We start from the raw sequence: 128,911 nt of genomic DNA, 5'->3' as shown, positions 1-128,911 counted from the left end.
TGGAAAAAGAGGAAGCCATCATTAACCACAACTCACTCAGACAGGCTATCCCAGCTTACTCCAGTGATGGAAATAATGCTTCCAATGCACAGCAAGCAGGTTTTACTTTGAGTTCAATTACACACACCAAGCTTGTTACCTATACTGTGGCTAATCAAGCACATACCAAAACCTGGAATGGGTGGAACTGCTATGCAATAGAAGTCTTATTTCCATCCCTGTTGCTCTGCTAGCTGAGGCAAAAGACTTTATGGACAAAGCAGCTTATGGAATCCAGTGGGGACGGAGTCTAGGGTGACGGCATTAACGTCATCCCGTCTCATTTGTGGTGTTTAAAAGTGATTAGGCACAAATAAGACTGCCTAATGGATAGCTGTCCATCCTTCTGGTCCAAACAAGCCATGCTTAGAGTGAAATTCTTTTACAGTACTGTGTTCAGCAGTGCCTTTCAGCATTATAGACCTATAATATTTTGAACCTCACGTAAACGACAGCGTTTGCTGGTCTGCCCTCAGTTCTGACAGCAAAAACCCTGCTCTGCTAGTAAACTACACGGGACCTCGGCAGATATTTTTAGGATGCAGGAAGAAGTGGAACCATTTTTACACGTTGCCTGGCATAAAACTACTTTGTAATATAAACAATATTTTAAGATAGGGATGAAAAAGGGAATTGTTGTCTTTCACATCTGCGTTTCAGAGACGCACTGCTGTTCCTGTTTTGCCTTTTATCAAACTAGTCCTAGGTAGTTTTTCTCTTGATTGGTTGTTACTCTGACTGGTTATGGATTTAAACAACTTTTTATTTTTACTGTGCTTTGAACCCCAATTGGTACAAATCAACAGGAATAAGATAAAAAACAACAATTTAACCTATTTAATTACGAAACTGATGTAATCAATTTAATATGCATAACAGTTCTTAACCCATTACTTGCAATGTTACAAAGTAATCCACAGCTGTAAATGTATTACTGTGGTTTTCTTTTACCTTTTCATAACGTCGAGGAATTGATGCATCGGCTTTTTTGGAGAACGGGATATCGATAGTGAAAAATTAGGCATCGCCCCAGACTTACTGTTATCAAGTGATACCATCACTGCACTCAGAACAGCCTTGCACTCCCAATCAATGAGAATGGTTTCTCTCAGAGAAGTGATACATACCTCACTGAACTGTGTGTCTGAGTGAGCTATTCAGAGTACAAGAGACTGCATGTGTTAACCCTTTACCTCCCTACCACATTTATAGCACATGCATAAATGCATTCTTGACTCTTTAAATAAAGAGGTAACCCTACCTCTCTATTACTCTGTGAACTAGATGTCATACAACATCACAAAACCAGTGGCAATATTGTATTCAATTTCCAGAATGCAGAAGTCTCAAAGGACTAGACAGAATGCAGCCACAAGATACTCTGTCTTCTTACTCATCACTGACCTCTAGTGTTACAATCTACACACTACATGTGCAGTTTTAAGGACACACTACATTGCCCAATGATTCAGCATCCTGCGAAACCCATATAGGTTCTCTCAGGACAGAAAATGGTGGGGTCCACAGAGGTGTGGAGTACCTGGTGCGTCCTTCAAGCCAGTTATACTGGAAAGAAGCAAAGAGACACACAAAACACAACAAGCCTGCAACAAATCAAGGCCTGCTTGAAAACCCTGTATTATCCCTGCATTATCCCTGTATTATCTCCTGCTATAAAAATATCTTGCAAGTTTTTAGGAGCCAAGCATCATGCCCCGGGTGTTTAACATCACATATCACTCCGATTAGAAGAAGCCAAGTTTTTGCAAACACCAGTCATATTTCCCAAGCTTAGCTAAAAGGATGAAAAAGCACGAGGCAGTGAAGCAGGAACCGAATGGAAAGCAGAAGCTGTTCCCACAGAGTGCGGGCACTGGGCCAGGCAGCATCAAAGCTTAGTTTACAAACTGACCCAGAGACAAACTGTAAATCACTCACCCAATTAGAAGGGTGTGGCTAGTTCAGGTACACCACTACAACCCCTGCACTGATTTAGCGAAATGGCAGCAGACACACACGTCCTGTGGCTGTCTTTTTTGCACTGCGGATCTGAATGGCTCCACAGCAGACCTGCAGGCGCCCTGCTGGCCACAGGAGGCGCTGGTGAGCAGTGAATCCGAGGCAAATGACATAGCCTGGATACAAACCAGCAATCTCCACGCTATTGGGCGCATCCGGCACTCCACACGGAGCGCCTTTACTGGATGCGTCACTCGGGAGCCCCATATTCAGTTTTTAATTAATGAAACTTCACCCCCTCCATCCTCTCCGTGACCATTAGCTACAGTACGTGGGAGTTGGCTCATAGCGTCAAGAATGAGGAAGTGTGGTTCAACATGATGATCAAAGCTGGCCTTGATTATTGGGGGTTGTATTCCTCACGGCACTGGTGCTGTCGAGTTTCCCAAGCCTCATAGCAGTAAAAAAAGGAAAAGACGTGGAAAGACAGGGCAGTATTTTATTCCTGCTGAAGGGAACAGTGCAAAGTGAAGCTTGGGATTCTCTCAGTACACCAGCAGATTGGGCTCCATTTGAGACTTTACATAAACCCAGAAGGATTCACGGTCCCAAGGCTGGCTAATGTTTTCAATATGCTCCAAAGCACATAATTGTCAGATAGTAACTCTTAAGCACAATACCAAGGCAAAGAGAAATGCAAGCACACATCTCTCAATGCTTTCTGCTCCCACAGTTTACTGTAACTATAGTAAGCGCTTAGGCTTTGTGCTTTCACAGTTATTCCTAGAAACAATGTGTTTTTTTAAACTTTCTTTCCAGAGGCGCATAACACTTTTTCATGTTACGCAATTAAACCGCCAAACTAAGGGTAACCAAGGTAACGCAAACTGGGGTCACTGGTTTCAAGACACAGAGTCTATGCCTGAGCTCTCAAGCCATGCCCTGACTGATGAAATGTGATGGTAAATGGTAAATGTGGAATGCATTAGTCCACTTGGAAGACCACTGCCCTGGCTGAGAGAGGGCCTGATTGCACCAACACTGATTACACTGTGCTTCGGAAATGAGCCGTTTAGACAGCAACTCAATGCAGTCCCTGTGCCAGAAACGTCCCAGGCAAAAAGGAGAGAAGAGGCTAACTAGTCCCCTGATGCATGTGAATGCACCCGATTCATACTGACACACAGATGCAATCTGTACTAAAGGCTGTCTTAAAGAAACTGGGAGCTATAGGAAATGCAGAAGCCTTAACGTACCGTGAATAACAAGAATGCTGGCATGCAGGATCCACTACTGTGCAGACTCCTCCGAGGGGTGTAATAAAGGCAATGGGGAAGGGTTTATTGCTGTGTGTGTTCATGAATATAATTCCTGGAGAGCCACCTAGTGGATGCAAACAGTTTCATAAATACAGGGCATTTATTGAAAAATGGGACAGCTGTTTAAAAATGAAAGTGAGGTTATTATTACTGTACATGGAAATTATCTACTATGTTTTAATCTAGTACTAAGAAATATTTATCAATCCGTATTCTGTAACAATGTATAAAGTACAACAGAAGCAGGACCTGCCAATCAGTTTTCTGTAGGATGGTTTCGCGTTTAGTTTTACACTACATTTAAATTATTCATGGGTGCATCTTCACTGCATAGTTCAGCTTTCTGTTTACTCAGACTCGTCACAAGACGGGCACTGTTGGCCTACCTGTTGGTTTACACCATCAAATGTATTTTTTAGCTGCAGGCAGACTTGCTTCCTCCCTGAGTTTTCTGTGAATTTTTACTGACTGACTTCCCAATAGATCTGTATTCCTTCAGCAGCTTCAAATCACAAAACAGCTTGCTTTTGTAGAATCAAAAGGTTTATTTTCTGAAGAGTACAGTGAATAGCAGAATAGTGTGTGAATGCGACCACAGCAAACAACAATTACAAATGAGTTATTGGATGGGTTTTCTCAGTAAAGGTGTGTAAGAATAGAGAATTTACAAGACGATGCGCTGAACTCACAAACCTGCACTTTAGCGCCAAAGAATGTACAGTATTTTTAAGCACCATTCTATTACATGGGAGCTCTCCAGATATTAACCCTACTACACCCTTAGAGCTTGAGAGTTTTGCAAAATTGTATAAAAATAAATACATAACCTTCCATTTTAGTTATTCACAGATTCGGTAGAGGTTTGACAAGCAACACTCTTACCCAGTATCACAGAACAGATCACACACTACAAACACCACACAATTAAAAAAAAAAAAGTTTGCCCCCCCCCCCCCCCAAATTTTTTTTCAAAAAGTAAATATTTTGCAGATTTTTTTTTTTTTGCCTGGGCGTAAACACACAAACAAGCCTCTTAAAAAAAAAAAAAAAAACCGTATAAAATAACCTCAAAAAGACTTCACTCTTCCCCATCCTCCGCGTCCTCAAACTGTCCCGGGACGGTAGGGGTGGCGGTGAGAACCCATCTCACCGGCGGAGCGTGGTGGGAAGCCGGGCTGTACAGCGTCTCCTCCTGCCACGGCAAACCATCCAGGGGACTCCTTTCTAAAATAATGACATCCTGTGCGCCTACAGCAGCGCAAACATCAAGGTTTATATGTGGTATAAAATGAGATGCACCTAAAACAGTCAATCACAACTCAAAAGATTAAAATGTTGTCAAGTAACAAACGTTTTGTCCACAGTTCTCTACTTCGCGTTTTACCTTAAAATTACACGGGTTCAAAAAAAAGGTGTATTTATACACGCTTTCAATGTATATACATAATGGGTACAGCCTTTCAGGAATATAGGTATCGATCCGATCAATCTATTTGCCGCGTTTATGTTTTTAACGGCCTACCCAGATTAACAGTGCTAGCCTCGGTCTACCTAATCTAGAGTAATGGTAGTCCACCACCCGATCAGGGTCTGGGAAACCAGCCATAAATGTAAAAAAAAAAGGTTTCATCACCATAGGGATGCGAGTCGTTGAGCTCTTCCTCCCAGTCTTCTTCCTCCAAAGGAGGGGTCAAATATTGCGTTGCCACCGGCCCGTCCAAATCGAGGTCCTGGTCTTCATCATTCATAGTCGTGGCTCTGGTAGTCTCTCCTGGGATCGACCATCACGGGCTGGAGAAGCAACTGATTATCACGGGCGATGACATCTATCTGCGGCCACATGCTTGCACCCTGCTGACCAGCACTCATTTCTTAAATACAATTTCACCACAGATATATTTACAGAGCTAACACCTAGCAGGCCTGCTCTGGTCTTTTTAAAATTAACTTTAAAAATAAAATTCCGCCTTAACTTTACTTGTAAACAAACGCCTTGGAACCGATAATATATCTTGATATAGTTAAGCAATTTGGCTCAAGTGATGTAAAAATTAAGAATAAATATATAATTTGTGTGGGATAGCTGTTACACGCGTTATTCCTCTCCGACTGAGGCCTTCTGATGACTTCACTGTGCAAAACGGCAGTTTAAGTCTGTACTTCATATTGTATTAATGTGCGGTCTTGAAAGCCCCTGGGCACAATATTACCAGCCTTACTTGAAAGCCCCTGGGCACAATATTACCAGCCTTACTTGAAAGCCCCTGGGCACAATATTACCAGCCTTACTTGAAAGCCCCTGGGCACAATATTACCAGCCTTACTTGAAAGCCCCTGGGCACAATATTACCAGCCTTACTTGAAAGCCCCTGGGCACAATATTACCAGCCTTACTTGAAAGCCCCTGGACATAATATTACCAGCCTTACTTGAAAGCCCCTGGGCACAATATTACCAGCCTTACTTGAAAGCCCCTGGGCACAATATTACCAGCCTTACTTGAGTTCGTCTCCTTCACGCACCTGCTAATCAATTTACAAAGGCGCTTCCGCCCTCACCTTCCGACCTTTTCCAACCAGGCAACATTCAAAGGCAGGTATTAATCCAGTACTAGGTGTGGGTGCACGGTACATCATTTGCAAAACCCAACACAGTACTGGTTAATCTATTATTAATGAAGTAGAACAGCATGCAAATTCAGTAGGTTATTTGTTGACATAGCAGAAGCATTCAAATATCGTTAAGTATAGTTCGTTATTAGTACTGTATAATTGACGCAGTACAACACTGGACAACGCAGGTGTGTTATTGTAGAAAGTACTGTTCTGAAAACCATTTAAAATTTGTATCTATATATATATATATATATGGTGTATGATCCAGCTGTGTTTTTAATGATGTATGTTTCATACAGCAATTGTTCAACTTCTTTTGCAAAACACAGTCGTTGTTCTTTATGAATCCTGCGATTACATGTTTGCACCAGCAGGGGGAGCATTCCTGCTCAGCAATAAATATTTGCACCGTTGCATTTTAGCAATAGAGAATACAGATTTAAGCATCGGCTATTTTTAAGGGTATTCATTTTGATAGGGTAAAAGCTGGATAAAACGAACCGTGCCACTCCCTTTGTAATATTTAGTTTGAGCCAATTTTGCGTGGTACTGTACAAATGTTTTTGCCTTAATTTGTTTTAATATATGTGATTTTTGCCACAGATCACAACACGGGTCTTCCATATCTATTCCTTTAATCATGCGGAAAAGCAATTCATTGTATTTACAGCACATGGTAATACAGCATCACTAGGTGTAGCGTTCAGAGCCCGTGTTCATACAAACCTCACAGAAGTAGAAAGAATACATTAAATGTGACAGGGTGGTTCAGCACAACAGTAAATCAATGCTTCTGCATGGCGCCGGGGATAAGGTTACAAGCAAGCGTGATGGAAACATATATAAAGAGGCAATATTGCTTTTATAGGTGCTCGTCTAGAGTTCAAATCAGATTGCATGAGCTGCACGCTTTTGCTAAAGCTTTGAGTATTCTTCAGCGGGAGAAAAATGAAACAATATAGAAATGCATTCTTTAAATGAGAAATAATAATTCCAAGGCAAAATGATCAAGAACTGGACGTTACCTTCAAACGTTAAATGTGTGTGTGTGAGGTTGTCTGACATAATGTATGCGTTTAATGAGAAAAGTAAAGAGTGGGTATTGTATTTGGATAGGCTAGCCTATGTGTATACCTTTGTAATGTGTGCAGACAGATCCTGTCTTTCATTCATTTGTTGCAAACCATGGTCCGCATTTCCTCAAGGAGCTCCAGAGGACAGTTTAACCCTATCCTTCCTTCCTTCACTTGTGTATTCCACAGCTGTTTTACTATCGACTCAACACAGAGGATGGGGGAGCTGTCTTAGTCTGGAAATGTGAACGCAAGCACATCACGGAGGTGATAAGTGTGGCAAATGAATAGCACTAGAACCAAATTGTTAAGATATGATCGATGTTATCGGTAGGGTGGCACCAGTGGTACTGGCAGCATTTTCATGGTTAAACACACCTTTGATATGAACAGAAAGCTGTAGCAGCACGATCTCACTGGCCTGCCTCTATCAGGACCACTGGGTTTATGTGTTCCAAACCCATTGTGCTGTCATTGGCTGACACTGCTGTGCTGTTTGCTTAGGGTACTGTTACATTTTATTCATAGCAATAAATTGGGATTATATCGTTATCCCACTGGCTTTTACTTTAAGGGTTTACAGCAAGTAGTTGATTAATTTACAGCAGCTGATTACCTGATCTATTTAACAGTGGGTATGACTTCACTGCATTTAAAACAGGTACGATCTAACAAGATTACCAGCCTGATAGATGGAGAGACCTGCCTCTCTGTCGCCTTGGTGTTTCTGGGTTAGTGATTGTGCTTTTCACTGCCTTTGTATGGGATTTGAGAAAAGCAATATTGCCCCATACAAATTAGAATGGGTTGCTAAAAGCAATAGAAACGTCCCTTTATCAGCCCCCAGAACAATTGGAGGTCGGCAGAATCAGTGAACAATGCAAAATAAATATTCTTAAACCACAAAACAGAAAAGGTGCAAAGGTCCCACTCTGTTCCCACAGTAAATGACCCAGCGCATTAGACAAGTTAAATACACTTCTTTTGTCAACCACATAATTCTTTTCTTAGGTTTTTTTTTCTTCTATTTTTTACAAAACTCAATAAGTTGCTTCTTGATCAAAATAAAAATGAGTGCTGGAGATTTTTCCCAGCACACCACCCTCTATGTATGACATCATTCCATTCCCCCCAAAACTGTAAAAAAAGAGTTTTTCACGTTGATATGTGGCACACAGATACAAATAAGAACTTGTTTTATATACATATATATATACAATTTACAATTTCTGAGTAAATGTTCATAGATTAGAACATACAAGTATCAAAGCCTTCTATAGAAGCTCTTCGACCGGTTTATTTGTTTTAAAATAATAATAATAATAATAATAATAATAATAATAATAATAATACAAGGTACAATCATGACACTTCTTGAGTAAAGGCACAAATACCAGAAAATAACAACATGCAAAAACACAATGCTGGATTGTGCAACAAAGCAAAACTAAATTCTGTCACAATATAGTTTACAGCATTTACATTTTCTCTACACACAACTCTTTTAAATAATGCATGTGCAACATTGACTGCTTCTGTAGCATCTCAGTACATTTTTTTTTAAACTTTCTATAAGAAATGAAACAATCACAATTAAGAATGAAATGATACATTTATGGCATTTACATTTAAGTATATGTTTGTTGTGCAAAGTTCACACCAGCTGAGGACCAAAATGTACCTGCTTCTTTATTTTCTCTTTATCGCGATTCCTCGCTCTAGTCCTGTCCTCGAAGGCCTGTGTGCAGTAGCTTGTCCTACAGTGATTGATGAGCATGTCTTTTTGTATTATATGTATTGTTTGCTTACTCGGAGGATAGAGGCAAGGTCTACGTTTTAGCTTTCAGAGCAGAAGACTAAATTCTGGTGACTTACACAATTACTCAAAGTTCCTAAAGTGGAGCGTGCTTCTCCATTGCTGTTCCCTGCTCCCTTGTTAATGTTGTTAACGGACTGTCCAGTGCATCCAGGCAGCACATTGCTGATGTACCATGGAATAGTGCCTGTGCTAGTGATGGATATTACTGGAGGGGGCTCCTGATATGACAGATCACTCTGATAATATGATAATCTGATCATGATAATATCCTGCACCAGCATTTCAGCACACTGTGGCTCACTGCTGCTACTGGCACATTAGTTATAACTAAGTAAACCACAATCATGTTGCATGAAATCTGCTGCAGGTTTCAAATCAGAATGATTTTCCTGATATCTGATCCAGATTGAAACCCAAGGATTCTGAAATTGTAGGACTTAGGACTTGAACCATTAAATAATGAAACCTCCACTCACCAGTATTAGAATAGCTGTCATTCACCACAGCACCACAGGACACTGGTACAACCACACATTGGCTTACTGGCCTGAGTGTACAGGATACAATCCCTTACACAAGTTTTGATCAAGGGAGGAGAGTGAAATCTTTCTTTCTCTCTTTCTTTCTCATTTCATGCCATGCCCACACTTAGAACCCAGCTGTACAATGTGTACCGCTACTTCATTCCCATCTGTCTTTCAAGGGCATAGATGAATAAGATCTGTATGAAAAAATACAGATTTTCTTTTTAATGATTCCTATAGCTTCTCTCTTTCAAAATATCACTATTTTCCTGTAACCATCACTGGGTTCTAGTTTTAACAGAAAGCATACAGTGTGTGTATATAGATATATATTCTTTTAGGTATTTTCATTATTATTACATTCATATTGACTGCTAAATCAATAGAACATTCCTGTGCTTGTAGATATTCCATCTATCCAGCAGCATCTGTAACGCTGTCTATTTTTACACCCCCAGCTGCTTACAGTGCGTCTCCCGGCCGTTCTTTCACAGCTGCTGCTGAAACACACACTGTGACCATAGGGAGCCCTGCAGTAGCCTGAGCTCTGGCCTCCCCCTGTCCTCTCCTAACTCCGGGACCCCCCCCCACCATTGAGTAGCAGCTCACTTCAGTCCAGCCTGTATCAAAGACCCCCTGAACAGCACCAGGTGTTACCAAGAGACTAAACCCTGGTCCAGCCGGGATAGTCTCGCAGAGTGCCTCACCACAAGTGGTCCCTGAAGCAACAGCCTTCTGGTTTTAGACCCCAAAGCCAATGCAGAGCTCTTTGTAGGTCCCATGCCTGCTCAGGCACTCTGCGTGGGATTCAAACCAAGCTACCAAAACCACCTACACTCCATATTACTAAAATCGTCCTGTCATTCTGACAGTGGTCCATTGCTTACGAACCACCCTGCATATAAGACTGTTTAGCTGGACAATTTGACTGCTCAGCAAAATTCAATTCTGGCGTCAGCAGACACGTTTAATTTTTGTATTCCTCATCAATCAGAGATGAGGATAGTTTCTGGTCATGACTACTCAAATGACCCATATTTACTGTAACACAAAACACTAAAAACTCAATGAAGTGCTGGGGGAGCGGAGCTTGATTAGGGCAGGGTTTGTTAGCTGGTGCCAAATTTTCTAAACGATATAGCTAATGTGTGAATGCAGTCTTGAGCGTGTGCAGTGCAGTGCAGTGCAGTGCAGTGCAGTAGTGTGGTTTATCCCTGCCCACTGGATCACAAAGAAGAACCAGCCCGACCTCCCTGAGCGTCTCCGGTCTCCGGTCTCCATCGTGAAGGACGACACCTCGGCACCACTCACTTCACTGCGTCACAAAGCTCCCCAGCCCTCTGATTGCTCACTGCTATCGAGCAAACTCCCTTAACTGTGAGTTCTTGTGAACTGTGAGGCTAGCCAAGCCTGGGAAGGGCCTATTTTACTGTGGAGTTCAACAGTCACACAAGATGCAAAGTGCTGCACGGTATACACTGTAACAGTCGCTAGCTCAGCTCCTGGGGTCCCCAAACCCTTCAAGTAGTCTCTGATGAAGCTGTGTGTCGACTGCACAGCTCTAATAGCAGCCTCCCTTCTGAATGTATCAGCAGCCCCTGCATGACATCCAGAACAAGAGACCTGCTTGTAGCACTCACAGTAAAACAGTTCAAGATCTAGCAGCTACATATAGAACCTGGGTCTATGAGGCACCACAGACTGTTACTGCGGAAGCACTAAAACACTGACACAATGCTGAGTTACTGGCTTAGCGCTGGCTTCATCTAACGCTGTACCTTCATGCCCAGAGGTAGGCTTTTTATCCAGTTATTATAATAGCATTTTCCAGTTATAACGACTACCTCTAAAAGCTTCTTTTAAGACTACAGCAGCCTTGACTCCTCCCCCCCCCAAAAAAAAATAAATAAAAAAATCGGGGAAAACAAAAAAGATTATACACATCTTCGTGATTCACAGATTACTACAGCAGGTATCGAAAACATCCCTGCAAACACAAAATGACTTTCTGAGCAGTAACAGCGGGTGGAGCAGCTGCAGGTGGTGTTGTTTTTTCATTGTTGCTTTGTGTACCTCTCTCTCGCTCTCGCTCTCTCTCTCTCTCTCTCTCTCTCTCTCTCTCTCTCTCTCTCTCTCTCTCTCTCTCTCTCTCTCTCTCTCTCAGTCCCTTACAGACACATTCCTAGTCCTTGATTTCCAGTATGGATGGATTGTGATCCAGGATAGCGAGAATGATCTTGTCCATGTATTGCCTCAGACGGAAGTTTATCTCCTCCTGTTCCTTCAGGGCTTCCATGAGCTGCAGGTGAAACAGAAACAGTGCAGTAAAACCATGAGGAAATTCAGGGGACTGGGGCCCTATTCACAGAACCTGAAGGACTGTTTTTAAGAACTGTTTTAAGAAGTGTTTTGTTTCATGAAGGGCAGTTCTGATTTTGATTAATTAAATCAAGTTTGTTCTTCACAAAACCTATTTATTTTAAAGAACTGTTTTACCTAAAGGAAATAAAAAAAAACATTCCTTAACCAGTCCTCGAAGTTTTGTGTTAATTCACCAAGCCACTCCCCTCCAGTGCAGGACTGACTGGCGGGATGGTCAGGGCAGGCCTGAGGTGCGTTCATTCACACAGAGATTCCTTATCGTTCCCTTGCCAGCTGTAGAGGTTAATCACACACTCACTTTGTAACATGAGCTGAGTGCAGCCCCTGCAATTCACAGGAAGAGACTGTAACACTGTGGGAATAAGTCAAAGCACAAACATCTGCCACAACACAGCACCCCGCTGTGCAAATAACCTCCTGCCACAGTCATGCAGGTATCTATTTTAAACTTGGGTACATACTTTATATAAACAGAAATAAAGCAATCACGCCTGTTAGACCACATGCAGAGTTTCTTTCTTCTGTAAAAGTGCACCGCACCTCTGTCTTAAAAAGGCCAAGGAGTTTCTCCCTCACCCCCTAAGACGAAGGGTGCTCCCTCCAGTGTAAGGCTGGCTTGAGGCATGCTTGCTGGGCAATGGGGGGGGGCACTCATATCGGCTCTACACTGTAGCAGATGTTGTGCCCCTGAATGCCATCGGCTGGCAGTGGATGAGCAGGAGAGCAGCATTCCTCACGCTTGATCACAAGGGCTCTAATTCGTTTACCTCATCTCTCGATGCGTTGTCGATCTCAGCGGCCAGAGACTGGGCTTTTGTGTGCGTTGCAAAGAGGTTCTTGGCTTCATAGAGACTGAGGCTTAGGATCTGTCCATTCAGATCATCGTTCTGCTCTCTGAGTTTCTGGTTCTCCTGCAGGATAGAAAAAAAAGGCAAGTTATGAGCTAATTGTTTCACAGAGCGAAAGGACTGAGGTTCCCAGGAGCTGCAAGGAGCGAAATGTTTCTACAAATGCACTCCTAGAAAGCAAATACAGATTGTTATTTTAAGACGAAAGCTTTCTTCTAAGTCAAAGCTGTAAGCTGATTGTTATTCCTGACACACATGGGCTAGTGACATGAACAGACAGTGACTCTAAACACAGTGGATCCTTGTTAGTTCAATACTGTTATGTTTTTTTTTTTTTTTTTTTTTTTTAAAGTCACACAAAATAAGTTTACCAGGAAACCGGGGAGAAGCAGGACCCCGCTGGAAACAATATGTTGAATTTCAGCTGGGATATCCTGGGAAATTAATTTCTGAATAAATAATAAAAAAAATAAGTTATAAAAGTAGGGGTTAATGATAAAGTAATACATAATAATAATAATAATAATAATAATAATAATAATAATAATAATAATAATAATAATAATACATAAAAATATGAGAATGTCATTAAAAGCAATCTCAACTGGGACTTAATTTGGAGAAGGGGTGGGGGAGAGGTCAGGACGGGACGGGACGGGGGTTGGCTCCTCACAAAACTTTTTTTTCTAATCATACACTTTAGGTGTACTTAGCTTCCTTTCAATAAAACAATGGTAGCTGTGGTTCTCTGAACAGCTCTGATAAGCATGGAGCCATGTGCTGTCACTGTGTTGTTTGCAAAGCGGTCTATCTCTCTCCCGTTTTAAAACTGGCAACAGAAAAGAAAGGAGTCCTCTGTCTTGAAGCTTGGAGCTTTCTCACTGCTGCCTGCTAGGCTAAAATAATTAAGTCAGAAAAAAAAAAAAGTGAACCAAATTGATATTCTTGGCAGCCGGTAGCTGGGTACTGTCCAAACAGTGCTGTGAATGGCTGGAGGCAGCAATCACCCAAACGAACCCCAAGATACTGGAAGGAGGCCAGGCATACACAGGGCTTAGACCCACAAGAGCCAGGAAGGACTCCTGAAGAACTCCTAATTAACACAATGCAACCAGCACTGCTGATCTGAAATGCAATGCTTGCTACAATCCAACCTTATCAAATGAGTTTTTTAGACGTTTCACAGAAAATGCAACAACTTACTGTGCTTGCACATGTAATTCGTGAATTAATCAACTGATCAAATTACCTGCAAAACAACAGCAGTCAGAACACATCACGCACGATTACAGGACAAAGGTTTTTTTTTTTTTATTTCCATGAAAGCTGAGGAGTCAGGCTGGATCACGCTTCAGTCTAAGGTGGTCGTGTGACGCTGGCGCAACCAGCTAGAGCTGAAAAAAAAAAAAAAAACCCACACCTGCTTGAGGCGCTTGATCTCCTTGATCTCGGGCTCCGAGCTCCATCGCGCCCAGAACCGCAACTTAGTCCTGAATTCAGACCTCCTCCTGGAGGACGGAGCTCCTGTCCCCCCCAGCGAGGTCAGAGGTCCGTCGACTCCACGAGGTGAACAGCTGTCCAGGAGTTCTCGACCTCCTCAGCTCTTCCTCGTTTCCCAGCCCCGCAATGAGCTGTCTGTTCCCCGGAGGAGACAAGGGGGGGGACCGAAACGGGGAGACCTCCCTTCCCCCCCTGGAAGGGGGGCCCCTCCTCTTGTCCCCTCTAACGACATTAGGTTCCTGATGGGGTTTGTAAAACAACGGAATACCCCAAATTGTTTGCCTCTGCAGAACCCCTACCTAGAACAAAGTCGGAAGGGGGGGACGAGGGGGGCACGGGGAGGAGAACAGGGACTGAGATTGCTGTAAAACAAGGAATACCCCAAATGTTTGCAAAAATATGTCTTGTTTCACAGACCCCGACTAGCACTAGTCTGGATGCTTTACCTTAAATAACATTAGCTTGTTCAAAATTAGTGATAATTGGGGTCTGTGAAACCAACCGATAAAGAATCATCCCATAACTTTAATAAACTCCGCCACAATTCTGAAGGTAAAATTCTAAGAGCCAGAACTGCTGGTCTACCTCTTATCATTTTACCTTGGTAAAATGATAAAAGTCTCATTTAAAGTCTCGTTTAAAGTCTCATTTAAAGTCTGTGTGGTAATATTGCTAGTTTAGAGGTGTGACCCATAATGCTCTCTCTCTCTCTCTCTCGCTCTCTCTCTCTCTCTCTCTCTCTCTCTCACCTCCTGCGTTGCCTCTCTCTCCTTCTGGAACTCATGCCGGTTCTGTCTCAGCTTGTCCATCATCTTCTTGTACAAATCCATCTCATCCTTCAGCCGCAGGCTGGTGTCCTCCAGCTTGTATGTCATCCGCTGCCTTTCCTGGGAATAAAACGCACAACCGGTTCATGACGTGGAAATACATGAAGAGGCGAGGGGAGCGAAAGGTAACCCCTCAGCTCCCCCTTGTGGCTGCATTGATATAATCTGGAGATTGATAACAGCCGCATAGGGAGGGTTATATAAAGGTTTTTTTTTTAATTTTTATTATTTATTAAAAACTGTTTAATAGTCTAATATGTCATATTCTTGTTTAGAAAACAAGTCCAAAAGACCAAATAATTACCTCATCCAGTTTCTCTGTTTGTGATTTTAATCTGTTTACGCTGCTGCCCATTTCCCCGTTTTCATCTTCCAGTTGCTGTACCCTGTGGAGATGACAGGATTCAGACAATAAGGAGATGGTCCTGTCAAATTCACCAACAACAGCTGAGAAAAATCAAGAACTGCAAACTTGATTTCACTTACAAAAAGTATTAAAAAAAAAAACAACAAAAAAACACATGCTTCTGTGCCCTCTAAGGCACAATAATTTGGTTTAGTAAGATGCATGCTATACTCTTACCTTTTGCAACTGTGCCTCCTTCATACTTTCCTTTATGTTCCTACATGACGTTTAAACTTCCTAATGCTGCATGTCCCTATCTTCAATAGCCCAGTGCCTCTTCTCAGCCCGTACCTGTTGTTGAGCAGCTCTATCTCTGTGCTCTTCTCCCTCTCCATCTTCACGTAGGCCTCTCTGTGCCTCTTGATCTCCTCCTCCAGCACCTGCTCTGCTCGTGCCTCCTGGTCCTTTATCTGCTCCTCCAGCTCATGAACTCTGATCACACAAGCACGACACCCAGTGTCAAAGGACTGCTCACCAAAACCTTTCCATACCCAAATATCCAATTATGTTCCCTCATTGCAGCAACTCCCCACAGCAGCTCAGGAGACCTGATGGTCAGTGGCTGTCCTCCGATCCCATCTCCTCTTCACACCCAGTAGCTTGGCAGCAGTCAGTGAGCTACCAGCCTCTTGAGCTCACTGGCACTGTGCTAGTGGGGGGGGGGGGGGGGGGGGGGGGGGGGGGGGTTGCTGTCTGTTATTAGCTTTAACAGTATTACTGGTCATTCTGCTGATGATCAATTGAAAGACTGGAAGCTGCAAGAGCGAGTAATGCAGGGTTAATGATGACCTGGGGGAGAGCGCGTACAGCACTCGCCTCACCGAGCTGCATTTCTTTCAGTGGCGTCACATCCACAGATTCAATGCGTTTGTTAGTCTGGCTGGCTTGCTGCTCAATGAGCTCAGTGTCATATTTTATAACAGCTTCTAAAGGTTAATCAACTTTATGGCTTTTTTAACACTGCTGTCTGCAAGCCTGCCTGGCTCCTGAAACGCAGTGACGGAGGGGCGGTGGAAGCATGAGTCACTACTGCAAAAACAAGAACAACAAACTGGACAAGGTGTGCTTTGTCTCTGATGAAGTTGAGCGGACAGCAGGCTGTGGAAGGGCACTGAAAACGAGCATCGGGGAATCCTATTTCAATGAGAAAGTGGACATCGTTGTCGGACGCTGTTTATTTGAACCCCAGTTCACCAGCATGCACAGATGTGGAATAAAGCGACTTGCCTTGGAGTATAACCACACATGCTGTGGCTTACCATCTGCTGAATGCTGGAACTGACACAGAACAGGCTATATGGAACACAAAGAACCAAACCAATGAAACCTCCATCCAGACCCTACAGTAGTTCATGATCTCCTTTGACCTGCTACACCTGGAGTGGATGGCCCTCCAGGACCAGGATTGGACACCTCTGCTCTACTGTATGGGCAATTAATTTTATTGCATCTTTGTGTATGTTCCCCATGGCTTGTTCTGTGCCAATGCCAAACTTCGGCACTCTACATCAGCTAGATAAGCCACAGCACATGAGTAGATTCCCTAAGCGACTACACCAGCCCTGTGTATCTCCCCAAATCATTTCCCTGCTTCCCCCTCGTCATGCAAGGTGTTTGTTGCAGATGGTTATTGCTGCCGTACCTGTGCACCAGTTGTGTGTTCTCCTGCTTCAGCTTGCCCTTCAAGTCCCCGTTCAGCGAGCTGTCATTCTCCAGCTCCGTCACCTTCTTCTCCAGAGAGCTCACCTGAGGAGCGTTTCCCAAACAAATGAATCCCGTCCCTGCGTCAAAGCGCCTCTCGGGACAAAGCCAGCTTTAGTAAAATACTAGCAAACCTGCATCACATGCAAATCAAGCACGCAGCTGCCTCCAACACACTGCACATGCAAGTTCCTCTTTGGTAAATAATGGGATCCTAAGAGGTGCTGTACCATTTAATTCTTTAATAGAAAAGCAAATGGGAATACAAGACACAAAGAGGGAGGATGTTAAAATGTTTGGATTCAAACAGTATCTTGGGGTATCTGTTGGGGCTCATGCAATATCGTAGCCAACACTCCCATACATATTTGATTTATTCCTTATGACTGACAGATCTCTTTAACGGAAATCTGTTTGGAATCGAGGACAGCACTGCTTTATATAACTCCCTTTGTGATTAAAACTAAAATCCATACGTTATAGAACACACCCCAGACACTTTACAGTACATAAGCAAACCCCTGTGTCTTTAACGCCTACGTTGAAAAACCTCTATCTCTATAGAAGCTATCTGAACACTGCAATAGAACAGAGGTGTAAAACTCATGCTAACATATTTACTTGATTAAGCCACATGGTTTTGCAGGCACAGCATTCCTGAAACACACACGCAGCTCCTGCATCGAGAGACACTGAGAGCTTCTTCCTTACCTTCTCGGTGATGTCGTTGTCACAGGAATCAATGCTGTCTCTGAACAGATCCTCTGTGCTGCCATTGCTGCTGCTGAAGTTGCTGTTGTGAAACAGTTGCCTGTGAGAAAATGAAACGCACACACATTTAGCAAGTCAGCAGATCAGGAAGCTTCCATCCCATAACTGTGTGCCGAACATCGCAGAGCATATACATTTGTAGCAGAGTAGGGAGGGGGATAAAATCCTCCCTGCCAAACACACATGCAAATGTGTGTTATTGTTCATTTGTTAATTGTTTTGTTAATTTGTTTAATTGTTTTGACAGTTGGCAAATTATTATAAATTAGCTGCAGCTGCCTATACTTGTTTCTGTGGAGAACAAAAACCCCACAGAGCATTCACTTGAGACTGCCAAGGAGAAGGAAGCAGGAAAGTGTGTGCCCTGTTTCCGAGCAGTCACAAGTGTGAGTACTATGTGTTTGTCTACCGGTAAACAGCTTAGCTGTCCGGTGTGTTAGTTAGGAAGATCCTGGCTGTTTAGTCAGTGCTCTGAAGGAGCTCTGTGTTTATTTTGTTTTTGTTTATTTTTGCATTATTAAAAGTAAAAGCACTTGAAAGTAAGTTCCTGTGTTGAGTGCCTCTCTGTTACAAAATATAGCAAATAACAGAACCCCCCCACCCCCCCACACACGACAGAAATACAATCTTCTACAGTTATTGTCAATGAGCTACAGACCAGTTAGTTGAGCCAGTAGCAAGCATAAAACAGAGGATTTGTTAAACCTGGTTCTTTAGCCATTCCATTTGTGTGCCCCAGACCCTCTCGCAACTTCTAGATTTAAGAGTTTGCTTGTTTCACAGTTTGAGGCGTTACACTTCCTAAAAACACATGCAAGTTCTGGTTCTGTGGGGTTATTTGTACATCTTTGCACATCATCGTGTATTTCATTGGGATTAACCTTTTACAAAACAAGAGGCTTTGTTAGTTACTTACCGTCCAAAGGCGGTGCTTGTTATTTTCCTGTTGGGACTTGAAAAAGAGAAAGAAAAACGCACGTGAGTAAGCTAACTGGCATAGTTTTTTAGGCAATAAAACCTAAAAGATAAATGTGCTTTTCTTAGTTTTCTAGTCGTACAGGAAAATAAACTATCCTGAAACAACAGCACTGAGCAGAGATATGCTTTCCGGAGGAAGGGTGCGATGCACGACATAAATAATCGACTGTACCAGCAGACCTTACATTTACTTTAGCAAACGGGAATCGCTTTTTGCTTCACATGCATTATGGCCCCACTTCTATTCGATTTTAGAATAATATAAACACACATGTTTAACTTGTCCAATATTTTGACTGGATAGCAGCATCATCGACATTGAACCAGGTTAAAGAGTACCCCACGTCCACTATGTGTAATGCATGAATTTATCTATATATGAAAACGTTCGATTTCCCCAGCTAATTGAATTGGGTCCACTATCTCCACTTTCCAGCAATGCATTTTTCTTCTCTGTGCACAAGACCATGCATAAAGAAACATCTTGGAAGCTACAGGCAGTGTTGCAAAAAACCAGAGGGAGACCTGCGACTTTGATCACTGCTGGACCGTAGCATTGTCCGACTCTCAGCATTCAAAGCACTATGCTGTGTGCAAGCACTACATGGATTAAATACATAAACAGACGGGCAGCGCGGTACAGGCTGGGGTACATCCAGCACTTCTCTTAGCAGAGCCTGTAAAGATTAAAAGGATTCTTCAGTGCTGTTAAATGTTTATAAGCTGAAAGGTGGGGCATCTTTGACAACCTATCAATCGTCCCAGTTTGCGTTCCCAGCCCTGTTACACAATCACTCGGAACCAGATACCTTTTTGTTCTCTAGTCAGGTCGGAAAATCTAATCAACTCTTTGCCAGGTAGAGACAGCACTGAATCTATACAATACTTTGCTCTGTATTCAGCTTAACTCGCTCTCTGCTGCACTCAGACTGTACTCTGCATAGTTCTGTTCCAGCCTGCCTTGTTCATGCACTCTCTTAAACAGCCCTAAACCCAGAGGTGCTGTTTGATCAGCAGGTTTTAGAAGATGCTACAGAATTTAAGATGAAGGAGTCTAGCGCTCTAAACCCTTCATCAAATCCCCAATACCATCCAAGATTGAATGAATGATCTGTAGAATGCGGCTCCTCTTTCTCTCACACATTGCTACAGAGCAGAATTTTTTTTTTTTTCAATGAGGTACCATCACAGTTAGTGTGCACTGAAACTGCAGTTTGAATGTTATAGAGATCTGAAATTGCCTTTACTGTTAATTTCCAGTGCAATCAATACTAAATTGTCTTTCTTTAATGAAACAGTAATAACATTTAAAACACTTGGGACAGATCAGGGCTGTATTAAAAATACTGCTGGGATACCTTCACAGTTGCAGTGCATTATCAGATCACAATAATACCAGCAATAACAGCACAATTGATTTGGAACACATATGTCATTATTTTTTGGTCATAAAATCGATGCAGCAGAGTGCCTGTATTTTTCACTGTGTTATTACAGATAATAATTTTGTTCAACGCTTGGCAATCGAAAGCATCTCCATAAAAAAGCCTGCGATGCTAGCCTGTAGGAAACCGATGCTACACGAAACCTGACTGCAGTGGCTAGTCATGCTGTCAGCGTTGATTGAGCAGCGTGTGAGCGATGCACATTTTTTAGTGTGCTTCTTCTCAGTTTTCTACATCCCCTTGCATTTTTTGCCAAGCTTCTCTCATGATTATCCTGTGCATTTACATAGGTTACCATGGTTTGCCACAATTTTTTAATACGCTTTACAATATCTCTCTGGGCTTTACAATGCTTATCTATGCTTTACCATGCTTTCACTGTGCTTTATTACACTTTGCTGTACTTTTAGTATGGGCAACTTTTTATAAGGGCTCCCTTATTGACTGACATGACTTCAGCTATTATACTTTGAACTACAAGACATTTAATTTGCTAAAGCATCTTTTGAAACTTTACAATTGAGACCTACTGAATGTAGACAATTGAAGTGCATGCCAGGTAAGATGTATGGAATTCAATTGTTAACTACAATCAATGTAATAAAAGCCCGCTCCAACCTTCCATTAGATTCAATTTTTTTTACTTTGATTTGGGTGACTTCCTACAATGAGGACACAACACGCACACACACACGCATGGATGCACGCACACACACAGGACTAAAGACTACCCTGCCTGGGCACGGTCCGAACAACACACACAAACTTCTTGAAGAATCCAGGGAACTGCTGAAGACGGACTCAAAGGATGTGGACAACGCATGGTCCTCAGCATGACATGCACAGCCTGCTCTGTACCTGTTGGCTTTCAGGTTCTTCAGCCTGGCCTCCAGGTCATTGAGAAGATTGATTTTCTTGCAGCACTGGGAGCAGTACACATCCAGCAGGTCATTGTTGTAGATGTGCCTCATCTTCCTGGGGGTTTGGCCAGCACTGTGGAAAAACACAAAAAAAGCCATTGTATTATGTGAAGCTGTACAGGTGTAGGGATTGAAACTTAATCATCCTTTGCCCTATCTTTAATCTGCATTTGTATCTCTTTCATTGTGCCTTCCCCTCTTAGTTCAAGCTGCTCATTTCCATTAACGTTTGCACCTTTACCTCTCTGCCTGTCCCAATGTTTCAGCAAAGAAACTGGCTGACGCAGCACATGTACAGTAAGTGGAGCTGAACATGACAAGGATGTTGGGTGCTGTAACAAGGATGAATGGAAATGAAATACAGAATATGGAGTCTAAAAACCTTAGGAGCCTTTTAATACCAGTACCAACAGAGAGTGCATCCACAGGACAGCCTTTGAGATCTCTGAAGGAATTCTAACACCGAGGATCAGCTAAGGTTAACTGCTTTACCACACCTTGCATTAAAATGCATGCACTGTCATCTATCTGTGGAGAAAGGTTTGTTTCGGTAAAACTAATCAGTCAACTCACTTAATGAAATTAACTCCTCCCAAAGGCACTGTATACTGTATGCAAATGTTAGGCAATATCAGCAGTGCTGTCAGGCAATTAGCTCTCCTTTCATTTGCAGTATGACCCGGACAACTTTCTTATTAAGCACAACGCCCCAACTCCCTATTGTAAAGTTATAATTGGAGCCATCAGTGCAGTTATCTTGGCAGGTAAATGAGTAGGAAAAGGGTGGTTTATATAACAGTATCCTATGATCAATTTAAAGGATTTTTAAAAGCAGTACCCCTTTTAAATTTTTACCACAGTAAATATGCATGGTATTGTTGGAGTATATTATGCTTTATTAAACTTTTCTATGCTTTTGCTATGCTCAAGAGTATAGACTGGATGCAAACAGGGGCTTGTGAAGTGAGCAGCTTGGCGAGACTCTTGCTCTTTCTGCTTCAGATTTTGAGCAGAGGGAATAAGATACCCATCATCCTCAGCGATCTTAGCCAATTGCTTCAGGCTAGGAATATTCAATCCAGTCTCTGCAATCTGCTAGATGTATCCAGGCGGTCAAGCAGTTCTCCTCGTTGCAGCAGCAGGATTACAAAATAATACAGACGAAATAAAAAAAAAAAAACCCTGCTATAGTCAAAACTTCAAAACTTTTTGAGATGTGCACCTGCGGCAAACTGCAGATCTAAGGGACTGGAAGCAAAGCAGCTGATTCCACTGGCTGACTGACTGTATTTAATTATATCTGCAATACAATTGCCCAGCAGCTGTGGGGTTCACTGCAGAGCGCTGAGATCAGAGATCACTGTGGGGTCCTGCAGGAGAGGAGTCGACTAGACTGCCTTCAGCAGAACAGATCCATCAAGACCCAGAGGAGCCTCCGAGTCAGGTAAGCTGCCTTCCCCTCCATGCTCCGCAGGGATCCCTCTCTTACAGAAACACCAGCAGCAAACATCTTCTGTACTGTCCCTTGACGTTTTTAACTTGTTAATCCTTTGCTATTTAAAAAGATATGCTTGTTGCCTTTCTAAGCCTTTTTCAACCAAGGCAGAAATGCTGGTCACACCCATCAGGGACCCTGATGAACTAAATGCCATTCAAACTGATATAACATCATATCATGCCAGTTTATCCCCAGGCGCTTTCCAGAAGTATAGCTATCTTCTAGGCCAGCAGAGAAAATTAGTAACTTTGCAAAAAAACTACTACAAATGTAAATAAAATGGGGCAGGCTGAGAGTCTGTAAGGGACTCCCTGGACTCGCCTGGAGGAGACGGAGGAGCCAAGGTCAGAGAAGCCGTTGGTCCTGGTTTCGTCGTCAGGGCAGGGGCTGCTGGGAGTGTAGTCCACATCCTCCCCCTCCCCGTAGTCCTCGAACTGCTCCTCGTTGCTGATGAGCGAGGCGGTGGAGTGCGTGGACAGGTCCGACGCAGCCGAGAGGTTGTGTGGGATAGACCTGCGACACCAGAATGGGGACAGAATGAGTCAGACAGACATAGCTAACACTTGACATGAAGTGTCTCCAATTACTGTGCATTTACATAGTAAACACATGTGTACTTACACATGATTACAAGGTTATTAGGCATAGTTACACTGTACACAATGTGGAAATCTGTTTACACTATATATAAGGGGGAGCTTACTGAGTGCACCACGGCCCTTTTTGATTGATTGGACACCCCTGACCTAGATGAAGTGAGAATGCCCTGCCCAGCTGTAACCCCATTGTTGAACTCACTTGTCTGTGGGAAGGAAGAGCCCCCCCAGCCCCTCCTCCTTGTCCTCTCCCCTGCACAGGTCGGAAGCCTCAGAGCTGTGCGTGCTCCCGATGGCGCTGTCCATGTCCGACTCACGGTGGCTGTCTCTCTGGGGCAGCGTCATGCCGTCCTCATCAGTGGGGAAGATCTCGCACTCTCCGTACGCTTGATCACAGACCACGTAGGGGCGTCCCAGCACCTCCTCCCCTCGCTGCGGAAACAAGAACTGGATTAGCTGGGGAACTGATTTATTGCACCCACGCAAGGTGCTTAATGCAACAGATTCCCAGAGGGTAGGATGAGAGGCATACTTGGAAGCTGAGTAAATAAGTTTAGAACAGCACTGTTTTAGGCATGGAATAGCAAGTACAGTGCCCCCCCACCTCCAACTCAGGAGCCATGGTTACAAGATGCTGCTATTTGTGTTCTACCTTATAACTGGTATGAAAGTGCTTTTGCATGATCTCTGTTGGGAACACCCCCTCTTAAAATAAGACTATAAAATAACATAACCACTTAAAGCCTCATTTAAAGAATGATGTCAAGCCCGCTGTACAGTATCACCATTTACCTTTAGTTTTAATTAACGGGATTGGTTGTTTATTCAGTTTTTTGCACATGGGATGGGATGAGCACTATGGACCTCCTAGAGTTTGGGAACCTTTATTGACTTATTAATGGACACCATTTCCACTAGCCTTATAAATCCCCTCCTTGTCTCAGCATTTAACACATTGCAGAAGAGACAATGTGATAAAGAAAGCCTCTGCATCACTGTGACATTTATTATAATTATTTTTAATAGTTTATCCTTCCCACACAAACTATATCTAAAGTGGGCATAGAGATTTGAAATTACATTTCCATAGTAACGCAAATGCACAGCGCACAGCGCACAATGTTACTGGAGAAACTGGAGGGTTGTCGGGATGCTGAATCCCAGGAAACTAAACTGGTTTCAGCAGAATAGAGGCAGCACACATGGCCATACAGTAATGATGCAGGGGATTAAGTGATTCAATTAGTAGGACCTCTGAGGTCTGTTTAAATCAATTTAATAACGGACAAAAAACCTGGACTGGAAGGTATCACACTGCATTCAGAGGGCATTATTTAGGACTCTCATTGCATAGCAGTTTGATCCATTCCGCCTTTTTAGTGTGATTCAAAGTGCTGAGCCATGCCAGGCAGACTACAGAATTGTAGTACAGGGCTCAAATGATTACCCTATCCTCTTAAATATTGCGCATTCGACACCCGTTAAAGACACCCTTCATTCACAATCATGTTTTTAAAACGCTCTTTATTTTTGTGTGAGTAAGTCTAAAAACCTGCAGTGGCTCAAACTGCTGCTCAACTTGATCCCTAAACTTGCCCTGGTTTGCAATGCATGTTGTAGTGGATTTACTCTCCGCTATCCAAAGAGACTCAGGATTCAGATTTATTATCAGCTCTAGTTAATCAATGTATACAAGGGAAGAGTCTACAAGAGACTGTTAACCCAAGTGGCGTTGCAGTTGATATTTGTACAAGCTTGAAAATCGGGTGGGTCTAGTCTCTGTTATCAGAAAGTTTCAGTAGGACAATAAGCACAAGTTAAGATCAAAACAGAGCCAGTGTTATCAAAGGGCCTAGGGGTGAGGTGTAATGTTGTCCAGAAGCTCGAGGGTTAACTGCTACCCTTAGCTGAAGTAATCACTCTAATCAGAGTAATCAGACTAAAAAGCATTTCATATTCAGTTAGATATATATCTTCAGAATTTAATAATTTTCCTCCACACTGGGCTCAGTTAATGGTGCGACAGTGCTTTTCATATGAATAACTTCACTGTTTGTTGTATAAACCAGTGAGCTTCTGTTTGATACACAACAGAAAAAACCTGTCCACCCAGATCTATTCCGCAGTGACATCCTGAAACCGAATCTGTCACTGAACCCTGCAATGCTGTCTCCAAGCCTTCTCAGGGTTATGTAAGACACAGCGCCTGTAAACAATACCTGCACCGCTCTCTGGGCTGGTGACAATGCAGCCTTTCAGGGTAACAGCACTGTAACATTACACTGAGCAGGGCAAGAGCTGCTGGGAAAGGAGTCCGATTAAAACAGCCTAGTCTAGAATGAAGGTTTTTAATTGTGTTCCTCCTCCAACCCCTCCTCCCCCTGTGTGGGATGTCCCAGGTACCACTTGTGTTTCAAGGGTCTTCCAATAAAAAGAATGAATTGGGGTCAAGCAACTGCCCTTTGATCTCTTGGAATGCCTAGCTCTCCAAGGCAGCTTTAACACACAGAGTATAAACTGACAACAGTAAGATAAGTCACTCTGGCTCATAAAACTAAACTAGCTGCTCAGTATAGAGTTAATAATGATGTCTTCTTCATAGGATCAGCTCGTGTACAAGGCTCCCATTTAACCACAATAGCAAAGATGCCACTGCTACTGTTCTGCATCAGTAATTACCAGCATTAACTGCAGGACACAACTGCACAGCGTTTATGGCAGTCAGTTACTGAGTTACAAAGTAAAGCATTCCAAGGTCCCTCAAGCATGCTCACGTTGTTGGATTCCTATTTTGTACGTGGCTTTTTGTTGTTTTTAAAGTAAATTACAAACAGGAGCAACTGCTTGAAGATATAGCACTTTGATCCCCAAACCGCTCGAGGACGCCCATATTTAAACTCATTCCTGTTGTGGAACTGGACACAACGGGCATTCTCGAAGCGGAATCTGGAATCTGGAATCGAAAGAGTTGATTATTGTTGTTGCACAACAAAAAGGAAGATAACGGGAGTGACAAGACAGCCAAGATAGAAAGCGTTGACTAGACGGGGCTCACAGCAGAGAAGAGGCGATAAATCTGGGTCTTTGTCAAGACAGCCTCTTAGCATTGTGCAGGAGCTGGCTAAAGAAGGCCACCCACAGAGCAGCCAAGTCTCAATACTGAGCTCCAGAGCTGGGGGTGCCTAGCTCCTTCCTGCAATCTTCACATTTCAGTTACATAGTAAATGCCAACCACTGAATAAAACTCTTAACAGTGTTTAATATGCCCATGGCAAGGTCTCATTGCTGTAAAACTGTCTTATAGCAGTCACATTCTAGTGGATTTTTTCATACTTTTTATGTCCTTCTCAATGATACCGCAGGGACGGAAATAAGACTCCCGTTGCATAGCAGTTTAATCATTTTCCTGGTTTAACAATGAGTTTAATAAGACATACCTAAGCTTTTTAACAATCCATCGTGGCTAATGAGGTTTGTATTAAAATCTGGAATGAGTGAAACTGCTATGCAATAGGAGTCTTATTTCCATCCCTGTATGAGAGAATTATTCAGTTTTCAACAGCCACTGTATAGCGCACAGAATTTCCACTCTATACTAAGCTGTAATAGCCAGCTCTATGAGCGCTTACTTGCTGTACACTGAAGTTTAGGTATTTCTGTACTTTCCCGTTTGCTTGGCAAGCCAGTGGGAAAAAAACTGGTTGCTATGGAGACAATCTCCCCGGAAAGAAAGAGCTGCTGTTTGAAGGGAAGGCGCTGGCTCCTGGAACAGGTTTTTATTGCAGTTCTCTTTGATACCAAGCTGCTGTTGCAGCTACAAACATGAACGGCTTCAGATTTGCCCTCTTTTCTGTTTCTGAACAAACAGCTGATGCGCAATTGAGACAACAGAAACAGCATTGGCAAACATCATGCAGCAATCTATAAGGGTTTAAAGCACAGTTTGTTCTGCGCATGGAGACCTTGAAACACACAGTCGTAAAAATCAGCAGAAACAAATCAATACAAATTCCTTGACCAAAATTTTGCCTTAAAGACTATCCGTAAACCTGGTAAATGTATTTGAGTATTTCTACATGATTTCAGCTACCATTACATCTGATTCACTTTTTATTAGGTTCACTCACGGTTAGGCAGGCATGTCGACAGTAAACTGAATCCTATATTTTAAGTCATTAATTGATCGTTTCAGTGTTTTTTGAAGTGTAAGTCACTGTATTAATTTGTATTAGTTTATATCTAAAATTGTAACCTGCAGTCTACAGTCACACCATGTTAACTTTGAATCCGGATGCAGCCCACAATACTGGCAGCATCACAACAGTGTTTCAGCACATTCACACCCCCTAGAACCTCATCACCGCAGCCTGTTAGCATCATTTGCAAGACTTGAAACTCACACTAGCCCTGCACCCAGTCACGGCTTTCAGAATGGTCCATGTTTAGCTATGTTATTAATAAATGACCAGGTGCCAGGATTTTGAAGAATCACACCACGTGCTCTGAATAAACTGATCACAGCATGACTAAGTCACACCTGAGCCTGTGTGTTTAATACAGATACTGTGAATTTCAAGCCACTGTTATTCAGGTTCAGCAGGTATTTGGACTGCAGTCCATTGTGAAAGTCTGCCTTATGTAATGGAAACCTCTCCCTGTGAGGTAAGCTGCAAAACATACAAAGAGCAGGGAGTGGTAATAAAGACTGCCCCTCCTTGCAGCTGGAAAGAGATTTCAGCAGCAGCTCAGAACAGCCGCAGAGCTCTGGGTGCACAAGGGGAGAAAGCATCCTGCTACCTTTGCCAGACATTTCAGTGGTTAAGAATAGGTACGAGGCTTTCAATACAACTACTTCTACTCTGAAGATACTAAAGGTTTCAGGACACTGCTTCACACATGCATTGCTCTTGTACTTCAGACAAGAGCAGAGCCATTGACAAGCCTTGAAAGGTCAGGATGATTTTGCATTTCCATTTGGCTGTGCATTTCAATAAAGTAAAGCAAAACGCCCAGATAGACAAACAACATATAAAATAAAACACACACACACACACACACACACACACACACACACACACACACACACACAGATAAGATATGTGACTGATCAGAAAGACACATATTATCATACCATACTTCTAGATGGCTTTTTTAAAAAACTGTTTATTTTTGCAGTGTGTTTATTCATGGCTACATGCTTTTAGTGATAAAACATTCACATTTTAAGCAAGGACATTGCTAATCGCTTGAGGTTTGCCCTCAAGCCTTTACAGCCAAGAGCACAGTTCTGTACAGAATGGATTTCGATTCGTTGCCCTTCCAGTGACAAAACTAGAGCGAAGAAGCTTGCACACATGTCAGAATTAAACATACACAAACCTGTATAGGAACATCAGCCCTCTTAAACCACAAGGACAGTCGTGCATCAGAACAGCCTGGTGAAGTCTGCTCTCTAACAGGCGCATGTTCTGCTTAAATTCAATTTGAGGGTCTGACTGGGGGCTCCCGGGCTAAAGGTCAACAGAGCAACGTATGAAAAAGAAAATCAAACAATACCAGCCACCAGGTCTCAGTCCCAGTGCCTGCCTGGGAACCTCTTTCCACTACAGCCCTGACTCACACAGAGGCGGCATATGCAACTCTTCATCTGAATCCTTCATATCAAAACAGAATGCTTCAACAGCAGCTTTTTGCAGACAATTCAACTTGCGCAGAATAATTAAATACTGTATCGTAAGTGCATTCAGGAGGTTTTCTTGACTTGATATCCACCTTCATTAACTATAAGTTTCTATAACTGCACTGTCATTACACTATTGTAGTTAAAAACTGACCATATTTATTTGTAATTAAGCATGTTGTTCTATGTGAGCTAGCCACACATGTGTAAGCACTGTGTTATTACATTGTAAACAGAAGCACTTGATGTCAAGTAATGTAAATATTCAACAGTATACCGTATATAATTGACTGCTGTGCACATTTTTCCTGGGCTGTGTAAATCGAGAATATTAGCAGTATTGATACAGAAACCTCGCCCCTTCAACTATCAGGAATCACACAGACGAGTAAGGTAAAGCTTTCAATATCATCTCGTATCTTAAATATAGCACAGCTCCCTTGGAGATCTGCATGACTTCCATGTATAATTCACAACCAAGGCGGCACTAATTTCTCAGACAGGATTTCAAGGAATGTATTACTGTAATGAGGTTCTCCCATAACGTGGAGTGCTTCAATCCAGCCCATCGTGAAATCTAAAATAATACACTAGAAGAACTGCCGAGTCCTCAAAGCCCATCATCTCATGGCTCATGGGACGAACTGTCAGTTCACTTAGAGAGTTAAAATCCTCCCTGCCAAACACACATGCTAATGTGTGTTATTGCTAATTTGTTATTGTGTTAATTGTTTTATTGTTTTGGCAGTTGGCCCTGCTTATTGTAAATTGGTGCCAGATGCCTATATCTGTTTCTGTGGGGAATATAAACCCCACAGCCATATCATTTGAGACTGCTGAGGAGAAGGAAGCAGGAAAGTGTGTGCCCTGTTTCCGAGCAGTCACAAGTGTGAGTACTATGTGTCTGTCTACCGGTAAACAGCTTAGCTGTCCGGTGTGTTAGTTAGGAAGATCCTGTCTGTTTAGTCAGTGCTCCGAAGGAGCTCGTGTTTATTTTGTTTGTGTTTAATTTTGTGTTATTAATAGTGCGTGTCAGTGCTAAACTCCCAAGTTTTGTGTGCTGGGTCTCATTTTAAAGGGCAAACAAACAGTAGTGAGAACAGCTTTCTTACAACATGTTAAAAACGACACAAGTAAAGACACAAATAATCGATCTGCTTTTTCAGTTGCAGGGCTTATGGTAATAGAGTGTTACAAAGTTCACGGTTCGAGAATTCACCAACTCTGTTAATTTGTGGTTAAACCACGCAGGCGGTGAATTGTACATGTCCTTTACCTCGCTGCGGAAGGACTTCACAAATGGACAGCCTTCAATATTTTCCCATTTGCATATAAAGATAATGAAATAACCAGGGCGCACTCTATTGTTTATTACAGATATTCTGGGAAGTGTCATTGAAATGCATGCCAGTCTGCCAGCTTCCTGCCATGTTCTAGTGCCGTTTCTATTACTGTGCCCTACATGCAAGGACTGTCGCAATCTCAAACAAGCTCTTCATTAGTCCCTGTTATGTGTTTATTAAGGAGCTGACAGGTTTTTACACATATTACTATTGTGCACATGGTTCTGCTTGCTCTGCCCGTGTGATCTGTAGCATTAAGCAAGAGTGTGCTTGTCCCATGATGACAGCTGTACAAGAGGCATATGTAAGGAGTAATGAGGGCTTGATTTCTGTCATTTTTCTATAATGCTGCTCTCTACAAATCAGCTGCTTGTTTGCTTTCATGGGATGGTTGAGCATTTTACTATATCCTGCAAATAAATTGCCTTGACGCATTATTTAGTGGATTGTGAGCGCTGGAATGTTCAGTCAGCAAACAATATTTCAACGACAAGGAGACCAGGGGGACTCATTACAGCTTCTGTTTTAGAGACCTGGGACACCCTGGGCTTGTGGGTCAAAAAGTCACATTGTTTTTAACGTGTATTGTTACTTTCTGTTCCAAACACAGTGCTGCATGCTGTTTACAAAGTAGCTGAAATTTCTGTCATTTTTTTTTTAGGGGAATTGGTCCAAATTCAACCATAGACTGAAGTTCAAATTCCAAAAAGACCAAGGACAAACAAAATACCCATGAAAGCTTCTTCCCCAAGGCTTTTCTCCAATTCAGGGTATTTTTAGATCATGCACCTCTGGAAAGAAAAGAATCCAAGGGCTTGTATTCATTAGCATGTTCTTGCTAACTACCCTGAAGACCTTGTGGTTCAACAAATCACTTTTGCAAGCAAAACACCTGCAAATATTACAGAACATAAAAGCACTAAAGAGCCCTCTGAACGGACCTCAGGAGTCTGCCGTCTATTAGCAGCTGTTCTGACCCTACTGTAAATTGACCCTTGAGGGGCTACATGTGGCCCACCGGATGATTTTAGGTTCAAACGAAGACAATCTGCTGGCAATCGGATTGAAGAAGAGCAGGGGAGTGTTTTGGTGGGGGGGAGGGGCACTTTTGTGTGTCACAGGGGCAAACAACATGTTGAGAAGAGTAAGCGTGGCATTTACTCTGGTCAAAACAACTGTACGAAACTGTATTGTATTTATTTATTTTTAATTCAGATCCGAATGTTGTACAACAACATGTCCTGTAATCTGATGTCAAATGATTTCCTACAGGCCAGTTGTGACCAGATTCAGTGTGACGGACCAGAATCCTAAACCAGGATTATAGGAAGAAGATGCTCAAGGGACAGAGAGGGGGGAAAAAAGGCCAGGGCAGAGTGCCCTTCTGTTTGAAGCTAGAGAGAACCCTTGGTTACCTGCTTGAAGAACAGTGGTGTGTGAGTGAGAAAGGGTTTAAAAGAGCAGCCTGTCACTGATCACCTCCCCTAGCTCTGTCTCCATATGGCCTGTCAGCCTCTGATTAATAAACAGCACAGCAGAAACACACTGAGAAAGACATGAGGGCCGTCCCAGCTGAGTCCTCAATTCTGCAACCTTGAGCTGCTGAACAACAAGCAGGGTAAACCTCTGCTGTGTGCATAACACGTCACACGGGCCCCTGGTAGACAAGCCCCCACTGGCATAACACTGCTCAGGGCTGGGTTCATAAGCTGGTTGTTCAAGAAAAACACGTTGGTAAAATTCAACAGTCAGCTAACTGCTATCTACAGTGAAGCGCTTTTATATCTCTAGAATACAGTGCTGTGAACACCAGAAGTACCACTAAGACTGGATCATGCTGCAGCCTTGCTACCACCAGAAGATAAGCAGCCACAGTATTAACTGTACCCTGGCGGCCAGTCTCACACAGTGAGCCAGCCTGTAGACTTTATCAAACATTAAATTATGCAATCAACAGCAGCCTATTTTTGCAACATAACAAGTCAAGAGCTGTACATTTTGTGTAAATAAATTAGGGAAGCAGAAGTCGATTTCTTAATTAAGCCTGCCGGTATCATAGTCTTCACTTCCCTTGTTTTTGTTCCAAAAATGTCCAACACACTGAAGAGAATGGTAGCAGTTCTCGAGTAATGCTATTAGTTATTATAAGATGAACTCAAACACTTCTGTTCAATAGGGTACAGTAGCAGCAGTTAGATAGTGTGCCCATTACCGGTAACTCAAGCTGTGAAGACTTGTCAATGTTATTGATGACCACAAACACAGCACCCTTTCTCTTTCATCACTGTTTTTCTTGCCTCATGGATTAGCTTCCCCTTATTTGAACAAACAATGTTTGGCATTCCCCCTTCAAAACATATCTTTAACAGTCCACCTTTCAAACACCAGCACCCCAAATAATAGCAAATTATATTATTTAACCACAAGGAATGCCATATAAAAAACTAAACAAAAAACAAGATTAATCTTAAAGTACCCTTCTAAAGGGGAACTTACTTTAGCCACAATGTCCACATTTGGTGCACATCTCTACTTGATCTGTATCGTACAGACCGCTGCTACCTAAGGTTCCTTAAAGCCTGCTGCAGAACGAAGTGGAACACATATTTATTCCTCATTCAAGAGCCATTTAGTGGAGTACAAGCAGCTGTACAATGCATTGCGCCATCACGATTCATCTAGACACAATGAGTGTCTGTGAGAGATGCTCCTATCTTCCTCTGAAGTGTTCCTTAAAAGTTTACCCACCAAGGCATCTATAAGGAATAACTCATGCCTGTCCTTCACACACACGACTTTGATTTTCTCATGCAAATTCCAGCCACAGGCAGTCAACACAGCATGCTGCATTTGTGTAATTAATCCTTTCACAGCCTGGAAATCATTGCCACATCTGCTAACCAGTCCTCACTCTGCACTCAGCAATGCATGCAGAATTCCCGATCTCCCTGCACCCAAAAGAGTCAGCTGTTATCATGAGTCACAGCCATATTCAGGACAGCCTGCACTGTTGGAGGATCCTTTTTCCTGAGGATTGTATACCAACAGGACTCACACACACAGGTTTAAACACAGATAAGCTTTAATAGCAGGATTTCACAAGGTCGTCTAAATGTGCAGTTTTTATTCCTCAGATACAAGACTGGGTGAGTGGGTGCAAGGGATCTGGCTGCACTGTAAAGCTTTGACACTTGTATTTTAAAGACACAGACATTGAGCTCATTAACCCCTGCAGTTCTGCTATAAAATTAAACATCATGTTTAAGACTGCAAATCCACATTTGATTGATTGCCATTGAAACTGGTGTGCACATTAACGAATAATTAAGACTAGATTTAGTATTTATACTTTGCTACTTGTAAATGTTTTTACACTGACTTCCACATACCACGCACAGGGGTTTACAAAACATCAAGGTCCTTTAAAATGAGGAAAAACTTGTAATAAATGCAAGATCCTTGACATTTTCAGATAAACGTTCAGGGAAATTCCATAGCATTTGATGTGGTTTTTATTTTAAATTGACCAATTAAATGCTTTAAGCTTTAAAGCCTGAATTCTTCTGTGCTTATAGATCAGGACAGGTCATGAAATCTCAGGATGCAGAAAATTAGAGTTAGAAATTATTACAAAGCGTGGGAATCTGTTGGCTCAAATCTGATGTTTAAAAAACAAGTGTTAAAACAAATGAACAATCATTGAGTTTGTTTCTGTCTCTTTACAAACAAAGGCAATAGGAATCTGCTGGGGTTATCATGCCTGTTTCAGGTTGATGTTCCTGTGTAAAGGCACAGCATGTGAGACACACTTACACACACATGATCAGCAGTTGCCTGAGCTCTTGTGTGTAAATGAAGTGTCACCTTACCCACTGTTAATTAGCAACATTTTAACACCCGCTTGCAGATAAGCAATCCAGTTATTCCTGATTGCAAAACCTCCTGAAATAAGATTCGAACCTTGAGCAGACCTTTCCTGATACGTTTTTAGATATAAACTGTACCTTTTACTCATTCTGGGAGTGGTGTGAAATAAATAAATAAATAAATAAATAAATATTTAAATAAACAAACACACACACACACACACACACACATATATATAGAGGCATTTCTTCCTATAGAAGATATATTTTTAACAGTCAGAGTATGCTGTGCATATATTATATATACCTAGAGAGAGAGAGAGAGAGAGAGAGAGAGAGAGAGAGAGAGAGAGAGAGAGTTTATGTGCTAAATCTTACTCTTCTGTTGTAATTTAATTTTCCCCTTTTTCAAACTAATTAAAAAAAAAAAAAATCAGTGCAAGATCTAATTTAAGGTCCATGTCATTATTATTATTATTTCTTTAAATAAATACGTACATTTGTTTTTTAAATAACATACATGCAATCTGATAATACAAAGCTATTCTCAAATATAGAAGTAACTTTCATGCATGCATAAATATCAACCCTAACCCCACACCCATACCTTCAGTGAAAACTATTAAAAGTTATTTTTTTTTCCAGTCACTGTAGTAAGGCGACAGTAACACATAGCATCTATTTTTGTAATTCCAAGTCATTTTATTGGGGTCATTTAATCTTTTAAATATGTGTCCATAGCGACTCAGCTGCTGTTCTGTGCAGGCATGTCAGACTTGCTGAGTGGGAAATAGAGTACAAAAATATTGCTGTTAAAATGATGCCACAGCTTTTTAAATTACACAACAGCTCAATTGGTTAACAATTAATCCCACTGCCCATAGATTATGATGATTGCAAATGACAGCAGGACCAAAAACCCTAAAGAAAGCACAAGTAACACTTCCCTGGCTCTAGCATACATTTTAAACACTGCTCGGCAGAACAGTCCCCTCTATTGACTGAACAATGGACTTTGAAAGAGATGCAGCCCTTGTATCTAACAAGAGAAGTTCCCATGTCCCTCACACAATGTTAACAGAGAAGCCAGCCTTACCGTGCTGTTCAGACTGTGATAACTTTCATCCCCACCGACAGAAGAGTCTGTGTGCCGGGCATCATTCGGGGAAGACATTTATCTTAAAGTTTGACAACTCGACCACCAAACCCCCACCGAAATGCAAAGGATCAAAAAATAAAATGAATTCGGATCCAGTAATCCACAGTGAGAGACTATGCCTGCCTGCCTGCCTGCCTGCCTGTTCGTTCACGCTTCACAGCACTCTGGAGCTCCGCTGGCCTCCACACTCAAACTGACAGACACACACACACACACACACACACACAGCTCTACACTTGTTAATAAGTTAGACACTCCCCCCTTTCTGGCGGTTGCTAGGAGACCAGTTTCTGCTGAACCCGCCTCTTGTTGTGACATCGCCAGCAGAACATGCATTATGCTCTTCTACTCTCCCTGTGCCCTGCTGAACAGGGCCTGTGTGACGAAACACTCAGGTGGCCAGAGGAGGAGGAGGAGTGGGGCGGAGACAACTGCACTGGAATCGAATCCCACCCGTTAAAGTTTAAACCCACAGAAACAGGACAATCCTCCAAAGAGCACCAGACAGAACTCCTGTCTCAGCATCCACCATCTCAGTACTGCAGAGAAATGAACACTTGTAAGGCTTTTTTCCAGACTGTTGGCCTCAGCTGTAGCAGATTATTTCTTTATTTGGTGGTGGCTTCAATTAACATGTGAGAATAACCCACAGTTCTGGAACCCTTGAAAATCCAATCGTTTGGAACCTGCTTTAGAACCAACATTCTATCAAAATGTACAGTGGAATTGTAACAATAGCAACATCTGAACATCCAGTCCTGGTCTTTGTTCCAACCATATTCTTATTTATTAAACTGAATCAATTAAGCCCCAGGCCAGGGTCCTACGACAGTTGACGGCTGAATGAGAGTTATTAAACCTGGAATAGAACAGCATTCCAGGAACGGAGCTGCAAAGTCATGGTATTGTCTATTACTGTAATTGAGTAAAGTAAAAGCTAAGCCTTCCACTGCTTTGAAAAGGGGGAGAGTTTGTTTTACGGTGCGGTTCAGAAACACAACAATGAATCGAAACGCATCATGAATGAGGTCACAGCCTTCCTCAGAACAACACTGCAGGGCAGACACAACAGAAAATGGGAGCAGTTGGACGCAGGATGTTGTGTCACAGCTCTGGAACGCTACATCCTAATGAAGACGAGACACAACCTGCCCCCAGCCTCCCTCTCCAGAGGACTAGTGCAATTCTATTGGTATTCATGCTGGGGTGCGGGAGTCTCTTCTCAATGTTCCTATTAATCCTCTTTGCTTTTTCTCCCACAAGCAAAAGCAATCTGGAGAAGCAGTTCTCTTCGAATTCTTTTTCTTCCCTTTCTGATCAGAATTCTGATGCAAAGCTGGAGCAGCTTAACACGGCGTTTCAGAGACATCACTAGGAAAAGAGGACTTTCCACAAAGGAATTTTCTCCTCTTGGCTCACAGTATTACAAAGAGCACCGGTCTGTGTTTTAAGGAAGGATAATCGCAGGTGAAGACCCAGACACACAAAGCCACACTGTGTCAAAACTAATGATTGCAATGATTCAGCATCAACTTTGTATCTTTCGTTTCACATTTTTGTTACCTGGTAGAATATTAACCATTAATTGCAGATCAATATTCCCAAACGAATGAACCCTCTCCTTATACTGTAGTGCAAGCATTGTTTCTTTTGGAAACGGTGCACCTGGGCTGAACACAGGTCTGTACACAAAGAAGTTCCTATTTCAGAAGAAGGTCACTGTGGCTCCTCTGGACAGACACCCCCCCTCTCTGAGGGGCTGAGAGACACAGTGCAGTCGCTGTGCTCAGGAAGCCTGGAGCAGGGGAACAAGAAAAACATTCACTTCCTTACTACAGGTATAAGATTTAAACCAGACACTGGAGGAGAGTGTGTGTGTGTGTACCTTGAAACAGTAACTCACCATGATCTAGCACCATCGGCACACAGACTAGTCTCTTACGAAACAAAGGAACACTACAGCAAATGCTAATGCAAAGCTCCACCCCTTTCGGACGAGCAGGCTCCGAAGATACAGCATAGAATAACAATCATGGGAAATTCCACCAGACTTCCTTTAAGTTGTTATCCCCTGGAACTTATTTTCACTTACCTTTTTGGTAATTTGATAGAATTTGATATGTTTCATTAATTCAATAAAAAAAAAACAAAAAAACAATGCTTGCAAAACAAAAAATCCTACATTCAATCCTTCATTATTATTCCTTCATTTTAAAACAGTACATGTGGTTACAATGAACAGCAGACACAATGGAATATACGCATTGCAAAACTCTGTTTCAATACTGCAAACTGCTTGCCTTACATTGTATGCATTCTCCGCCATCAGAAAGCCACTTAGGAGCTCTGTGCTACTGCAATTCCAATGGAAGCTGCACGCCAGTGTCTCAGGACTCCTGCTTCACTGCTGTGAATCTGCTTTGCACATTCATTAGCTGCAGAACTCTGTACACCATCTAACTGATCTGCTACCATGCATACAAATTACCGTTGCTGGGCCCATTTATTCAGCTGCAGGATTCTGTACCATCTTCTTACTGCCAAACCATGTATCATTTTTACTTGTTCATTTTATTTTTAACAGGCAAGCAACACTATTTAAGATAGCAAATCTATTGAACCGGGATGAGAAAATGTTTCCAAACTGACCGTATGTAAGACGTGGCCAGATAACAAATGCCAAGGACAACAGCTCCATTGCAACATGACGTTCAAGCGACTTTATTAGAGCAAGCTTATCGAAGACTTTTCTAACCGTGAGACTTCACAGCAGCACAATCATTACACAGAAACATGAAATGCAAAGCAGTGACATTTTAAACAATGCCGGCCTCACTGGAAGCCTGCTGCAATGTTGGATTCAGTACAGCTGCTCTACATAATTGCCCGGGAATACATTTCTCTGATAGCACTATTGATAATAAAAGAAAGCGATTAAATAAACTTCTTCTAATAATAATTATTACCAGTACAGCTGTGGCCAAAAGTTTTGCATCGTTTCGAATTTTAGGATTGAGACATCATAAAAATAAAAATAAACTATATTAACTTCATTTAGATATTTTAGTAAACATTGTGTAATAAAAAACTATTACAATTATATCACAAGTCTGCAGGAAGCCATAACAGTAGAACAGTATTTCATGTTAGATTTCAATATGCTAACATAACATTATTCAGCAGGTTTCATTTGACTTTATGAAACAAAATGAGCTAATTATATTGGGTGATGCAAAACTTTTGTCTATAGCTATGTATGTTTCAAGTATCCCCAAAATCTAAAGCATTATATATATAGATAGATAGATAGACAGATAGATAGATACCTAGCACTACCTAGACACAGGAACACCTGAACTAAATACAGGACAGCTAAGCTGTTTACCAGCGGGCACAAACAAATAACCCTGGCAGTACAGCTTTGCAAGGGACGCGGTTTACTCACTTTTGTGACAGCTCGGAACCAGAGCACACTGCCTCCTGCTTCCTTCTACTCAGCAGCCTCGAGCAGACTGACTGCTGCCTTTTTATATTAGTCAGCTGGCTTTAATTTACAATAATTGCCAGCTGTCAAACAATTAGACAATTAGCCATAATACAATTAACACTTTGCACCTGTGTTTGGTAGGGAGGATTTAACCCCCCTCCTGCACTGCTACTATATATTATATATATATATATATATATATATATTATAGATATATATATATATATATATATTTACACTGCAGTATACCATGTATTGCCCTTGATCTGGAACTCATATGTGTGATAAATGTAAATACATCATTCATGAGCAAAAGAGAGTCCCAGTTCGGAATGAAACACAATGCAGGCCATTGTGCTTAAGGAAACTTGGGTGCTGTGCACAGAGGTTAGCAAAGTGTCAATCGACCACAATTCCACTGAGCGACTGTCAGCTGACAAACCCATTCTCCAACCACACAATCCAGCGGTGAGGACCCCCACAGCTTTGACGGGACCACCAGGAGTATTTTACAGCTGAGTGAACTCACCGAACAGGGACGTTCTCGCTCTTACATTTAACTCTGTTGTATGGAGCCAGCCACCCAATCAGAAGCTTTGCTCTGTGGGATATACACCCACACAATACTCAATCCCCCTAAATATCTTTCTCTATAATAATGATGCGTTTCAGGAATAAAATAACCCCCAAAACAGGTATATTACAAAAGGTCAGTGCCTCTCCTCTTAATACATTACACTTCAGTATACAGGTTGTTCCCCTACTATTTTAAATAAGGAAGTAGCAAATTATGCAGCATTATAAATTTGCATACTGTATTGCTTTCACAATAGACAACACAAAGGATTCCTTGGAACAGTTTCTTCCTCTGAGAAGCAACACACAATTAAACAGATAGACTTTTTGGGCACGCAGCTCGAGTATAGGTTAACATCACGCTCGTATTTCACACCAGGGGAAATTCCAAAGCCTTTTTAATCCAAAGTTGAACGTAGCACCTTGTGTCTCTGAAAGGAGGGGCACCACTGACCTCACCCAGCTTTAACTCAAAGGCGCTTTGGCTGTTAAGTAAAATGAAGGGTATTTTCTCTTTCCTACAGTGAGTCGCCTTTTGCTTTTCTGGTTAAATAATAAATCAGTTAAACACACACACACACCCGCCTGGAGCTGGGGTGACCATTTCAGGCTTCCCCAATGTACGATGAAGGTCATGCTGTATCACTGTGCTACTGTACATTGGTGCTGCAGAACATAATGAGCTACATTGTATACAGCACAGTAAAAGGATATTCCTCTAGTCTAGAACGGCCAAACACCTACAAAGCAGATGCTAAAATAATAATAATAATAATAATAATAATAATAATAATAAATGATTTTGGTAGCACTGCAAGATGTTATTACATTGTAATATAACCTTTGTAACTAGAAATGATATTACACAGTAATTGCAATGTAACATTTTGTACCTAGATGGTAACACCATGCCACAGATCATTTTTCATGTAATTATTACACCACTCATGACCCGGTAAGAGAAGAACCTTGACCTGTTTGGATGTGCCCTGTGATCTAAATTGTTGGTGTTTTTATATAAAATCCCAAAGTACAAAAAAACATTGCTTGTCCTGTTTTGAAGCAAGTGCAAAGGCAAAAGCTAAGAGCAAAACTAGCAAGAAACACCACATGAGAAGAGGCTGAACTAGCTGCCCAATTCCCTTCGTCAGAGCTTCACAATGGGGCCCCCCGTGTGTGTGTTTATGTATTAATTGTACAACCCTAAACAGTACTAGATTTAGAAGCACTGAAATAAACAAGAGAAACTCAACACTGATGAAAAAAGCTTTCAGTCAAAACGCTGTCATTGAATCACTACATACAGTATATTCACAAAAAATTGTGTACAGGCATGTATAGAAATCTATTGCAAATTAAAAGGCAGTTTTCTTTATCCAAGGTGACTTACTTAGAGACTAAGGTGTGTGAACTATGCACTACGTGAACTCCTGTGAGGTGCACTTTATCAATACCATGACACTGTAAAGAATATTCTACTGCCATGTCTAACAGCTCAACAGATTTCTATAGAAAATGCTTTTTTTTTTTTTACAATCAATTGTTCTTTGTATCAGTGTGTACCACAAGCCGTTTCAGAACTCGTCTTCTCCTTTTGGTTTCCTCTTTTTCTACCAATCATTCTCTAGTATTTTGTCATAACCTGAGTGTCAACACTTTACAGGAATTGGCCATCTCTATGAAAGGCTATTCAAGGAAGCTGCTTTATAGTCTATGAAAATGCAACTGCCAAGCAACAGACCGCTAAGGAGGGCCCTGCACAGTGGGCAGCTGCCCTGCTAAAGAAGAAGCTGGAAACAAGTGGTTTACGTTACACTACAAGACCAAGTTACCAGCACTTCAGGAGTTGAAGGCGTGAAATACACGCACAGTGCTGAGCCCGGGAAAGCCACTCTCATTTAACTGTTGCAAACCCAGCCGTCTTGTTCAAAGGGCCAAAAAAAACCCAACAAATGCACTTTCCTTAACAGCTGCAGCAGGGTTTAGAGCCGCAATGGCCAGCCAGGACGGCAGAGATGTAATGCGACAAGACAAAGGCATGTGTGAGCATTCCTTCAAATAACACAGCCTTAATCTTCCAGGAACACTGGTTGGACTTCCGAAGCAAAGAATGGCTTGCAAAGTCCTTATTTATGTATGTATTTATTTTCAGCTATATTCAGTTTCTGTCACAGTTATTGATTTCCACCACTGCTGCTTATTTGTTCTTTTGTGTTCCTGGTGTTTTGATTGATGGAATGAAGTTGCAGTAGCAGAAAGAAACTCCAGCACAGGGCTCCAAGCAAGGACAGAAGGGAAGATGAATCCTAAAGTGGTTTCAACATTTTAAAAGAAAGGCAGCCGGATCGGGACGGACCCATGTGACGCCTCCACTGCCCAGTGCTCTTTCATCGCAAGACAATCAATGACCTAAATAAGCCTGCCAACAGATCGAGAGAGAGAGAGAGAGAGAGAGAGAGAGAGAGAGAGAGAGAGAGAGAGAGAGATCAGAGCAGAATAATCTGCAGGGCTCATCCTGAACTAGAGAGGGTTGGGTGGGAGACACTGAGAAGCACCCCAGCACAACCATCAACACAACCATCCCACAGCAAAGACCCAGACTGAAGAAAGGGGCTTTCAACTCTGCAGATCTGTGAAAAAGTCTAGGAAAGTTAATTTCACTCAGAACTTATTATTATTAGTTTATATGATACTCCACCAACACTTGCACATGTGTCCTTGTGTTGTAATGTCTCTGTAGATGGCTACAACGTTGCTATAGCTGGGATTCAACACTCTTTTAGCAGTTGTGGACCATTTCATTGAGAAACCCAACCTATTCCTCGTGGTACCTTCCCTGTAAGAAAGTGAACAAGTCTGCTTAGCCTGGGCAGCACAGCCATTGAACCGATTCCAAAAGAGACGTAACCATTGCGAAACCTTCAGCATTTCAACACCTTCTGTGGAAGGCCCTGCCAGGAACAGCTGCTGACGAAGGTTGGTTACCGTTATCTACAAGGAACTCAATTACAGTGGGGGTACATTTTTACACACAAACACACTTTCAATACCTCCAGCTGCCTTGCTATAAAACAGCTGCTGGCAGGATAAGAGCTGCGTCCTCTTTGTCTGCATCAAACCCTGAGAGGCCATGGCCCTTCTGTCCACAGTACTGTAGTTCAGGGGTATGGTAACCTTGCCTCCTTCTGCACAAACAGAAACCTGCTCCCCATGCCCTTGGCAGTGCCAGACCCTTTCTGATGGGTCAAGCTGTGCTCTGTCCTTAGGGGGTGGCATGACGTGATCTGTTTGTCCTTCAAATTGCAAGGTCTCGATTATCCTAGCTAGAAATACCCCCGTCATGTACTGGTAGAGATTAATAGTTTCCAGCTTTCCTTACCTGTCGCTGGTCACTTGGTGGCAACCATTTTCAACCACATGCCTCAGCAACTGTCAATGTGCTTTACAGTGTTGGGTGCTTCTCGTAAAATAGATCACGTTTTAGACAGTGCTATTCCCCCAGAAAGAGGGTGATAGCTCTGTATCCAAAGGGATAGTGCTGCGAACATGAGCAGGCAGTCTCTTAAGCACACTGGCTGTTCTAAGTTAACAGAATTAAAAACATCCAGCAAAAACCACACAAAATGTAAAGCCACTTCCTGCAATGCAGTTACCATTTAAAATTGAAACAAAAAAAACAATCACCCATCTCCCACAGAGCAGCAGCTTCTTATCAGCCTTTTTAATTGGTTTTCCACAGCAAGCTCCTTAGCTGGGACCCTGCAATAGCAGAGACATCATTAGACAGGAAGAAACATTTGAATACCCTAATTAGCTGGACTTAATTAAAAATGCTGCCAAGAACATGGTACAGGGAAAAAAAACTCTACGTGATCATGCTTGTCCACCTTCATTCTGATCACACAACACGCTTGATTCAACAGAGTGGTAGTTATTAGTCGAACAGTGAAGGGGATACATTTAGCAATAAGAAGTTGCAATCAATGCGTAATCAATGAGCAACTAGAAGTTCCCAAACCCCACTGACTATGTTTCGGTGGGAGTTTCAACCTCACCACCTTTGGAACCATCAAGCATCGCTCCAATTCCATTTGGTTTTTTCGAGTGTTCAGGAGTGTTAAAGTTCCACACAACCGAAACATTCCACTCCTCACTGATCTCTTGTTGATTCCTGCCACACAGCCGGCTCCTCTAGTGAATATCTTCTTTGATTTGCAGTGGCGGCAGCGATTCAGCTATTGATCCCCACCGCTAAATTATACCCTTCAGGTTTTCAGCAGACAGCCTCTTATTAAGATAAAGTAAAACCCAAGCTTGTGAAATTCCTTTTAAAGTCTTAAATGCTATTAACTGACCCTCAAGGCGACAGACTGTCAAATAAGATCCAAGATGAAATATGGTGTTAATTTGAGTTTTTATAATATCACTGGGTAGGACCTCGCTGTGTTTATTGTAGTGCTATATTATTCATTTAAATCTGTCATTGTGTTACAAGAGAAACAGATATAATTCGACACAGTGTTGCATTACTTAAAAGATATTCTACACATGCTTTTTTTTGTCTTGCCGGTTTATGAAAGGCATTTTAAATCACATATATTAGTTTGTAATGGATCTTCATATTACCTGAGATGTGTTTAGCACTTCGACTCTGATTCCTTCTAAGATAAAGCATTGCTCCCTTTGGGTCCCCAGCCAAATCAACAACTCTGCCAGACCAGGAAACTAGCCAGCAAACCCCTGATTGCATGACTCTTCTTTCTATGCCTTCACTAGGGGAGCAACAGGAAACCCCAATATATTTTACTTTGGAAAGAATGGATTAGTCTTGGGCTATTTTATAGCGTACAGTACTTGCAGATTACTTTCATTTACAACTGAGAGAAAAAACAAGGAACCCACAGTAATGAATAAAATAAAGCTGGGCTTGGCTGGGCCCTCTTTAAGACCCAAAGTGTTTTTCGAACCCCTGCCAAAAATTTTAACAGCAATACCAAAGCCTGTCACAGATGCACACTGAGGTATTTTTTTATATTTATTTTTTTTAAGAAGGGCTGTCTGTCTAGGTTTCACAGACACACACAATCAGGGGAAGTCACAGAGCTGTGCAGAGTTCACAGTGCACTCTTCCTCCTCTCTATGCAATTCAAGCACACAGAGGAAGGGGGGCCGCTCACAGACACCTGTCACATTACTGGCTGACATTTCAGACGAAGAGTAAACCTAGTCAGGAGCTGCTTGCACCTAACATGGGAGTGTGCCTTCAGGACCCAGTTTACACAGCGATGCGCAAACCCCCGCCACTCTGGGTTTTTAGTTGCAATCAGGTCCTAAATAGTTCAATCGATCCTTAGAAGGACCTTCTTGGAAAATCAACCAGCACCTTAATTTTAACCCCAAAACTCCTGCTAAAAGCGAAGAAACTGCATTGAATATGTGTAAGCAGCCATTCCATTATGGGAATACACAAGATGAAGCTACATTGGCAATTAGTGGTAAAAATGACTGCAGGGAATATACTAGCAAAGAAAAAAATCAATGAAACCGTCTATTTCAGTGGAAGAGTTTCAGATGTGCTGAGGTTTGTTTTGCAAGGTCCACTCAACGAGGACAGCACAGCCGTGAATATCTTCCACACTGCTTTAGTTACCCCCAGGCAGGGTGCTGTCTGACCTAACTAAAAAAAACCCTCACCAACTGACCCCGCAAGACATCGATGTACAGAAAGCACAGCAATGTTGCTTGACCTGCAGAAAAACAACCCGTCTATCTCATTGATATCCTGACCACGTCACCACAACAAAGCTCCATCGATACTTGTTGCAAACTGGATTGCATTTCATTTTAAACACGTGTTGGTTGCTTATTTACACATGTATCAGAAAGCACTTTCACATCAAAAATGTAATTGCATGACTCAAGATAACACTAAGGCATCATATTAGGAATCTCTTATCCTGTAATCTGTCTCTCAGGAACACTCCTCACACAATCAGTACCCTGCAGTGCAGACCACAGACAGAGGTTTAATCGTCATTTGACTCCTCTCCTATTTATTTAACTTAACAGATCCTCACAGCTGTATGCAAAGTGTAGTCTAAACCTGCACAATGACGAATATTGCCTGACAGCCTGACATAAACCTTCTTTATTTCGCTTGCCTTGTTCTAATTATACTACATTGGTACAAGGCATGTCTAAAAATAGCTTTCCAGAAGACACAGTGCTACGTGGGGTCTGCCTGTACCATGAAGCTTTTGTCTTGATTGGCTTATTTTAGTTTTTATGCATTGCCTGTGTGTATTCTGATAGTGTTAGCAGTGGGAGACTGGAACGGGGGTGTGGGGGGAGGTGATATGTCTTTCATTATTGTAGAACACAGTATATAAATAGACTGCTAGCAGAACAAATAAAGAAGAATTTCACCAGAGGAAAAAGTCTTGAATCTTTATCCTTGCTATTAACCAACCAACAATGCTCCAATCACAACTGGGTAACACTTTACATGAAGTGCCTCTAATTAATTACTTGGTAAATACATGTACTTTACACTTACTTACAATTACAATGTTACAATGCATAGCTAAAATGTACTTAATGTGTAAATCTTTTTGCATGAAATAACCGAAACCTTAACCCTAGCCCTTTTCTGATACAGGTTTAAAATCCTCCCTGCGTAAAAACATGTGTTTATTGTTTAATTATTTCATTACAATTGTATCATTGTTTTATTAGTAATTCTCCCCTGCACCTGGCTAGCATTGTAAATTAGAGCCAGGTGCAGGGTATTTAAAGAGAGCAGGCAGTCTCATCGGGGCTGCTGTGTGAAGAGCCTGACTGTGTGTTGTAGTGTTGAAAGGTACTGTGTGAAGCCTGTTTGTGAACAGTGTTGTGCAATACTGTGTGTTTTGTTTGTTTTTCAGCAGGTAAACAGCCTTTTTGTAAATATTAAAAGTGCATAAAGTGCTGAACCTCCAGTCCTGGGTCTATTTAAAAAGGGCAACGAAAGTGATCGATCACACTGTGTAATTGCTATATCAATACACGCTAATTAGAGACACTTAATGTAAACTGTGACCCACAACTGTACCCTAACTTACTTAAACAATGTGTAAGGGAGTGTGGACAGGGTATGATATCCTTTAGTTAAAATGCTCCATTGCTCCCAAGTTTGTTTTTAGAGCGACTGCATATGATTGAGGGTTTACAGTCTTGGATGTACTAACATAGGAGCTATGGTGATATTACAGCACAGAAGGGAAATCGTTGCACACAACCACAGGTTTTAAAAGGAATGGAAACACGTATTACTTCTGAAGAGGCAAAGCTAATTTGCCTATAAATTAAAGTAACTGGGGCGGGAAAATCAATAATAAAATGCCTCGTTAATCAAGGGCTAATCAGCTGTCTCACACCTAATGCTGACGAGCCAATTTAGAAGATTTGAAACGGGCCCAATCAAAGCAGAGAAGCAGCCAAGGGATGTTTTACTATGGCAACAAGGCCCTGAGATCCACAGCCAGTCGGTGCAGTACAGGGCTCTATCAATAGGGCTGCCTCTCCATGCATACTCTCAGAACTCTGCAAAAGAAACAAAGCCACAGCACAGGAGAGTGTTAGATAGAGGCTGCTAAGCTCCCTCTTAACGGAAGATTGCCAGGCTGCGTATTAAAACAAAAGCAGACTCGTCAGCCCTGAGAGCTACCTTCATCACAAATTAATAATTAAACAATTCTCTCTGGAGCACCATTAACATCAGCTGGTTAACGCAGTGGGAACGCAGGTTGAGTGGACTGGGCTCTGGGTACAAAGCCCCCAACCTTCATAACAACCAAGGTCACTGCAGGACAAAAGTGATTTCTGTCTGACAGCTGCTGGACGACAACCTCAAATGAATTCAGACTGCCTGAACCCAGGTCCTACAGCGCAGCTACAGTATATTGTGATAATCTGTTAGAAACAACAAGTAACGCGTCAATAACTGTGTTAGAAAGGATGTCAGACAGCCATTTATATTACAGCACAGTGCACCAACACAGTGCTGTGGATTTATAAGAATAAAAAGAAAATTACGTGGCACAAAGCATATCGCTAGCTGTTTATTTATTTCAGACTTCATTTAAGCATCGGTTTCCTTGGATTATATATTTTTGTTACAGGCATTTATAAATTATGTTTTATGAACTAATTCAATCACGGGTTTGCCTCGGGATACAATTCAAGCAGTGTTTGTATGAATATCTGAACATTTGTCCCAGCGGGGATATTCATAAAAACATTTGTAAAAGTGTAGGTGGGAACACTGAACAAGAGAAAGAGTCATTCACCAAATACATGAAGGCCAGCCAATGAGCTGCTCTTGCTGTGCCAGACTATACAAGACCCATGCATCTATCAAACTCGCTAGCATTGATTCTTTATTGCCCTTGTTCGTCGCAGGTGGCTTATCCCTATGAGGCCTGTTTCCAGCAGGGTGGAATTTATCATTCCTCAATAAATCAAGAGGAATGAAATTCAGCGCTCCCCCTGGACATCTTCAACAGCTCCACAGGATATGAGCAACTGAATACATGGGGGCCAGACTGGCTTATATTCTACAGAGGAGAAAATACACGTTTCTTACTAGCGAGAGAGAGAGAGAGTTTTAAAATCCCTTTATTCCAGAAATTAGTATACAATATCAAACTTATAAAGCCACTTTAAAAAAAAAAAAAACTAAAATATCAACGAGCCCCTGCCCTCCCTCCTCATGGGGCAGATACAGGACAGCTGGTCGCAGCCAGTGATGCAGAAAAACTGTACCAAACATTTCTGTATCTAGTTTAACAAACCCAGGGGGGTGTCCAAGCACACCAGCCTATGCCAGAGCATGGAGACGACTAGATTGTTAATGATAAGGACCTTAACCCTGAAAGAGAGCCGTGAGCCAGCTCTGCAGCCTCTCCTTCACCCTGTTCAGCAGCCCCTCCCAGTTCTGCTGCATGAACTGCTCATTCTCAAAACAGATTCCTAAAAGTTTGACCCCAGTTCTAATCCAGCTAAAATCTGAAGGCAGTAATGGAGGAGGGGTATCTTCCCAACCGCCAACAAGAAAGGCTTCACTTTTTGCCCAGTTTACGCGTGCTGAAGTAGTCTTCTCATACATTGTAATGCAGGACTCCAGCACTGTGACGTCTCAGTTGGTGGTGACAAACACACTGAGATCGCCTGCATATGCAGAGAGCTTGACTGGGGCTGCATTGGGAACAGCTGGCACTGGCAATCCCAGCAGATTTTCCCTTAGCTGGTGCAACAGGGGATCTATGGAGAGAGCATAGAGCATCCTTGAGAGAGCACAGCCCTGCCATATCCCCCTCTTCTCAGGGAAGGGGACAGACTCTTGTTTACCAGATTTGCACTGTTGAGGAAAACATCAAAATTTCATCAAAACCATCAACCCGCCCCACGGCAAGCAGCACATCTTTGACAGAATCGTTATTTTCAGAAAAAACTTTAAAGCCGTGGCGCCTAGTAAGCACCCCCCCCCCAACCCACCAGAGAGGGAGCCCATCTTTGGGCTAAAACGTTTACAAAGTACTAAGACAGTAATAAATACTTTTAAAAAACGTTTAATAAATATATAATTAATAAATCTATTAATAAATGGCGATACAGCTGACCACCGCTCTCGCACAGCTCACACTGTTCTGCCCTCTTTCACATATTCCTTTGAAACACGCCTCCCCTCACTGGTGCACATGCCAGTCACTGCTATCCACTGCTGGAGTCTCGGTAATTCACATTGTACAGATTGCTGAGTCAGATCCTCTGTGTCAGAGCACAGGGTTCAGAGGGGCTGATGCAGACATTCCCATTGCAGCCCATTTCCTTCCACGAGGAAGAGGAAGTGTAGGGTCTCTTGTCAGCAAGAAATTGGGTCTTTTTTTATTATTTGAAGCTTTTACTCCAGTTTTAATTAATTCCTGTTATGTTTTAAAGGAGAAAACACCACTTCATTGACAACTACAGTAACATAGTTCAAGGTTTCTCCTTGCTCGCTCTCAGAGTTTCTCTCTAGTTTTGTAACACTGACATGAAAAGTTCTATTTTAAAACAAACAGGAGTTAATTATTGACTTGGCACTTGCTTTTCACAAAGAGATGTTTACAGTCCTGGAGCTCAGCTTCCAGAGTCCTATCACTGACCACTCAATTGCACCATCTAGTGGTGTCTTTAAGAAGTTCTTCAAAAATCTGAAGCACTGCATTGAACTATTCAGAAACGGATTGTGTTTGCAATACAAAATCGTAATTGCACGCTGCTTTTATATTGTGAGTGTGAATGTACAGGGGGCGTCCCCAGCGGCATGTACTGGAGAGTTTAAATAATAATAATAATAATAATAATAATAATAATAATATCAGTGAAAATAAAGGAAAGATAAAGGTTCAATTATGTATAAGGAAAGTGAAAATAGCCCCACAGTGATGAAAACCCTTTAATTTCTCAAGTACTGCACACTGCATGTCTAAATAAATTAACACTTACACACAGATATATTCATGTATGATATTTTATTTGAACAGTTACATGCATACACATCTAGATTTAATTCACATTATTTCAATTGGTTGATTGTTGAAGGTTTGTGTATAGGTGGACACTGTTTCTGTACAATACATTACAGAAGAGCCAAATAAACTAATACAGAAACTAATGCAGCCAAAACCAGAACCCTCTGTGTTAGTGGAAGTCTAAGAAGTGAAAGTGAAGTATTGGGGAGAGCCGAGTTGAGGAGGGCAGAGCAGCAAGCAATAAAGAAAGAGCTGGAAGAATGGGACAGAAACGAAGTGAACTAAAGCTCTCGTTCCTATTAAAACATCACAAGATACAGAGGCTACAGAAACAATCTGAAAAAGGGGGTACCTGCATGTTCAGCAAATGAGAAACAACAGGAACACTGCCCTACAGACAGCTTGCTCGGTGAATAAACAGTAATCTGTGGGTATCTAGGGTAGAACAACTGCAATCCCAGTTATTTATAGCACCTCGACAGCGAAGACTTCATTTCAGATAGAAGTAAAGACAGATTGCCTTCTGTTTAAAACCTTCTCTTTCTGGGTTAGGCAATATATTCACTGTCAAATACTGACATCTAGTGACCCCTTGAAAAACAAACCTGAACTTGACTTAACAATGGCTAGCACAGCTTTTACAAGCAAAGATTTTAAACTCTTCATTTTAATAAATACACACGAACGGGGGTATCTAACTTCACATCCCTCTCTTTCTCTAACTTTTATTCATGTAATCCCATAGGGAACAAAGTTTTTTATCCAACCATTCCAGTTACAATGAAAAAATGAATGAACTTTATATATGGTAGACAGCTCCAAAGTAACCCCTAAACAAAATCCAGTGAAAACACCGTGTGCTGTATTCCCAAGGCAGCGCTGACTGAGGGAAAGAAAGGCAAGCAGCTCTGCCAGTGACAGTGACGACAGCGATCAATCAGTGATGGAGACTTGCTCACACAGTCACTAGGAGAGACACACAGCGCTGGAGACCACGAGCAGGTAAGATTGACTGGGAAGGAGTTCTGCTGGTTCTCGAAGCACAACAAGGGAAAATGACAAAGCCAAACAGAAATGTAAAATGTGCTCCAGTGTGAGAAGGGTCACAAGTCACACCCCTGACCTTGCTGCAAACACAGATTCTTTTGTCTGTTTCTATGGTGGCCGATGTAAAAATAGGAGAGAAGAGGTAAAGCAGAAAGGATAAAAAAGCTAGTTTTTTTATTTTAACTGGAATTGGCACAGTGTAAAGGGAGGTGTTATTTTCTTCCAGCGTGGCACAGATTTTTAAATAGAAGTCAACAGTGGGGGGGACCACGAAGCAGTGAAAAGACTGCAGTGGGAACCGAATCGTTAATCTCATTATTTCTTTACTTTTACACAATATAGCATATTAACTTTCTCTGATCTCATACTGTTTCCAAGGCTGAATGATTAATAAACAAGCTGACGAGAATGCTTTACAGGGGGAAGCAAACCTCAAGCTATCACGCTTGGGCTTTTCACAATACTTGACATACAAATGCCTCTAACTTCCCTTCTGTCCAAAGAGCAGGCTTAACACTTTGCCCTAATATGCATATTGAGTCAATTCAAAAGATTTCAAATCATAGTGTTTAATCTCACCTCAAAGACGCCTGGGTAATGAGATGTTGAAGACACTCCCTTCTTAAACCATCATGAAAGCGCCCAAATCCTTCTCAGTCAGGAAGCACGCTAATCCATGAGTAAGAGGTTCTAAATGGGCTCTGATCAATATTCATGAGGCAGGCAGGACAGCCAGAGATTTGTCGTTGGTTTTTTTGTCGTTGGAGATTACCAGTGTGAGACTCTCTGGCTCAAAACCAAACACACATTGTGAGCACAGCTAATGAGACGTTTCCCACAGTGGCCAGCCCAGGCAGCCCAGGTCTCAATTAGTGATTGCAGCCCATCAGAAATATTTCTTCATTAGAGGGTCCAAGCAGACTGCGCAGCAATCATTCTTGCTATAAGGTGGAACACTAATAGCACAGTCACCAAACTACGGCTTCTGACGATAGCACTATGAAGGGGGAGCACAGTAATGTTTCTAATGCATTATGCTGACGAACCACAAGAGAACCAGCTGGAAAATATTTCTGAAAGCTCATGTCAAGGTAATTGGAGACTCCCGTGTCAGACTCTGAGCAATACATCACAATAACAAGATATAAGAACACAAATTGAGACTAATGAATAGGCAGAGATATTTCCCCTTGGGCAACAATACACAAACTGCCTGGAATCATTACCATCCCCTCGCCACTAAAAGGGTTAAATATCAGCAACAAGCATGCAACATAAAAACAGCCGCTGAAAAGCCTTTGATAACAGGCAGGAATGTGCTCTCTTTCTGCTGCTTTGCAGCTTGCCTGCCATCATTTCTGAAATCCCAAAGCTGCATCTCCCAGGGAGAGAGGCGTTTTCAAAATGAGGACCAGGTCTGATTATATCACACAAATAAAGTCTCAGACATTACAGAGCAGGGGGATGCAGCAAATACATTTGGACAACCAAGGCCATTAGTGCATGCACATCAGAACCCATTACCTGGTAGTAATACTCCTCATACTCTGCCTCATACTGACGACACAGGGCACTCCTAGCCCCCAATGCATTTTTCAATATTTCTTCACAACCTGCGGAGGGAAAAAAGACAAGGAGATACTTTACAAGAGCGTAGACAATTCAACCAAATAGCTTCTCTACTGGTTATTTGTCTCCATTTTGTTACCTGCCCAGTTTAAAAGGGATGGATATGGCCTGTAACCCTTCACTTTGATGGAGCATGCACTCCGATGAGCTGCTGCTTGCCGGCTGCATTCAGGAGTATCTATTCATAATTATTAGTGAGTGACGTCCTTCAGTTTAAGAGATAGAACAAAATGGAAAATAATTTGCATTTAAAAAAAAACAAAACAGAGGTGACCCAGAAAACTGAATCTCAAATCAACATGTGCTTCTACCAGATAACTGCTAATTAAAAGGAAGAAACAGTTCAGAACCCTACTACCGGTCTCTAATTGGTCAGAGCTGGTCAAAATAGGAAGCTGATTGGCTAGCAGTTGCATGTCACTCTTTATCTGTGATGTTATGATCTCGTTCTGGCAATCTAAGACTTTCTCCATGTAAATGTTCCATATTCCATTTAATCAGTGTGTGTGTGTGTCTTTGTAAGTGTGTTTTTTCCCCACTGTGTTTAACGAGTCATTATAATAAAGAGCCCCTCTAAATAACCAGCAGCAGAAATGAAGCAGATGCCGGGCGGGTTTAATCCATCTTTCTGCCCTGTCAGGGGCTCAGAGGTTCATCCCTTTCCTTCTGTATTCACCCCGGTTCATTAGACAGGTTAAGAATAAAGGCATCTCCAATGGGGTTACAGAACTGCCTTCGACAGCAGAGGCTGGGTTCCTGGCAGGAAGCCGCAGCGAGGCCCCTTTGTGCCAGGCTCTAGCTGGGCTGCTGGCTGCAATACAGAGACTCGCCAGGATTTCAGAGACGGCATCGTGCTCGGCTGCAGCGGTGGTCCCCTGTGTGGAACCAATTTGCCATTAATTTAATAACTGTATTAACGAAGAAGAAAAAAAATGGCCCAGAACGAAACCGTTTTCATTATCAGCAATAAAAATAATTATGGATTTTGCACATCAAGACTTCTTCAGTTGTGGTCTGGTTTGTGCAAGAAGTCTTGGCAATCCTTCACAGACTACAGGATGGACTCTTTAAGTACAGCATGCCAGCAGAGGTTAAGGGTATTCTCTACCCAAAGTCTTTGTATTTAAATCTCTGGCTTGTTTCCTGTACTGCTGTTCAAGTTGACAATTACTGGCACTGGCTGCGTCGAGCTCTGCATCTGCACTGGTTTGCCCTGCATTTCCAGCTTTAACCAGCCTGCTTAATTACAATACTGTCTTTAAATCTGTGTCACTTATGAGATTTCAAAGGGATTTGCTTTGCATGAGGCTTAAAACCTTCAATTATGGTATCTCCCCCTAGCAGAAACAGGAAAGCAAAATGGTTTTGCTGCACAAGCAACGAATGCTTTCTACCCTGATGCTACACACCCTGCTCTCCTGAAAGGAAAGTCTGTACAATGCAGTGTCCTACATAAGAGTTCTATAATTGTGATCAAACATGCACCCAATTCAATGTGCCTGTCAGTATACAGGATGCAATGCCCGCCGTGTTGATATTACTGGTATCAGGAATGCTTGCCTCTGTAAAGAAGTGCTTGAAGTTAACATGTATCCAAAGATACTGTGCCAATGAACGTCTGAACTCCATATGGTACCAAACACCCCCCCCCCCATGGCAGAGCTGTGACTGGCTGTCAGTTTGCTGTCTTGGTCCTGCCATTCATTTCCATTGAGTGTTTAAACTGAACATGATCAAAGCTGGAGACTGGGAACGGGAGTTGGGCTCCATATCCCAAATGAGAAATTCCAGAACCCTCAAATCTGGGAAGCACTCAATACTTCTTTCACTCCGTCAAGTAAGCCCACTGTAGTAATAATGAGTCGGCTTGTCACTCCTCCAGATTCAGGGAACACAGCATTCTGAACAGCCGCTCTCCTGGTATTTAAAGCTGAAACATTTCAGCGTTTTCTCTTTTTATGCTGCGTGGCTATCTGGTCTTCTCTCCCTGTGTGGCCAGGAGGAAATCCATGTTGCACTTACATGAGCGTCAGTAAAGATGAAACCATTCGCTGTGAACCACTGAGCCATCATTCGTCAATGTGAATCACATCGCTCTTGAATGATAAATGAATGCGATTTACTGCAATTGTGAATTCAAGCTCCACCGTGTATCATAACGCTTAGCTGTGCAAGGAAATGTTCCATGACTAAAAGGGGCATTAAGCAGGGCAAAAATCTTAAAGCTTTATATTACATCTCACAGCTCCGGTTTTTAGATTACTCTTCTTAACCACAGCTAAGCACACAGCTCAACGCAAGGCCTGGCTGTGTAATGTTAGTGCACGTTAACTCCACTCACTCAAAAAAACAAGCATGGCTTTGTTCAAGAAGGACCAGTTCCATTGTTATTTCTGTTATTTTACACTCTGGATTTCTTCTCTCTAATAGTTTGCAATTGCTTTCAAATGGGGCTCATAACAGGGCGTGTCTATTGCAATAATGAGAATTATCTCTTCAGTCCCCCCCCAAACCCCTATCAATGATGCTCAATTTAAATGCGATTCAGGAGCAGGTCCTATGGTCTTGATTAGCAAATACAAATAGGATGCATTGAACACTGATTCTTTACATACTGAACAGGGATTAGAGCTTTTATGCAGTTCATTCAAAGTGTTTTTCCATTAGCTGCCAATGGTGCGCCACAAACCCACTCTGGGACACAGCATTAATAAGACAGGATTTCAGCTTTAAGATCTGACAAAGCTCTTTTAATGGATACTGGTGTATTGATTGTCCTCACGCTGTGCTTCTCCTGCTGTGATCCTTCCTTTGTTTAAAAGGACGTTTTGCTTTTAATTGGCTAGCAGCATCACGCCAAGTGTCTAATAAATGTGTGTGTTTTTCACACGCTCTACACGGAATTGAAAAGGAAGGTTCTGCTTTGAATGGCTAACTCCCCTTCTCTGTAATATCGCACTTGTGTAGATGAATTGGCTCGATGGACTGCCCAGTCCTCTCAGGGTATTTGAGGAGCAGGAATTAATCAAGTAATAATCTGCTCAGCTCTTAGGCTATAGAGCTTTGGAAAAACGATTAGAACATAAGAACATAAGAAAGTTTACAAACGAGAGGAGGCCATTCGGCCCATCTTGCTCGTTTGGTTGTTAGTAGCTTATTGATCCCAAAATCTCATCAAGCAGCTTCTTGAAGGATCCCAGGGTGTCAGCTTCAACAACATTACTGGGGAGTTGATTCCAGACCCTCACAATTCTCTGTGTAAAAAAGTGTCTCCTATTTTCTGTTCTGAATGCCCCTTTTTCTAAACTCCATTTGTGACCCCTGGTTCTTGTTTCTTTTTTCAGGCTGAAAAAGTCCCTTGGGTCGACACTGTCAATACCTTTTAGAATCATCACTGTGCGAAGAAACAGACACCCCCTGAAGATTTTAAACCAAATAGACTGAGTAAGCTAGAGCCGATCCTGCATATACAATAAACCTATATTTTTATATATATATATATATATATATATATATATATATATATATATATATATATATATATATATATATATATATATATATGTGTGTATGCATGTATATGATTAACTCCTGTACTATTGCAGCTCCGTTCTTCCTGTCGATGTCAGCCCACTCACATTCATGGCAATACTGCTGCCAGCACACAGCAATATAGAGCTTGTGTGAATAAACTGAAAGCATCACTTACCTTTTATAGCAAACACGCCATGGCAGAAATCCTTAAAGTTTATCCTGCCCAGCTCATTGGGGTCCAGATATTTGGTCAGCTTCTGCACCTACAAAAAGACAATGTTGTGTCACAAACAACCGTCATCGCTGTAGTTGTGCACGGTAATTGTGTGTTTACCACAGTTTACCATTTGTGTTATTTTGCTCTATATGGAGCTGCAAACCCCCTGCAATAAACACAGTGCCACATTCATGCCTGTAATTACAATGCTGTGAGCGTCAGAAAGGTGCTCTAAGTATTGCAAACTGGTTTTCTAATACAGTTACTGTCTTTGCTTTTCAGTTTCAAAGAGTGCAAATGAGTCTTGAAGGGTCTAAAAAAAGGAAAAAAAAAGACTTTGATTTAAATGTCCTCATTTTGTGAACTACTCGACAGACATGAATTACTGCACTGGTCGGGGGCATGACAAACACCTTAAAAAAAAGAAGAGGTGGCAAAGCTACAGCACAATCCCATCCTCGTTTCCAGGCTAGGCCACACAGAGCGGCAGGAGACTGACGGAAATAGAAAGTAATATTGTGTTTAATAGGCTAAACGCTGATCTCAATCTGAAACACATTCCGAGAGTGTGTTTGTGGCTGCTGGAGAGCTCATGTGTGATGCTAAATCTAGCAGGCAACATGGCCTGTTTAACAATGCAATAAAAAAAGGAATGATTTTGCAGAAGCATCTTCAATTAGTCTACCCGCTGTGCAGTGAAGGGATTAAAATGCTGTCATAACAACCATTAACCATTACTTCAGATCCAGCTCTTCTCTGAGTGCAAATCCACTAACCTAGACAAACCGATATGCAGGTTTAAAACTAAATATTTGTTTCAAAACTTCGCAATTGGCTGCTCTAGTGCACTGGGGGTTTGAGATCTGTCCTCTAAACCACTGCTGAAATAGCGACTTTAACTATTAACTACACGTGCTCCGGCTTTTCTGTTCCGTGCCACATCGTGGATTCTTATTGCTGTGTTACCTTAAACCGATCTTTGAAACAGACTTTAAAGTTATAAGTGTAAAACATTGTCAGGATGTTAACAATGAAAAGAGAAGTGACAGGTACATTATTTAAACAGTTGTAGCAGCACGTGGGGACGGGGAACATTGTATTTTTCGGAACCCCGCTACTTAATCTTTCACTCATAATATTATGTTTTATGACGTATTTGCTCAAGCATCTAGGCAAAACTGATAAACTGGAAAATCAGTGCTAATCTTTAAGTTAGCAATAGTATTCTGCAATTAAGGAATGTGCAGTATTTACACTACAAGTCATCTCTTTGTAGAGGAATGTGAAATGTTTAATTATAGACTAAAATCAATGCGTTGGTGGTTTCAGTGGATTTCATCTCACTGCAAAACAAACGCTCTTGAATTGTGCATCTAGGATTGCGTAAGATGGTTCAGCACACTGCACTAAGTTCAGAAAGAGGAATGCAAGCAGAATGCATTGCTCTGGTAATCTATGCTATCGCTACTTTCAGCCAGACATACATTTCAGTAAAGAGCCTTTTGTGTGAGTGTGTGTATGAGTGTGTGTGTGTGTGTGTGCGTCAGGCGGCACCAGCTCATACAACAGCGAAGGGCAAGGATCACAGACACACATTACAGCACCAGACATCAAGCACCGCGCAGCACTCTGATCTCTTATCTCCCTCGCTGGCGTGTACAGTGGTGCCACGCTGCAGAAGATAACAATTTCACAGCGCTATGAGGTCTGTCGCCACTGTAACCTATGGGGTGATTATACAATAACTCAGGGAAGAAGGACGTGAGCGCTCCTCAGACTCTGAATGCATGGCGGGTTCCAATGTGTGCAATGCCATAAAAACAAACAGCAGGACCTCTTAATGGGAGGATTATATGATTAAACTATACTGCAATGGTGCTGCTTACAAACGACTTGCAATGTGCCCTGGTTAACTAAAAACAGATGTTTACTAAGCAGCACAAAGATGATGAACACCTTGGGATTCTCATCAGCCTCCACACACGGTATCTGTCCAGTCTCCAGTCTGTCTCACAGCATGAACCACACAGAGCTGAATACTCCTAAAATGTGGAAAAATGTGTCTGTGGATTGCATATGCTTCCTAGATCTACCCTGTGTCTTTTTACTAAACTGGTTTGTAAATGTGATGTTCTCAAATTGAAATTACAGTAATATAGCAAATAATAACAGATATAGGCCATTGTTCAAGTTACCTTCCCCTGGGAGACACTAAAACGACGGTCTTGATGATCTGGAGGTATTGGTAGCTCTGAGGTATTCTCTGTCTGGGTCGTCTCCATGCCTGCTGTCTATACTCTAGTTGTTAAGAGACTATGTGACTAGTTTGTTTCTGTTGTCTTACTAGTTATAGTTGTCAGCAATATAAATGAGTTATTCAGATGTTACTCCACTCAGGTGCAACCAACTACAAACTACTCTCATATACAAGGTTGCTGTGGTTAACTGTTCACGTAGTTATCCTTTCCCATGCATTCCTGCACACACCTTATCACGCAACATTCTAGGTCTAATGGCAAGTGGGTCGTTGCCTTAGCAACTCTGCTTGTGCCATTTGCACTTGAATCACGACTTTCATCTTTGGCTGCGAGGCTTCAATGCAATGAAATGCCAATTGCAATTTAACAATCTAGCTGTTTCAGATTACTATGTATCTAGGACTGACATCTGGACACATTTTTGTGCTACTCTATGTATTTTAGTGACCATCCCTGATCTTTAAAAGTGAAGTCTATCATCTCACTATGTATGAAATCTGCTGACCCCCTGCAGGAATATATACTGCAAACGTTAGTGTGACTGGAACTAAATACGATCTTTCTAACTCTTTGCATGAATACCGTCACAATCCTTTTAAGCAGTATTTATACAGCACTTTGCTTTTTTATTCACAATTTTTTAAAATTTGTATTTTAAAGTGACATTGCCATAATCATTGGGAAAGGGCGAAACGTTGCTAAGCTAACACCTCCCACTCACTAACTGAGATCAAAGCCTCTGAATTTAGAAACATGTTCAGATCTGTGCAGTTATGACAGGGAGCAGAGAAGGTGCCAAATCTCATTAATCGCAGACTGCACAGTTCCTCACAGTACAGCCTCCCGCTTTCACTCCACTGAGCCACAGGTTCATGCAACCAAAGACAGCCATTCACTAAAGTTGTGCTTGTTCTTCAAAGTGAGAGAACAGGGACAACGGAGCAATCATGAGTCTCTCATGAGCACCGCCGAGGAAAGAGGCAGGATTCAACTGCAACAATGCCTGAACCCTTGCCACTGCTTTCCAATTCCCAAACCCAGGAGGATACAACAAAGGAAATGTGTTATATAGATTGGAGCTGCTATTTTACAAATTCTCTTGATTATAGGCTTGAATGTATAACCTCTTAGGGCATATCCACATGTGCTATTGTCTATGCTGCTGACGTGCTTATCACCGGGTGAATGAATTCAAATATCTTGTAGCTGACACAGAAAGGCAGTGCATTTAGTATTTGTCACCCTCGTCATTCAGCTTCAATCTGCTGACTGTTTTTGTAGCTTGATATCAGTTTGTATTTCACAGTTAATGAAGCATGTAATGATGTGCACGCTTAGGCTTCAGCAACCCAAATCAATCAGTCTTCTCATGCTCTTGGCTCTTCATCTAATATTAATCAGTGCAACAGTCATAGTTACACAAGTGCACTAGAATCAATCGTTGAATCAGATGGGTTTCTGAAGATGTGGTTTATTAAAGAATGCCCTTTAGTTGCTGCAGAAAGAAATATCTCCAGCAGGCGGCTAAACACAATGGCTATGGGAGTCATTTGAGTGATGTGGATTACGCTTCTGATTACTTTATTGTGTGGGAGAACAGAGGCAGACTTTTTTAAAATGAGAGGAGAAAGTCACAATTAAGATTCAATTGAGATTTAAGATAACTGTGATTATCCTTATCATTTTGAGCCGGTAATCAATAATGGAAAACGTCACTGTCGTCTAACCCTTCTGGATGCTCAAGAGAAGCTGGAATGGAAACTGAGGACACACAGCTGAATTAGTCCCACACCCCAGCTGCAGCATCCCTGTCTGGGCTCACCCCTACTTACTAGCTCTGATTTTGCTAGCAGTATTCAGACCCAGTATCCGGAGATGGATAGCCAGTGCTTTTCGGCAGTTCACTAATCCATCAATGCCAGCTGACTCTCATGAGCTGCGTTATAATATAATCTAACTGTGCTGTTACTCTCACATCGAAATTGATAGCTTAATTTCATATGGAAGGGAATGTATTTTACTGCCATCATCAAGTATTGCTCATGGTTGCTGTGACTCCAGACTCCAGCATGGAAACCTGCCATGCTTATTCTAAAGGCGGGTGTTGGCATCTGCAGAACACAGGACGAGTTTTATGTTTATATACCAAACATGTTGCCACTGCTGCACCTTAGATGACTCCGAGGATCTGAAAACAGTTTATGATCATACTGTTGAATGTACGAGCGGGCAGGGAATCCGTTTTACAGCTCTTGTGCTTGGTTCTCAGATGGTTTGGCGACTGTATGGTAAACTCTGTGTCATTTCAGAACAATTTTGTAAAAAAAAAAAAAAAAAAGCCAATCCGGGCTGAACCTGTTTTGCACAAAATCAATTAATTTATTGCTGTGTTTAAACCCTGATTGATCCTGCCCTGGCACGGATAGCTTAACAGACAGACCTGTGCAATGTTATCAGAAGAAAAGTCTGAAATCATACTTTCAGACAGTACTGGTATTGAGGGACTGGGGCAGGATGGATAAGTAGGGATTGAGCTGAGAAGACGCAGAGGATCTGAGACACCACAAAAAGAGACTCCCCCAGCAAGTTGAGAAAGCCCTTTCTTCAAAAGGAAAGTACAGCATGAAATGAAAACGGACCCAGGATGCTCTTTTTAGGTCTCCTTGCTCTCAGCTCACGATTTTTTTCTCCTTGAGCTCGTTAATGAAAAATGCAACCCCCTCCTCAGGCTTGCAGCTTGACACGCTTCTCTGAAGAGAGTTTCTCTTAGTTCAACAGCTCCCACCGCTCTCCTGAGTCTCAGTAGCCCGGCAGTGGATCTCCACTGCTCCTTTCTTTCATCTCACTGCACCTGGGCTTTCAGTTGTTGAAGAGGTTTGTTTTTCTTTTGCTCTGAATTAGTTTGAAATAGCTTTAAAAAAAAAAAAAAGCGTTGCAAGTATTTTATACCGGAGATTGTGAATTCACTCAAACAGTATGAAACAAAGCATCCACTTTTTCCCCAGATCTAGGGCTCAAGTCTCTAGTGTTTGCACACTGAAGAAGCACACTTGCTAATTTAATTCTGATAGGAATAAGTGGGTCAGCAGAAAAATATTGGCTGTCAGATTCAGGGAACTTGAATGAAGGTTTGCTCAATAACTGCAGAATGCTAATAACTATGTTTCTCCACCACACACAGGTAGCCTCACAAGTAGGATATACAGCATGATTATAAGGGTTAATCTGGAGCTGCAGGAAGCAGGTTCTTTTCAGCACCTTGGAAGCAATCCCATATAATCAATTAGCACTTTAATTATATATGCACAGCTCAGACTAACACAAGGGGGCCTCTTAACAAGGCAAACAATGGCTCCATTTATTATATCAAGACGTCAGTGTCTCTTCTTCTTCTTCTGTGTCATGTATGAGCTGATACAATGGGTAGGGGGTTAGGGTGGTGTTCTTTGGGGATGGAATAAGAGTTAGGGTCTAAGGGGCTCTTGGTTGGTTTTGAGGGTGACAGACCCAGTGGAATTCATTTGTTTTATCAATATTACGGCGCTTAATCACCATACAGGAGTTCAGTTGCAATAGCTGTGGCTGCTGGAACACTGACAGCTGTGAGGGAAAACAGGGTCGTGCAATGAACACAGTACCATGCCTGTGGTAAGAAGGGCTTCTTACTGCAAAACAACACAGTGACACCCCTGTGTGCTAGATTGTCACGTCCCTCCCAGCGTGTTGCCCGAGTAACTGCCAGGCAGGAATGCATTGCAACCTAAATGGAGAACGCTTGGAGAGCCAATTAAACACCTTCATTGTATCTGCACAGAATGAAGCTGCCGACCGCTGCTGTTCACCGGCAACACTATATATAGAAGCTGGGGTTTGTTTTGCAACACTGAAACCTCCACTGCTATTTAAACAGCAGAATCAAACACAAAAACAGTGTGCTTGAACACAGACTTGAATATCGCTATACATCTACCAGTACAGAACACCCTGAGCCAGACCATGGTTCCTTACACACTGTAGATAATAGGAGCTCACAGTAAAACCTGAACTGACAGAGAGAGAGAGAGAGAGAGAGAGAGAGAGAGAGAGAGAGAGAGAGAGAAAACACATTTGAAATATACAGCTGCTTTTAATTATGCCCCCAAATGATGTGCAGACAATAGAAAGATGTGTTTAAACAATGCTGTTTTACTCCGAATGCTGATATTGTTTGGAATGAATGATGGTGAATGGTTATTTGATGCACTATGTTCTCACTCAAAGGTCCGTAATTTAACAATGTTTTCTGCCAAATGGTCATGAAAGAATAATAACTCTACACCACAGTCTTCAGTTACAGAACAAGCATTTGAGATTCTACAAGAGGCTATTACGATCATGACATAATATAATGCTTTCTTTGTGTTTGATAGGTTTATGTTGAACATGGCCCTTAAACGGTCTAGCTGGTATTTCTTCAGCATCTTTAAAACGATTGTAACTTTACAATCATCAAACAGGCAATGTCAATGTCTGGGACTCTTCTCAAGTAGAGGTAAGGGATGGCTTTGACCTTATGTACTCACATTTGGCAATACTGAAACAAAATGTTCTAGCTGCTGACTTGAATTAATTACAAATCAATGGCTAGTGTTTGCATCAGTGTAATGAAGGAACTGTATGGGGTGGTAATCCAACTAGTAGATGGATAGACGGAGAGATAGAGAGATGCAATGAATATGGAATTTCAATTAAAAATATGATAATAACAAGCTCCCCACATGGAAAATTCCATCAATAACTAATGAAACAACTTTTAATAAAGTACATTTAAAAACGTACAGAGGACCTTGAAGAAAACAATTAGATGAGAACACAGCTACATTTCAAAGCCTGTGGTCAGTCATTCCCTTCAAACTGGCAGGGGATAAATGAACAGTGACACTCCAAAGTGAGTACAAGTCTACCAGAATGCCAAGTTAAACAGTGGCAGGATACCCACTGCAAACATCCAAGTTCGGCACAAGAAAGAGAGAAGAGAGAGAGAGAGAGAGAGAGAGAGAGAGAGAGAGAGAGAGAGAGAGAGAGAGAGAGAGAGAGAGAGAGAGAGGCTGAATCGAGAGTCTTCTTGGGCGTAACCAAGGCAACCGACTGCTGCAAAAAGCCACTGCAACAACGAAGCATCTTCCCGTTAAAAGCGAATCCGTGTGCAGCGCAGCGCGTTACACTGGAACCAGTATGTGACGTCTGCATATTAAATAAACATTTAGCACCAGGCAATGCTTATGCAATAGAAACAGGATATATATATATATATATATAATATATATATATATATATGTGTGACATATGTATTAGTATGTCCCATAGAGGATACAAAACATCATATAGATATACCTCTGCTGAGTTATGTACCAGAGATATTATTTAATAAAACAAACAACAACAACAACAACAACAACAACAACAAATAATAATAATAATAATAATAATATTAAAAATAACAAAAAGGGATTCAGTGAAGTTCAAAAAGATAAACACAAATCGTAGGCTGGAGTTTAAGGAAAATCAATAAATTAGTTAATTTACTAAGTAAGAGATCCTTTGCCATTAAACTCTCTGAATTCACCTCAAATACTGTAGCATTATAACTGCCATCTCCTTAGTTATTTTATACATCGACCGCTGAGCTGGTAAATCTACACACTTACCGGTTAATGTATAGATTTACTGATTTTACACACACACGGCATATTCGTCTAGATTATACTTGATCTTTGACCTATATCTGACTCCTGTGCACCCCGACCACTTTCAAACAAAACGTCTCGACAACAAATCACTCGACACCCACAATTCGTGTTTTTAGACACTTAACAAATCTGTCAAATATGTAATACCTTACATATGTTTCATCATTACTGGTTCTTGTTTGTTTCCAAGGTGATTGTTATTATTAATGTGTAATAGCCACAGATCAACGTGGACAGACAGCTATAAAATAACATCCTATAAATGCTTTGAATGATCAGAATATGTGTGTGTGTGTGTGTGTGTGTGTGTGTGTGTGTGTGATAATAAATGTAATGAATAAACAATGAATGCGTTTGTTTATTTTTTAATTGGCTGATGTACCCGACTTCGCAGTGACCAATGATTCCCATGACATCAGCTCGATCGGTTACAGTTTATTTATTTGTTTACCACACGACAGCATTGTCCCTCCTTACCTCGTCTCCTTGCCCGAACTGCAATCCGAGATCAATGAAATGCTCAACACGAATGTAACCATCGTCGTCCTCGTCACACACGTCAAAGACCTCTTTGAGTTTCTTTAAAAACTGCAGCAGCTGCTCCTGGTCCGGAAACCCATTCCCGTCCATCCTGCCAGAGGGGTTCAATGTGTCCAATACTAGCTGGATCCCAAAGACAGGAATCGGGCTCCAGCCGCCATCATCACCGGCAGCACACACAGCTCTCTGCGCTGCTGTGAGAGAGCAAGGCAGTGACATCACAGGAGGAGAGGAGAGGAGAGGAGAGGACCACTGGAGTCCAAGCAGCGAGCGAGGGAGAGGGTGCAGCGTTAATTTATCCACAGGGGTGCGTCGAGGTTAAATAAGATAGGGGGAGGGAGAAAGAAAGAAGAAAAACTATCTTCAACAGACAGGATTATCACAAGATCTATCTGTCTAATTGTGTGGTTTCAGAATGAGGGTGCTCATCCATTTGGCTATGAGTCTCTGTCCAGGTGCCGAAATAGTTTCCGAGCGCCACCGCTCGGGTGTTTTACAGCAGAACCGGTTAAAGGTCTCTCCTAGTAGTAAATTAGTCTTAAAGGAAATAGACACAGTATACAAAGACTTGTTCTGTGACTACACTCTAGAAATGTGCATGTTCCGATACTGTTCATAAAGGTGGTTAAAATATAATTTACTTTAGGAGCAACATGCATTCAAACCGGTTAGAGAATATCAAAGTACTAGTTTAGTACATAAATGACTGAGCTTGTGATCAGTGCAAAGCCTATCTCTGTAAAGCGCTTTGTGATGGTGGTCCACTATGAAAGGCGCTATATAAAAATAAAGATATTATTATATTAGTATAATTGCCCGCTAAATGGGAACACTTTTTTTATTTTGCAGCACTGATATACAGCTGACCTAAAAACATAATTCAGCTTTGAGCGAACGTGTTTCCACTCCAGGCTGAAAAAAGTGTTCAACCAAAACTGCCCCATTTGGTCTTGGTCCAGATTTCGGGTCCCTCCTGCCCAGGACTTGTACAACAATACGGCACGGCTGTTAATTGTAGGAAACGACAGAGACTCTCCTCTTCCTGTATAATTCATCCTTTGTGGAAAGAAAGCAGACCGTCGTTAAATCGTTGAAAGGAGGATAGAAATGGGTATCTGACGACTGTTAAAATAGGTCAGTATCCTCAGGCTTTGCAGCACATAACGAAGCAATTCTGCCCTCATTGTAATCAAGCACACAGTCGGCACGAATTAAATCTCATGTTTGGAACTTATTGTACTAATTTGGCAGTACAGTCTAGTAAACTAATACATGAAACAGTACATACATAGCTTAATATATCAGCAATTGCTTTTCTAATTTGCATTCCCCTACTCAAGTTTTTATTTATTTACTGTCATTCTGAATAGCAGGTTCATTGGCTATTCCTATTTTTCAATGTTGTCAACTCCACCTATTCTCATTACATGTAGAGTAGAGGCGAAGTGGGGCCTGCAGAGTTCCAATATTACACTGTCACGTGATTTGAATGGCACGGGGAAGGTTGTTAGTCCCAGCATTTAGGATTCTCTACACAAGCTGAAACCAGAAAAAAAAGAACACAGATTTAGAAAAAAAATAATAGGATTGGAGCAACAGAACCCAGAACCACTGAGAATGGTTGCGAATCAGAACCCAGGACCACTGAGAACCTCGAACCCACACCGCAATATTGAGGAGCAGCAGGCAGGCTTGTGTTGCTGTTCATGCACTTCCATTTGTCCTAGCTTATGTGGCAGAAGCCCAGATCCAAGGGAACAGATACACACAGCCTAGGATCAGAGGATCCTGCATGTCACCGGCTGGTTGCACAGACCACAATCCGCACCGAACTCACAACACCTCCCCTAAACGAACACACAAGTGCAGATCTGTACCATGTAAACAGAATGGCCATATTTCCAAACCTAACCAGTCTTTACAACCACTCCTGTTTTTTTTTTTTTTTTTTTTTTTTTTTAAAACCAAGAAGAAAAACTATTTTAATGCCAGCAGATTGGATCAAAGCTGAGAGCATTTTAAATTGAGCTTACACTATGGTGAGCAGCTCTTACTGCAAGAGCCTTTAAAAAGGTGTTACTGGAGTCCAGTTTTTCTGCACACTGATCTTAAATGCCCTGCATACTGAACGCGGTGCAGGATCAGACTTGACTGAAAGGAGAGCCGGATTCAGCACGTCTCCATTCAGAGTGAAATTTTGAATAAGCACTCTACATGACGTTAGGAAGAGATTGTGTAGAGATTCACTTTTTAATCAGACCACGTGTGCACAAAACATCCAGCTGAATTATCATTAATAAAAAGGAGACTCCTTCACTTCATGCAATGAAAAAATTATTAATGAATTGAAAGGAAGCATTAAAAGGATTGTTACACAGGTTACAGCAGGAAGAAAAACACTTTCACACATCCCGATTGTGTATTGAGTGAAACAAAGGCTAGCTGCAATGCAATCGAACTGCGATACAATACAGAATTGGTTTCACCGAGTGATCTGCAGCCCTCCCCAGTGAGGAAACAATGACCGTTATTCATGACTCATTGGCTGGAAACTGAATGCTTCCATTTCTTTCTTCTTTCCTGTGCAATAGCTATGATCCATCATTGCTGGCAACCCTGACCTGCATGATAGAGAAAATACCTCCACTCCTCCGAGTCATGGATGCCCACACACCCTCTCTAAACTACTGCACTGACTTCTAAAGCAGTAGAAATGAAGTGGCTAGACAGACCGGATACAAAAAAAAAGGAACATTTATTTAGGAATCATTTTTACATTAGTGATACATTTAAAAAAGTTCTTACCAGCATTAAAATGAAATATTTAAACAAAACCCACAGAACAATAAACATATATAGACATCTTGTGGCATTTCACAGTCAGTTCCAGAAACACACAGCAAGAATGAAATTCAGCCAATCGCTCCAGCTGCAGGAAGACTACCAGGTTCAATAATCAGTCGAGGCTCAATCAGGGAATCCCATCTCTCCGTCACCTGAAAAGAATAACACAATGCTTTCTGTGGAACCTCAATGTCATGGTACATGTGGTAGAGAATCTGCAGGGGGTCTGGAATCAGGTACTGGATATAGGCATGACTTCAAATGTCATGAACCACATCGTATGACGATTAAAACGAATAGTTTAAGCATATCCAATTATAAAAACGTACAATTAGGACGCCCTGCCTAAGAGTCTAGTTCAATGACAGGGACCTCAAATCTCAAATCTCAAGAGACTCAAATCTGATAGAATTATCTTGCTTACCCTGTTGGAGCCTCTAGGGACAGCATACTCTATTTCTCTCGCCCCGTCCGGAGTGTGGTACACCAGATCAAACTTTCCTGGCTCTTTACAAACTGAAAAAGTGAAAAAAATGCATAAAACAAACAAAAAAAAAAAAAAAAGTAAAAATTGAATAAACTGCACAGTATGGTCACCTACAGCTTAAACAAACACCTGTAAACTTGCAAGGGAAAATCTCTGGGAGACATCCGGTACAGTGATATATTGAATGCAACATGCTGGAACAGAGCCCGGTCCTGCTGCATCTTTTGCTTGGTCCTGTCCAGACATGTTTGGTGCAGATACTGCATCCTATACTTTTAGGTTTCAGGTTCATGCAAAATCAAGTCCTACCAGCGTCAGAGGACAGGATCTCCAGCTCCACTTGATTTGTGTTGGGGATGTAGTGAATAATCTTTCCTTCCTGCAAGAGAGAAACGAGGGAGTGTAGGGCTTATTTCAGAAATATTAAAGAAGGAGGGTCAATGACCAAGACGGCACAGATCAAGCTTGACAACTTACCTTGTATTCAGACACTTCTGGCGTGTAGTTTTCTGTTAATTCTAGCAGCTAGTTAGAAAAACAAAAACCAGATGGAGTTTAGGGTTATTAAAACTCACAACTTCAATTCCACAGTGATCAGCGGGGAGTCCAATTTGTGTACCTTGAAAGCGATTTTCTGTCCCATCTGTGGAGGTGCGGCGAGCAGAGGACAGGAGCTGTAATCTTTTTTGGGGGCTTCTTCTGCATGATACTGAATGAAGAAGGAAAAAAAAAAAAAAGACAGACACACACAAACTGTGTTTAATTTGGAGAGGCATGCTCATTGTTCACAAACAACCGGCCTTGCAACACAGGGAAGCTGCACAATCTTAAATCCTTTAAACAAAATGCCCCTCTGACAGTTCAGGGCTGGAAACTCAACTCTGAATCCCTTCAGAGTCCTGGGTTTCACAACTCCCCCAGTTAATGTGTATTATTGAAGTGCTTTTGGGTAATTCCTCTCAAGAGGCAAGCCCCTGAAACTAATTTTAAAACATCTAGGTATCACCCAACGTGAAGAGAAAGGTCAAATTGGCGCTTCTCTCAAGCTCACATGTCGGGCACAATGAGCTGCATCAACCACAAAACAGGAAACAGCACCTGCACGGGAATGACCCTTCCTTTAATGAGAAATGGTACATCTGCATAAGAGGCAGAATCCCTCACCTGCAATACCGCAGACGTGTTCAATGCCTTCTCAGTTAAGTGCTGCTTCTCCTGTTGCTGCTGACTTCCATTATAATCGTAAGAGAAACACTGTCCCATGGTCCCTCTTGTCCTGCCTCCTCTCAGCCCCCGGCCCACAGAACCTCTCCATGGGAACCTGCCACCCCCTCGCCCCAAACCCCTCCCCTCCCCCAGCAGGGACCCCCTTCCCACCCCAAGAGGGGTCTCCCTGCCCCAGCCATTGCCAATCACAGCCCTGTTCACTCCTGAAACAGTCTGGGGCTTCTTGATCACAAACTTGTCGTCAGAGCTGCTGTCAGAACTGGAGGTCTCAGCCTGGGCTGGGGTAGGAGTCTCTCTGGCTGACAGCGACACAGACGACACAAGCCCTGCCTTTGTCACCTCACTCTGCTTCGAGCCTTCGGCTGAAGCAGCCCCGACATTCACTGGTTTTGATGGGACAGATGCACTTGTGATCCCTGGTTTGGATGGAGCAGGTGCACTGGCAATCACTGGTTTGGATGGGGCAGGTGCTCGTTTAGCAGAAGCGCCCCTGCTTGCAGTGCCTGGCTTGGGCTGGGCTCTAGTACTCTGTGGAGTCTTGCTCTGCTCTCTCTTGGAAGCCGGTTGATCCTCGCTGCTGTCGCTGTCGGTGCTGCTGGAGTTGGAGGAGTCCGGGGCTGGCCTGTTGCAGGAGGGTTTCTTACCTGCAGCAGCAGCTGGTTTTGGGGACGGAGCGGCAGAGCTCTTAACAGAGCAGCTGCTGGGCTTCTTCCCATCCCTGCTGCCTGTATCTGCAGCGGACGCCTTCTCCTTTGGCTCCGCCTTTTTTCTCTGGCTGTGCTCTTTCTCTGTGGATTCCTCCCTCGTCTTTTTCTCCTTCTTCCTTTTCTTCTCAGCCCGGTGCTCTGTGCGCTCCCCCTCTTCGGGCTGTGCCGTCAGATCAGGGGTCTCCCTGCTACTCTTTTTCTTCTTGCTCTTCTTGGTGTGATCTCTCTCCGAGGGCATGTCCTCAACAGACCTGCGCCTCTTCTGCCCCTTGCAGGGAGAGGGCCCGCTGGGCTCATTGCAATTCAGTGCAGGCAGAAAACCTTCAGCTTTCACCCTGAGGAACAGAAACAGGGATTTTGCATGATCAAGTGGAGGTTACAAAACATGCTGGGCTGGAAATAGAACTCCTATTGCGTAGCAGTGTTACCCAGTCCAGGTTTTACTACGAGCTTGATTAGCCACAGTGTATAGGTAACAAGCTCAGGTGCGTCTTGTTAAATTCACAGCAAACCCAGGATTGGGTCACAAAGACTTCTCTTTACAACGTTTGCTTCAGGGTAAAACCAAGTTCCTTCGTCATTCTACAGAACTGAATTTAGCTTAAAGCTAGTTAGCGACCGCTATTGGTAACAAACACATTTTAAAAATATAACGCTGTTTTAGGAGAGTTAAATTGTTCAGCCACGTGTTCGCGAAACAAGTGGTAGATATGGATGGTACAATTGTGGAAATTATGAAACGTAACCATGCCATTTCTAGCGTGCGCTACTGTACAAGTGAATCACACAACCCCCGGGGCACCAAGTCAAGTTAAATGCTTACAAAGCCGCTCTTTCTAATGCTGCAGTGCTATCTGTACACTGTTGAACGTTACCAGACACTGAAAACCCGAGGAAACACACATTGCAAAGGCTGTCTGCTTCATTTGTTTACATTTTAAATATAGAAAAGTGTGTGCAATATAAAAAGCTACATATTTACCCACACGGGGCAAGGCGCTCACCTGATGCTGTCGTTATCTCTGATGATGTAGATGCTCTCGTTGGGCGGTAAGAAGCAGTCTTCAATGAAGAGATCTAGCGCTGTCCTACGGCTGAAATCAAACTTGTCTCTGATGATACTCGTCACATCGGTGACCACCCTACACTTGTTCAGGTCGATGAACAGCCAGGACATGCGGCAGCCCGGTGTGGCCGGGGGAGGGTAGTCAAAGTGAAGTCTAACTCGCACAGCATTGCTGAAGCCGGGGGCTGCCATGTTTCACCAACGACTCTAACCCGCTAAGACCGTGCAGATCTGTTTTATACCGCTGTAACTGGCTGCTACTGCCCTCTAGCGGACACATTGCAGAGCGCACACTCTACGGATTAAAAAAAAAAAGACTCTTCCAGTCTTCTATGGGGGCATACCGCAGACGCAAGGCGACAGAGGGAGGTCTGGTGAAACATGACGCTTCCAGCGAGGAGCACTCTTTCTTACGGAGTTAACTTCTGCAGGGCAAACCCGAGTGTGAGAGATCAGCTGATCGGGAGTCATGTGGTCCAACCTCGCCTCAGTCTCCAGCAAGAATGGAGAGCTTTTCGTTAGCTGCGGGTTTGCTGCTTGTCGTTACCCTTGGTGCAGGTTTGTTAAAATAAAGAATACACATTATATATATATATATATATATATATATATATATATATATATATATATATATATATATATATATATATATATAAGTTATATAATAAGTTATTCCTCAAAAGTCTTGTTGCAGACTTTCGAAATATTGAAGTTAACGCAACCCTGGCGTCTACTAGTTTGGTTGCTGTAGATCGAATGATTGGACATTGCCTAAATGTTTATTGATTCGTTTAGTTGCTTTTTGCTAAATCTGTATCAACATAAAGCCAGTGCATAATGCTGTTTGGGGTATTCATTTAGACCCGAGGGACCAGCTTCTAACGCAATTGTTAAGTCGTGTTTATGTAACCAGTTGAAATACTGTTCTGCATTTCTGTAAGAGACGCAGGAGTTACACGATTCTGTTAACCGCGGAGAAGCTGCATAGCGGCTGTTTACAAAATAAAAGCGAAACCAAAACCAGTGATTGAAATCCGATACAAAATGTTATATTTTATTTTAGCAGTCGAGTGACATTGTCTAAGTGATGTCTGTGTGTGTTTGACTTACGGAGCGGTCTGTTACCAAAAAACAGTGAAAACTTCATTGAAGTGCGTTTTACAGCATTGCGCATTCCAGTGCGTTTTCAACACCCGCAGACGCACAGATTGAGGAAATGGGTGTTGGACGGTCACGCGCTTCTCGTTTTCGTGTATCTCCCCCTAGTGCGCGCAAGACAAAAACAGCAGCGAAGGGGTTTAGGGTGGGAGGGGGAGGGGGGAGGGGGTAGGGGAGGGAGAGGGAGACAACAAACCGGGGGCAAAATGAGACAACTAGTTAAACCTTTGTTATCTGTTTTTTGGCCCCGTTTGTCTCTGGTTATCAATTTGGAAACATAAGACGGGCAAACCCGGGGACCCGACACAGAGTGACCAATCGCAATCCTGGGAGGGACACTGCCCCTGGCCCCACTTGTTTGGCCCCGTTTTACTCTGTTGATCAATTTGGAAACAATAGACAAAAAATAAACCCCCCAAAACAGAGTGACCAATCGCAATCCTGGAGCAATTCTGCCGAGTGGGCCCCTGGGCTGTGGGTGACTGTAAAAGAACCCTGTGGGTGTTATTTCGGTTAAATGTCTCGGCGGGCGGGCGGGCGGGCGCCCGCGGGGCGGCGGGGTTTTTCTCAAGCTGTAGCTCAGAATGTTCCCCTTTTCTCCTCAGGAGCCGCACCAGTGTCAGAGTCTAAGGAGAGCTGGGGTTATGTGAACGTTCGCGATGGGGCTCACATGTTCTGGTGGCTCTATTATGCAAACAACCCCACCAAGAACTTCACACAGCTGCCCCTGGTCATGTGGCTGCAGGTGAGAAGGAATCAGGAATGTGCTGGTTAGAAATAACTAGTGCAGAACATCTCCGCTGTGTTTATGTGCATTCAGTAGATACTAGGTTTAGCAAAACCTCTTCTAATGAAAACAGCATCACCAGGTCAAGCAGACAAACATATTAGCTAGTGACTCCGTGTACTGTGAAGGAGGCACTTGCCCAAATGCTAGTAATAGTTGTGCCTTAAGCCTACTGTTAACTGGGCTCTGTGAAATGGGATTGCATAGCAGTTTCACCCGTTCCAGGTTTTACCATGAGCTTGATTAGCCACAGTGTATAGGTAACAAGCTCAGGGGTGTCTTATTCAGCTAACAGTAACACCAGGCATGGATTACACTGCTATGCAATGGGAATCTAGTTGCCATCCCTGAACTCTACTGATCAGTCTTTTTTCTTTTGTTGTCAGGGAGGGCCAGGCGGTTCTAGCTGTGGCTTTGGAAACTTTGAAGAAATCGGTCCACTAGACAGAGACCTCAAGCCAAGGAATACAACCTGGGTAAAGTACTAGATATATACCTTAACTAATAAAAATGCACAAGAGTTCGGTTTCACTTTATTAAGAAGATTTAACCTTGGTCGGTCCATGGTTTTGATTGATAGCTGTGCAGTTCCAGCTCAGTGAAACGCATTCAGCTCCATCGGTGATGTTTCCCAGATGACAGCTGCACAGTGTCCTGAATAGCTGTGGATTAGAGGGAGGCAGTATTCTGCAGACTGGAGACAAAATACACTGTCAGCCTGGTTAACCACAGCCTGGGAACACATTGAACTTTCCCAGATAACTGGAAGTGGAATAGAGTAAAAACACCATAAAGAACCAATTGTAGTCCTCCTTGGAGATATCTTAACTGTAACAAAATGAATTATAGGGGCTAATAAAGGTTTTTCATCAATAAAAGTAAAAAATAACATTTTGGTTTTTGGCGAATGTGCATACCCTTTGTTGCATTGCCGAGTGTGTAAGCACACGATTATAGGAGGTGTACAGCGACTCCTCTACAGTGTCTCTGTGCTGTACTTGCAGGTTCAAAGTGCCAGCGTGCTGTTTGTGGATAACCCTGTGGGTACGGGGTACAGCTACGCCAGCACCAGCAATGCCTTCGCCAAGGACCTCGCCACCGTCGCTTCCGATATGATGGGCCTCCTCAAACAGTTCTTCCAATCCAAACCCGAGTTCCAAGTAAGAATTGAAACACTGACCGTTCTGCAGAGCCACAAGGGGTTATGATCTGAACAGAGCCAGGTTCGAGTTAAAGGGCAGAAGTGTAAAAACAATAAAAACAGCAGATCCTGATCGTGATCTGACACAGCCATCCTTGTATCACGGTTTGTATCAGATGGAAATGATGTCACGTTAAAATTTTTATAAAATACTATGTAGGGTGCCGTGTAAGATAGATCTGGTTTTCACCCTCTGAAGTCAGAGCAGCCAGTAAGCCCAAGTGTGGCAGAGCCTCTTGTGGGTCGTCTTTCTGACTTCACATGGATTAGCTGCCCGCTTGTACTGAACAGTACCCTATACGATATTCTATATGCGATACAAGCTAAATTCCTAAAGCTCTATGAAACCCTGATTACTTTGAATTTGATGCTTGCTTCTCTTTACAGAATGTTCCATTTTACATTTTCTCTGAGTCCTACGGAGGAAAGATGTCAGCAGCGATTGCCCTGAGCCTCAGTGAGGTACGTGTGTCGTGATCTCTGTAGTGCCAGACTGTACAAAACAGTGGATTGTGCTTCTGCTGGATTCCCAACACATTTCAAACAAGTGAAATCTGTCATTAGTTCCACTGTAGTGTCAGTCTGTAATTCCCCCTGACTAGCACAGTCTGTTAATCGTAATCTCAATGAAATGAACAGGACTGTATCAAGCAGCCGTGTGTCTGGGAATCTCATTAGGACTGCAGTGCACATGACACTGGAGAGAGGAATACTGGTGCTGTTCATTAGTAATATTCCTGCACCTTTTTTTCTTTCTTTTCCCAGGCTGTTCAAACTGGGTCGATAAAGTGTAATTTCGCAGGTGTTGCCCTTGGAGACTCCTGGATTTCCCCGCTAGGTGCGTCTCTCTCTTCCCCTTGATTCTTTGACAGTGCAGATTAGGTTCCAGTGCATGCGTGTTCTGGCATGAATCGAAGACCAATGATCTTATTATACCAATGTTCCAACAAGAAGATTGAGGTTTCTAATCTTATATACTTCAAGCAGTAGATTTCTCGGCATATAACTACCATACAAGAAAGCAATAAAGGATTTCTAACTGAAACATGTTTTTATAAATCTGATTCTGTTTGTTTTAGTGGGGCGCTAAAGCAATTTAACTGATGTTGCTGTTGATCAAGTAATTCATCAGTAATGAGAGCTGAATGAGAACCCTTGTAACAATGCATCTGATTGTATTTGCATTGCATTTGTAGATTCTGTACTCACCTGGGGCCCCTACCTGTACAGCATTGTAAGTACAGTCAGTCTTCTTGCCCAATACAGCTAGTTTCTCTTTGTGATGGTTTTCTGGGAATTCGACTACAGCACACTTTAGTACAGTAAAGGAATGACCATGCGCATGCTGGCTGGTAAAGAGAGTTGATTATTCACTTCAAATAACATAGTGAATGTTTAAAAAAAAAAAAAAAATACAGTCGATACATAAGAACAAACAGTAAATTATTCAAACTTTTCAAAAAGGAGGAAAACGCATAAAGATGCAATCGATTGAAGGCACTTTCAACAAGTTCAGTTATTTTTCATTTTGTAGTTTTAACCTTTTGGGGAAAATTGAGTAATTTATAATTTGGAGTGAAACGCTTTGACAATCAGACCCAGCGTCTACATAACCATGCATGGACTGTCACTGTGGTGCGTTTGCATCATTGATTCTAATGTCTCTGTTGGTCCAGTCTCTGCTAGATGACCGAGGCCTGGACGAGGTGACCGACGCTGCCAAGCGGGTCCAGGAAGCGGTGGAGCGACAGGAATTCGACACGGCCACAGAGCTGTGGTCTCTCGCGGAGAATGCTGTGGAGCAGGTATGGTAGACATGGCTGAGCTGCGTGGCTGTAAAAGTGGCTAAAGTCTGCATGCTTCTCCTTTTGATATTGCCTGCAAAGATGTGGACTGCAGTAAGTGACCACTGAACTCTCTTCACAGTCAGGTCTGACCCCAGCAGTGCAGAATTGAAAGGGTATGGAGGTATAGTCTTGTATACAGTGTAATCGACTCTGAATGTTTCACACCCTTTATTTCTGTATTCCAGAACACCAATGGGGTGAATTTTTATAACATACTCACAAAAGACCCCGATGAGGGAAAGGAGAGTTATGCAGCACAAAACGGTTACCTTGGTGAGTTCTGTTCTTTCAAAAAAAATGTTTTAAATATTTAAAAAATGTGCTTTCTGGAAATACTGGATTTCATCCACGGCGCATTCTCTACACAGAGGTGGAAAGAAGTCTCCTATTGCATATCAGTTTGATCCATTCCTGGTTTTAGTAAGGGTTTAACAAGACACTTGTACTTGTTAGCAATACTGTGGCTAACCAAGCTTGTTCTAAAACCTGTAATGGGTGAAAGTGCTATAGAATTGGGAGTCTTGGTAACATCCCTGCTAAATTTAGTGTAATGATTTATAAATGAATCCGAGCTTATTTATTTATTTGCTCAAAGTTGTGCCTGACACACAGTGTCCGTATATGTTTTAATGAAGAAGCCTGGTTTCAGTGCTGTGTGGTGTTGAAAATAGCCTTTATTAGACGGAATGGATTTAAGCAATGCCTGGCCTCCTATCCCCAGCCTCCCTGTACCAGCGCCACGTCAAGCCCCTGCACAGACAGACACTCGACCAGCTGATGAACGGGGAAATCAAGAAGAAACTCAAGATTATTCCCGACTCAGTCACATGGGGAGGTAAAAGGATTTTTTTTTTAAATATATATTTACATTATTTCACTATAACCATTCCATTAAGTACAACTAAATAATATAATAGTTAATAAGAGTATAAAAGACAGCAGTCCTTAATGTAGAGTTAATAATTGCTTATATAGTTGTAATGTTATTAACTAGCCATGAAATTGCAAAGAAGCTGCCTAACGTAGTGGAGCAGTGGTATGTATGAGAAGACTATTTTTCAGTCAGCCAGTAGGTGGTGGTATGGGTACATCTTGTTCTTGATAGAATGGGCTCGACCTATGACTGAGAATGTGTCATAATGGACCTGAATGGCAGAGAATGAAATGCCAGGCCAGCCCTATACCAGGAGGGTTACCATGGAAACAGGTCTATAATAGACCTGCGTGACTCAGGATCATGTCATAGCAGTGTGACTGGGTGTTTTAATAATGTTCCAGATATTCTGCTGGCCTTGCCTCGAAACTCAAGATTAATCTTCCACATGTTTCACTGTCCTTCCCCGGCAAAGCACTGGAGGGGTGGCAGAGCAGGGTTCTGCTGCAGATACAATACAGCGCACTACCGCGATATAGAAAGCACAATTCAGGGGAATCTCCTCAAAAAAAAAAAAAAAAACTACTCTACAGTTTAACAGCACAGATCTGAAAATAAAATCTCACCAACAAGCTTTACATCCTATTAAAGTGGCATTGCAAACTGGGTTAGCTTGGTCCTGGTGTGAGCTGTGTCTTCCGTTTTTGTCTTTGCCGTTCAGGGCAGTCTGCCGAGGTTTTCTCCTCCATGGCTGGAGACTTCATGAAGCCGGTGATTGACATCGTGGACCAGCTTCTCGCTGCCAAGGTGAACGTGACCGTGTACAACGGGCAGCTGGATCTGATTGTGGACACCATGGGTACGGAGACTCCCTGCTTTTCATTTGGTTATTCTAAAAAACAGTTTGTATGGGCTTGCATTACAATATCAACAGCGATGGTAATTCTACTATGAGTTTAACACAGGAGTGGTCAGGGTTTTCCCTTCCAGTTCTGGTCTTTGTTCCAACACTGTTTTAAATTGGTTAGCTGAACCTAATAAACCTCCATCCAAACTGTAAAGTAGTTCTCTAATGTGACCTGTTAAACGTGGAGTGGAATGGCCCTCCAGGACCGTGATTGGACACCCCTGGTTTAATAAGACACACCTGAGCTTGTTACCTGTACACGGGCTGATCAAGCACATAAGGAAAACTGGAATAGAGGTGAATTTGCTATGCAGTAGGAGTTTTATTTCCATCCCTGCATCAGGGTGTTACGTGTCGTCTGGTTTGTATTTTCTCTGCCAGGCCAAGAGGTGTGGGTAAAGAAGCTGAAATGGCCCGGGCTGGCATCGTTCAGCAAGATGAAATGGACGCCTCTGTATGTGTCAGCTGACCAGAGTGACACTGCAGCATTCTACAAGAGCCACGAGAACCTTGCCTTTTACTGGATTCTCAAAGCGGGGCACATGGTAAGGGAGACTGACTCTGTGTGCAGAGTTCAGGTCATGAAACCAGGAAGGGGCTGCACCATTCATCAAGAAGACCTTTCATTCTTCTCAGATCTGTAACAGAGTAAAAGGGATCATACACAGTGACCGTTCATCTTCCCTCAGGAAATTTAACTAGCACAGTGCTGTCTGCTGACACAATGTTACCTCGTGACTAACTTCCTCTTATTTAAAACAATAAATGTCTAGAAGTTGTCTTTTTCTGTAGTTAGGGGGTGAGGTTGAGTACATCGTATATAATTGGTGACAGTACTTTGGGAAGTGTGACAGCAATATAAACAGGGCCTCGTTTTGACAGCATGGCACCAGCATGTTCAAGTTGCCTGTTGTCCTTGGTCGTCTCTCTCCTGGATGTTTGGGCGAGCATCTTCAATTACTTCTTTATCTGTAACTGCTGCCCGCTCTAAACAAGACTTCAAAAGACTGCAAAATAAATAAATGGAAGCTGACCTAATGGGCGATCGCTGGTGTGTGTACATGTGAATGAGTTAATTATGATGCAGTTCATTAGCAAACACAGTTTACCATAGGGTTTGGATGAACTCAGGTTTTTCATGTTCGGATATTCTTTCAAGATTTTAAACAAACATATTTAGCTGCCAAACGAAAGTGTAATTCGTACTGTATTGCAGTTAAACAAATGCAGGGGGACCGATTTAAAAAAAAATTATAATTTCTAGTCTTTATATGTGAAGACGCAAATGCATGAAAAGGTTCAAGAGATTTCTTTGTGTATCTCCAGATACCGTCGGATCAGGGAGACATGGCTCTGAAAATGCTGAGGATGGTGATGAAACTGGAGTGAGCTCCCCAACGAGACAGCCAGCTGGAATGGCAGAGTCAAGCAAAGAAACAATGACGACTGACAATATATACCCTTACAGTACCTGCACAAGTGAGCAAACGGGACCTGTGGAAATGAGCCTGTTTTAAACTGGTTTACTGCTATATGTTTGGGCTTGTTTTTAGTGAACTCTTTTCTGATTTGTAATAGTAACAAAATTAGGGATCCAAAACCAAAATGTAATCAGATAAGATTTTTTTTTTCCTGTGATCATCTGTGTAAAACCTTTTTAACATTTGTGTACAAAAAAAAGAAATAAAATGAAAAGATTTTTAAAAAATGGTTTGTTACATTTGTAGATATGAGTTTCGTACGTGGTACATTATTTTCTGCCTTTTACGTCTTGTCTGATTCAGTATATTTGTTTCTTTCGAGATTCTCTCTCTCTCTCTCTCTCTCTCTCTCTCTCTCTCTCTATATATATATATATATAGATAGAGAGAGAGAGAGAGAGAGAGAGAGAGAGATAATGTGGTTTCTGTGTACCTCCAGATAATGTTCAGGTGTGTTTAGTCTTTGCCATTTTAGCGGGCAACTCCTATAGATAAAAAACTGTGTATAGCTTAATAAATTATTTTATTTCATGGGACATAGGAATTATCATGGTGTCGAGTTAAAGCATTATCTGTCCTTCTGGAACAAACGCAACAAAACTACAAATTAATAAAACCAGAAGTTTAAGCGAGTTAGGCTGCATTTATTTTGTAACTTGAAAGTGTTGAAATTTACACCTTTTTAAACCAGGGCTTCTCAAACTCGGTCCCGGGGACCCCCTGTGGCTGCTGGTTTTCATTCCAACCGAGCTCGCAATTACTTAACTAGACCCTTAATTGAACCGATCATTTGCTTAATTAGACCTTTTTACTTGTTTTCAGCTCTTAAACAGTTGCAGTTCAAGTTACTTATCAAATGTTACAGCTAACTTGAAATATGCAAACTGTTCAAGAGCTGAAAACAAGTAAAAAGGTCTAATTAAGCAAATTATCTGTTCAATTAAGGGTCTAGTTAAGTAATTGCGAGCTCGGTTGGAATGAAAACCAGCAGCCACAGGGGGTCCCCGGGACCGAGTTTGAGAAGCCCTGCTTTAAAAAGGTGTAAATCTCTGCGCGTGACGTCATAGCGCATAACCAGGACTACGCTTTCGGTAAACACGCCCATTAGAATAAAGTGAGGAGTGCTGAGCAGAATTTAATAACTGCCTGTCAGGTTCACAGGTGAAAACGGAGAATATTAATCACACATTGAAAACGGGGTATGTAAAAACAGCAAGGTATTTTAACACACAGCAGTCAGAATTTCATACCTGTGCTGTAGTATCCAAATAACAACGTTAATAATAATAATAATAATAATACCTGAAAGAATGAACCTCCTCACTGGAAGTTCTTCGAGAGATAGCTGTAGGTGTTGTTTTTACGAGAGAGAAAAAGTAAAGTCTTGTGCGATTAAACCAAGTACTGTTTAATGCAAAGAGTTCAGAATAGGCCAGAAATTCAGATAACTTTGTTCTGCCACTATGCAGAATGTTCAAACTGTGTTTCAGAAAGTCAAATAATATTACTGTACTATGATAGCTGGCTGCCTTATTCGGGTGCTGTTCCGTGAACTAGTCTAGATGGAGCTATTGGACACATACAACCAATGATGACGCTTAACATTTTAAATATATATAATAAAAAGGCAAATCACAATACTACTAATAACAGTAATATTAAGCAATAATTCTAATATGAGAAAAGCGGTAAAGGGGTTGTGCTCGTGTGATTAAAACGCACTTATTCAAGGTTACAGAGCCTATCAGATAAACACGACTGGTGTTAAGTTTCGTTTTGGAAGTTTCACTTTTGCTTCGCCATTATTATTCAATACAGCGGCGACAAGATGGCCGGGGAACCGTCGTCTTTGAGCAGTCTGGAGGAAGAGCTGACGTGTTCCATCTGCCTGAGCATTTTCAACAACCCGGTGACCACACCGTGTGGACACAACTTCTGCCTGAGCTGTCTAGACCTGACCTGGAAGGACGACTTGGCTCTAGGCTACAGCTGCCCTCAGTGCAGGAACCATTTCTACGCCAAACCCACCCTGCACAAAAACACCGTGCTGAGCACTGTGGTGGACACCGTCAGCAAGTCACTGAAAGGCAAGAGCCAGGACGAAACGAAGGGAGCGGCTTTGGATTCGACTGTAATATTCTGCGACACCTGCATGGTCTCCAAAGCCTCCAAGACTTGTCTGACGTGCATGGTCTCCTACTGCGACTCCCACCTCAGACCGCACCTCGACAACCCCGTCTTTCACGTCCACCAGTTGACCGAACCCCTGCCTGACCTGCAGCAGCGCATCTGCAAAGAGCATCACAAGACGCTGGAGTTCTTCTGCAAGGACCACAACAAGTGCATCTGTGGAGCTTGCCTGCACTCCCACTTAACCTGCAAGTTTACTTCACTCGATTGCGAGATCGCCGAGAAGGAAGTACGTTTTTTGTAGCTTGTAATATGCATTATAAAATAGATATAGATAGGAAATGTAACATGATACAGTTATACACAGGAAACTACACCACAGCTGACTTGAATGTTTAGTTTAAAAAAGTCAAAGTTTTTATAATATATAAAAATATATATATATATATATATATATATATATATATATATATATAGTATAACACATTAGTGATGCATGTTGTGTATACTAAACTTTATTTGGTAAATTTAGAAGTGCTTCAAAAACAAAGTTCGGTGACAAACGTTTTGACAGGATTTGGCAGTGTCTTCAAGTTTCTTTTACCATTTCAAAATATACTTCAAACAAAGTGAAAGAGTGCAAATACAGTAAATACATGCGGGTATATTTGAAAGAACAGTTCATGAACCTCACCTTGCAAGCACTTGGTTTGCTACAGTTTATATTTGAACAATATGCAGAAAATATCTTCTCTAATGCTTACTAAACAAAGGGAATGCATTATAACGCACAGGGGTTTCTTTCCACAGAAAAATTTAAAAGAAAAACTGGCTACGCTGAGAGGACAGATTGAGAAAACAAAGAATGTCATTTTTGAGATGAAGGGAGAGCAGTCGTCTCTCAGAGTGAGTATACCGACATGTCAGCCTGCACCAACATGAAGTTTAATACAAAGCAAGGAAAACTAGAGCTTTCATCGATGTACTTGCAAAATGATTATACATGAAAAAATCTGGGGTCAATTGTAATTGCCATTACAGTAGCATTATTTGCTGTAAATACAAGGATATTTTGTTTAATTACAGTCACAATTATGCTGCAGTAATTGCAGTTTAATTACACAAAAAAGTAACAAATAGCTACAGACATCAACACGTTTACTCTATTTGTTCTACCAAGCAGTAATAACTCGTGTATTTTTAATTATTAAAAGGCTGAAAATACAAGAACCCCTGGAGTACGCTTTGCTTCCACACCCATTTCATTGTGTTATTTCCCGCTAGGATTCAGCGGTGAACAGAAAGGCTGAGCTTGAGGCAGAGTACCGCGTGATGAAAGACCTCATCGAAAAGGATGAGAGGGAGGCAATGAACCTGCTCGATCGTGAAGAGGAGAGTGCCCAAGCCCGGATCCAGAGCCTCATGCAGAGAATGACAAAAAACATTGAGGAGATGAGCAGCTGCAAAGACCAGATTGAAAGCGTGCTGGCTCAGGGGCAGCAAATCGCAGTTCTGCAGGTAAACGCTGCACCAGCATGTGGGCTGTAATGTGGAATGTATATCTGATAGAAAATATTCTGTAGTTATTCAATAAAACCTAATTGTACTTTCTTCCTTAAACAGTAGTCTGGTAAAATTACACTAAATGTATACATTCACCGCCTATTAAACCGCAGCTTAAGCAATGGTATAGTTATTTTTAAAAATCTATGAAGAAATGACTGCATTTGAATTCATGCAATAAATATTTTCCTTTGAACTCTTTCAGTGCACAATAGATCTTCCAAAATCAGCAACATTGACTCCTTATGCTCCCGGAATCAACATGAATTCAAAACAACTGAAAATGTACAACTCAAGTGCCATGTCTCTCAAGAAATACCTCACAGACGTATTAAGCCTGCCAGTGGAGGAGAGAGTCCAAATGCTGAATGCAGGTTTGTATAACACATATATTAAACGGGTGTACGTGACTTCACCAGATCTCGCCTTTGGAGCACATAAATAAATTCAATGTGTTACTAAAATTCCTGTGATCTTAGGACCTGATCATTAAACTTGTCTCAATAACATTTCTACAAGCAAGTGTAAAGTCTTAAAAGGAGGTCTAATTTGTTTATTTTCGTAGTAGACTTCTTACCTGGCATACATGCTTATGTTCTGCAGCACCTAGAAATTGTAAGGAAGGCAAATGTCTCATTGTTATTTTTAAAATCTTAAAATTAATGTCTTAAAATAAATTTCTGCACCAGACAAAGCAGTAGAAAGGGAAAAGAAAAATCTGACAGCAGTAAGTCATGTTTTATATACTGCATGCCCGCAGATCCATTTGCAAAATCTTTTTTCACACATCCTTTATTGTAAAGGTGAGTGGCCTGGTTTGTGAAGCTTTTGTTCCTGTGCAAAGTAAAACAGTAGGAGGCGTGCGGTATTAAAGCTATATTTTGCTTTTGTTATTATCGGTACTGGTTATAGTGCAATGTAGTACAAGCGTGGCAAACAGTAGAGCAGGCATCAAAAAGTAGTAAACTGCGAGATGCACCATATTGGTTACAACATATCGACAGAGATAATTACATCGTAGGTAAGATTAACAAAAACCATGCGACAGGCTACTTCATCATAGGAACACTTTACCAAAGACAAGTGCCTTTGTTCTGAACTGGTCTGACTTGCTATCAGACTTAAATTACAGTTTGTATAAAAATCAGCAGTTACACCCCAAAGGAAACCTGAACGGTGTAAGAGTCTGTGATAAGTGTGGAGACGATGAGCCAGTTGCGTGTTCACAGTGCATTGTGACAGTCAGACAGATGAACACAAACAGCTCAGAACGGTACACGTTTCGGAGGGAGGACCTTCAGTTCTACTTTTCTTCCTGTTTAGGCGCAGATAAGACTTCTGATGTAGCTGAGGACAACAACCCCACAAATAAGCCAAGGGAGAGGATCAACAAGAGCGGTGAGTCACGTCTTAAACGCTCTGGGTTTTCAGTGCCAACAGTCCTGCAAGTTTAGAAGCAAGCACAACGCTAACTTGAAGCAACCGTGTAGTTTTAAATTGCTTGCATTTTGTACATATTTCTTTAGTTTTCACTCCTGTTTTTGAAAAGCACCTTTAAATTTAGACTAAGACTTGTGTTGGGGAAGTATGACACGATGCAGTAGGTATAACAGTACCTTCTAGCTGATTGAACTTTTACTGTTTCTCTTCCAGGCAAATCTCCCAAACCACCAAAGCTCAGGGATCTGCCTAAAAATACCAGTAAGTATGGATTACTGTCGCACTTTTGAATACAGGAGAGTTTGTACAAGCCCGTTTCAAAAAATTTAAATCAGCTTTAGACAGTGAAACTGCTAGATCAAGACTACAGATAATTCTTATTTAAAATACAAACAATGGTACAGGTTTGCTCAAAACAATTTTTTTTCCCCTCCCCCTCAGAAAATCCACAATTGTTGCCTGTTGTTTCTGTACCGGTTCCACTGTTTAGTGGAAATAGCCTTCTGGGAGCATTTTACTATGGACACACATCTCAAAGTAATGCATGAACATTTGAAAACATAAAACAATTTTTAAACAAAACTAAATTTGCTTAGTAAATAACCAATGTGTCAATAGAAGATGGCTTGATTGAGAACTCGCTCTAGAGCAGGGGTATCCAAAGTTGTCCCTTCCACACCTGGTCTTTGTTCCAACCCTGTTCTGAGGTGTTTGATTGAGTCAATTAAACCTGCATCCAGGCCCTGAAGTAGTTCATTATCTATTTATTTGTTAACCCTGGAGTGGACTGGCCCTCCAGGTCCATGATCGGACACCCCTGCTCTAGAGAGACAACGCGACCTCTTGCTGATAGAAAGCGTATAACTTTCTTATTCAATCTCTAAGTCATTCATCTCTAATCAGGATGATATGCAAGCTTGTGTGTCAGCCACACCTTGTCTAGAACAAACCTACTCTTAACAGGACCAGGAGTCTGTGATAAAAACAGAATTGAAACCAAGCAATGGTAGGAAAACGCATTCCACGCTCTTAACTAAACTCCTTTTTAAATTGTTTTAATTTCCAGATTATATGTCAAAGATCATCAAACCGATCGATCCTACAGAAGTAAAAAACAGACACGATCTTCAACAAAGTGAGTTTGAACTAACGATGTCCCCTCGGTCCACAACTGCTTTAGACAGTGAAGCTTTAAGATCAAGACTACAGATAAATCTTATTAAAAATACAAACAGTGGTACAGCCAACTCCAAGCTTTATTTATTTTCTTCCCATTCAGAATATCCAAAACCACTGCCTGTTTCTGTACCTGTCCCACTGTTTAGTGGAAATAGTCTCCTGGGAGGTAGTGTCAGCACTTTGCTATTTTTACCAATCTGTATCTGATCTAATTTCATTAACTTAATTTACCTTTAGTTCAGTGCAATTGTAGCAGCTGATGATTGGGTGGGTTGAGCGAATAAAACAGCAGGGAGCATTTTACTATGGACACACATCTCAAAGTAATGCATGAGCGCTTAAAAATGTGCTTAGTAAATAACCAGTGTGTCAATAGAAGATGGCTTGATTGAGAACTCGCTCTAGAGCAGGGGTATCCAAAGTTGTCCCCTCCACACCTGGTCTTTGTTCCAACCCTGTTCTGAGGTGTTTAATTGAGTCAATTAAACCTGCATCCAGGCCCTGAAGTAGTTCATTATCTATTTATTTGTTAAACCAGGAGTGGAATGGCCCTCCAGGACCATGATCGGACACCCCTGCTCTAGAGAGACAACGCAACCTCTTGCTGATTGCAAGCGTACAACTTCTAAATTTCTAAATTCATTCATCTCTAAAATCAGGACGATATGCAAACTTCTGTTTTCAGCCACCCTAGAACAACAAATTCCTTTTAAAATATTTTTTTATTTACAGATTTTGTGTCAAAGGTTGACAAACCATTCAATCCTACAGAAGTGAAAAACAGAAACGATCTTCTGCAATGTGAGTTTGAACTAATGATACCTCGTAGGTCCACAATGGACTTGTACAGAGAATTATATTAAGAAAGAATAGGGAGGACACAGTAATAAGGTATAGGGTTGGGAAGTGATGGGGTCCAGTCCTGGAGTTTCCCTTCAGTTGGAACAAAACACTAGGAAGGACACCGGCCCTCCAGGACCGGAATTGCCCACCCCTGGTATATAGGATTGCCTTGGGATGCAGTATGTCTTTCATTTACACACAGACGTATTGTGTTATCAACTAATCTTTCAGTTAAATACCAGGTGCTCGAACAGCATGAAGGTGGTGGCAGTGGTAATGCACAATATCAATTACACAGTATAAATAGTGCATTAAAGTGATCATAAATGCAGTGCTCACTCTAAAGGGAGTGAGTGAAATGGTGTGACGAGGAGTTGGGTGACAAAGAGAGACGCAGGGTGTGTGTTGGGGAAGGAAAGTGGTGAGCTTACTGACAAAGTTTAAGGGGTGTGTCGGAAATCCATACTGACTCACACTCAGACCAATAGAGAGTTGGCACAGTTGCACATTTTATTCAACACTGATCAGGGTTTTTTAAATCAATTCCCAAGTCCTTCAATTGCTACTTTACAGACACAACCATTTTTGCAATATATTCAACTGTTTTCACATGAAGCCATTTTAATTGACTAACAGTGACTTCAATTTAAGTTACTTGTTGCCACTGTGAGAAGCTAATTTTACTAAAACACTGTCAATTGCAATGATGTGTTGGAATTAATTGAAAAGGAATGGGAATTGGGAATTTTAAAAAGGAATTTGAATTCGAAAAAAAAAAAAGTAATTGATCCCAACCCTGGTATCGACTCTTTGTTACGGTTTTTAGATGCTTTTGACCTTACACTGGATGCCAAAACCGCACACAGAAGAATCGTCATCTCAGACAATTTCACCAAAGCGTCAGTCTCGGATGAGATGATGTCATACCCGGACAGCCCAGCGAGATTCACAGTCTGCTCCCAGGTTCTGTGCTCCAAAGGATTCTCCAGGGGGCGTCACTACTGGGAGGTGAAGATGACCAGCAGCAACTTCTGCGCCATTGGCGTGGCATCTGGCAGCATCGAGCGCAAGGGGGCGACCAGCAAGCTGGGGAGGAACAAGGAGTCGTGGTGCATCGAGTGGTTCAACGTGAAGCTGTCCGCTTGGCACGACCAGCGTGAGACAGCCCTGGAGAACCCCAGCTCCAGCAGAGTCGGGGTGCTCCTGGATTGCGACGGGGGCTCCCTCACCTTCTACAGCATCTCAGACCATCTCAGACTCATTCACACCTTCTCATGCCGCTTTCCAGAAGCCGTCTATCCGGCTTTCTGGCTGTTTTCCAGCGGCACCGCAGTGTCTCTGTGCAAGCCGACTGCCTAACACAGCTCGGCATCTTAAACAGCTAAATCCAGCAAGTACCTAATTCATTTCTCTTTTGTGAAAAAAAAAAAAAAAAAAAAAAAAAATCAGAACACAAGCTGTATTTATGTAGTTTGATACAGTAAGTTATCATGACAAAATAGGGCTGCAACGAAGGGTATATTTTGACCTTCGACGGTTCGGAACACATTACCAAAGGAAGGTTCCAACCTTCAGTGGTACTCATTTGCATAGTTTACTGGTGATGTCGCCACAGCTACTTATTTGTATTGGATTGAAAATCATATTACTTTACATGTAATCTATATAAGTGGAATAAAACATTCACGTGTAGTTTAAAAATACACTCTATAGAGAAGTATGTTTTTATAATTTAAAAATGCACGTTGTTTATTTACACATAATTGATGCTGCTTGCAAGTAAGTTTGCATGGCAGCAGCACTAACTGCAGCGGATTTAGGCAAAACAAACTTCCAAGCAGGTTAATCAATCAGTTACATTTTACTACAATAATAATAATAATAATAATAATATGAACTTACGCTTGTCAAGTGACCCCAGAGATTGGTTGTGCCTCGATGACACATCAACAGTCGCTTGCACAGTTTGCATTCAACTTTATTTTGGTCATCTGGGCATTTAACAAAAAAAATCCCAAACAGCAGAGGGGTTTGTAAGTCATTTCTTTCAATACAGCTTACACCTTATGCTATACAATGCTTTGCTGTCGAGATGGCGAATAAAGAAATTGAAGGTTTGCCTATGGATAACACGAGTTGGGGGGGGAGTGGCAGACGGTGCTCAGATTTTAAAATTAAAATGAGTGTTATCGTATATTTTTTATGTTTCAAACATATTCTACCATAGCACTTCTCTTACACTGTCTTGTACACTAGGTATTCGGTACATATTTCACTGATGCACTGCAACCGCTGTAGGTACCCACTCAGTGTTTTGGGTACTATACCCTGCTCCATACATGATATCGGCACCATATAGAGTTGTAACGATTTGGTCGTTGATTAATACAACAACTTTTGTTTAAGTAGTATGCATTATTCAGATCAAAAGATCGAATTTTAGATGCAAGTGACATTTAATGTGTGATTTATAGTATTCACACGTCAGACAGTTTCTGTTAACAGAGAAAAAACAAAACAAAACCATAGTGCGTGAATGATGCCTGATGAATCTTCGAAGGTTTAAAACAATTCCTGGCTGGCGAATGAACCTTCTAACTCAGCCTTACAATATAGTTTTAGAAAATTAAAATAACAGGTAGATGCTAGTTAAAATATTCCAAATGAGGACAATGGCACTTAATGGGTTCATCTGCTCTTGTCAAAGTCATGCATATTAAAATAAATATTGACATGCATGCATGTTTTGATAACAAAAGATATACCCTAATTGGTGCAAACTTAAAAAAAAAAAAGATGCAAGATTGCTTGAATTGGGAGTGGGTCTGGCGATTCTGTTCAGCCAGTGCAGATAGTGCGGTTTAACCAGTGCAGATAGTGTAGATAGTGCAGTTTAACCAGTGTAGATAGTGTAGGTAGTGCAGTTTAACCAGTGCAAATAGTGCAGATAGTGCAGTTTAACCAGTGTAGTTAGTGTAGGTAGTGCAGTTTAACCAGTGTAGGTAGTGCAGTTTAACCAGTGCAGATAGTGCAGTTTAACCAGTGCAGATAGTGCAGTTTAACCAGTGCAGATAGTGCAGTTTAACCAGTGCAGATAAGTTTTCTTGGTTTGTGATTCTTTATGTAAGTTTGGAAATGCTTGATTGTAGAGTCTCCCTCGAAGTTCACTGCGCAGTGTGTCGGGCGTTCATTCAGATTGTTTAAGCACAGGATATGTGTGGGATCTATTGCTTATAAACATGGTGTTTGACTTCCGATAGGATATGCAGCATAGCTTCAGGGCGGTAGAGAGTTTAACAGACTGGCAGCCCTGCGTGCGGGTAAGGAATGCAAATGCAGTTTCTTAAAAATGATAATGGTGAGCGATTACAAACACCCATACACAGTATATTTACTGAATTTTTTTTTTTTTTTCCATATCATTCCATATTTTGTGTGCGAGATGGGAAGGGGTTGTGATTTAAATAGGATTGTATCACTGCATTGATGTGCTGTAGACCTGGATTATAAGTGACAGGTTGGAAAGCAGATATATTGTTCTTTTGTGTTTTAATATACAGATTATTTTGATATTAGTTGCTTAAGATAATCTGCTTATGCAGAAGTACTTAATGCAAATTGAAGTTGCCTGTCAGTGGCACCTGAGCTTCACTGGAAGGTCATGGCCAAAGATCTGAAGGGACACCTTGGTCCCAAATAAGACACATTGTGTTTAAAATTAAGTCGATCTGTTGTATGTACATTAACACAAGTATATGTTTTTTAAATTGTGTTCATCCTTTGCTTTAGATAATTTTACAACCCAATTTACACCCCCCCCCCCCCCCCCCCCCCCCCATCCCCATCTTTTGAACAAGCAGGGTATTCGATAATTATCTTCCCCTGAGTCACAGCACATAATGACTGCTGGCGTGAATTGAAAGCGATTTCATTTAGTTGCAAGGGGAGTTTTGTTTGGGGGGTCGTGCTGTTCTGTATTGTAAACGGGCAAAGCAGTGCCCTACGTGGGAAGCGTCCCGGAGTCATTTAAACCAATTACCCATTCTGGTCTGTGTTCCCACTAATTCAGTTTACATTCTTATAGCCCTGTGTAGTGTACTGGTATGTTGAATTCCCAGATTGTTGCAGTACAGTACATACGCCAGAATGAATACAATTGTTCATAACTATCAAAACACTCACTTGTGCTGAATTTAAAAATACTACAAGAAAGTCAATGAACATACATTTTGACAGCAGTGAGCTGAACCTAAAAATACTTGGACATGACTAAATTGGGGAGAAAATAATAAAAAAAAAATAATAATTGGAGACGACGAAATTTATAAAAAAATAAATAAATAAAAGCTCAGTCTAGACCAATCCCTACGATTTCAGAGAAGGCTGAACATACACTGTGTCCAGCAAATAAAACAAGCACAATTTTCCTCTTCAAATAAAACACACTGATAGGCAAGTAACTGAATGCATTGCATTAGATTATCAGTGAAAGTGTGCAAGGTGTAAAGGTTAAAAGAAGTAGGATGTGTGATTCAATGTTTAATCAGCTCAATAAAAATCTGTTAAAGGCATTGTGTCACAGACTTGTTTGTACCTCATGGTTGTGGTGTACTTGGTCCTGTGTTCCCATGCACAGAGCAGATCTATTTTTTGAAATCTCATTTGTCAGATAGAATGCCAAACTTCAAAAGAACACAAGTAAAAACAAACTGGAATTCAAATCCTTACTGATCCAGTATTTAAGAAGAGAAAACACACACAAACACGTTGCTGGTGTTGTTTGATAACTTAAATTGAAGTGTTTTTTTTTTCCTCAAATAATTTACCTTGCATCAGTCGAGTTACTGTACCAGACTTCAGTTCGAGACATCAGTGTCTCCTCTGTGAAAAACGACACACACACACACACACACACACACACACACACACACACACACACACACACACACACACACACACACACACACACACACAGACAGACAGAGACCCCTCTCTGTACCTCAGTGCACATCCCCCAGTGAACTTGTCTAATGATTCATGAGCTCACTTGTCTATTGACAGGGTGACTGCTACTGCCACAATAATCATTATGTCGAGGAGAAGCTTGTCATGGACTGCTCATTGTGCGGCAGCTATTCAAACCAAAGTCATTTACACTTTCATTGGCAGCTATTTAGTCCCAATAAAAAGTTCAAGACATCAATTTGTGAATCGTGCTCAGCCAAGTAGAAGCGTGTTCTTTTAAAAGTCAGTTGATTGTGCTGTACTGGAGGCTGTTGTGTTCTTGTGGCGTACATGGGCGCGGGCTGAACCCAAGCACATCTGTCAGCACTGTGTTTCCCAGGCCATGATAAGATGCTGCAGCATCCCGGGATAATGGGTTTATTCAACCTCTTTATTGCACTTTCCATCATAGACACATTTGTATATCATTTTACGGTGCAGCAATTCCATTTGCATAAAATATCGACCATTATGTGAGCCGCCCATTGGAAAAAAAAATTAAAGACACAAATGCATGGGTAGCTTTTTATAAATGTATTTAGTCCACTGTGCTAATATATATATATATCTGTCACGGACTAAAACTGCCAACAGCCCTCCCCCCCTTTTTATTTTATAGTGATTTAGACAGAGCAAACATTAATAAAAGTTAGCAGGAGAACATAACAGTGCTTAAGGAGAGTCAAGCTTAATTGTTAATGATCTGTTACATTATGCAGGGTCCTGTAATGCAGCATGAAGGCTCAGTTTAAATGCATTCCAGTTCCCAACACCAATAATATTACTGCGTGATGTACAATGATTATTTTTGTACTGCAAAGTTGAGCAACTCTTAGTTTTTATCATTAGCAAACCCAAAAGCATGCTCTGTTTATACGTGTTCTTGTTTGGGTGGGTGTTTTTTTCTGAAAGCTTGTGGCTTGCAACAACTTTGCAGGGTAGATCGGACAATGTGTACATGTCTTCATAATGTCGGGGAATAAAACACTGAAAACAGCAACATTTCATTAGCAGATCCATGAGCACTTGCGACACACATTGGGAAAAAACACCCCTCTAGTTCATCCTGTTTATTTTTAAATCCCTGCATTCTGGTCATCTTGCAAATATGCACTGAAAACTGCTTAATAGAATCACTGTTTATTAGAATTAGATCTTAATGAAAGCATACAAACTTACTAATCACAAAAATACCTCCAACTTCAGATTTAAACCAGTCCGCTTAATCACTTTACCTGAAAATTATCAAACAACTAGTAACAGTTAATAAACCAAAAACAAAATGTCCAATAAAATGAAGCTTTAGGCGCTTGTAGCTCTTAATTCTACCAAATGTTTTTAGAAGTTAATTCTTTTGAGGCAGCCTTCTCCTCCAGTGACTGTTTTAAACAGTTCACTGACTTTAAACACTCTCTGCCCTGTCTGACTCACCACCATTAAGACATAACCAGACAAGACAGCAGCATTGTATTGGAATGAGACCAACAGCTCCTTGTTCCAAATCAAGGTACAAGCTTTTTATACTAGTCTCCCAAAACCTGAATTCCAAACTACACTCTGTAAGTGAATGAACCAGGGTGTGATCCCCCCAGAGCAGAGGGTTCACAGATAAGCATTTCAGAATCAAGCTTATGTGCTACAAATGCAACCACGCCAAAATGTATTTCATTATGTGACTCAGATGGAACATTAATCTGTTTAAGTTTAAAAGTAATCAAAAATAAAGAAAAAGAAACTGCACACCATAATCCCAAGCTCACTATACTTTACACATCCTCCTGAGAATGCCCTGCACATCCCAAAGGGAACCAAGCTCTGTCTGTAGAATACAAAGAACAGCCTTACCAAGTGCAGCCTGACAGTCTGGATCCAAGGGAAAAGAAGAGTGCAGTCCAGCTCCCTCACTAGAACAGAAACTCTCTTAAAAGGAGCTGCAGTAAACAGGGCTCCTCTTCAGCAGCAGGGTCCGCAGCCCTCACCCAGCGTCGAGTCCAAACAGCCCTGTACTTAACAGGTTAACTGAACCACTGCAGGCTCTGTAGTTCTTTCAGAAAAGTGTCATCTGAGCAGTTCCCTCAGACTCAAAAAGAAACGGTTTGGTAAGTAAAAAACACTGAATAAAACCCCAAAACAATTAGAAAAACAAAGAAAAACAAACTTCTCTCCAAGGTCGTCTCCAAACAAATTCTCTTAATTACCTCACTTGCCCATCTGCAGCAGTTAACACATTGTTACTTTTCTTAATTGGGGGAATTAGCAAGCCCCCCCCCCCCCCCCCCCCACATTCTAATTTTAGTCTGTAGTTATGCTACAGTATCTGCTTGATTTGACTTGAAAACTTTTGGTTTGAATACAAACTAGCCACAGAACAGAGTCATGCATCGTGTTTCATTCTAAAAGGTTTATTACACTTATCTTTCTGGAGACTGCTAGCAACAATTTCTTTAGTCATTCCAGCTATAAGGATACAAGGGGTTTATAATAAGACATTGAGATGGACACAATCCTGCTAATGGGTTATATAGAAGGGCAGGTGTTACAACCAGTAGGATTTTTACTGCCAGTAGCTGCACTAAACACATTGTCAGTGGTACTACCCATTATCAAATGTAAATATGTATCCGTATTCATAAAGGATGTTACTGCTGGTTCTAGCCACTCCATATACAGAAACTGTCAAAACACACATCATCTCCAAAATGAAATGTCTTTATTTAAGAAGAAAATGGCACACTGAAAGATTTAATATGTTTTCTACCGGATCCCAAAGTTTTTTCTACACGTTCACTACGAGGTTTACCTAACCCTAACTCCCCTCTCCAGAGCGAGGCTCTGCTGCGCCACAGTGTAGCACAGGTACAGAGCGACAGGTGAAATAGAAGGGGAGCTATGAACTGTTTTACAGTTGTTGTTTAAGAATAATATCCAGTGCAATGCATTATTGCAACATGCAGAAGTGTTTAAATAGGGTGCTATGACTTTGAACTCTGCTAAATTTCAGAACAATACATGGAAATCAGTATTAACAGAATAACAGCTACAGAATTGTTGCTCCACAAGTACAAAGAAACACACGCACACACACACATTAATTTGCACACAGCTAAACTTCAACTACGGCTCAGGTTTTAACATTTGTTCAAAGTGCAACATTGCAACATTTTACAAAAAATCCATTCCTATTTAATATGCTGTTTTTTTTTTTTTTTGCAGGAACATTCGACTCTTAACAGATAATAAAGCTCACTGGTGTCTCTGGCTTAGAAATGGCAAATTACAATACCCCAGGAACTGTAGATCACAATTTAAATGAATTATACCGTGCTCCTGTTTGACGTTGCTCGACACTGAAGCCTTCCTTGCGAAGGACTTTATCATGCAATGTGAAACCAGGGTATCAAAGACCCCTTCATCCCTGCAGAAAACCTCTTTAGGGTTACCATTTCAAAAACTTTCAACCAATGGTACATCATTCATCGGATAAACCCTGTGTGTGAAAACTAATAATATACAGATAGTGCGTATCTGAGTGGAGCCTTTAAAAGCAAGGTGGTAGATCACTAGGCAGTATTATTTAAGCATCAGAACACAAAGAACTGTACCATTCATTTAACATGCAAGTTTACAGCATTGTAATAATATACAGCCACGTGTGGGTGTACAGCACATCCCTCCCACGGACAGAACTGTAGTGGCAGTATAGTGGCCTGCCACATTGTCATAAAACAAATGGGATGCAATTACCTCTGTTTAACTTGTGTTGAAATATTGCACAGCATCAAGGATGGAAATGAGACTCCTATTGCATAGCAGTTTCACCCATTCCAGGTTTTACTACGAGCTCTCTTAGCCAGTGTGTAGGTAACAAACTCAGGTGTGTCTTAGTAAATAGCGAGACCAGGAATGGATCAAACCGCTATGCAGTGGGAGTCTTATTTCCATTCCTGCAGAATGCATTTTTCATACAACTCCAGTGCTTTAATAATTTCTAAATATCTACACTTTTTTTCAATGCTAATCTTTAAAAATAGTAAGTAAAAAAGGAAAGTGCAGTCCCACAGAGGGCATTTTAAAAGAAGCCCTGTCCCGCGTGGATCTGGTGCAGTTGTCCGCTATAGCTCCACGAGGTTCGGCTCAGTCCAGTGGAAACTCGCATGGATTGGCCCTGGTCTCTCTGGCCGCTCTGTACACGCTCACAAAGTCCTTGTACCTGGGGGCGCAGCCGAGCCACACCTCCCCGAAGTGCTCGGTGCCAGTGAAGAGGAAGTCGCCCTCCCCCTGCTTCACCCCGCACTGCAGCGGAGTCCTGATCCGCCCCCCCCAGCGCCCGCTGCCCTGGTCCTGCCGGAACGCAGTATTCTTCTGCCTGTAGAGCCGCGCCCCTCCCACCACCACCTGGGACACCTGCTGATCCAGCTCGTGAGACACAGCCCTGATGGACCCCCTCGCAACTGCAAGAAAGAAAGCGTGGAAAAAGAAAGAAACCTGGGAATGAACTGACAGCAGACTTTCAAATAGTTTTACAGATTCATGAATTCAGCGCAGCAGTACTGTTAGAGACTTCACTGCCAACAAAGGAACTGTGTACTGCCTTTCCCTAAGGTTAACCCTTTATTGTGACCATACAGGAACAGCGCAGTAGTGTTATTTGACGGGCTCAGCAGCCGATGTTTCTAATGTTAAAGGGTTTCCTTTGTTATTGAACCTTCAGTAAGACAGAATACCTCATCATGTAGAAAAAGCATGCCCTCTTTTTCATCTAGTTTCAAATCAAAATCATAAATTACACTGACATGCCAAGCACTGCCACTGCTGTATCGAGTATGCTGCTCTTGAATAGAAGTCAGCTGAAATAAACTGAGAAAAAGCTTATTGTTAACTGTGTCCCTTTGCTCTCAGTCTTGTTCAGAACTTGGTGACTGGAAAGCAAGTTACTTTAACTCGACCATTATCACATTATACCAGTATTCAACATCAAAAAACAGGAAGGAATCCCAAATGGAAAAGAAGTAAAAAAAAAAAAAAAAAAAAAAGTAATTCAATTTCTCTGCAGAAGAACGTCCTGTTCAGTAGAACAGATGCCTGTGTGCTGATGGCTTTTCCTGCCTCGTTCTTTGTGTTTGGGTTTTCAGTTTTTTGTCTGTTGATGAGCTCTAATGCACTTGTTCTTGGGTCCGGTGCTGGATGCTGGAAGCCGGAGCCCTGGAAAAGAAGTAAAAAAAAAAAAAAAAAGACAGTAGTTCAATTTCTCTGCAGAAGAACGTCCTGTTCAGTAGAACAGATGCCTGTGTGCTGATGGCTTTTCCTGCCTCGTTCTTTGTGTTTGGGTTTTCAGTTTTTTGTCTGTTGATGAGCTCTAATGCACTTGTTCTTGGGTCCGGTGCTGGATGCTGGAAGCCGGAGCCCTCTTGCTGGGGACCCCCTTCGTGCACGGGCTCATAAAGCCCCCCATTCACTCCCCTGTGTCATTTACACTTTCATTAGACAGCTATTTTCTCTAATCAAAAAGTCAATGATAGCGATTTGTAAGCTCGGGGCAGAGAAGTCAGGCCGTAAATAGAGTCAGTTCAAAGCCCAGTTCCTTGAGCTGTGGATGTTTTCAGCCTCAATGCCCCCCCATTGTGCAGCCCAAGCCCCCACATCTGTCAGTCCCTGGTCGGGCAGGCTGTGTGGACGGGAGAGCAGCCGCCTGGGAACTGATGGCTCTATTCACAGCACAATGGCCTTTATTGCATTAATCAGCTTTTTAAGATGCGGGTGAAAAAAAAGGAAAAAAAAAAAAAAAAAGGTGTATTTGCCTTACTGAAGTCAAAGGTTAATGTGTCATAAACGTGTTAAAGTGAAACACGAACACACAGGATTTTTAATTGTGGAAACGATGTTTCATACCAGATTACATACATGTAATATATTCATCTAACATGATGGTGAGACTGCCACCAGCTTACCAAAGTCACTGCTGCAGACAGCCATGAGAAGCTCTGTGTTGTTACAGGGCCGACAGACAGCTGTAGGGAGAAATAAAGAAAGAGTCAGGTTAAGGCTCAACTAATGATATTTACTGTTGAAAACTTGATAGAGTGCACTGATACACAGGAGGATATCAAAAGCAACACTGAAAGGGCAAGGCGCAGGATTGAAATCACGGAGTAGAACGAAAGATTCATCGTGCCCTTGAAGTTACAAACAAGAACGTGTTTTAGTGTAACTCAGCATCATAAAATGCAACAACATTCAGTGCATTAGTTTTCATTTTATTGCAGCTGTTGAAAATGTGTTGTTGCATTTCCAAGGTCGTGTTTGCAGAGAGGAATTCAGGCCAGCAGAGTGGACTGCCCTGGACCATTACTCACTCTGCCCCTCGGGCCTGTCTTGAGAATGACCATTAAGTGGGAAATCGACGCACCTACTTGTGTGCTGTATTTGGCTTTAAACGCCTTGCTAACTGTGTTCTCCGTGGGCATTTACCACTTCATTTAGCCCCTCAAGATGAGAGATGAAAATGAACCCTTCTGAAATAGACCCTTCGGAAATTCTAATTTATTTTTCCATATTCCTTGGGGGGGGGGTTCTATAGGCATTTTCTAAGATGAGTAAAAGTGGTACCAACAGTGTAAACCCAGCAAGAAACATCTTGCTTGCAGAGAGGAACCACGACATCATTGCCTCAAGCTAGTTTTATGAAGTTAAAATGATTTAATTCCTCACATTCTAGTCCAGGGCACAGGGCTGGTTTCGGTTTCATTTGATGGGGTACAGACAGTTCTTTCATTGTAGGGCTATCCATGCCCTCTAAGTCAGGGGAGGCGTGTTTAAAGGTTAAGATCAATGTCCCATTGTACTTACCGGCTGCACCACAAACCCAGTGCAGCCGCAAATAGCAATCTCGGATCTGCATTTTTATCGTTTCTGTATTTTACTTTTTTGGAAGCTAAATGGATAATTTCAAAAGAAACCAATTTTAGCTAAAAGTGGGTTTTTTTCCCCCCAGTTAGTTGTAACTGGTGAAGACTGTTGTATTTAAAAGAAAAAAGTGAACTCATTTTTATATTATCATGGCTGTCTTGCATTTTGAATCAATGAATCGCCTTGCCAAACATTACATTGTGAGTCAGATATTTGTGTAGTCTTTACATGAAAACAAACGTTTTGGGACAATGCGAATGGACAAACAAATGCACTAACACAGAACTTAGACTTCGAAGTCGCCTATCAGAGTCACAGACCCACAGATAGAATTGCTCCCTCACCTTCCATCTCAGCCACTCTTTGGAAGTCGGGCATCTGGCTGTGGGTACTCAGAAGCTCGTACTGAAAGCCCACGGTGCGGCGGCTGATGTCTTGCTGGGGGCTAGCCTGCAGGAAGACGGCGGCGTGCTGGGGGCTGTCCGCCCTGAAACAGTACACCCGCTCCCGCCGGCCCGCCTGCTCGTTCACCAGAAGGTCCAGCTCCCCGGTGCGCTCCACGTAGATGTTGGCGCCGCTGAAGCTGCGGAAAGGCTTGATGCAGACGGTGGTGTGCCGCGCACTGGAGAGGTTGGGCTCCAGGATGACTCGCAGTGCCTGGGTCGGGTACATCCATTCCACAGAACCCTCCGTGCACCGCAGACGGACCTGCTCAACCGTCCCGGAATGAGCTTCAAGGTTAAGCCCACTATTGTAACAAATAGAAACAAACAAACAAAAATATGATCATCATCATAAGATATGACACATTGTAATACACACACACACACACACACACATATATAACTATCTTACAACGATCTGTGGGCATAGGTTTAGAAAGAACCAAGAAGAATGATTTCGTTTGTACGCCAGGTAGTCTGTATTGGACTAATCTGCTTTATTGCCAAACAGAACGTTTCTAGAATTTTGACAAATGGTGAGAATGGTAGAGTTTCACCTGTCACCTGTCCTCGGACTCCCTTCGTTTAGTACTGCAGCATTTTGATTGCAATGTTATACTGTGTTAGATTACCTAGAAGGAAATCCACCTAGTATTCAGAAAATGTGTCACCCTACACCTGCAGCTTATATAGTCTTAATATTTGTAATATTTCAGAAGTAAAAAAAATAACTCGGACCCTTATTGACTCGTACGCGAATAGTTTGTCACACAAACAATCCCACATCAGAAGGCACACTGCATTAATAATAATACTAATAATAATAAAGAAAGCACACTTTGTATTAATAATAATAATGTATTGCATGTGTTGTGTTTTCATACCTTCCTCTCCAGTTGCAGTTGTCAGCTGCGCATTGTGTTAGCAAGCTCTCCAGCAGTGCTATCACACACAACACAAAGTTCAGCCGCTGTGTTGTTTTGAGTTTCATGGGAGCAGAGCTGCCAAAGCACAACTACGCAAATCCGCAATTAAAGAAAACGCATTACCGAACTTCTCTAGCTTAACGGCAGTGATTTATATACCGCTTATAAATGCACGTTAGATATTGTATAGTAAAATATGCATAAAACGAGTTGGGCTCCACTCAAATTGCAAGAAGACCACAGCTACACTCTCGCTGCCAGTTACTTTGCACTGAGTAACGCAGAGTTGATGGGCGACGAAGCCTCTATAAAAGAGACGTCTGCAAAACCTGGTCTGGATCATTGAAAACGCCAATCCGGATCCATCACCAATAACCACAGGCGGTTTTAAATCGAAACACATTATTCATAGACAAGGAGATCAAATAATACTAAGCATTAAACACTACTATTCCTTTCCATTTAACCCTTCGGGCAGCCTGGTGCTCAGTTAATTTATCCGTTTATTGACTTTTAGTCTTCTATACTATTGTACACTGTCTAATTGAATTATTCCCAAAAGTACGAATTCGTGGTCATTCCTGTTCTGCTTGTTCTTTGTAGAGTGCTGAGCCGCTGGTTCATTTACTTTTGTATTTATTGTGTTTGACAGGTGATTGTGTATGCGTTTATATAATATTTTACCTGTCTATATACGTATTTAAATGCATTTTCGGCAAAATACGGTTGCTAGGGATTTTTTAAGATTGAGTACTTTTTTTCTCTATTTGTGATTTCAATGTTATCTTTACTCATGTACTTGCATATCTTACATGTGCTCGTACCAGTTTTAATGTCCTGTAATGTATCATCGATCTACTATGAACCAAAATGTCAGCTAAATTTGCATCCCTTCTAAAAGCCATAATCGGGGCTTTCAGAAATATTTTTCCATTTTCTCTGAATTATGAAGTATACGTAAATGCTTCCCAGCTATTTTTGAAATGCTGGCTAAAAATTTAGAATATGTAATTATTAATGGTTCTCTTTTACCACATGTTTCCTTTTATTATACTCAGGTAGTTCATTTCTGTTGAGTTTGTCAACTTTTCTCAATTCTTTCCTAATAATCTGTTCTTTATATCCTGTTTTTTGAGATTCATTTTTAATTCCTTTCTCTGTTTTTTATAGTAATTTTCATCAGAACAGAGTCTTTTTATCCCTATTCTCAGTCCTTTATGTAGGTACTATTGCATTTCAGTAGGTTTTGAGTATTTAATACATCCTTGATCAAATTTAACCAAGGGATCTAAGAATTCAATGTCTGAAATATTCGGATGGGTATTATTTGCTAATTCATTAAACTATACAAGAGATTCCTCTCCATGCGTACATATTCCGAAGATGTCATCCACCTGTATTCTAAAGATTTCTTGCGTATTTTACCCAACACCATATCCTCCCGTTTACCCATATCAGTGTTTGCAAAATGCATGCCTAACTTTGAGCCTATTGCTGTGCCATCATTCTGTGAACATTAATTTCCAAATGTAAAATAAGTATTTCCTAAAACTCTCTTCATCATATTTAATATCTCTTCTGTGGGTATAGTTTTCTGTTTTTAACTTCTATGTGCAGCAATGCCAACGTCTGCCCAAAAGAAATGTCCATTGTCTCCCATCTTACTTGTTGAACCTATATAACAAAAAAGGTGATGGATTCAAATGATTGTTGCCGTACAAAGCGAATTAGAAATGATCGATGGTTCCTGAATAACTGCCTCGTTGAATTCCTATTATCATCTCTCACCGGTTGACTGCGTGGCCGCGCCCCCTCTTTCACTGCCAGCACCATCGACCGCTGTGAAGTGCCCCTCGAATGATTGCTTTTCTCTATGCATTACCTCTTTTCCATATTTGAAATGCGTAACATTTTTGTTTTTCAATCCGCTGACTGTTTTGGGGAGGTGTGTCTCTGAAAAAAAAAAAAAAAAACGAAGCGTGGAATAGGGATTTTTTTTTTTTTTTCCCATTGGCGATTTGACAATGTGTCCGCACTATGCTGCTTGACACATGCTCCAGTCTGCGCGGCATTGTCTGGTGGCCTTTGAGAACGGACCCGGGACCCAGCACTGGACCATCTGTTCCCGCATGGCTCGCAGCGGATCCTCGCATTGTCCACAGCTGCAGGGAATCACCGGGAGAGGGATGAGACTTTAGGAGTGACTTACGCGGCTGCGTTCAGTCAGTTAAAAAAAAAAAAACTACCATTACTCTAATAATAATAATAATAATAATAATAATAATAATAATAATAATTGTATTTGTTTAGGTTATATTAAACATACAGCACTGTTATTGTAATACTGAAGATATATTACTAACACGTATTTTGAATGCATCTGTTTAATATATAGACTATTACTGGGGTTCTATACGATACAAGCCGATATGCACCCCACGAGGTCAGAGAGGCAGCTTGTATCCATTTTACAGCACATTACTTTCTTTTTTTAATGTTTTTTTTTTTTTTTTTTATTGAAATATAACAATAATTAAGCATAACTGATTTTAATGTTGTGTCATGACCTCTGGTTCAAAAGAAATGCCCGATGTTGCTCTCTTACATTAATAACAGGGTTTAGTGTCTAGCTTGGCGACTGTCACTGTGTGGAGTCACAGAAAACAGTCTAAGAAACACTTGAAGGCAACATTGACGTTATAGATTAATAGGACTATTTCAGCAGCACCCCACTCAGACATCATGTGAACTTGCGGGTTCTAGCCATGGCAAGACATCGGCCGCACAGGTCAAAGCTCGACAAGGACTCTTAACCCAGAACCCTTAAACTCACAGCAGGGTGCGGGGGAGCTGCAGATGCCGGATCCGGTGATAAGAATCGGCTTTTACCCGGCTGTCACTTATCGATCTTCTCCGCCTGCGTTCTTCCCCGCTGGTCCCCGGGGTATTTAGTAATCTCTCAAGCGCCTCTGTGCGCAATCTTCTCTCACAGACGTGGGAACATCCATTTTATTCCACCTCGTTTCCCATCAGATAATTCAAACCCAGTTAACATCTACCCCACTCCAACCAGGAAGTAACAACATTTAAAAAAAAAAAAAAAACACAGTCGCCTTACTCAAACATTTTGGTATGTATTTGTCCCCGAAAATATAGGTTTTGAGCTTTGTCAGTTATCTTAAAACATGCTCTTGGCGAGCTACGGGCAAATAATCTAAGTGCAGTAAATACCCTACCCATAACATATGCCAAATAATATTTCCAGTTTCATTTCAATGGAGTAAATTGCCCATTTATAATAAATTCCGCGTTTTTCCTCTATAAAAGTTAATTTGTGTAACTATCTTGCGGAGGAACTGAAATAAAACAGCCCCATTCCTGGAATGCAATCAATAAAGCATTCTCCGAATTAAAAAAAATATAAAAAATGGTGCCTGATATTTCAATTGGCTGGTTCCTTCCGTCGCTGTTAGCTGCGTTATTCGGTCAGGCGATACAATTCTCTCAAACAAAACGGATAGAACCACAGTAAGAAAGTCAAGAGAACGCACCCAATGTGATCAAAATGTCTCGTTTTATTACAGCTTTGAGTCACAAAATAATGTTACACCGTAAGCCACCTCAATGTCTTTCTTTGTGCAATCAGAATTAGGAAAATATTAGGGTTCTTCGTGCGATTTCTTAATTCTTTAGTTCTGCATAACCCTAAGGTCCCTTTTCACAACGCAAGCTGGGACTCGGACCTGGCGACGTTACAATTGGAATTGTGCAATTCAAATGTGCTTACAACTGCATGACCCTTGGCACACTTGCGTAACTGTAAATCAGTCATATACGTGATCAGTTCCAGTTCAATTCCACACCTTTCCAGGCTAAATCGTTTACAGTTCATGTGTTTTTCAATGAGTGATCGCTATTCTCGTACTTTCAACCACTTTTAGTGAACCCGATTGTTTGAAAAAAATAAGTTCTACAGCATGTTTGTGTACTTGTAGCTGCGACTATGGCTGGGTTATTTATAACAGAGTACACATGTTAACGTGTGTAGTTGTTTATGTTACTTATAACTGGTAATAGTATACTTAATACTAATTAGTATAATTCGAATTGTAATTACTGCAGCATTATTGTGACTAGTTGTAATTGAAGACAGTATCATTGGAAGTGGAGCTTCAGCAAACGCCGCTGCTGTAATTGCGATTATAACAGATCCCAGGTCAGCTGGGAAATGCACGAACACTGCAAGGGATCCAGACATCGACTCAGTGCTGCCATATCACAGTGCGTGCGCAAACAAACGTGTGCAGATTGAACAAATAACACATTTCAAATTTAAATACAAAACGTCCTGTAAAACGGTAAACAAAAACACATTTAAATAAGATTGCTTTGTGTTATGAAACAACAAGCAGACCACGAACAAGCAGAGACTCGTATGTGTTTGAAGAGGGGGTTTGCTCCTATAGTTACGACAGCGTCTACATTACTGACAATCAGCCAGCCAGCAACCTCAACATTAAACCAAACAACACAGTCGCCTCAGCTTTTACACTTACACAAATATAACACAACAGTTTTGCACCAGTTCTTTCACAAGTTCTGGAGCATGATGACAAAATCACTTCACAATATAATGTTCATTCGAGAGTTTCCAAAGAGACTCATTTGAAAATTAATTTCCGTTCATTTCTACATGAGGCACTTCGGAAATAAACATTACACATATATAATAAATAAATAGTATTAATATGATTACCCTTATCCTGGGTAACAAATCCCTCTTACTGTAATAATGTACATAAACAATTAGAGTTTTAACAAATAGCATGTTTACATAGCTTGTTCAGTGTAAATAAGGTTAAAAGCTATTTTTCTTTTTCAATTCATTTAAATTTTTTTTTTTTTTTTCATAAATGCAATGCATTTGTTTTTACTTACATAACAGAGGATAGTGCAATGTAAAAGCCTGCCTGGTAAAATTAATAAATTACACAAAATGTCATAAATAATACTAAAAAAATGAAGCGGGCAGTTAAAGTGCTAGCTCAACACAGGTAAACATTTACAACAACAACGAAACAAAAGCAAAAACTAAGATCAAACCACGAGACTGCAACTGGCCTCTCTCCAGCACCCCCAATGTGACCTGGCTGTGGTGCCATCTACTGGTATTAACCTGTACTGCACACCCAAGCTTTAACAAGCTAAACGCACACTGAAGAGCAGAATCCAGGACACAACTGAAGAGACCACTCCATACAAAAGGTACACAATACAGCACAGAGACACATTTAATAAAGGCACACTGAAGCGCTTTACTTTACCCCTTGAAAAGCTGCTGTCTATTTAGATAACTTACACATCTACAGGTATTGCAATAAAAAAAAGTCTACTGAAGGGACATTGCTTCTGCTGAATACAATTTACTGCATTTTGGTCCGAGTTGTTTCACATTATTACCGGAGGAGCAGCTGTGCTAGACTAGGTCCTACTGCCCGCTAATTAGGTAATCGTCAAATCTGGGTTAAAGCACCACAACAAACAACTTCTTCTGAGTGTAATCTGTGTCCTTAATGCAAACACAGTATGCAGCATAAACAATGAAGTTTAATAAATAAGCCGTCACTGGTTTGTATTTACACCGGAGAAGCGGTGTGCATTCCAGAGGGGGTACTGCTGCAGTCACGCCGTCAGGGAGTCACTCCCTATCCCACACAGAGCACCTCTCAATCAGGAAATCCCACGACATTCACAAGCAAACACTGTACCGCTATTAACACCAGAACAATACTGGATGTGTCTTTTGTTGTTGTTTAGGTTAAGAAAGAAAAACACAGGAGCAGCAAAAAAAAAAAAAAAAAAACTCTACCTCTTCTTTGTCTGTGTAGACTATTCCTACTGTCCAATCACGGCAGAGCAACGAACAACAGCAAAGCTGACACACTCACTGGAGCTAGGAGAAGACACTGCCAGTGTTCTGAATTAATTACAGCTGACTCCTCTTCAGCAGCAGCAGTACTGTCCTAGTAGACTCTAATGAAGTGTCTGTCTGCGTGGTGCAGGTACTGAACATTTAATACAACTGCAGACTAAACTGTATTTCCAGTGTCAATGGATTTGGTCAATGCCTCGCTCATGAAGGTTTTACACTCTCTGATCAGACCACCTAAACTCACAGGACAGAGTGTTTGTTCGAGGGTTTGTTTAGTCTGTTTTGTGCCATGTTCATTTTTATATTTTTATAATAACTTTTCAAATACAGTGTAATTATAACAGTCTGTCAGTTTCAAGTGAAGAAGCGTTTTCAAAATGTTACAATCATTACAACATACACCTGGTGATTTTGAGTCTGACTGTCAAAGTAAGCCTGGGATTTCTGATCAAAGGGGCATTGCAACTGATATCTGAACTATGCAGCTGATCATAAAATCAAAACACCACATACCCCGGTCAGGGAACTGCTAGTGCAACAAAATGCTTATTGTATGAAATAACCGAGACCTACTTTATATTACAGTGCCACATTTACCACTGCTTGTCAAAAGGCCAGCTTGATTGCTAGCTGGAACCCAAGCCCTGGAAAGCAACGAAGGAGTTTAAATACTGGAATAAAATGCATAATGAAAAATGCAATCGCTTTGCTGTCACTGCTGAGCTTCTCAATGTAGCAGAACGAACGCTGCATGTAAAATGAATGATCTGGGAGTAGAGTGTGTGTGAAAGCCTGGTCAGATCACTGCAATGTATAGAGACGTGTTCCTGCTCTATCACACACTCCAGTAACCCAGCTGTCTATATAAGCCTGTTGCACGGCGATGGCCGGGGCGGTGCTAGTCCTCTTGGTCGCTCAGCTCTGGCTCGGAGGCGCTGGTGGAATCGTCCTCTTCATCGTCAGTCTGCTCCCCAGGGTGGTACAGCATCAGCGCCCTGGTTTTGTGTGTGATGGTGATGGTGCACGGCCCCTGTGCCCAGGGCTCCCCGTCAACCTGCATGGGCATCTTGCCACTTCTCAGGATCAGCTGCACACAACAAACACACAACAGACTCAGAATCAGCTGTCTGGAGAATGATCTGTTCTGGCAAATGTAAGCTTACACGAATGGCTGCATTGGTCTTCTTGTTCAAAATTTAAATGTGGGAGACATTTCCCTATACAAGCTAACCCTTGCATCCATGGAAGGGTTAATGAATATAATAAAAATATTTCCATTGCTTTATATGGTGCATTTGCATCTCCCATATGTCCCCATATAAAGTCTAGGAGAGGGTTTTTTAATCTGTCCCCCTGTGAGGTCGTCATGCATGAAAGGGTTAAAAGTAATTTTGAGCTCTACAGTTTCATTTCAAATTGAATATATTTCATTGTAATCAAAGCCACTAGAGGGCAACGTTTTAAAACAATGCCCTGTCTAGTTATCTGGAGTGGAACTGCAGTACACCCACCCGGACTGTGTGTGCCTGCCCTATCCGCACAGGGTTAGCCAGCTTCACCTGGATCTGGGCACAGTGGAACGATCCAAACACTCCGACAACTTCCAGTAAACCATCGTCGAGCCTGCGAGAAGACAACCGGACAACACTTACTCCCCCTCAACTACGAATAACTGCGTTTCTGACATCAGATAATGCTCTTCCCAGAGGTTCTGTTCCCATCCCCCTCACTCTCTCTCAACAGCCTGCTTGCCGCAGATTTGCTTGTGACTGAATTTAACTGGGCAGGGAGGGAAAATGACTAATTGGGAGCAGCAGAAAAGTGATAAACATGAGAAAAATAAGGTTGCACGAGACAGAAAGGACTTACTAGGGAGAAAGTTAATGGAAGTTAAAAGTGGGTTTAAGATAAGGTAAAAGTAATCCAAAAGTTATTTTGAATGTCTAAGTCTTACATGAACGCATCCATCCCATCTCTCTCTCTCTCTCTCTCTCTCTCTCTACCTGGAGGGGGGGTACGTCTCATCCCCCATTCCTTCCCACAGACGGCAGCCTCCTCCCCAGTACCCAATATTGAGCACGATGATCCCCTCCAGATTCGGGAGCTCCACTCCCTCTCCATCCAGTTCAAGCTGCAGACTCATTCAAACAGGGAGTGAGGGTCACCATCCATTCTACACCTACCTGACTGCGAGAGCATTTACTGAACACTGAGTGATGTACTGTGTATTATATAGTGAATGTCATATCAGGGCCAGTGTGGAGCAAGCTGGTATCTACCATCTCATCATGAGTGAGGCTAATCTTAATGTGACATCATTTCCATCTGATACAAGCAATCTGACACAAAGTGACAGCAGATGTTTACATAAATATGAGCTGTCTACTGTATGTTACATAACATTATATTATCACTTTCTGTGGCAATACTTCTAATTGTTATCCACTAGCAACACCTCCTGTTTCATTAATTAAAAGTATAGCTGCTTTGATTGAACAGTACCCTGCATGATGAGAGAGGATATAACACTGCTCCTAACACATTTCAAAGCTCTGAGAGAGGCTGCGTTACCTCAATGAACTTGTCCAAGTCTTTGCATTCTTGAACTAAACAATCTTTGGTCCCGTAGAAAAAGTAAACAGCCTATAAAGAAAAGAGAACTCGTTACAGGACTGGGACAACAGGGAACGGAAATAAGACTCCCGCTGTGCAGCAGTTTGACCCACTCCTGGTTTTACCATGAGTTTAACAAGACACACCTGAGCTTATCACCTAGATACTGTGGCTAATCAAGCGCGTAGCAGTAAAACCTGGAATGGGTCAAACTGCTATGCAATAGGAGTCTTATTTCCATCCCCGGAGAACAGCAGGAACAATTATATTGTATGTAGTGTTGATCTAAAGAGATACAAGTATTGTGTTTTACTATGCATGCTTATTGGATTGATTAACTAGCTGTATCACTCCCTCTCAAGACGGGCAAATTGCAAAGCACTTCATTGAAAATTGGAGCTGGCTGTATTAAACAGTGTATGCCTGTAGGGGGCAGACCTGGACTCACGCTAGCCCTCTACATTTATATTTGTTGACTGCCTTTTATCCTTGAACCACCTTTTCAACCAGGATGGGGAGAACTAAACATGGCTCCTTCAGCACCAAGCTTTCACCAATCCTCTCCAAACTCTTACACATTTCATACTGCGTGTGCGGATAATTTCTTTTCTTTTACTAATGCATTTCTTTTACTAATGCACTGGTTTTGTGCAGCTTTGCGCTTCAGCCTGTGCCTGGATCTGCTCCAGCAGGGAGACCCTTTCTCTAGCACGCTTCTCAGCTCCTCGCCTTGTTGAGGATCCTGCTTGAGAACAGCGAGGGGGTCTTCTCACGGTGTGCGTGGAAATTCAGAGCCATGAGAGCGTCTGGGCCCACAGAGAAGTAGTTATTCATCGTCAGAACCTGTGGACGACACAGCCTGACTCATTCTACTGGAAACAGACGCACGCAGTCAAAGACAGTGAGAAAGACTTCCAGTCGAAACGCTCATCAAAGAATTGTATACATGCTCTTCAAGTTTTACATATTCTACCTGGGACTGTTTTTATAGTTATAAAAAAACAAAACACACATAAACAGCGTTCTGAGCTGCTTCTGGATATCCAGAACAGCTTACATCAACTGAATTGTATATTTTTAAATATTTCCCCTTTTCCGTTAGAGATTTCATTCTCACTCTGTCTTACCTTTGTTTTTCGAAAGCTGTATCCTTTGTTTGTAACCTGAACCTTCCACCTGCAGAGAAATGTGCCGTTCCTTTAAAAATCTCATCATAATAATAATAATAAAGAAAGCACACATATGAGGTTATTGCACAGTAAGAAATTCAATATTACAAACATGTGCTATAAAGTAATCCTTGAGAGACGAGCTCAGTTACCGGTCCAGTTTGACTGCCTCGGCTTCCATGATGTTCCTCAGGATCTGCTCCACTGGAATTTCCCCTGCATACCCGGTGCCCCAGCCCAGGGAGTTGGAAAGGTCATTTCCGGTTCCCAGGGGTAAGATTGTGACGTGGGGCAAGTACTGCTCCTGCCCCTGGGGAGACAATCAGAGGCGTGGCTGAGTAACAGCAAGTGAAGTGCTCTGCTTCCCTGACGCTACCGACCCCGGCATGCTATCAAATCTGGCTTGCTCCATCTGTTAGCAAAGCAGTGTAGAGCCTGTTCTGACTCGTCTGTCTTTAAACAGAACGGAGGACGTTAAGCCACATTTTCACAACCTCCAGGTAACTTCCATTCAGTCCAGTAGGACATGTCAACATCGTCAAGTTAGTGTTTACCAGTTTAACGGAAAGACATATATGTGATGACATTTTCAGAGCATCTGTTTAAATTTTATTTGTTAGTTTATATATTTACTCTTAAGTAATCATTTCTTTTTTCCCCTCCCACATGCCATTAGGCTATGCTGCACATAACAGCTCATTTTGTTATTCGTTATTCATAACTGCACACCTCCATCACTGTGAATGTGGAGCAGCACCCCCCTCCGTCTCCTCCTACCTTTATCTTCATCTCATCCACAGCATCCAGCGCCCAGCCCACCGTGCCATCCCCCCCGCACACCAGCACCCGCACCGAGCCAGCGGGCAGGACGGTGCACAGCTGCAGGGCTTTGATCGGGGGCAGCTCAGTCAGGTCAAACACCTAGAGGGGAAAAGAGCAGAGAACAGATCATCAATCTTCAGAACTGCATTGAGCACGGAGAGATGATTCATAGACAGATACACTGAACCCTGGAGCACCACGTCTGAGACAAAACTGGGAGAAACTAATCTCTCCGAACACTGAAAAGTTACTGAAGAGACCGTCTACCTGGACCGGTTACTGAAGAGACCGTCTACCTGGACCGGTTACTGAAGAGACCGTCTACCTGGACCGGTTACTGAAGAGACCGCCTACCTGGACCGGTTACTGAAGAGACCGTCTACCTGGACAGGTTACTGAAGAGACCGTCTACCTGGACCGGTTACTGAAGAGACCGTCTACCTGGACCGGTTACTGAAGAGACCGTCTACCTGGACCGGTTACTGAAGAGACCGTCTACCTGGACAGGTTACTGAAGAGACCGTCTACCTGGACCGGTTACTGAAGAGACCGTCTACCTGGACCGGTTACTGAAGAGACCGTCTACCTGGACAGGTTACTGAAGAGACCGTCTACCTGGACCGGTTACTGAAGAGACCGTCTACCTGGACCGGTTACTGAAGAGACCGTCTACCTGGACAGGTTACTGAAGAGACCGTCTACCTGGACCGGTTACTGAAGAGACCGTCTACCTGGACCGGTTACTGAAGAGACCGTCTACCTGGACCGGTTACTGAAGAGACCGTCTACCTGGACCGGTTAATGGCTCATTCCAGCTCAAGTGGAAGAAGCTTTAAAATGACGGCAACATTATTCTTCTGGGTCCACATGCAGAAAAGCAAGTTAAATCAAAACTGCACTACACTAGCTTCAGAGCACGTGGGCCACGAGTTTCACAGCTCTGCCCTGAAACCCTTTTTTTAGGTCTCATCAATTACACGGTAGGAGAAACACCTCCCCAGAATTTGGCCCAGCTGAGCTGTACAGTTTCTTATAGTGGAACCTCACAGGGCAGTGACTGCTACTGCAGCCCCCCTTCTTCTTACTGAGTGTGTTAAGTATTGCTAGAATGTATTTGGCGGTATGGTTAATGTGGTTTCGCACACACACACACACACAGTGCAGACTGAAAGACGCAGTGATCTGCTGATCAGGCAGGCACTGTAGAGGAGTGCTCACCTGGACTGGATTCAGAGGCACTGTAGAGGAGTGCTCACCTGGACTGGATTCAGAGGCACTGTAGAGGAGTGCTCACCTGGACTGGATTCAGAGGCACTGTAGAGGAGTGCTCACCTGGACTGGATTCAGAGGCACTGTAGAGGAGTGCTCACCTGGACTGGATTCAGAGGCACTGTAGAGCAGTGCTCACCTGGACTGGATTCAGAGGCACTGTAGAGGAGTGCTCACCTGGACTGGATTCAGAGGCACTGTAGAGGAGTGCTCACCTGGACTGGATTCAGAGGCACTGTAGAGGAGTGCTCACCTGGACTGGATTCAGAGGCACTGTAGAGGAGTGCTCACCTGGACTGGATTCAGAGGCACTGTAGAGGAGTGCTCACCTGGACTGGATTCAGAGGCACTGTAGAGGAGTGCTCACCTGGACTGGATTCAGAGGCACTGTAGAGGAGTGCTCACCTGGACTGGATTCAGAGGCACTGTAGAGGAGTGCTCACCTGGACTGGATTCAGAGGCACTGTAGAGGAGTGCTCACCTGGACTGGATTCAGAGGCACTGTAGAGGAGTGCTCACCTGGACTGGATTCAGAGGCACTGTAGAGGAGTGCTCACCTGGACTGGATTCAGAGGCACTGTAGAGGAGTGCTCACCTGGACTGGATTCAGAGGCACTGTAGAGGAGTGCTCACCTGGACTGGATTCAGAGGCACTGTAGAGGAGTGCTCACCTGGACTGGATTCAGAGGCACTGTAGAGGAGTGCTCACCTGGACTGGATTCAGAGGCACTGTAGAGGAGTGCTCACCTGGACTGGATTCAGAGGCACTGTAGAGGAGTGCTCACCTGGACTGGATTCAGAGGCACTGTAGAGGAGTGCTCACCTGGACTGGATTCAGAGGCACTGTAGAGGAGTGCTCACCTGGACTGGATTCAGAGGCACTGTAGAGGAGTGCTCACCTGGACTGGATTCAGAGGCACTGTAGAGGAGTGCTCACCTGGACTGGATTCAGAGGCACTGTAGAGGAGTGCTCACCTGGACTGGATTCAGAGGCACTGTAGAGGAGTGCTCACCTGGACTGGATTCAGAGGCACTGTAGAGGAGTGCTCACCTGGACTGGATTCAGAGGCACTGTAGAGGAGTGCTCACCTGGACTGGATTCAGAGGCACTGTAGAGGAGTGCTCACCTGCACTGGATTCAGAGGCACTGTAGAGGAGTGCTCACCTGGACTGGATTCAGAGGCACTGTAGAGGAGTGCTCACCTGGACTGGATTCAGAGGCACTGTAGAGGAGTGCTCACCTGGACTGGATTCAGAGGCACTGTAGAGGAGTGCTCACCTGGACTGGATTCAGAGGCACTGTAGAGGAGTGCTCACCTGGACTGGATTCAGAGGCACTGTAGAGGAGTGCTCACCTGGACTGGATTCAGGAGAGTTTTAAACTCCCCCAGCAGCTCCTCTCCCATGTTGTTCCCGCTCCTGGTGTTGACCAGCACTATTACTGGAGTCCAGTTGGGGCCGCACATCGAGGCTAACTGCCATGGGAGAAAAAAACAGAAGAAAGCATTTCAATGCAGGAGCAATGAAACAAACCAAGAGCTGTTTATCAGGGTGCTAGCCACACACTGTTATCCAGGGATGGATGCATAGCGGTTTGATCCATTCTAGGTGTTGCTAAGTGTTTAATAAGATACATCTGAGCTTGTACACTGGCTAATCAATCATGTAGTAAAACCTGCAATTGTTTTAAATACTGTGCAAACTAATTACACTGTAGAGTGACTACAGCCCTATGAACCTTACCATCGCAATATGATGCTATACCTACACCACATCCCAGCATCTCTGGAGCATAACATGCATCAGCACTCCTGGTTTCCGGGCTGCATTTGCATAGTGAAATGATTATAATCCCTGAAATGACCTGAAAGCAGCTTCGCTCAGTGAACGAGTAACAGAAGCGGAAACTCAGATGACGAGCTGGGAGGGCAACGTTACATCCTGAACCATCTGTGCAGGGAAGGAACAAGCAAGCACTGAATAACGTGCAATGCAAACGCAAAGCAAAGCTTTATTATATTGCAGGTTTGCATCAAGCCGTTTACTCACGGTTTGAAAACTGCATATGAATGAACAGCAGCTACAAATGGATCCTAAATTGTGGAGTTTCAGCTCAGTTCTTATCTGCGTTGAATGCTATGTGCAAATCAGAAAACAGACCGCAAACAGAAAAGGGGTTAATCTGCTCTCGGCTGTTACTCCCTTTTAAACGCACAGAAACATAATAACATATAAAGCAGGGGTGCTATGTTTTGTGTTTTTTTGCAAATGGAAATCAGTATCTATTGTTGGAAAGTAAACTAGCAGACGAGGAAAGCAGAGAAGATTCCTGTTTAAGCACAGCCTCTTGTTGGACTGCGGCACTGGAAAGCATGCATTCTGGTTTCTGCACCAGTATTTGCAAGCTGAGATCTCTGCCACCCACAGAGCATTCTGAACCATATTTAACTAAACCACTGAGACTATATAGACAGCAATGGCTCTATTGAGACCCATGCAGCACAAACGGCTAGCTTGCTGGGGTTCTTTATAAGTGTCCCAGAAAAACATGGAAAAGCATGGTAAAGCTTCAGTAAGCATTGTAAATCCCTATAGGCATGGTAAAGCATGTTAAAAACAAGGCAAACCATGCTGATCTATGGAAAATGCATAGCGTAACCATGAGACAACTGCAAAATTACTGTGCAAATATACCCTGGTAATTTTTCATAGGGGACAGCACATAGAAAACACCAAAGCCACGATGAACACTGTCCTGATACTGCATCACAGGCAGCTACACATTTAATAGGATTACAAGCTGTGTCTGGACCTGCTGTGGAATACAGCATGTGAGCTGGAGGTATCTCTCTGTAAGTCTCTTAACCAGGGACTCCTCCAGACACCACAGTGCCCAGCTCCTTCGCAATAGCTGGGGTTACCCACACATACACCATGCTGTATTTAAAATGAGAGGGATGTAAACGGCAAGGGGGTGCGAGTTACCGTCCCGTAGTCATCGCTCGGGCCCCTGCGTCGCTGGTTTATGCTGTGCAGGTAGTGAGGAGGGATGATCAGGTTCCTGAATTCACCCAAATCACACTTCCCACCGTCCGACAGGCTAGGCTTGCAGTCATCATGAACGGTTCTCTGGCACCAAACACACCTGGAAGAACACCGGAGGGAAACACAAAGGGGTCCAGCATTAGAACAGGGACCCCTTTCTTAAAACTGCATGCCTTTTTCTTTTACAGCAGATTTCCGTTCAGCTGGAAGTCTATAAAGGGTGCATTTGACTTGTGCTCCAAGACACAGTGTGACAAACTCACAGCCAGTTCACAGCCCCCCTGATTATGACTTCATCCCGGACGAAGGTAACCAAGACTGGCAATAACCAGGGTATGTGAAAGCAGTAGCATGTAGGGCAGCGTATCACAAGGATGAAAATAAGACTCCCGTTGCATAGCAGTTTGATCCATGCCTGGTTTTACTATGAGTTTAAAACGACACACCTGAGCTTGTTACTTATGTACTGTGAGAAATCAAGCTTGCAGTAAAACCTGGACGAAACAGCTACACAATGGGAGTTTTATTTCCATCCCTGATGTCACAATTAATGCCGATTCAACAATTCATCATAACTGATGCCTGTCAGCAGTTCATCACATAAGGCCCTTGCCAAAGTTTCATCACAATCGGATGAGGCGTTCTCAAGATGTAGCCTCAGAGTCTCTGCTCTTTATTGCAGGGCTGTGTTTATTTGCTTACACCTGTGGTAATCAGACTCCAGCCTAGTGCCTTACTTACACCTGCAGTCCATGTTAATGATACCCGGTGATGAGGGAACGTGTAAATAACCCAGCAGAGACTAAATGTACTTTCAAAGCAAGTGTAACACAAGCGCTGCCCAGTTGACATAGAGAAGCATTCTGGAACAGACAATGACATCCTATTCGCATAGAATGCACGACCAACTCAACTAATAAGACTGTGCAAGTAATACAAAGCCACAGAATGAAGGTGTGATGCACATTATTATTATTATTATTATTATTATTATTTATTATTATTATTATTACCTGAAATCGCAGAGTTTCGGCTGAGATCCACACTGCTGTTTGCAAACCGCGCAGTAAGCACACAGGGGCACGTTCCCTCGGACCCAGTGATGGGGCAGCGAGCCGTCCCGCTGAGCTGGGCGCATGATCTCCTTGCATGCCAGGCTCTTGTCTGCCTTCCGCAGGCAGGCCTCGTCCACGCACACCCCGCAGCAGTGACAGATAGCGCCCTGGAGAATGTGTTGCGAGCAGACGCAGCAGCAAGTGGGCTTGCTGAACAGGTCCCTGTCGTGCCAGTCGTGCTTCTTACTTTTTCTCAGAATGTCCTTGATGACCATCTTTCGCTTGGACCGCTGCACGCTGCACCACAGCGTGATCAGAACCGGCAGGATGACCGCAAACACGGTCCAAGCGAATAAATTCCACTCGCCCGACAAGCTGGTAGCACTCGCAGATGCAGCTTCCTCGCCCGCTGCCTCCATCCTACTCGCCAAAATGACTTGATAACTGAGGACCGCAGAACCAATGCGCCAGTTAATGCGTCGGATTCGGCCGGACTGCTCTGGGTATTTTAAGATTAGCACCCTCTATACAATCTACTTTCCGCATGATCTCAATTTAACATTTAAACAGCCATTGCACGAAAACACAAGGAGTTTAAAAAGCGCACTTTTTCCCCTATCATAAATATCCATACATGCACACCATCAAGTTCAAAACGTATTGCAAGTCACGATGAATGCAACATTGCGTGTGTGTTCTGAGAGAGGCAACACGATGCCTTGAATGAAATGTTATGCTGTTACCGGTTTATTTTCATAGTCTCACACGTAAAACAATGGCTAAGCGCCATGCTACTGTACTCTTACACACAGCATCCTTCCACTGTCACGACGGAAACGGAAATAACGACGTCCGTGTTTCTGGTGAAAATATTGCTGAGTTCAGGAGACAGTGCAAGAGGGCGCGACCGAAAGCAAGCAACCCACTGCGGTGACTTTATCAGCCAAACACCGCCAGGCAAGAAAGCGCAGCTTGGAGCTGATTCCCACGCACACTCCCCAACAAGAGTTGGGATCTCAAACACATTCATAAAAACGCCGGACAGTTTTGCCAAAAGTTTTTTAAAGTGTATAGTTTTAGAAGACGTTTAGGTTTTTTTTTGCATTACATGTTTATTGCAGACACTGTCTCTGCGGGAGGTTGGGTCCACTGGTCCGTCCTTGTCACTGCTATCCATTACTGAATCAGATAAGCTGACACGGAACGCTTTTGGGAACACTTTCTTTTCAGTTGCTAAAATATTTTAGCCTTGCCATAAAATGTAGCACACTGCAAACACACACACACACACAATTGTAGTTTGCATGAATACATCCCTTAGTGCTGTAGACGGTGTAAGGGAGACATTCTTGAAGCAGATGTATTTGCAGTCATGTGCCAGACTGGTCCAAGCTCCTGCTGACGTAGGAGCTTCAAATCCCCCTTCCTCGTTGCTCTAGGCTTGTTGTTCATTTTGGGGCAGCTGGCTGAGACAGCAGGACGGATCTGAGATGAAGACTCTGGTGCTGGTTTGTCTGTGTTTGGTCCTGCTGACCATCTTTACAGGTAAGGTTCCAGTGTGTGGGGGACTGTTCTTCTGCTGGGATAATCACGCCTGTCACATTCAGAATAGAGTTTAAAATACTCTGCAGGGAGAAATGCATGCAGGTATCAAAGAGCAGTTCTGAAACAACAGAAGAGCACTCCTCCTGCATTGTGTGATGTTTGTATTCAGGGGGTTAGTCTGTGTTTAATCTCACTGTGACTGGAGTTTGTATTGCTCTTCAAGTTTCTGTTATGAACCTCACGTGAATAGAAGAAGCAGTCATTTCTGTTGTGGTTTTCATTCATGAGAGTACCCTGCGTTGCCTGTATTGATTACAGTGTGGTCACTGATGGGTAAACAGCGATCCAGACCACTAGCAGGGTGGAATAATAAAACAAGAAAATTCAACGATATCAAATCTTAGAGCATTCTCAAGCTTTTACCCCCAATGAAAAGTCTGCACCACTTCCAAAAGGGATAATAAAACAAAAACAAAACATGTTATTATTTAAAAAAAAAAAAAAAAACTAGAAGTGCATTAAGTTTAATTTTAAATGTCTTGTTTGTTTTTGGATGATAGGATTCATCTTGCGCAACTTTACAGTGGTAAAAGAGTTGGTACTTAAGTGTATTTAATCATTTCAGAAATATGAACAATCCAACTAAATATGAAAATGCAGGTGAAAGCAACAAGCCAATGTAGTCAAAATGTTCTCATTCAATGGCTTGTCTTTAGCGATACAGGCACTATAACAACCTGAAATCCATTTTACTCATAACAAACTAAAGAAATAAACCAACAGCAATCCCTGTCTCTGTCTTGCATTATGTAACTGTCTGAAATGAACGACTCTCTTAGGAGAATATACAAATATTTACAGAGGGTCTGGACCCAATGAATCCAGGTGCTTATGTGCCACGTAGCCACTGGTTTGAGGTGTGCTGACACACGCAGTTTCATTTCAAATGCACTCAGCAGCCTTGCTGTCTTCCAATCCGATCCTCACAAACCCAAGATCCCCAGGGAGCAGGGAGGTATGAATGAGCACTTTGTTGGTTGAATGAAAGACAAGGCACAGCAGAGCTTCTGCTATTAGTCTACGGGAAATGAAAATGATACTGTGGCAGAGCCTTCAGTGAAACGTTCTCCTCTTGTGCCCAGATGCTTCGCCCATTCTGGAGGAAAAGGAAGCAAAACAGCTGCTTCGTAGGAAGCGCCAGGACCGACCCAGGAAAGCTGGCCACCCAGATGAACCAATGAGGGTACTCTGCCTGCTGTTTCGTATCACAACCAGGGCTTATAGCTGAATAGAACGCTAGACTAATGTGTGTAGGCTCTTTGAAAGAACCGCAACACTTTACATTGTCTCTAATTACAGTGTATCTACAGAGTCGTTACTGAGTAAATACATGTGTACTTACATATCATTGCAATGTTATTATGCATAGTTACAATGTACTTAGTGTGGAAATATTTTTGCACAATATATACAAGTGCACAATTGTATCAGAAAAGGGTTAGGCCAGGTTAGGGTTAGGGTTACATCGTGCAAAAAGATTTTATTGAGTGAATGAAAGAGAATGAAGTGAAACAGTGTGTCTGTCAGTCGGGTCGGGTAATAAAGGTGTAATGAAGATTGAGGCTTTATCTGGGAAACATTTCTCTCCCAGCTGCTAGTATTTAATAGGGTTGTTTTTTTTAATACATATATAAAAACAACATATATCGTTTTTTTTTCTTCTTTCTATTCGACTGAATTTGGATTTTTGAGCTGCACAGTTATGGTTTGCCTGCCATTAATCACTGCACCACTGTACTGTACCTCAGTGGATTCGCCCCCCTCCCACAGCACAGAGAACACTATATCACCTGTGCAGTCTGGTCCACTTGCCTTGGGATTGGGGGAGTCAAACAAATGAGGAGTTGTTCCTGTTAAACAAAATCCAAAGGAAGGGTAACACCCTGCATGCTGAAGTGTGTTTACCCCAGAGGACAGAGGGAACATTTTTTAATGTTCTTTTAAAGCATATATTCGTCTACCTTTTTAATTTTTTTAAACAATGACATTGCAGGTTTAAAGTTTCATTAAAAACCCTTAAGCATATCCCTTATCTATTAACTAGATGTTCTGAAGTCATTCTGGATCTTTGCTACGGAGCATCTCTGTATATACCAGCTCTTTAAAAACGCAGAATGACAACCTGTTGACAAAAGAAGACAGAGCCACACCTTCCGAGGAGTTCTATTGGCTAGAGCAAACTTGGCCCCGCCTTCTAGCAAGCCTGCCTAATGCAAGATTTCCAAAGAAAGTCTAGCAGATTGACAACAGTTAGGGGGCACTGTTTAGTAAGTGACCTATCCATTCTTTCTCTACAGGAGTACTTACTGCACCAGCAGAGGCTGGAGCAGAGATCCGAGGAGACATTCCTGGAGCACTGGCTGAACCCCCACTGCTTCCCTCACTGTAATAGGAACCTAGTGCACCCTGTGTAGAGAGAGGTACGAGGATTCACACAGAGCACGGCCATCACAAAGGAGCTGCAGAGTCATGCAGCTCCGCACCAGTCTCGTTAAACCACTTCATCAGCAACAGCGCAATCTCTACCAAGATGACCTTTAAAACTGTTTCAGCTGCTGTCTTTAGTTGAAACAAGTTCGGGTTTCTCTTGTGGAGAAGTGCACACTCTTTTTTAACTTTTCGAACCTGTTAATTATTAGTAATACATTCTTGTATATGTAACATGGGTGCAAAGTTGCAATTAAAAAGGTGCAATTACAATATCCTGCCACCAAGTGGCACTAGGCTCTAAGTAAAGCTCCCCCTTTAAATCTAATGACAGTGCAAGGCCAGTTACTTTGCTACGCTGCACATTCCCCCAGACAGCTCCTCTTCAGTGTTTTTAATTCTTCTTTTTCAGGATCAGACAAAGCGCTGAGGGAGATGATCTGGGAAGGAGGACCTGCTCATGCAATAAAAGCAGCTTTCATGCTCAATTACCTTTTAAAAATGCCAATTGCTGTGAAACAGTGCAGCCTTCTTTGCAACAAGCCTGTAATGCTGTTATAAAAAGCAATCCATAGCCTGCTTATGTAATCGGAATCTGAGATTTGAAGGTGCTTGAAGTGTAGCACCTCAAGCATGCTGCCTTTTGTATACTATTTGAATGCTGTTATATATTAAATGCTTGAGCACATTTTTAAGCAAGTAACTTGCTATTTATTTATTTTTGTTGGCAATGCTGAATCGTTTCATGGCAACTGTTTCCTGTAACTCAGATTATCTGCTCCAGAACCTCTGGTGATTGAACTAAATTTGAATCAAAATCCTTTGCATGAAAATAAAACATGATGTCTGTTGATTCATCTACTTACCAGTGCATGTTTTACTGGTGACTTGTGTCATAAGAGAAAAGAACAGAGCTGGACTGGAGTGAATGGTTACACAACGCTGGATCGAAATACCTCTGGTGCTGTAACATCAGTCCCTCTGTTAAACAGCCACTACAGCTGAGGTGCAGTAGGAATGTAGCATTGCTTCATCCTTTTGTTAGACAAGTGTCCACAAAGTTGCCTTGACTTGCCTGGTGATCCACAGCGCAGGCATTTATAGACTATTATAGACTGCTCGGGATCTTACAGCCAATCAGAGCGCACGGTCCACCTTTTCTATTCCACAACACAGCACAGAGAAACCCCGTTCCTGACATCCACCGAGCCACCGTCAGTTTTGACCGTGCTGTATTCTCTGTATCAGCACGGCTGACCAGGTCACCTGCTTTCATGAATTCTAGCTGAGACACCTCTTGTAATCTAGTCCGCTGCAAAGTCCATTCAGAACGTGGACATCACAATCATCAGCGTACCTCAGCCACTTCACAGAATTCTCTTCATCAACTGAAATAATGGACAGAATAAGGGCCGGTAGTGATTAGGAAACAAACAGAGCCGGGTCTCTTACTTGTGTATGAATAATAAAACCGCATACACCAGGTGCAGCTCTAGGGTCCTGGTGCTTTGTTATCACACGCGTGCGAATTCCACACCGCAGTGTAACTTCTAGCACATCTGTTATACATACGAAGGGGAACTGCTTGGTACTCACAGCGCAACACAAACACCACTTCTGATCTCAAGTATTCAAAATAAAATTACTACTTTAGCAATAATTAGAGGCCAAGTGTTTGAAGGTATGGTGTGCTCTGTGTTTAAGTATTGCGGCTTTCCAAAGCCCTGGGAAACAACCTAAAGTGAAGACCTCCCTCTAGTGGCTGGTAAGAGGGACTGCAGGACGCCTAGCTACATTGTAAGACTCACAAGCCTTGCAAAACTTCTACTGGGGCACAGGTGCATGGTATGTGAAACCATAGGGCAGTGGCGGCATTTTCATAGTAAACAGTGTAAGTCCAAGCCTGTTTGCACAATAACACAGTAATGAGTTACAGTCCGGAAACGGAGCAGTTCCGCTCCACTGATATTATGAGTGCTGTGGTCTCAGCAACTCCAGCAGCAGCCAACAGAAACAAGCAGAGCTCCACAGGAATCACATGGCTCCCCACAAGCCCACAGCTCACACATCTGTGGTGTAATCGTACTGCAGCGAGGCTGCACGGCACTGAATCAACAATCCCCCAAAGCCACAAGCTTGTACATTTCCTCAAAGCTCTTTCTTTGAGCAAACAGGTAACCAGAGAGAAAAAGACATGGGACACAGTAAACAGGACATACAGCGATATCACACTGTCTACTGAGGACTGTGCAGACAAAAAATAAACCTAGTCCCAAACTTTTCAAATGCCCAACACAGGCAGACAAGTCATTCATCATTTCAAACCCCCTGATCCGAATGTAAAGAGAAGGAACTACAAGTAGACAAGCATGTCAGCCCGTGCCTTCCTCCATTGCAAAGAACCCTTTGTCTGCTTGTCTTAGTTTCTAGTTTCATCGTGGGCACGCTAGTAGACTGGCCTGAATCAGTGAGGTCATTCGCAGTGTCTGCAGTTAAGTGTCCAGAGCCAAACGTTCAACAGAAATTCTGTATCTGTTTGGCTACCATGGACATACCTGCTTAAAAATCACTGAAACCACACGTTAGACCAGACTTCAGATAATTATTTCAGTTGCAGTACAACATCTCGCCACAGGATGTCACTGTATTTCCAAGGTGATTGCCGGAGTGGTATCATGCCGATTGTACAATTTGAATGCAGCTGGAGTAAATGCAGTGCTATAGAAGTTCACAGCTTCTATATCCCCAGGTGTATTTCTCGTGCTTTTATTACGCATTTGCCATTCTTGAATATACTTCTCTTCGCTGCAAAACAGAGGCTAATACTTTATCACGCTTAAAGCATGTTGCACTATGCTTTTATTATTGCCATTCTAAAAAGCACAGTCTTGAAATGTTTCAATACGTCAAGCCAGTCTATTTTCAGACCACGTTACCTGGCCGTTTCTGTCTTGTGGCAACACTGCCCTCCAGTGGCATTGCACGCTAGTCAGCCTCCATGACAGACGCTGTGTTAGTTGGAAAGTTCGCTCTCCTCGCTGCTTGCTGTGAAACGGTTTTAGTCACTGTCTCTCTAGAAATCTATTTCCAGGAGCCGCTGAATCACTCTCAGTGACCATAGTTCGGCATAGATATTCCAAACAGATACGTATGCTGTGTAAAATTTATAAATGAAAGTCGTAGTACAGACTATAATAATAATAATAATATAATAATAATAATAATAATAATAATAATAATAATAGTTATTAACAATGCAATTACAGTACCCCAGCCCCGGATAAGGATTTTATTAACTATAAATCGTTTCGATGTGAAGAAATGTTTGAAACGTTTCCAGGACCTGGAGCAGTACATTGGATCCCGAGGACCGTGGAAGTCAGTGGGAGAAGCAAAGAATGTTTTACTTGTTTTACTGTGCAATACTTTACTGCGATACAGCATTGCAGAGTGTGGGGAAAAAAAGACAAAATACATCAAATGAAATCAGAGTAACAGGCTAGCAATACAGCTGTCAAAGCACATGAATCTGAATGGCACAGTGTGTGGCCAGCACGTACAATATTAACACATTGGCATAGTTTCTGAAATTCAAACAAAAAAGAAATACATTTTTTTAAAAAAGTAACCCTCTAGATATTTGTACAGTCCCTATTCTCTGTTGTTCAGAGGACAGCAATGCGCTGCTTTGGCCCTGCATGTTTTCCGTAGGCCAGCTGGCTCCTTTCTGTCTGGAGTCAATTCCACAGGAGTGGACACGCTGACCTTTGGCCAGCGCCGGTACCAGAGCGCTCTGTACCCTGTTCCTGTGCCAGAGAGGAGATCGGATAAATGGACAAGGAGATCGCTGGAGGGCGAGTTAGAATGGCGTGCATTAAACCATGCAGCTGCTAACTGCGCTGCCTTTCAAAGATCTAGCGCCAGTAATTCTCATTCGTACACAACAGCAACGTGTAAAATGCAAACGAGCTGCGGTCAGTGTCTTCGCTCGTGGCCCTGAATCCCTGAACGAAGCTTATATTTTGAATTCTAAACCTTTTAAATATCTCTGGAGATGCGACTCTAAATAACCTCCATACCCTGCATGTTGGTCCGCAGGGTTTAGAGTCCCCCCCCCCCCCGAGAGCGCATTTTATTTACATGTCATTAAAACGCCGTTCCAATGAGTAAATGACTGACAGGCGTTATCATTACACAAAGCTACAGATTCAATGATTTATGGAAGAAAAAAAAATCCTGTCCAGTCTTGTGGAATTTTCCCAAAATAAGTTCATGTAAACAGTTCGCGACAAAGAGGCACTCAGTGCTTTCTGGTATGCGTAAACAGTTTGAACAGTGTAGCGCAGTGTGATCCCCACCCCCCGACTGCAGAGCCGTCTGGAAATGTTCACGCAGAGTCTCCCTTGGCAAAACAAGCTCGCTCCAATCCGTCTTCCATCAAAATGACACAATTATCAAATTATTACATTTTATAAACCTTCCCTGTTACGGTACCGGTACTCCTAGCGCAGAGGTGAATAGAAACAGACCTGCAGAGAGGACTCGCTACAGCGCAGAGCCTCAATTCAAATGGCTAGTCTAATGCTTGGTTAGCCTGTTTCCCGGCGCATTCATTTATAAACACGTATACTGTATCAATTCATCCTCTCTTTAAAAGGGATTCTTACAGTACTATACAACTGTCCACACTCATTGTTCTAACCCAAACAGACTTATTTACTAAGAGAGTCTTTATATTTTCGATAGGACAGATCAGCAAACTCACCCATCACCTGGCACCCCTCCACTGCCGCCTAGTCACATTCCTGTCTGAGCTGTGCTCTTCCTATTCCTTCCACTAGGGGTCAGGCTTCTCCCTTAATCATTGCCTAACCTGGGCTTCTTTTGTGCGTCCTTAACCAGAGAGCGCCCTCAGAGAGGTGGAACAGACAGCTGCTGCTAGGACCTGCTTGGGTGATTTATTAACAAGGGAAATACAGTAAAAAGGACGGTTTGCTAATTGCTTTGCAGTGGCATTGAAAGACTCTATTGTTCTAGTACAGTGCAGTGCAGAGCACCTGTGGGATGAGCTGGGAGCTGAGATGTCTCCCCTAGGCACAAGCCTGCCTGCCTCATTGACAGAGATGGGAAGCTGTGAGGGCCTGCCAGACAGCACAGTCATACAGCAATGGGATGGAGAAAAAAGCACCGGCAGACACAGTAGAACACGAGATAGACAGAAAGACAGAAGGATTGTTCTTGCTGTCCCAAAGCCAAGGACTATGCAAACAATAGAAACACTAGTAGGAGTAGTATAATATTTAAGAAAGAATGCCATAATATTCCTAATAAAACACATAGCTAAAAACCACCTGGTCTAACAGCACCGTTCCCACTGAAACACTGGACTGCCAGTCAACACTGCAGATTTTATAATTGAACTCCATTGGGTATCCAAGGCTTTCATAGGACATATCTCAAATTATTAGCTTTATTCAAATCGGTGGGGAACAGCAGACTCCCGTCTCATTCAGACCTCCTCCTGGGACTGACAGCTTTGAAAATGGGCAATCTTGTTACATGGATTCCAGCCATTCCTTTGGCTACCCCATGCTCCAGATCCAATCAACAGAACGTATCTCAGTCTAGACGAATAAACCAGAGGGTTGAACTCCAAGGTGCCCCCCTCTCTCCCTCTCTCTTCCTCCCTCCCGGCACTGCTGCATGTCTCTATGGGTAGATTTCACAGGTCATTAGTCTGGCTCCGACCACCACAACTTGCAGTGGTTTTGGAGACTAGCACACAGACGGAGAGGCGACTTCTTATCAGGCATTGTGCTCTCCAAATAACCATATCTGTCTCTGTGCAGCAGATACATGTGCAGATAGCAGCTCAGGGTCCCAGGAGACTCGGAGAGGACCGTTTATCTTTACAGACAGAAAACCCACAGGCCATTGCTTCAGGGGACAGCAGGAGTGGAACAAACAGCCTGACTGTAGTGAAACTCAAGGTTTAGTATTAATGACATTTCAGGCGGTGCACCTATAGATCGGTTGACTATTTGCTGACTAAATAAGGAGAAATGAACCCAGGCTAACTGTGCCTTTCCGAAGAGAGAAAAGAGAATTTGAAACGCACGCGCTGCAAGAAGAAAGCAGCCAACATAGAATGAAAATTTCTTCTATAGGATGCAGCCAGCAAGACTGGAGGCAAAGCCGTTTGTGACGCCAGAAGCATTGTTCAGGGGCCTGGGAAAGCACTAAAGGGTCTGTGGCGGGAGGTGTCCAGCAGATGGAACCAGATAGCTCTGATTAAATGTGGGGTTCCTGCAGAGAGTCGGGCTGCACTGAGAAGGGTAGCAATGTGCTCGCTGTAGCATGAGGGAGTGACCAGTCCAGTGCAGTAATGTCCCATGCCACTGCCTCATTGGAACAGTTTACAGGGACAAGGCACATTTAGACAGTCATGTAGAAGATGTAAGGGGGCACACCGGACGACACGCCAACTGGACGCAGGGCTGACCCAGTCGGCACACGTTTAACAAATTATAAAACAAAGTGGCTGCTTTCTGCTCACAAAAAGCTCAACAAGGCTCATATCAGCACTCCCTGCCAGCCAGCCTCCTGCTTCTCACTCCCTCAAGCGCCTCTCAGATACAGGGACAGGTGACAGGTGCTCAGATCTATTGGAATGTCAGCTGAGAGCTGGCCAGTCAGCATTGCTGACAGTTAACCCTTACCTGGGTTCAGTTAATAATCACATTTAAACAAGAAGAAATAACACTGTTACACATTCATAAAGTAAACACACTAAGATATGAAAATAAGGATGATACTGGAGTGATATGAAATTGGTGGAACAATACTGATCATTTAAGCTGTGGAATATGGAAGTGAATGAAAGCAAGTGGTGGTACAAAATAAACACGTCATTTACATGAATAAACCACAACAAAGAACACTGTTTACCTGTAAGGGGTTTCACCCGGTCACACATTACCACAGTATTCCATGCTCACACTGAGCTTTAAACATCCGTCTAGATTTGAGTGTATTTTGTGTATATTACACAGTGTAAAATATTTTTTTCTAAACAAACAACAACAACAAACAAAAACAATATGCTCTTTAAATTTATAATGGAGTGGTATTCAACCATTGCTGGTAGATAAAAAAAAAAACACAGCTGTTTACAACTACTGCACATACCACACAGAAGCCACTAGAGGGCGTATAATCACCAGGCAACATTAAATCCCTTATGAAGGTTTCCTCCAATTCCAAATAAGGACTTTATCACAACCGCAATCCTATTGCAGTCGATTCCTTCTATTCGTATTCTTCTGGACCTTCATGAAAACAAATTTTATATTAGAATGATAGGTGCGTAATTAAATACTAGTACTAAATATCAAGAGCCTTGATAAGCGAGTGCTTGTTCAACAGCATCACATCCTTATCATAGTGGACGTTTGTTAAATTATTTGGTAGTTTAAGTCTCCCTCTGAAAATACAAAAAACCTTGTTGAAATCGACGCTGCACCTTTCTCGATAGACGTCACTACAGTGCAGTCAGTGCCAGATTACTACTGTTCATCTCACGCTGGATAGCTGGGTTGAAAGCAATGCTTGACAAACTGCTCCTGCTTGCATGCTAGCCTGAGCTTCATCTACAGCTATTGCTGGTCATACATCAATCTTTAATAAAGGGTTGCTGCCTGCAGTAGCAAGGGCTGGCCACTTACCTATTAAGGCCGTGTTTTGTTGGTCCCTCGACTGGCTTTAAATTTAATTGTGTATGACTTTAATAGCAGAATTTCATTGTGTATGACTTTAATAGCAGGATTTCATTGTGTATGGCTCTCTCTCTCTCTCTCTCTCTCTCTCTCTCTCTCTCTCTCTCTCTCTCTCTCTCTCTCACACACACACACACACATTCTCAATCTCTCTCTCCGTTCTTTCTCTGCTCTCTCTCCTTCTCCCCCTCTCTCTCACACACACTCCCTCTCCTCCTCTCTCTCCTTCTCCCTCTCTTTCTCTTTTATCTCTCTCCCCATCCTCCTCCTCTATTTCTCTTCCCACTCTTCTCTTTCTCTCCCCCTCCTCCTCCCATCTCGTTCTCTAGTGAGCGCTGCTCGCCCTTGCTACACCTTGAACTCATTATAACCCTTCTCTTGTCTCTGTTATCGTTGTGTGCACACCTCCCTGTTTGTCCTGGGCAGGTATTGCCCTGCATTTCCTCTGCTAACACATACAGATCTGCATTCACTAACTTTCTATTCAGAGTTTTTTTTTGTGCTCCCGTGTGTGTCTGTGTCTGTGTCTAAAGTTTGCTATTTAAACAATACACCATTTATCGTCTTGATAAAGCCTTGGTGAATACACACCGCTATCTTGCGTTTGTGTGCTTCAACTGTTAGATCCATTTCCTCTGGCTTGGTTCAAATTGTACACTTAAGACCTTAGAGGTATTTGTATAATATAATGCGTTTTACAATGAGCCAGTGAGAAGTAAAAATCCATGCGTGTACATCCTGCAAGGGAAACGACATTACCTATTCTATATAGCGCCTTTCCATATAGTTCACACAGCAAGATTTAGCTCACCAGTTACTTAAAGGTGGTTTGTTTTAACATTTTGAAGGATTACATATATAGTTTTATGTTCATGAAGCAGTGGGGTCAAATTTGAATGCTCTAAACTCTTTTTTGAATGCTTTTCTGAATGCTTTTCTGAATGCTTTTTTGAATGCTTTTCTGAATGCTTTTCTGAATGCTTTTTTGAATGCTTTTCTGAATGCTTTTCTGAATGCTTTTCTGAATGCTTTTCTGAATGCTTTTTTGAATGCTTTTCTGAATGCTTTTTTGAATGCTTTTCTGAATGCTTTTCTGAATGCTTTTTTGAATGCTTTTCTGAATGCTTTTTTGAATGCTTTTCTGAATGCTTTTCTGAATGCTTTTCTGAATGCTTTTTTGAATGCTTTTCTGAATGCTTTTCTGAATGCTTTTTTGAATGCTTTTCTGAATGCTTTTCTGAATGCTTTTTTTCACAGAATGTTTTATTTGACTTTAGGCAGAGGAAATTGATTTCCTGGTTCACACTTCTTCACCAGCTTCTTTATCAAATGCATGAGCTT

General features: G+C 42.3%; 8 protein-coding genes across 15 annotated transcripts; 3 read left to right on the top strand and 5 right to left on the bottom strand.

Annotated features, from left to right (window-relative positions):
• Nucleotides 1-8,446: 8,446 nt before the first annotated feature.
• LOC121296265 (rab11 family-interacting protein 4A-like) lies at nucleotides 8,447-14,673 on the bottom strand. The gene is made up of 5 exons (XM_041221605.1): nucleotides 14,664-14,673; nucleotides 13,999-14,102; nucleotides 12,950-13,027; nucleotides 12,498-12,641; nucleotides 8,447-11,647 (listed from the first exon to the last, which is right to left on the bottom strand). The coding sequence occupies exons 1-5, from the start codon at nucleotides 14,671-14,673 to the stop codon at nucleotides 11,531-11,533; spliced, it is 453 nt and encodes a 150-aa protein (XP_041077539.1). The 3' UTR covers nucleotides 8,447-11,530.
• Nucleotides 14,674-14,740: 67 nt separating this feature from the next.
• LOC121296037 (rab11 family-interacting protein 4A-like) lies at nucleotides 14,741-65,020 on the bottom strand. 2 transcript variants are annotated; one of them, XM_041221186.1, is made up of 12 exons: nucleotides 64,776-65,020; nucleotides 56,270-56,357; nucleotides 52,456-52,544; nucleotides 23,423-23,652; nucleotides 22,946-23,137; nucleotides 21,065-21,199; nucleotides 18,700-18,735; nucleotides 17,724-17,823; nucleotides 16,954-17,057; nucleotides 15,603-15,743; nucleotides 15,210-15,291; nucleotides 14,741-14,965 (listed from the first exon to the last, which is right to left on the bottom strand). In XM_041221186.1, exons 1-12 carry the CDS (start codon nucleotides 64,926-64,928, stop codon nucleotides 14,756-14,758), a joined length of 1,560 nt encoding a protein of 519 aa, XP_041077120.1. In that variant the 5' UTR covers nucleotides 64,929-65,020; the 3' UTR covers nucleotides 14,741-14,755. The 2 variants fall into 2 exon arrangements, with proteins under 2 accessions (XP_041077120.1, XP_041077121.1); XM_041221187.1 differs by lacking the exons at nucleotides 52,456-52,544; nucleotides 56,270-56,357; nucleotides 64,776-65,020 and adding an exon at nucleotides 35,206-35,480.
• A 2,555-nt stretch (nucleotides 65,021-67,575) lies between these two features.
• Nucleotides 67,576-71,464, bottom strand: LOC121296036 (coilin-like). Its single transcript, XM_041221185.1, has 7 exons — nucleotides 71,108-71,464; nucleotides 69,334-70,438; nucleotides 68,789-68,878; nucleotides 68,647-68,694; nucleotides 68,479-68,548; nucleotides 68,107-68,198; nucleotides 67,576-67,834 (listed from the first exon to the last, which is right to left on the bottom strand). The coding sequence occupies exons 1-7, from the start codon at nucleotides 71,359-71,361 to the stop codon at nucleotides 67,751-67,753; spliced, it is 1,743 nt and encodes a 580-aa protein (XP_041077119.1). The 5' UTR covers nucleotides 71,362-71,464; the 3' UTR covers nucleotides 67,576-67,750.
• A 159-nt stretch (nucleotides 71,465-71,623) lies between these two features.
• On the top strand, nucleotides 71,624-79,625 carry scpep1 (serine carboxypeptidase 1). The gene is made up of 13 exons (XM_041221188.1): nucleotides 71,624-71,727; nucleotides 72,933-73,072; nucleotides 73,501-73,590; nucleotides 74,119-74,274; nucleotides 74,703-74,777; nucleotides 75,081-75,153; nucleotides 75,512-75,549; nucleotides 75,992-76,120; nucleotides 76,348-76,435; nucleotides 76,884-76,997; nucleotides 77,758-77,895; nucleotides 78,325-78,488; nucleotides 79,270-79,625. Exons 1-13 carry the CDS (start codon nucleotides 71,673-71,675, stop codon nucleotides 79,330-79,332), a joined length of 1,323 nt encoding a protein of 440 aa, XP_041077122.1. The 5' UTR covers nucleotides 71,624-71,672; the 3' UTR covers nucleotides 79,333-79,625.
• Nucleotides 79,626-80,534: 909 nt separating this feature from the next.
• Nucleotides 80,535-87,991, top strand: LOC121296035 (E3 ubiquitin/ISG15 ligase TRIM25-like). 5 transcript variants are annotated; one of them, XM_041221179.1, is made up of 12 exons: nucleotides 80,535-80,623; nucleotides 81,243-81,843; nucleotides 82,365-82,460; nucleotides 82,839-83,072; nucleotides 83,323-83,491; nucleotides 84,441-84,515; nucleotides 84,771-84,818; nucleotides 84,999-85,094; nucleotides 85,624-85,692; nucleotides 85,837-85,902; nucleotides 86,469-86,537; nucleotides 87,406-87,991. In XM_041221179.1, the coding sequence occupies exons 2-12, from the start codon at nucleotides 81,253-81,255 to the stop codon at nucleotides 87,936-87,938; spliced, it is 2,046 nt and encodes a 681-aa protein (XP_041077113.1). In that variant the 5' UTR covers nucleotides 80,535-80,623; nucleotides 81,243-81,252; the 3' UTR covers nucleotides 87,939-87,991. The 5 variants fall into 5 exon arrangements, with proteins under 5 accessions (XP_041077113.1, XP_041077117.1, XP_041077116.1 ...); XM_041221180.1 differs by having other exon boundaries at nucleotides 80,620-80,641; XM_041221183.1 differs by lacking the exon at nucleotides 84,999-85,094.
• A 7,467-nt stretch (nucleotides 87,992-95,458) lies between these two features.
• On the bottom strand, nucleotides 95,459-102,865 carry LOC121296033 (meteorin-like protein). 3 transcript variants are annotated; one of them, XM_041221177.1, is made up of 4 exons: nucleotides 102,692-102,865; nucleotides 98,834-99,237; nucleotides 97,532-97,591; nucleotides 95,459-96,034 (listed from the first exon to the last, which is right to left on the bottom strand). In XM_041221177.1, exons 2-4 carry the CDS (start codon nucleotides 99,159-99,161, stop codon nucleotides 95,718-95,720), a joined length of 705 nt encoding a protein of 234 aa, XP_041077111.1. In that variant the 5' UTR covers nucleotides 99,162-99,237; nucleotides 102,692-102,865; the 3' UTR covers nucleotides 95,459-95,717. The 3 variants fall into 3 exon arrangements, with proteins under 3 accessions (XP_041077111.1, XP_041077110.1, XP_041077109.1); XM_041221176.1 differs by lacking the exon at nucleotides 102,692-102,865 and adding an exon at nucleotides 101,647-102,677; XM_041221175.1 differs by lacking the exon at nucleotides 102,692-102,865 and adding an exon at nucleotides 99,817-101,637.
• Nucleotides 102,866-103,415: 550 nt separating this feature from the next.
• Nucleotides 103,416-117,123, bottom strand: LOC121296032 (diacylglycerol kinase epsilon-like). Its single transcript, XM_041221174.1, has 11 exons — nucleotides 115,722-117,123; nucleotides 114,649-114,808; nucleotides 113,019-113,138; nucleotides 110,350-110,493; nucleotides 109,725-109,882; nucleotides 109,531-109,579; nucleotides 109,133-109,246; nucleotides 108,362-108,433; nucleotides 107,794-107,921; nucleotides 107,302-107,413; nucleotides 103,416-106,877 (listed from the first exon to the last, which is right to left on the bottom strand). Exons 1-11 carry the CDS (start codon nucleotides 116,180-116,182, stop codon nucleotides 106,689-106,691), a joined length of 1,707 nt encoding a protein of 568 aa, XP_041077108.1. The 5' UTR covers nucleotides 116,183-117,123; the 3' UTR covers nucleotides 103,416-106,688.
• A 77-nt stretch (nucleotides 117,124-117,200) lies between these two features.
• LOC121296034 (uncharacterized protein C17orf67-like) lies at nucleotides 117,201-120,652 on the top strand. Its single transcript, XM_041221178.1, has 4 exons — nucleotides 117,201-117,308; nucleotides 118,451-118,551; nucleotides 119,666-119,788; nucleotides 120,208-120,652. The coding sequence occupies exons 1-3, from the start codon at nucleotides 117,254-117,256 to the stop codon at nucleotides 119,780-119,782; spliced, it is 273 nt and encodes a 90-aa protein (XP_041077112.1). The 5' UTR covers nucleotides 117,201-117,253; the 3' UTR covers nucleotides 119,783-119,788; nucleotides 120,208-120,652.
• Nucleotides 120,653-128,911: the final 8,259 nt, after the last annotated feature.

Source organism: Polyodon spathula, chromosome 21 (genome assembly GCF_017654505.1).
Source record: "Polyodon spathula isolate WHYD16114869_AA chromosome 21, ASM1765450v1, whole genome shotgun sequence".
Lineage (NCBI taxonomy): Eukaryota > Metazoa > Chordata > Actinopteri > Acipenseriformes > Polyodontidae > Polyodon > Polyodon spathula.
This window is presented reverse-complemented; position numbering and strand designations above follow the sequence as displayed.

Bases quoted from the DNA above. Each gene is read 5' to 3' on its own strand.
- LOC121296037 (XM_041221186.1), bottom strand. From the start codon at position 64,928: ATGGACGGGAATGGGTTTCCGGACCAGGAGCAGCTGCTGCAGTTTTTA. The intron at 56,358-64,775 runs GTAAGGAGGGAC...GTCTTTTTGTAG, and splicing joins AGTTCGGGCAAGGAGACGAG to GTGCAGAAGCTGACCAAATA. The intron at 17,824-18,699 runs GTAAGTAACTAA...ATTTTCTCACAG, and splicing joins ACAAGCACCGCCTTTGGACG to GCAACTGTTTCACAACAGCA.
- LOC121296034 (XM_041221178.1), top strand. From the start codon at position 117,254: ATGAAGACTCTGGTGCTGGTTTGTCTGTGTTTGGTCCTGCTGACCATC. The intron at 117,309-118,450 runs GTAAGGTTCCAG...TCTTGTGCCCAG, and splicing joins CCTGCTGACCATCTTTACAG to ATGCTTCGCCCATTCTGGAG. The intron at 118,552-119,665 runs GTACTCTGCCTG...CTTTCTCTACAG, and splicing joins ACCCAGATGAACCAATGAGG to GAGTACTTACTGCACCAGCA.
- LOC121296032 (XM_041221174.1), bottom strand. From the start codon at position 116,182: ATGGAGGCAGCGGGCGAGGAAGCTGCATCTGCGAGTGCTACCAGCTTG. The intron at 107,414-107,793 runs GTAGAGAGAGAG...GTCTTCTCGCAG, and splicing joins GAGACGTACCCCCCCTCCAG to GCTCGACGATGGTTTACTGG. The intron at 106,878-107,301 runs GTGGGTGTACTG...TGTTGTGTGCAG, and splicing joins GGCAGGCACACACAGTCCGG to CTGATCCTGAGAAGTGGCAA.
- LOC121296035 (XM_041221179.1), top strand. From the start codon at position 81,253: ATGGCCGGGGAACCGTCGTCTTTGAGCAGTCTGGAGGAAGAGCTGACG. The intron at 81,844-82,364 runs GTACGTTTTTTG...TTCTTTCCACAG, and splicing joins GCGAGATCGCCGAGAAGGAA to AAAAATTTAAAAGAAAAACT. The intron at 83,492-84,440 runs GTTTGTATAACA...CTTCCTGTTTAG, and splicing joins AGTCCAAATGCTGAATGCAG to GCGCAGATAAGACTTCTGAT.
- LOC121296265 (XM_041221605.1), bottom strand. The intron at 12,642-12,949 runs GTAAACTTATTT...TCTATCCTGCAG, and splicing joins TGCTTCTCCCCGGTTTCCTG to GAGAACCAGAAACTCAGAGA. The intron at 11,648-12,497 runs GTAAACGAATTA...TTTCACCTGCAG, and splicing joins ACAACGCATCGAGAGATGAG to CTCATGGAAGCCCTGAAGGA.
- scpep1 (XM_041221188.1), top strand. From the start codon at position 71,673: ATGGAGAGCTTTTCGTTAGCTGCGGGTTTGCTGCTTGTCGTTACCCTT. The intron at 77,896-78,324 runs GTACGGAGACTC...TTTCTCTGCCAG, and splicing joins TCTGATTGTGGACACCATGG to GCCAAGAGGTGTGGGTAAAG. The intron at 78,489-79,269 runs GTAAGGGAGACT...GTGTATCTCCAG, and splicing joins TTCTCAAAGCGGGGCACATG to ATACCGTCGGATCAGGGAGA.
- LOC121296033 (XM_041221175.1), bottom strand. From the start codon at position 99,923: ATGAAACTCAAAACAACACAGCGGCTGAACTTTGTGTTGTGTGTGATA. The intron at 99,238-99,816 runs GTATGAAAACAC...TTGTTACAATAG, and splicing joins AACTGCAACTGGAGAGGAAG to TGGGCTTAACCTTGAAGCTC. The intron at 97,592-98,833 runs GTGAGGGAGCAA...TTCTCCCTACAG, and splicing joins AAGAGTGGCTGAGATGGAAG to CTGTCTGTCGGCCCTGTAAC.
- LOC121296036 (XM_041221185.1), bottom strand. From the start codon at position 71,361: ATGGCAGCCCCCGGCTTCAGCAATGCTGTGCGAGTTAGACTTCACTTT. The intron at 68,695-68,788 runs GTACACAAATTG...TTTTCTAACTAG, and splicing joins GACAGAAAATCGCTTTCAAG to CTGCTAGAATTAACAGAAAA. The intron at 68,199-68,478 runs GTAGGACTTGAT...TCACTTTTTCAG, and splicing joins GATCCTGTCCTCTGACGCTG to TTTGTAAAGAGCCAGGAAAG.